The 144,179-nt window shown below is 35.2% G+C and overlaps 1 pseudogene; it reads right to left on the reverse strand.

Moving 5' to 3' along the window:
• Positions 1 to 55,826: 55,826 nt before the first annotated feature.
• On the reverse strand, positions 55,827 to 56,170 carry LOC129501996 (mitochondrial import inner membrane translocase subunit TIM14-like; annotated as a pseudogene).
• Positions 56,171 to 144,179: the final 88,009 nt, after the last annotated feature.

Genomic DNA, 144,179 nt, shown 5'->3' on the forward strand with positions numbered 1-144,179 from the left:
AAGAAAGCTGAGGAAGTTGCTGATTATGGTATTCCTATGCAAAGCTGTCTTTAGCAGCAAAGATTTCTGAATGAATTGTTCATTTCATCTAAGTTGCCATATCTGTCATCATAAAGTTGTTAATGATAATTCTTTTTTGATTCCTTTATGAAATATACAGAATCTCTATTTATGTAATCTCTTGCATGCCTGATACTAGTAGAGTCTTATAATTTTCATAATCAAACTTTGTAGGGTTCACCAAGTTTATACTTTTTTCAAACATGAACTTTTCATTATGTTGATTTTCTTTATTATATGTCTATTTTTAATTGATATATTTTATCTTTACCTCATTCTTTCTAACTACTTTGGGCTTAATTTGCTCTTTTTTTCTCTAATCTTTTAATGGGGGAGATTAGATTATTGGCTTTTAGTAGTTATTGTTTTATAGAATTATATAGTTGAATTTTTAACAGCTAAGGGGTTAGGGGCACTAACCTTGAACAGTTGAAAATCTGTGTATAACTTTTGACTCACTGAAAACTTAACTACTAATAACACACTTAGATGAAGTGTTAATGGAAAACAATTAACATGTTTTTTGCATATTATTTGTATTTTATACTGTATTCTCACAACAAAGTCATCCAGGTGAAAAATGTTTTTAAGAAACCATAAGGAAGGGAAAATACATATGCAGTACTATATGGTATTTATTGAAAAAAACTATATATAAATGGACTTGTTCAATGAAAACCCGTGCTGTTCACAGGTAAACTGTATTTATGAAATTTCCCTCTTTATTTATAGTAATACATTTGATATTGACAACTTTGCTTAAAATTAATATAACACTCTATGACCCAGCAATTGAACTACTGGGTATTTACCCCAAAGATACAGATGTAGTGAAACACCAGGACACCTGCACCCCAATGTTCATAGCAGCAATGTCCACAATAGCCAAACTGTAGAAGGAGCCACAATGTCCTTCAAAAGATGAATGAATAAAGGAGATGTGGTCTATATATACAATGGAATATTACTCAGCCATCAGAAAGAAGGACGGATACTCACCATTTGGCTTCCAGTGGATGGAATTGGAGGGTATTAGGCTTAATGAAGTAAGTCATCGGAAAAGGACAATCATCATATGGTTACACTCATATGGGGAATATAAGAAATAGTAAAAGAGATTATAAGGGGAAGGAGGGGAACTGAGTGAGAAAAAATAGAGAGGAACACAAACATGAGAGAATCCTAACTCTGGGAAATGAACAAGGAGTTGTGGAAGGGGAGGTGGGCAGGGGTTTGGGGTAACTGGGTGACGGGCACTGAAGAGGGCACTTGATGGGAAGAGCACTGGGTGTTATACTACATATTGGCAAACCAAATTTCAATAAAAACAAATACAAAAAAATAAAATCAATATAACAATTTCAGCCTTCTTTTTCTTAACGTTTGCATTATATGTTTTGTTCTTTTACTGTCAAACCATATTTGTCTTTAAAATAAAAGTATGTTTCTTGTAGATAACATATAGTTGGTATAGTTTTTGAGTCCACTCTGCAAAATGTAACTTTTACTTAGAATTTTTTAATCTGTTAGCAATTAATGTAACTCATATGGTTATATATATATATATATATATATATATATATATATATATGCAGAGTTTATAAATAATTAAGAATTGATAAAATTAAAAATTATATATTCATTTCTATCTACCCAGATATTTCAGATGTTATTTCTTCTTTTCTGAGAACATAGTCTTTCCTCTCCTATCATTTTCTTTCATCCTGATAAACTTCCTTAATATTTCTTTTAGGGCAGGTCTGTTGGTGATGCATTCCTCAGGCTCTCTTTTACCTGAAAATATCCTTATTTCACCTTGATTATTGAAAAATATTTTTGATGGGTATAGAATTCTGGGTTTCCAGGGTTTATATGTGTGTTTGTTTGTTTGTAGTACTTTAAAGATGTTGCCATTTTTCTTGTCTTCAAGGATTCTGGTGAGAAACCAGGCATTAATTGGAATTTTGTCTCCTTGTCTGTAATGCGTTTTCTCTTGTTACTTTCAAAATCTATTTTTTGACTTTCAGCCACTTGGATATGATGCACGTAACTTTAGGCTTCTTTTTCCTTCTCTGGGCATATTCATTAAGCGTCTTATATCTGCCATTATGTGGAATTCATCAAATTTGGAAAATATTTAACATTATCTCTTGAATATTTTTTTTGTCTGCAATAATCTCTCTCATTCTACTATTCCAGTTCCATGTGCTGTAATGTTTGAGATCATCACACAGGTTCTCAAGTCTCTGTTCATTTATTTTTTACATTTTCTCTCATCATTTTTTCTCGTAGATAATTCTTAATGATTTATCATGAAGTTCATTACTCTTTGTCCTGTCTATTCAGCTATTAAGTCCATCTATGGAAATCTCTTAATTTCAGAAATTTTATTCTTCAGTTTTAGAACTAGCAATTGGTTCTTCCTTATTGTTTCTGTTTCCCCTTTTGGCATTCACTGTGACATGGAACACTTTTCCAAGATGAAGTAGAAAACTGGAATAATATACAAAAGGAGCACTGAGACAAAAGACAGAATGCACGTTTCACAAAAGTATTTATGTAATATGTGTGAGTATTTTTGCCATGTGTTTGGTTATGAGAACTTTGGGACAATTAGAATATATTACTAGAATGTTATGAAAATGTTATGTTGCTTTTGTTACTAGGTAACAAGTTCACTAATATAACTATTGTTAATTCTTGGCATGTTTCCACGTGATGAGCTTATGCTCAATTATGTAATTCCTAAGGAATCTTAATTAAAAACAAACCTTCGGGAGTGTTCCATAGATGTATTTAATGCCATCATGGAACTATGGAAATAATTTTACTACTATTATTACATTAAGAAAAGATAAAGAAGTATAATTGTGATAAAATTACTGGTGTCAATGTAAGTGGTTAACATAAGTAAATCTTACATAGTAGGAGTTTTTTAAAGCAATGTACAATATTGTGGATACTTCTTGAAAAACAGTGACAAAATGAGACTAAACTGACATATCTTTGTTAATTGAAAAATTTTGACTATTGAAATAACTCAATAAGTTTATATGAAAACCATTTTGATCTGTTAAGTAGGCTAAAACATTCTAAAATAAAACACACAAATGTATACATACATCTTGTGTGTTGTGCATGTGTGCATATGTGTTTATCATGCATACAAACAGCACTTTACCTATTGGGTGATCTCAATTTTCTTCAACCTGGAAGTGAGCCATAACATCTCTGTTCAGCCTCATGGGATATAATAAAGTTCATGGGTAAAGTTCTTGCATATTGGTCACAGAAGAATATCTCAAACATATATGCAGTGTCTGATTACACAGAATTCTGACCCATTCCCAATAGAGATACAGTACTTGGAATTCTAATATGATTTTTTAACTCTTTAAATAAGCTAAAAATATCAGAGTAGAAGCTTGTGTACTGTAACATAATCATATCTCAACAAAAATGAATGCAATAGAGATAAAAAGAGAAAATAATTCCAGGCAGGAGAGAATATTTTGTCAGGATAATTCTCTATTATTTTTTGCTGAAGTTTTATTTTTCTTTAGATCATTACACATTACTTTCACATTATTAGTCTCATCCAACTTTAAGAACTCCTTCCTTGATCTCCAGCTTTCATGCAATACACTGTTTCCCATTTTTTCCCATTTGTACAAAATAAAGATGACATATAATAATTTGATGGTAATAATGGTAATAATTATCAGTCAGGACTCTTCTATAACAAAAATTAAAATTAAAATTCATCTCAACTATATTAGAACACCATTGTGTGTGTGCATATATATACATATATATGTGTATATATGTGTGTGTGTATATATATATATATATATACACACACATTCATTTAGTGTGGAAGGGAGGCAGTTGATTAGTTGTACTAACTTAGAAGTCAGAAAGAGCAGATTTAAGTTCTAATTCTTTCCAGTGATTCAGTTGATGTTAGAAAGGCCCTGACCTGCTCACCATTGCTTCTTCATTAAAATTACCCTGGTTTCAACAGAAATCTGTCTTTACCTTTCTTTTCAAGTTCTCTTCTAGTATAGAAAAGTTACCAGAAGGCAGTTACAAACTTAGAAATTAACTGGTCAACAATCACAACAGAGAAATCATCTTTTTTTCCATAACTGGAACATTTATGGAGAACCAACTGCTTCTGTTCCCTCTTACCCCTCCACCCTGAACAATGTCATATCTTATCATACTCTGTCAAGGAAGTCATAAACACAATCTATAGAAAGAATGAGATTGGATAGGATCATCCCTATCAATGGCACACAGAATTAATTTCCACATGAAAGAGGCATTCTGCTACCAGAGGGCAGAGGGAAGCTGCATGGACTAGAACAACACTTTTCTACCACATATTATGATAATGACAATAAAGTCATGTTTCTTGACAAAAATATTAATTACTAAAATAAATGGGGTAAATTTATTTGAAGCAAAACAAAAAAAATTGAATGTACGTAGTATGTAACTAGACTAGTCACATTTTAACCAATATGTTCTCTATTCTTATGTTCAGCTTCACTCAAGATCCTTTGTGAAACATTATTTATTAATGTCTTAGAGTCTATGAAAAGTCTGTAAATATAGTTTTTTTTAATTTGACTATCACTTGTTTTCTAGTTTTTTAATATTTGTTTTACTCCATAGCCAGATTTCTTACAATATGACAATACTTTCAACCAATAAAAGGGAATATTTTCTTAAAGAGACAATTTAACTTATCTAAAACCTTATTAATTTTTCAGAACAGATTCAATATTATAGAATATATTAATATGAATAATAATATATCAGAAAGAAGAACATTATACATCATTAACTAAAAAATATTTTTTAAAAATTGCATTAAAATAGGGATTTTAGTCAAGACAGGTTAGGTGAAGCTACAGTAACAACTGACTCCCAAATCTCAGTATTTTAGCCCCTCTAAATCTTTCTTTTGCTCTCATAAAGTCTGCTGCCTGTTCAAGCCATTTTTGGAGAATAATTTTCTTCCATAAATTGTCTAGCCTTTTTCATCATTTTTGTCTTACAGAAACCCCGTATCAATACTCATTTTGTCTATTGCCATTTCAGAGAGAGAACAGAAAGAGAGAAAGAGGAATACAGTTTGAGTGATAAAATTATTATATTCATGTGTCACTTTTACCTAATTAGCCTAACTACTTCCTGGCCATACCTAACATGAGAGAGGTGAAAATTCAACTTTGATGTTGCCTGGAAAGTGAAAAGAATTAGACTCGATTGAGCTTATTCACATTAGAAATCCCTGTGCTTGTCTGTCTGTATATATGCATGTATCTATCTTCTTACTTACATGTGTTGGTATCTATCTATCTATCTATCTATCTATCTATCTATCTATCTATCTATCATCTATTATACATATATATATATTTATATATACACACAAACCATAATAAAATGTATTCTTAATGGAGCAATGCTAGTAGCATGTTTATTAAAGGGTCACAATATGTGTCTTCAACTAGTATATATTAACGATGTCTTGGATGTCCTAATCAATGTAATTTAAAAAAATAAAGTCAAAATTTTTAGACTTATTATATGAAATATGGAGACCCACTAGCATATTTTCAATTGATTTATATGCTGGAAATAAAAGACAATGAAATAAAAGAGAAATATAAGAAACAATATACAGTAATTGGGATAATTAAAAATTAATACATGATAGACTTATCATTTTATTATATCAAAATAATAACTAGTTTAAAAGATTCTAGACCAAAAGGCAACATTTTCCATAAAAATTTAATTTATTATATACATAAATATACACATACACACAGACATATAAACATATATGGAAGTAAAGAAAAATACTTTAAATTATGTATTATGGCCATAAAATGAACATGTTATTGAAAGTCACCTAAGAGATGAAGCACAAAAATAACTAGGAAATCTTTTGAAAATTATAAACTTAGAGGGAAGATGTGACTTATATTTGCAAAACAAAAGCCCATTAGGTATGTATCTACCTTAATAAGAAAATAGCAATTTATTATACAATGTGCAGCATGGCAACTATAATTAATAATACTGTATTGTATATTTGAAAGTTAACAAAAATCATAACTTTTAAATATGCCATTTGCAATAGTCATCACAAAAAAGGATGGCTGTCGCAAACTCTATCAAAATCAAAGTTTATCTTATGGCCAACCCAAAAATATTTGCTGTAGTTTGCTTAGTCTCCTAAAGAAGAAACAAATGAAAGGATGAAGATATCTTTTTAAAAAATAAGATTATATACAAATGAGTTAAGGAACTAATTAGGAGTCAAACAGAGAGTTGGAAATTCCAAATAGTATCGGAACAGGGCCAGAGGGAAATTATTCCTTAATACAGTGTGCTTAGGACTCAAGGAGCCTCAAGAAAATAAGAATGAAAGACGTCCCCTCACCTGTGCAGAAGTGGAGACAGAGATACCAGCCAAGGTTGATCTTTCCCTGATCTTGGTCTAATCCTCTTCCACTCCTAAAATCTAACTTGGATCAAGCAGACTCATAGATACCACTATGGACTTTAAACACATGAATAAATGCCACTTTTGGCTAAGGATTGCAGTCTTAATCTTTTAGGCCTGCAGAGAGAAAGGGAGAAAGAATATTTGTAGGGTTGAAAATTAAGGCTGATACTTACAAATATTCATTATTCAAATATATTTATATTATTTATTGATGACAGACGATCCTTTTGGCACTGCATAAAGATGCAAAAAGGAGACGCTGATTGGCTTGTGGTTAGGGAGGGAGAGTCAGGGAGAGGGGGTTAGACATAGTTGACAGTGATGGAAACTGCCACCCCAATCTTGAAGCAAGTCCTAGACCAGAAGTAGGAAGATCTAGATCTAGGTTCTGCTCTTCACTCTATCTCTCATATCTCTATGATTTCAGAAAAAAAATTCATCCAATCACCAGCTTTAGTTTTTCCATCTCAGAAAAAAGACAATATTTTGAGACAATGTATGTTCATGTGCTCTGTAAAGTTTTAAGTCCTCCATGAACAAAAGCTTGAGGTTGATGCTTTTACCAAATGTTTACTGAATTCAACCAAAATTGGCTTGGAGTATCATGATGGCCATATTACTGCCGATAAACACTAGTCAGTCTAGAGTCATTTGTAAGCTGTGTGAATTCCTTACAGTAAAGGGTCAAATCATAATGAAAGCATTTCTATGATTATTTCAGCTAAATAAGTTAAGACATTTCAAATTTACTTAAATGACTGCAATGGGAGATTAGGAATGACAGTTTATTTGGAAGAAGAAGAAGAAGAAGAAGAAGAAGAAGAAGAAGAAGAAGAAGAAGAAGAAGAAGAAGAAGGAGGAGGAGGAGGAGGAGGAGGAGGAGGAGGAGGAGGAGGAGGAGGAGGAGGAGAAGGAGAAGGAGAAGAAGAAGAAGAAAGAAGAAGAAGAAGAAAGAGGAGGAGGGGGGGGAGGAGGAAAGAAAAGAAAAGAGAAGAAAGAAAACCCATAGCTTTAGAAATACTTATAAAAATCACAGCCCTAGAGCTGACTAACACAGGCATGCAATCATTTAATTTACTCTTCACAGTACAAATTGTCAGTTTTAATCTCCTGAGATTCTCCATCTCACGCTTGTGCATGGCCACTTTTGCATAGCTCATCGCATGGGAAGAAGCCTGGCCTGAGCCTTCCCAACAGAATGATCTCCTTCAGGAAGTCACTGAATCCCTTTTGTGATTGTAATGTTGTGGTTATGATTCAACCATTGCCTTAGAAATTTGAAATCCTTCCTCCTAATTTTAAAATGACATCCTTCAATATTCTAGTGTTTTAGCTTTTGTTAACTATTGTTTGCAGATGATAAATAATCACCAATTCCATAAAGGCAAATCTAACCTAATGAGACAGAGCGCAGATTGTTCGCTTGGAAGCGAAGATGGGGAAAAGAAGGCCAAGTAAACACTGAAGTGACAGAAATATTCTACATCTTGATTATATTTGTGGTAACACAGATGTAGACATTTCTCAAATGTTGCCAAGCTGCTCACTTAGAATGAATGCATTTTATTGTTTATTATACACCAAATACTTCATTTTTTTTGGTTAAAATTACTTAATTAATAGGTTACTGTGAAAGAGTATGAGTAATATTATCATCTCTGCCAGCCCGTATGTCTATTAAAATCAGTAATTTAAACGTATGCAAACCAGCGTTAATGCCTAGGAGAGCACCAGGTGGTACATGTTAGTTGGTTAATAAGTATTTGTTGAATGAATGAACAAATATCATTTCCTTGCTCTATGGCCACATCTTGCTTTCCCTGAAAATAGGAGTAAAAATTAAAATTTTACATCTAATGAGGATGGAGCAAAAAATCCCCGTTAGTAAAGGAGAGTCTGCTCAATGAAGATTTTCTATAAAATTAACTTGATAATAATATATGTAATAGCTAAGAATCCTGTAAGTCCAGAATGCATTTTAGTCAGATGGGCTAATTTTGTTTGCTTTAGTTCCTTATTTGTAAACCTGCACCTTGGGAATTATCTTATCTATGTTTCTTTGCATAACTTCAATCTCTTTGATAGCCTTCCAGCCAGACCCTCTTTTAATAGTTGTCTCCCCAAATTGTGTTGGGATCTGGGAATCCCCTTATAATAATCTTCTGAAAAATACCCTTGAATTTCTTCCTAGCCCATAAAAACTGATCGTGGCATTTCTGTGAAATGATTTATGGACAAGTAGAGGCATTTAGTTATATAATTACCAGGCTTTAAACTCTGCTATTGATTCCAACAGCTTTTCTTGTGTTTTTCTCTTTGGACACTAATCATGCAGTACTTGGCTGTACAACATTAAGGATTGCCCTTGAAACCTCCAGGAGAAATGTTTTCTCTGTGGTTTTTAATAGAGGACCGAGAAAATCTTGGTTTACAAAGAGATTGAGAAGTATATTCACCAAGTTTAGAGTTAATCCCAACTTCCCGACTAATTCTCTTTTCAAAGGGGTTTAACTTTAAACCCTAAATCTTTCAGCAAACGCAAATGGAGAGTTCAGAGGAGCAATAATTATGATAATGTTATAATCACCACAAATTGAAGGAATTTCTATAGCAATCAATCTACTGATATAATGTTGGCGTTCCAATTCATCCCTTCCAAAATAGTAACAACTCATAAATAGAAAGTGAGTAGCCACTTGAAAATTGCATTTGCTAAAATGCAGGTGCTTAATATATAGAAATATCCATCATAATACTAGAAGCTAACATTTTTCCAAAGTTTACTATTTTTAGACACTAAATGTTTTACATAAAATAACCCCACAAATTAGATATTATTACAAGCTCCACTTTACTTGAGGAAACTGAAGCCCAATTAAGTCAAAATAAGTTGCTTGTTATGTAACTAGAAGTGATAGAACTGAGATTTTTAACCCTAGACAATCTGGATCAAAGCCTTTATTTTTAATTGTTATATTATAAGCTTTAGCATGATACTGTAAATTGTGTATTTGAAATTAGCATTTTCCCCTTCCACTCCATATAATATTTGGATGTGAACTGCTTGAGAAGGAAAAAAAAAACTAAGAAATGTTGTGCTTTATTGTTTTTTTCTTTTTCTCAGCAGAAAAAGTTATAAAGAAACAAGATTCTATTATTACTTATCGAAAGATATATGATCAAATAATAATGATATCCCTTCTTCAAATGTTAAATTGATAAGAAGGATTGGGATTCTTATCTCTAAAGGGAGATTTAAAATTTGGTGGGGAAGGTGGATTTATCAGTTCTCACAATCAAACATCATTTTCAAATATACTGAGGCTCCCATGATGGACATAATGATGTGGGTCCCACAGTGGTGCTCATGTTTGGCCACCTTCTCTGTTACTTCCTTTGGTCCTCCAGAGATCCTTCCCTCTTAGATTGCTCATCAGCCCCACGGACTCTGGTAGTGATGACATTGATGGGGGCTCCAACACATCCCACTGATCAGTCACCATGTTGCTGGCATGCCATAACCAGACTGAGGGCAGTATTAGTCAGAATTGGACTAGAAATGCTTCTACAAAATGCATTCTGTTTTCTCTGTTACTATTGACTGCTTAGTACAAGAATGGTTTACCTAATAATCTGCTGGAAGTCTACAAATTGGTTTTCCCTTATATAGTCCCCATTTTGATAAGAGGCAATACTAACCATTTAGTAGCCCTTAGGAGAAATCTGTTACTAGACTTTTCCTTTTATTCATTTAAATAGTCACTAGTTTATAGATCTCACTCCTTTACCATTGCTCTTCTCATTCCTCTCTCTGTTTTATTTCTGGCCACCACTGTTTCAACTATAAATTACAAAAATTGCCTTCCACCTCGTCAAGAGGCTTCTGGCCATCTCACAGTGCTGTTTGAAAAATACTCCTACAATGCAAATCAGGCCCTATTACTGGACTGCACACAATGATGCATTGCCCATCCCTACTCGATATTTTCCTTGCAAAAAGATAAAACTTAGATTACCATTCAAGTCTCTTCCTTCTCCAGCTATTTCTCATCATGGACACTTCATTTCAGGCAATGTGATTTATTTACTGCTGCCAAGGCAAAGTACTATTCTATTCACTTGTACTTTTTATTAAAAACACAGACATCAGTTGTCATAATTGATGCAGATGTCTTTTTCTCAAAATCAGAGTGGTCATGTTAAAGTCTGGTTAAAGAAGTGGACAAGTTTCAGTCTCTAGAGATCACATACTATACATAAACACTTGCTAGAGAAGGTATACCGGTGCCCACCACAGACAACTGAAGTTACTGATAATTATAAAGAATGCTGCTCAATATAATTTGCAAAAGGAGCAACTGCAAATGTAAATGAAATATGAAATATGTACTGGAATCATTGTAACATTCTGGTGCTCCAAACAATATTAAAATATATAGCACCTATCCTCTGCCAAGATGATTTTTAAAATGTTTTACGTAAATTAATTCCTTTTAACAATTTCAATAATGGTATGATTCCTAACCAATTTATTTTATAGAAGAGGAAACTGAGCTATGTAGAAAGAGAAAATGTGGTTACTGAGTGGTTCAGTCGGTTGAGTGGTAGACTCTCAGTTTTGGCTTAGGTCATGATCTGGGGGTCATAACATTGTGCCTCCTCAGGATCCACACTCAGTGGGGAGCCTGCTGGAGATTCTTTCCCTCTGCCCCTCCCCCTGCTCACTGTCTCTCTCTCTCTAAAAGATAAATATTTAAAAAAAAAGAAAAAGAAGTTTTCCCTGGATTACACAGCTAGAAAGTCAACAAGTCACTGTTTGAACCTTGCCAGTCTGAATCTAGTTTCTTTCTATGTCTTTAATCATTCATCCATATTACCACAATGTATAAAATACTCTAAAAAGTGATGTCTATCAGTTGTATGATATTCACATAGCAAATAAAATTTCCCAGAATACTAATCATTTCAATATCAATAACAGATTTAATACAACCACCAGAAAAACCAAGCCAAGAAACTCAGTACTGGGGGTCAAGCCAGGCTGGTGGCCAGCCAAGAAATGGATAAAGGTATGTTCAGGGGCAGAGTATAGGGGGTTGGAGTTTGTGATCAGAGGGCCAAAGGGATTAGGGGTGAAGTATGGTCAAGGTTTACAGGTTGGGACATGGATCACAGAGGGCAGAACAGGGCAGGGAGTACAGGAAAGAATTCCATCCAAGTGAGGAATCATGAAATGCGCTGTTCCATTTTTAAGCTGCCAAAATTAAGAAGGTAGGCGTGAGTTTAGATAGGACTGTGGAAAACATAGGTTTCTGGGTGCAGAAAAAATCTGTAGGTTTACACAGCTAACATTGGGGTCTCACTAGTTGATTTTAAAGAAGTTTTTATTTAAATTCCAGTTAGATAACATACAGTGCAATATTAGTTTCGGGTGTAGAATTTAGTGATTCAACACTTTCGTACAACACCTGGTGCTCATCACAGTAAGTCCTCTTCTTCATCCCCATCGCCTCTTTCACCCATCCTCCCACACACTTGGTAACCAACAGTTTGTTCTCTGCTTACTACTAAATTTTTAAACAAAGACTGTCTTGAGATGCTTTCTTGGCCCAGGAGAGACTGCCCCAAAGCGCAGCTCCCCAGAATGAAGCTGGGGAAAAATGACAATGTGACAAATGTGATGATGACAACAGAGGATGTATCGCTCATGGGGCACCCCAGATATTCTATTGTGAGTGGAAAGGCAAATAGATACAGTTCCAATCAAAGTTCTGCTTCTTAAAAGCTGTGATATCTTAAGCGAATTCATTGCTATTTGTAGAGTGGGGATAATAAATAAAGGGACCTGTCATATAGGGATGGATGAAATGATAAAAATCTTTTTCAACTTATGTTGAGCACTAAACTTTTCCAAGTAGTTATAATCATTATCTTGATTAGCAAATTCTAGCTAAATACCCACATTCATCTACTTGTTCTTTTATAAGAATTCAAGCTAGAAAAATTTAAGTATGCTAATAATCTTGGAGAAAAATGAGACTCAATCCTGTTTTATTCTTATTAGCATATATTTATTAATACGTAGAATGTCAATCTATCAATGAGCTGAGTTAAATCTACTTAATGAGAAGAAGATTGGACTAGTAAACTTCACTGACATTAATCTAGGAGAGATGTGGTTAGTCTGAAAATCACTCTCTTTTCAACATGAATGTCCTATTGATTCACAGACACATTCATCAGGGTGACATAAGTATAGCTTTATATGGAGCCTGATCCCAAACCTAGTAATTTTCTGTGTTCCTGAAAGGTAAGAGATCAGACCAGAGTGGCTGGTGGAATTGCCACATTGTAATGAGCAGTGAAACTCCAGAGGCAAGTTTCGATGCAAACATAATTTTTTCAATAGCTTAAATTATACAGAGACATGTTGGAACAATTTGTAAATTCCAGTAGCTATTCTGAGTTGTATATAGGCTTTAGGATGGTCTAATCTAAGGAAGTTCTATGGAAAAGCTGATAGGTCAGATTTTCAAAATAGTTTTGCCTAATTTCTAATTCACGGCCTCAGGGTAAAGGTAAAAGGAAGGGAAGGCTTTACATAAAGGCAACCACTTGTGCTTGAGGGGCTGTGAACTACACCAAAAACATTGGCTTCCTATGAAACTATCCAAATCAGTGTCACTATTGAAGATAATTCATTAATATTTATATGAATGCTGTTTTGTAATATCTCAGAAGGAATCAAGAGTGTAGTAAAAGGACAATCACCTACAACAGTTTCTCAAAGATTTATCTGCAGAAGTCTTGCATCAGAATCACTTGAGAAATAAGAAAATCACGTGTAATGAACAAATCTCTGAAAATGTAGCTCGCTAATCTCCACATTTCACTGTGGCTTTTGCCAGTGTTTTCTGAGTAACTTCTTGAGAATCACCCACTCCCTAGCTGCACATACAGAGGATCATTGGTGTTAGCTCCTGTTCACTCCCCCAGCTTTTGCCACAGCTATGGGTCCTTCTATTCCCTGCAGTGTATCTCTTCTGACTCAAAATATCAAAATATGCAGAGTGACTTCTTCTCTGACCAAATCTGAACCGGCCTGGACTCAGAAGAGTGAAAAGATTATAAATTACAAGGGTCTTCTTATTTATTATTGCTGATAACTAACCCTTTTTTTACTCCTCTATAGCAGGTGGTCTCCTAAATCTATCAATATGTTGATTGGTCAAGGTAGGCTATTATGGTGTGGCAAGAAACTATTGGAACATTTATTTAACTTAGTCTAAATTTTAATTAAATTCTGAAATATAAATAGATGTCAATATTGATATAGGTACCACATGAAAAATATAATACATACTTCAATACCTATCAATGAGTCTGAAAAAATCAAACTTTAATGGTACTACTAAAATTATTTTATAGCTATCCTTAATTTCATCCCTTCCTTGTCTGCTGTCTACCTCTCCCCCCAAATCAGACAGTGGCCTTACCACTGAAATATTCATTTTTTATCTATATGCTCCTCTTGCAACCTGCTTGTTATTAACCAGCATAATGTTTGTAAGATCTAGTTACAATGTTACTGACAGCTATAGTGCATCACTATTTACTATGGAACAATTTTACATTATTAGAATGTGACACAGTCTATTAATTAATTTTCTTCTCAATGCATCTTGTGGTTCTGGCATGTTGCTAATTTGTTCATTTGTTTGCCTCCGTTTGGCCAGTACAAACAATGCCACTGTTATGAGCATTTGGCATTCAATTACATGACTTGTGGTGAACACAGGTCAAAGTTCTCTAGGATATATTCCCAGGAGTGAGATTATGAATTCACATTTTCAAATTTCATTAGATAATGCCAAATTGCTTTCAAAAATATTTTTGCTTATGTACAGCCTATCTGCTTTGTATGAGTTCCCGTTATTCTACAGCCTTGCCAAAACTTCGTGTTCTTGGACTTGTTAATTTTTGCCAATCTGGTGGGTGTGAAATGGCATCTCATTGTGGTTTTAATTGGAATTTCCCTGATTACAAAAGAGGTTGAAATATTTTCTTACAATTATAAGCCATTCACTGAAATGTCTGTTTATGCATACTACCAATTAATATATTGCGCTATTTGTCTTTTCCTTGCTGATTTGTGGGAGTTCTTTATATATTCTCTGTAATAATTCTTTGTTGATCAAATATTTGTTGGCATTGTTTGCAATGTCTGTTTTCATATTATTTATTATATTTATTAATATAGAGAAATTACTAATTTTTACTTATCTTTTTTGTTCCTTATTTAAAAAGAAAGCCTGGGGCACCTGGGTGGTACAGTCAGTTAACATCCAACTCTTGGTTTTGGCTCAGATCATGATCTTAGGGTCATGCTCCGATCATGATCTCGGGGTCATGATTTCAGGGTCAGGAGATCCACTCCACATCGGGGTCTGCACTCAGTGTAGTCTGCTTAAGACTCTCTCTTCCTCACCATTTGGCCCTCCTCCCATGCTTTCTCTGTCTCTCAAATAAATAAATATATCTTTTAAAAATAATAAATAATAAAGGTATCTGGGTGGCTCAGTTGGTTAAGCATCTGTCTTCAGCTGGGATCATGATCCCAGTGTCTGGGGATCAAACCCCACATCGGGTTCCCTGCTTAGCCAGGAGCCTGTTTATCCCTCTCCCTCTGCCTGCAGCTTCCCCTGCTGTGCTCTCTTGCAATCTCACACACACTCTCTCTCTCTCAAATAAATAGTCTTTTAAAATAATAATAATAAATAATAATAAAATAAAAAGAAAGCCTCTAGTACTACAAAGATATAACATTTTCTCCTGATTACATTGAAAACATTTCATAATTTTGTCTTTCATGTCTAGGACTTGAATTCATATTGTAAATGTCAAAATAAGCTGTGGATATAAAATGTACTTGAAAACTCCTCAAGTTTTTTACACAAGTTAATGAACCACAATGAAATGATGAATCATGTGGTTAGACTTCTCATATTATTGCTTGTTTTGAGATTATAGGAAAGAAATTCAAGATCAAATAGACATTTGGGACCCATGTTTCAAATCATAATTTTATTTTAGGGTGGTACCAATCCACACATAAGAAAGCATTTTCTTCAACATCCTTGATGGTAATTATGTTAGAATATAGAGTTCTTGCAGACCCCTTTGACACATTCAGAAATGTAAATCATGAACCATGCAATAATGGAAACTTGTTTCCCTTAGAAACTTATTGAATATGTCATAGTTGTAATAGGAAAGCAAATCAAACCTTGTAAAGAGGCATAGCTTTTTATAACTATCTTTACTAATCCTTAGGAGAGAGTTTTAAAGCATCCAAATAGAGGTAACAGAAAAATCGAGATTTAGTGCTCTGTTTTTCCTTCATTATATTATTTAGTCTTCTTACATTGATTCATTCGAAAAGTATCTACTGGAAGTGTACTATTTTTAGAATATTATGCTTACTCTCATTTGGTTTGTACAATTACTGGTATGTAAACTTTTATTTCGCTTTCAGAACTGTGACTTATGAAACATTTTTGTGAAATTGTCTAGTCACCACTATCTTAAACAATCAAGAATTGAAAATTTGCTCCAAATTTCTAGTGACAAAACTTTTATAAATATTATAAGATACATAGTCATCTAAATAAATGTTAAAGTGAGGCAGTTAGAATTTTTTCTCATATTGACAAAGCATTCTATAAAACATAATTATAACAAAATATTATTTCAGTAGTCCATGAATAAAAATTCAGATCTCTCTACATTTCATATTGGAATAGAAAATTCACAAAGAACATCAAGTATTAAAACAAAAAGAAGAAGAAGGAAACAAATATCTAAACCCTTCAAGCATTCTGATTTGTTTTTATACAGAAGATTAAAAGAAAATTTTTCAAAATTCTGCTTGTATATGTTTTCAAAAAAATTAATAATAATGTTTAGAAATATAAAAAGATCTGAATTCTAACTCTTGTTAAATCATAATTATCTGCTGGTTGACCTTAGAAATTAACTTCCTTCAACCAAAATAGTAGTTTCCTAAACTACTTCACATCACATAGTTGTATGAAGATCAAATGGGAAAGTACTTTGTAAATCCTAGGATTTTAATATTCCTGCAATATATGGTATGGAAATGAAACCAAGCAATATTTATATTATTTAGAAGTCTCAGAAGAAATTTCCAGTGAGTACATTAAATTTATGTTACACCCATTTTGAAACTAAACGTTCTCATTAAAAAAAAAAAAAGACAGCTATATACTATAAAATCTGTGAAGTTATAGTCAAGGTTACAGAATTAGCATTAGTAACAATTTAATCTTGTTTTAATATCTCAGGCTTCTGGCCAGGATTATACCTCATACATTGCTGAAATATTTTCCCGAAAGAATTCAATACTTTGAGAGGGAATTTATATTCACTGCATATGCCAACCCTCAAGCCTCAACTAAACTCAACTTGAAAAACAATGCAGTATACAACACCCCAGCACAGACTTTTCTCACACTACTTAAGAGATTCTTATTGGATTGTAACAATCAACCCATATGGTACGATATCATTTGGCACCATTTTCCAGGTAGCATGTTATTATTCACGTTCTGGCAGCTATGTCTGCAGGCTTTGTACGTGGTTACAAATGGAAATGGGCCACATGCCCCAAACTTTCTCTCCTTTATTACCTTTTTTTCCCCCATGACAGTTGTGGTTTCATTTATTTTATTTATCTCTTTCATAAGACTGTCTACTTAATCAACGGTTAGCAACAGTATCAACAGAAGTAGGACTGAAAAGAAACCCAGAATTCTCTCTGGAACACTGGACTTTTCAGAGGTAGTGATTTAATCCAATTCAAACCACTGGTTAGTTACTGCCTCTTCTTTTGCTTAGATTTATCTGGCTTTAAGATTGCTTCAGAGATAGACAAGTAAGGTATACCAGTATGTTCAGGAATAATGATTATTTATGCACTGATTTATGCACTAATTGCAATTATCTTATATAATTACTAATTGCTTTTGGACTCATAAGAAGGTAAATGAAATAAAATATACATATTAATGATCTGTCCTTTTTTTTCCCATTTGATTAATGAATTAAATTTTCCTAGATGTGTTTTAAGAGAATATTAGCCAAAATTAAACCATAGATTTTATTGCATCAAAAAAGTTAAATATAAAGATGAAAAGAAATAATACAAAGAGGGAAATATTATAATTCAGAACCTGAAGGAAGACCTTCCACCATAGAGTTTGTTTGTATTAGCACTTTTGTAATTTTCTCTATTTATTTATTAGAATCTCATCCATGTTAAACATGTCTACTGAGAGACTGTTTACAAATCGGTGGTCAAAATGTTCCTCTCTATACTCATGGCTTTGGACAGTCCCCTCCCACACTGACTCTGCTTGGCTTTGTGACTTTCCCTGGACAATGAAACAAATAAATGAAAAGTAGTTGTGTGGGGGGCACACCCTCTCCTAGTCCTGGGAACCTTTCTCCCACCAAAAGAACAAGTCCAGGCAAGACTCCTAGTGAATGTAGGACAGAATCTCGATCCATCCTCCATTCCATGAACTAACTGCAAAGCTCAGACCAGTAAATCCAGACCAGGAAACATCACACAGCTGAACCACAGACTCAGGGATAATAAATGATAAATGATTATCATTTTTTGCCACTAATCTTTAGAGTTGTTTTCACAAAACAAAATCTAATATGACTACCATCATGACATTTCTCAATGAAAGAGAAATGGTAAATGAAGACAATTTTGTGATGGATTTATTAATCTGATTTTTATTATTAATTTAATATTAATTTAATTCACTTCTAGAACTGAATTTTGGCAATTCTCACATTTGCATATGTATGTAGTATTGGGACATGATGATCCTATATATAACTTTTTACAAAATGTATTTTTTAAGATTATATTTATTTATTCATGAGAGACATAGAGAAAGAGGCAGACACATAGGCAGGGGGGGAAGCAGACTCCCTGAGAGGAGCCTGATGCAGGATTCGATCCCAGGACCCAGGATCATGACCTAAGCCAAAAGGCAGATGCTCAACCACTGAGCCACCCAGGCGTCCCTTTACAAAATGTCTTAATCATTGCATACATCTAATACATTTAGAAGAATTAAATAAAATGATGGCTCAGTTATGATTCTGAATTTAAAACTTTAAAAATTACTTTTATTTTTTATTTAAATTCAGTTAGCCAGCTTATAGTACATCATCAGTTTCAGATGTAGTGTTTAATAATTCATCAGTTGCATATAACATCCAGTGCTTATGATATCACGTGCCCTCCTTAATGCCCATCACCCAGCTACCCCATTCCTCCACCCACCTCCTCTCCAACAATCCTCAGTGTGTTTCCTATAGTTAAGAGTCTCTCATGGTTTTTCTCCCTCTTTAATGACTTCCCATTCAATTTTCCCTCCCTTTCCCTATGATCCCCTGTGCTGTTTCTTGTATTTCACATATGAATGAAACAACCCAGCAATTAGACTATTAGGTATTCACCCCAAAGATACAAGTGCAGTGATTCAAAGGGACACCTATACCCCAATGTTTAAAAATTACCATTAAAATAATTCTAATAAATTTCTAAAATAATTCTAATATATGGTTTAGTGTGATTTGTGTTTATGATACCATTAAGTGGAATTTCAATTTAGAGTTATTTATTTTTTCCTAGATAATCTGTGGTTTCTAGTACTGTCCCCAGGAGGAAATTTGCATGTGAGTTTGAATGTTCCATAGTTTGAACATTTTTAGGAAACGTAAGAACTGTTGCCAATTCTCAGGGAGGTTTCCAAATACATCTTTGTGAAGGAGAAAGTGGTACAAGGAAAAGCTCTCTCAATCAGCCCTTATAGAAATAAATATATACTCTAAGCCAAGGGAAGATTTCTAGTTCACTCCCTATGCCAAAGAAGCTAAAAGAACAGTTAGCAGATTGGATGCTTCAGAATTACAAAAAAATTCCATAGAGTACTCTTCAGACAATAGCTGTGTAATAATGCTGTTTGTCCTTGAACTTCACTATCCTATGTCCGTAGAATGAATTTGTGTATCTGTTTTCCATCAAATTATTTTGTCAAGGTCCCGAGCCGCATGAATTTCAGAAACTGGCTTCCCAGCTATTTCTGTTAACTTCCTGGGAACTGCCTCAGTTTTTTCCAGAAAAAAAAAATTTAAACTCAAGTTTCCCCTCTGATACTGCCTTCCATGCTGCCAAACTTCGTGATATAGACACGAAGTTGGGATTTGGAGCCAAAAGTAATCATCTTAATGCTCCTCAATGACCTTTAATGGATGGAAGGAGACATTATGTTCTCTTATCTTCCATAACACAAAAGAGATAGGACTGCATCTTCTAATAAGATTTAAGATTTGGAAAACTTAGAGAACATGGAAATAGAAAGAAAAAGTAGTTTATAACTTCTATTATCTATTCTTAAAGTCCATGGTTCTAGGCTCTACTTCATTATTCTTGAAGAGCTCCTGGCAGGTTTCCATAGAGGTGTCCAGCTTAGCCTGCCTGTCAGGAATCCTTCTTTCAGCTTCCTGATCCTCTTCAAAGGAAAAGGACATGTTTTCTCTCCAAGTTCAAGTCTCACTTCATTTTCTGCCCTGGATAGTACAGAATGCATGAAGGATAATAAATCAAATCTCTTTGGGAGTTTCTCCCACCTGAAAGTTGCCTGAATCCAAGACACAGGAAAACAGTCATAGAAGTTGATGTTATATTAGGCAAAGTTCACTTTCATCATGTTGATTATACAGTATGTATATCACCTTCAGTGGAGCCAAGTTACCTTCCAAGCAGACTAGAGCATCTCCTTTACCTGTTTTTTCTACAAGCATGAAGTAAAGGTAAGATTAAAATGGAAAGTTCTTCCACTTTTGTCTGGCTTTAGCTTTCACACTACTGTGGGTAAATGTTGAAACCAAAACAAATAAGCAAGCAAATAGTATACATACATGCTCTTAAAAACATATTTTATATGCATGGAGTATTTGGGAACCCTTTTTTCTTCAAAATGAATTTTTTAACAGTTCTATCATATTATGAATTTATTCCACTCAGATTTTATTATTAAATAGAATACTCACCATCTCTATACAAAAATGTCTTCTTGGGTGCCTCCCTTGAGTACATTCTTAAAATAAATCTGCATGATTTCAAGCAACTCTTCTCTCAGAGGAAACCGTATTCTGAAAATAAACATCAGTATCCTAGAGGACAGAAAGATATGCACACCCTTTCAGATGGTGGTTTTCCAGCCATAAATGCCATCGAAGTCACCAATCACATATGAAAATTCATACCAATATCCAAGTTGCCAATAGATCATCCTAAGGTACAATGCTGTGAGTTATTCCTCCGAAATAATTCTGAAAAAAAAATGTGGAATTTGGATTTAGCAAAGAAATATGACATACTAGGGTCCTAGAGGAGAAACAATGGGTTCAGGACATCAGGAGGTCTTTTGAAAGATGGCCAACTCGTGTTATTAGGACCTGACTTCACCTCAGTGGAATTGTGTAAGGAGAGTTGGGTCTTAAAATGCCCAGATTAAGTAACTGCCAGATGAATAGACCCATAAGAAATGACATTTGTTGGGGCATCTGGGTGGCTCAGTGCTTAAGTGTCTGCCTTTGGCTCAGATTGTGATCCTCGGGTCCTGGGATCTAGTCCCACATCAGCTTCCTGCAGGGGGCCTACATCTCCCTCTGCCTGGGTCTCTGCCTCTCTCTGTGTCTCTCATGAATTAATAAATAAAATCTTAAAAAAAAAAAAAAGAAAAGAAATGGCATTTGTTATCTCGTTATGCGCAGGCCTCAAACTCCTCCTACAGAGGGAAAGGATAGTGTCAAATATTTTCATACTTAGTAATGAATTGGAAAAAACACACACATACACACAAACACATAGACATGTTCCATGTCATTTATCCATTCATTTCCTCCATCATTTTTCAATACCTATTTATTAGAAATTATTTGTTACAGGCTCTGATTCACTTGCAACATTTGCAACCATGAAAAAAAGACATAAAGTTTCTCACCTCAGTACACTTATTTTTTTTAACATTTTATTTATCTATGAGAGAGAGAGAGAGAGAGAGAGAGAGAGAGAGAGAGAGGCTGAGACACAGGCAGAGGAAAAAACAGGCTCCACGCAGGGAGCCCAACGTGGGACTCGATCCCGGGTCTCCAGGATCACACCCTGAGCTGAAGGTGGCGCTAAACTGCTGAGCCACCCAGGGATCCCCAGTACACTTATTTTTAGTGAGCAACACATGCCAATAAGCAAACAATGTAAATTTATGATAGATTAGATCCCGATACTCATTATGAGGATAACTATAGTAGACAATGGGAATAGGCCTTCCCAGGGCAGGGGACTGTTTATGTCAGATAATGCCTTCTAATAAGGTGATAGTTTAGTAAGAACTTAAAACTGTGAGGACCAAAATATGAGGATACTTTGGAGAATATTCCAGGGACAATAAATAGCTTTTGCAAAGGTTCTGAGTAATACCATGTTTAGTATATTTAATGATCACCCAGGAGGCCAATATGGTGCCAGCAAAGATGAAAAGGGTGAGGTTAGCATGAGCTGAGGCACGGAGGTAACTGAGACCAGATTATAAAGAACACGTCGACATAAAAAGTCATAGTATTCTATTTTGAGGGGGTAGGAAGCCATCAGAGGACTTTATATAAAGGAGTAATAAAAAGTTACTTCAGTTAAAAAGATTGCTCATGTTTCTACACAGTAAGTAGTTTAGAGGAAAGAGTTGAAGCAGGGTAACCTTGTAGAAATTTATTTACTGCAATAACTGACAAGAGATGGTCTGGAGCTAGGAGTGCCTAGAGGAGTTGGAATTAGTTAAAAGCACTGTAGCTTGTCCCAGAGATGCAGGGTGGACCAGATATTCAATGGTTGAGGGCATGTGGAGATGGTAGAAAATGACTAGAAAGGAGAAAGAAAGAAACAGTGAGGAAAGGTTAGGTTTGCACTTACATCACTATTTCATTCTTTCGTAGGAAATGACCAAAGGAAATGGAATTGAAGTTTTTCTGGTTTTGCTATTCCCAAAGGCTAATAATGAAAATTCACATGAACTAAGGTAACATTGTATGTCTACTACAGTCAGATAAAAAACTTAAAAAATAAAATTCGCGTGAAAACTAAAATACGCAAAATAAGAATAGAGAACATTAGATATTTGGTCAGTTCTTTAATCTTAGGACCTATCAATTACCTTAAGTATCAAAGGAATCTACACAATTGTTTTTATCAATAAATTTCAGCATAATTACTTCACAATAGCTGTTTTTTTTTTTTAAATTACATGCTACATTCAGGGCACAGTCATTTCCTGTTCTTCATGTGGCATATGGCACTTTCTTTGATGACACATGTAGGCTAGGGAATGTCTCAATGAATGAAAGCTGCAATTCTAGTTATTTAATACACCCTGTTGCCAGTCAGTGCATGTTGCTTTTCGCCATTGGCTTATGAATCCCCTTTCACTTTATTGACAACCTCACCTTCACCATAAATCAGTCGTCAAGGATGACTACATCTGGCATTCTACTCAAGAGGAAATTTCACATTATGTCATAATACTTAGAAAGAGAATGTGGAAAGTTGATATTCTCTCAAATTCCTGTGCTCTACTTCATCTTTTTTACATGAAATGTAATATTAACGGATATTTTTATGAATGGCACATTCTCTTAGTCAGGGAGAAGCTATGAATCTAAAAGCATCTTAATCATGATGCCATTATTCAAATGCCCCCTGCCCCCCAAAAAATAAAATAATGAAATAAAATAAATAAAAAAATAAGAAGAAAACTGCAAAACCAATTAGTTACGTGGGTGTTATCTTCATGGCCAAACCAACTTCTAGAGACATACTATTTTATGTGAATGACTCCTAATACAACATGAGGTTATATGTGATGGAAATCAGATTACTCCTTTATATACATAAAAGGAATCCAGTTTCAATTAGTATAATTCAGATAGGAGCTAAGACAAATCTTGTAGAATCAACTAAAGAAAATCAGATTTCTCAATTAATAGTATAAATACATATTCTGGGGTTAGGTATCTCTACATTTGTATCTCTATTTCATATGTATATCCACCCATGTATAATAGAAAACCTATTTGGTCAAGTAAGTATTTATATTCATGTCCAAAGGCAAATATGCAAAGCTTCCTGCAAGTAGCAGCTTCAATATGATCTCCAGGATAAGATTTAAAGAGCAACCAAAACAAAAAACTGTGATTCTATGACTCAGACTGGCTAACATTCATGGGGCTTAGTTTCCATGAAGAAATCAATAAAAAAGTTCATTTTTTATGATTTTACCTAAATTATCAAAATAATGATCACTCATTTGTTTTAAACTGCTGACTAGCAATAGGAATTGGCTGAAAGCACTAGACATTGAGGCATGAAATCTCACTTCACAACTCAAGGTTATTTAATTTCTCTTTAACCTTAATGAAATTCTCTTGACACTGCTAAGCCTTCCTTGTAAGGATAGTTTTCACTATCAGTTTTCTGAGCTGTGGAACCCTATGAGGTTAGAATGAAAGCTAAAGATTCCTTTACCCAAAAAAACACATGTAAGAAAAAGCTTGTGATTTAAAGATACCTAAGAACCCCAAACAGCCATTTTAAAGGATATTTGATAATTTCCCCAATTAGACATGAACTTTTTAAAAATTATGGAACATTCGTTAATTTAATTCTATACAAATACCCTTCTAATCTGTGTCACATACATATTCTAACAGACCAAATTTCTTGATAGTTTACTTCATTTTATTACTGAATAATAATCTACTGCATACTTGTCTCATTTACCTACATCTTGGTTGCTACCAGATATGAGTAAAACTGCTATAAATAATCATATTTAATATGTTTTTATCAAATCAATTGTGTAGCAACCTAGAAGCATGATTGTTGGATTGTATGGTAGCCAATGTTTACCTTTGTAAGAAACTGCCAAATTCTCTTTCCAAAGGGCTGTGCCCTTGTGCACTCCCATCAGCAATAAGTGAGTTTCTGTTTTTTCATATTCTTCATAGCAATTGATACCAGCAGTTTTTAAATGTTAGCTATTCTAAGTGTTCAATGGTATCACATTAAGACAAAGGATGTTAAACATCTTTTTACAGGAGTATCTGGCAACTATATAACAGGTGAAGTTTCTGTTCAGATATTTTGTCCATTTTTAAATAGGGTTTCCATTTTATTATTGTTTGTTTTGAGAAATGTGTTGTATATTTTTATTAAAAGCCCTTTATTATATATGTTTTTGGCAAATACCTTCCAAGTGTGTGATCTTTCTTTTCATTTTCTTCACAGTGTTTTTCTCAGAGAAGTTTTTAATTTTAATCCATTTTATCTTTCCTATTTTTCTGTCTGATGTATCTAAAAGAATAATGTGATATTGTACCTAAAAATTAATCACCAAATCCAAAGTCACATATATTTTCTATATTTTAGCTTGTTCTTTCCCTAAGATTTTATAGTTTCACATGCAGGTCTATGATGAATTGAGTTAATTTTCTGAAGGTGTAAGGCACGTGTTTAGTTTTTTTTTTTTTTTTTTTTTTCTGTTTTTGACGTATGGATGTCTAATTGTTAAGGACTATTTGTTGAAAAGGTTATCACTTCTTTCAACTGCCTTGTTTTTTGTTGAAATTTAGTTGACTATATTTGTGACATCTATTTTTACCTCTGTATTGTGATCTTGTATGCTTTAACTTGCTATACTTGCTTATTCTTTTCAGGAGGTTTTCCTGTTTCTTTTTGTTTGTTTTTTTGGTTTTGTTTTGTTTTTTAAGATTCCTTGTCATCCACAAGTAAAGACAATGTCATTTCTTCTCTTTTAATCTCATACTTTTTTGCACCATGATTTTTCTGAAGAATTTTATCCTAAGTCACTGAAATTTGTTTCCAAGCTTTGGTTTGTTAAAATTGTGATTGTTACTGAAATATACTTCTTTTTTGGAATTATATCATGGGGACCAAGAAATCTACATGATTTATCTACAACAAGGTTTTTATAATTTTTAATCGCCTTAATCATCTTAACTAACTTCAGTATTTTTTTTTAAGATTTTATTTATTTATTCATGAGAGAAACAGAGAGAAAGAGGCAGAGACACAGGCAAAGGGAGAAGCAGGCTCCATGCAGGGAGCCTGATGTGGAACTTGATCCTGGGACTCCAGGATCACGCCCTGGGCCGAAGGCAGGCACTAAACCACTGAACCACTCAGGGATCCCCTATCTTTAGTTTTAACTATAAACTACATTTCGTTTAAAATCAAAAAGTGTTTAATAAATGGAGGTTAAATACATTTTGCTGAATTATTTAGCCTACTAGATAATGGATGTCAAAGTTTAGAGATTGATGGCAGATAGAATTCAAACATTCCAGGAACACTTCCATTCAATACTTTGCTGGGACTTTCTTTTATATAATAAATGAGTGTTGGACTTTATCAAGTGATTTTTTTTTGTTCCAACAGATATAACAATATATTTTTTCCTTTTTAGTCTGTTGATAATGATAGATTACATTGGTTGATTTTCAATTTGTTAGTTATATTCAAAAGGAATTGCAATAGCTATATTAACACTATACATAGTGGACTTCAGAAGGAAGAAGATTATCAGGGGGGAAAAAGGATATTATGTAATTATAAAGGAGTCAATTCTTCAATAAGACATCAAATCTTAAATATGTATACACCAAACCAAAGAGTGTCTACATACATGAGATAAAACTAATAGAACTGAAAGCTGAAGTAGACAAGTCCACTATGATAGTTGGAGACTTCAATATCTTTATATCACTAATAGATCAAGCAGGCAAAAAATAAGTTAAGAATATAGTTGATTTGAGCAGCAAGTTTCAACCACTTTACTTGAATAAATACTCTTTGGATTGTTCTGAGCTTTTAAGAGTTCTGTAAAAGAGGAGTGCCTGGGTGGTTCAGTCAGTTGAGCATCTGCCTTCAGTTCAGATCTTGATCTCGAGGTCCTGGGATGGTTAGAGCAAGGGAAGTAAAAGTTGGTGAAAATTGCCAACACATGAACTTGCCTAATGATTTCAAAGACTACATAATTCTCATGGTCACTCAATAATTCACAATATTCCATTAGTTGAATAAAAACATTCAAAGACTGTACCTTTTTTTTTCCTTTCATCAGTGCCAATGTCTTTCTGTTTCTGCTTGTCCTCATTTACAAAAGAAAATCCAAAAACTATGAGGAAGCAGTCATTTTCAGAAAGGGTCTCATTAGATATTTTACATTTTAAAATGTGAGAATCTACTCCAAAATTGTTTAAAGCAACATTTGGGGATTTCAAGAAGATGAAAGAAAGATATTTCCATAGATAGTAACTTTATAAATAATTTTCAGTTTGAGAGGGTAATTAACAAGATAAGTAAAACACAATGTAGCATCAATGTAATATGTAAATATAGATTTGGGTTATATTCACAAAGCATAAAGACTTTAGTTTCTCAAAAAAAAAGACTATCTGATCATTTTGTGCTGCCATCTCCTGCTGACAATAATAGAAATGGTAAATTTGAATAAAATATGTCTTGTTCTTGTAAAGGACTTTGTATCAAACTGTCATGCTACCTATGTAATTATGAATAAGAATTTTGCAGTGGAGGCGATATTATTGTTATGGAAGTAAATGCAATATTCTATTACTCTTCTATGTACTGTTTTAGTTTTTCATTACTTTTCACCATTGTCGACAATGCTCATCCCCTATGACATCTTTCAAAACATATCTACTCTTAAGCAAAAATTACAGAAAATATTAAAGTATTTTTGTAAAAATGACTAATTCATGGTGTCTAAGGGGATTTAGTAGGTTAAGCATCTGACTTGGCTCAGGTAAACCCGAGAGGATTGGGATCAGGCCCTGCATCCCTGCTCAGCAAGGAGTCTGCTTGTCCCTCTCACCCCTTCTCCCATGTGTGCTCTCTCTCTCACATAACTAAATAAAATATTTTAAAACTGGCTAAATTTCCTCTAACTAATCTTTGTTAAAGCTAAAGCAATGGTATTAAACATCAGGTTTAACTGTTCCTCAGAAAATGGTCCTTTGCAATATGTACATGGCGAAAAATGACCAAATTTTAGCTACTTAATACTGGTAATATGCACTTATTTTTTAATTTAAGAGGAAGAAATAAGCAGTGATTAATGTTCTATGACTTACATGTAGCCTTTAATAAGAGCCCAAACACTGTGTTAGATGATGTATGAAACACACAATGCATTGTCTTTTCAAGATGAATTCCAGCATTGTAGTTGTGATTCACAAGAATTCAAGGCTCCTTTGAACTTTTCAATGTCTTCCCAGGCTCAGGACTTAACTTCAGTTAGAATCATAACTGCAGCTTATAGCAAATCTATTAGAAAGTAGACAAATTTAGCACACAGGGAACATAGCATTTAATGGAATTAAAAGGTGAGGAAATGTTTAACAGGTACTTCTATGCCATGACTTCATATTTTAAATTATGGAAATCCCCAGTGCAATTCATCTTGATATATTTATTTAACAGTTTTTCTAAAATCTGATAATTGGCTTCTGAAAATTCTTTTATTTTCCAATATATTATTTGATCACATACTCCCAATTCCTAGAATAAGTTGTACAATGTGTGTAAAGGTAGGTAAATTCTCTTGGAAAGCAAATTTAGAAAATGAAGAGTAGTGCAAATGGATTGGTTGACATCTGTCTTGAGAATTTTATTTAGAATATTACTTTCTTTCATGTCAACAGATAGAATTCCCTTTCAGTGTGGAAAATCTGGAAAATGGGAGGGAAAATTATGATTTTCAAAATAACTGGGTGGTAGTGTGTAGGTGGTAATTAATCATTTGTTTCTACACCCAGTGATTCACCTCTTATTCAGGAAGAAAAATTCATAGAACAAAATTTTCTCATCAGTACTATTCTGTTACCGAAGAATAACCTTATGTAAAGTGGCTAAATGTGATTTATATTTCATTATCTCCCACCTTCAAATATAATAAAACTATGATGGTGATGCTTTCCTTTTACTACTGGATGTTTTAAAATCTCTTCAAAATAGCTTTTGATAGATGTTTTATTTTTAGGGGTTTTTAAAAATCAACCCCAAAGAAGTGTAGATTGTCTCAGTTGTATGAATACCATCTTCATTCCACTAACTACAAGTACAATGTTACAACCAAGTCTTTCATATAAACTTCGGACCATCACTGTTTGACACAGTGATGCTTATCCCCACAAACACATCAATTAGACATACAGACAATTGTGACAATAAACAACTTTTTACTGGTTTTTTTCCAGTTTACCTTTTCAGAATCCTCTAGAAAGGTAATCTCTGATGAAGTAATCACAGCTTAGTTTGATGTCCCATGTCACCAGCTCTAGTTTATGCCAGAGCCTTCCTTGGTTTGCTCAACATATGTTCTCTTTAGGCATAAACTGAGTAGAGAAGGGAGGCTGAAAATGGTCTTAAGTTTGGCAATCTCTGTCACTTGTCTTCTCTGTACAAAGATTCTCCTTCTGTACAAATTTCTCTCCTTCTGTCTCATTACTTCAGCACACTCCTAGCTTTCTATTCTATTGCTTCACTCAAGTTTCATCATTTTGTTTGTGAATGTGTGTGATAGGGCTGAGGAAAATGGATATGTATGTTATTCTAGAAAGAATGTTTTATTAGAAAGATGTAATCCTGAAGGGATGAATTCAGACTGCTGAGCCACTGTGGCTCACTATAAAAAAGTGACAATTTTGATCTCCCTCAAATAGCAGAAGATCAGGGATCCACTGTTTGGAAGTCTGGCTTCAAATCACTCCCCTTTTAGATAAGCATAGATCACAAGATGAAAATCAAGAAAGACACAAGAATACAATTTTCACGTACATATTCTTCCCCTCAACAAATGTAACCAACCTTCAGCTCTCCTTTCCCCCTTGACTGGCTATACAAAGGTAAGGGTAATTTTATTTTCGTCTTCATCTACTAGCAGTCAATCATTTTCATTACCCTGTAGGTCTCCTTCCTGTTGCCCTCCTCTTCCCCATTCCTTTATACTCTTAAAGCCTCTATCTCTCTGGGCCCTCCTCTGCCTGAAGCACTATTCTGTGACTTTTAGTGGCCTTTGAGTGCTCTCTCCTGGCTCCAGAGTTCCTCAGCCAGTTTTCCTTGTTAGGAGAGTGAGGCAGACCTTCCTGGAGCCAAGGGACTAGAAAAGAAGAGAGAATGCATTTAAAATAAAATGAGACAATTCTTTCTCCTTCTTCAGGATCTTCTGGAGTCCTTTGTTTTCCTCTACACATGACAAGAAAAGAAAAGAAAAGAGAAAGCCTGAAAGAAATCTCTGCTTAACTAGAGAACACAGGAAATATGTGTCATTTCAAAACTTAATTTTGGGATCCCTGGGTGGCGCAGCGGTTTAGCGCCTGCCTTTGGCCCAGGGCTCGATCCTAGAGACCCGGGATCGAATCCCACGTCGGGCTCCCGGTGCATGGAGCCTGCTTCTCCCTCTGCCTATGTCTCTGCCTCCCTCTCTCTGTGACTATCATAAATAAATTAAAAAAAAATAAAGAAAAAAACTTAATTTTACATCAGACCAAACGTTGGTGTTGACACATCCTACTAATAAAACCATTCAGACAGGTCCTCACAAGCTTAGAGTATGTTTTTTAACTTCTGTGGTGACCTCACTTGGAGGATGCCCTTGGTTTGATGGATATGACTGAAAATGAAAAGAGATAGTTATGAGCTCTAGGAAGTGGAGAAAAATTCTTTCTGATGAAACTTTAATTTTTTGTGCTTCCATTTTTAATTTTTTCTATCATGAGCAACTTGAAGTATTCTGACCCTTTTATATCACACAGTATTGTACAGGGACCAAATGTACGGAGAGGGAAGGTTTTTATTATTTGTGTGTGTTGGGGATATGGGTAAGGAATTGCTGTAGGGAGGACATAGAATTTGAAAGGTTTTGTAAAAAGTAGAAATTATATATAATAACAAACATCATTCTTCAGAAGGTAAGATAAAAATATATGCTACGTTGTTATTTTAATCTGTATATTCTAAAATATAGTAGATATATATTCTTGAGTATATGGCATTTTAAAACACTTTTAGTGAAAAGCATAACATTTTTGAGTTTTTCTGGATGTGAGGATTTCATTTTAATTTACATGCTAATTAATATTTGTGAATTTACTAATACTAAAATATGAAGTTACAAAATTAGCCTTCCATAAACTTACACATCAATCAAAAGTAAAACAATCAAGTCATTTTTGACATATTAAACATATAACTGCTGAATTATGTAACTTATAAATATTTTAATTTGTTTTAATAATTCCCATCTTAATTGCCTATATACCCATAGTTGCAAAACAATCATATTTACTCATTATTGTCTTAATCATTTTATTTTTAAATTAAAAAAATTAAAGATCTTATTTATTTATTCATGAGATACAGAGAGAGAGAGAGATCGAGGCAGAGACACAGGCAGAGGGAGAAGCAGGCTTCAAGCAGGGAACCTGACAAGGGACTCAATCCTGGATCTCCAGGTTCACACCCTGGGCTGAAGGTGGTGCTAAACCACTGAGCCACCTGGGCTGCCCTGTTTTAATCATTTTAAATAAAATTTTTCATATTTTTATCAGGAGGGAAATGCAAAAATAACACTATAATCAGCTATTTCTCTTATAAAGATAAAACAGGGCATATGCTTAGTAAAAATGATCCATTAAATATCTTTTTTTTTTCCATGCACAGAATGCAAATAACAAAATAAGTATTTTTTTAAAGCCTTCATAAGTCTTTCTCAATTTAGAGGTCTACTACTGTGAATGGTTAAAATAAAAGCTGTGACTTTATGTAGTTGGAACCTCTTCCCTTAAGACTAAATGTGTTAAGAGAGTGTTGAATGCAAGGAACTGAGCTGACAGGTCACATCATTTGATTTATTCCCACATAACCACCAACTCCTTGTCTTTATAGATTTCAAATAAAGCTCCTTCAAGTCCTGACGATAGAATGAGAAAATCTTCCATCTGTAAGGCATTTCCATTTATGGTATTTCTGCACCAGGCAAAAACTGGTGAATCTCAAAATTCACAGGATTGTCCTGGAACTTAAAAATACTTGAAGAATGTGAAATAGGACTGATATTTCAGTCCTAGAAATAGAGCAGGGGATTGTGAGTGCAGGTGAGGCCGCAGACACAGCCAGGGGACACACCTAGGGACCAGGAGCATGGTGCAAAGGAGTCCGTCCTGTAGATGTTGAGGAGCATGAAGGGATTTTACTCGGTAAAGAAATGCAGTGATATTTACCCTTTATAAACCTTGTTCTAAGCAAGAGTGACATTGACTAATATTTTGTTAACAATTTATGTAACTTTTTAAAAAGAAATTATTTAGTGAATAGAAACCCCTTTTGAAAATTTTGGAAAATTTTTATAAAGTTTTTTTGTTTTGTGTTGTTTTGTTTTGTTTTTACCAAAGGCTACAATTGTGGCTCTGGATTTCTTAGAAATTTCCAACTGAAAAGTATATCTTTTAGTTAGTTTTGAAACTATAAAGAAATATATTTTAATTGATTTATTGAATATATACTAACACATTGGCAGTATTATCTTTGGCCTATTACTCCTTACATACTTTATCATTTGCTGAATATTTTGTTTCTGGATTTCTCAATGTCTCTAAATACCCCCATCACTATGCACACCTGTGTATTGAAGAAGGAAATAGAAAAAATAAAATCAGTAATTCTTTGCTTCTTTTCTTGAAGCAATTTTTTAGAAATGCAGACGAGGTGTTCTAATATAGGCACACACTTTATTTTATTAAAGATATTATTAATTTATTCAGGAGAGACACAGAGAGAGTGGCAGAGATATAAACAGAGGGAGAAGCAGGCTTCCCCAGGACCCCGGGATCATGCCCTGAGCAGAAGGCAGATGCTCAACCACTGAGTCACCCAGGCATCCCTGGCACATATTATTTTAAACATATGTGGACTTTGGTGACATAAACAGTAGTTTAACATTTGAGAAATAATTTTCATTCATTAACTCGTTTATTCAATCAAGTGGGGGCCGGGGTAAGGGAGTGGAGAAGAAATACTAGAAGCCAGTGTATTGCAGCTATTCAAATCATCAAGACCTAAGATAAGAAATGGAAATAAGGGACTTCTGGGTGCCACAGCTGGTTAAGCATTAGACTTTTGGTTTTGGCTCAGATCACGACTCAGGCTTATGAGATCCAGCTCGTCATCAGGCTCTGCATCCAGTGAGGACCCTGCTTCAGATTCTCTCTCCCTCTCCTTCTGCCTCTCCCCGTTCATGCTCCCTCTCTCTCTCCAAAATAAATAAATAAATCTTAAAAAGAAAAGAAAAGGGACTGAATTAAGATTATTGAGAGGGCCAGAAGAACAACTTTGGTTGAAGTTAGTAACATAAGAGAGAATATTAAAATAATCTGATGACATAAGATTTAAGGTTAGGAGTTTTCAGGAAACAAAGAGTGAAAGATCTGAAAATATAATTGAGGAGCAAAGACAACATATTCCCTCTGGACCTACCGGAATGAAGTCTACTGGTTGAGAGAGTTTTCTGGAAAGCAGTGCTCATAGGAGACAACCAGGTTTCTGTTAATGCAAGAAGATGAGGGGGTATTTAGTAGGGCAGGAGTGAGGGGAGGTAAAGGAATGGGCCATATGCAGAACCTGACAGTGATAAGAGTGAGGAGGTAAAAGGAGACTTGGGATTCTGAGAGTTTTGTGGTGCTTGAAATAATGGTGATAATGGACATAAGATGGGTCCTAGCAAATAGTGCTAGAGAGTTTAGGTGAAGATCTAAGCTTCGGGGATGAGGAAAAGGGAGGGCTGGCTAACTTGGACATCTTTTTTTTTTTTTTTTTAACAGCCTTATTAAGATAGTTAATATAACATATGTTTTTTACCCATTTAAAATTGTCCACAATTCATTGGTTTCTTTTTTTTTCTTCTTTTTTTTATAGATTTTATTTATTTATTTATTCATGAGAGACCCAGAGAGAGAAGCAGAGACATAGGCAGAGGCAGAAGCAGGCTCCGTGCAGGGAGCCTGATGTGGGACTCGATTCCAGGACCCAGGGATCATGACCCGAGCTGAAGGCAGACCCTCAACCACTGAGCCACCCAGGTGCCCCATTGGTTTCTAACATATTCACAGAGTTGTGCAACAATTACCAAACCTAATTTTAGTATATTTTTATCACCGCCCCACAAAAAAACCTTAAACCCATTAGCATTTACTTTCTATTCTCCCTCCCCACCTTCCCATTCCCAGCCAAAGCAACTCTAATTTACCTCCTCTATCTGAGGATTTCCCAATTCTGGACATTTCACATAAATAGAATCATAAGATGTATGTGTTTGTACCGGCTTCTTTCACTCAGCAGAATGTTTTCAAGGTTCATCCACACTGTAGCCTGTATCAGTACTCAATTCCTTTTTATGGTCAAATAAGATTCTATTTTATGGATATAACACACTTTCATTATTCATTCATTGGTTGATAGGTTTAGGTTGGTTCTACTTTTGTGCTATTATGAATCATGGTGCTATGGAAATTCATGTTCAAATCTTTATGTGGATGTTTTTCTTATTTGAGGGGGATATATCTGGGAGTTGAATTGATGGGCCACATGGTACCTATGTTTAGTATTCTTTGGAACTGTCAAACTGTATGTTACTGTGACTGCCCCATTTTATATCCTACCAACTACATGTGAGGTTCTGGGACTATTTTGGCCATTTTTCATGGAGGCAAAGAGGTCTGAAAAGGTATGTCTTAACTCCAGAATGTGAATCCCTTCATGACCACTGAAGTTGGGGTTAAAAATCAAGAAGTGACATCATTTTAGGCCCAATGCCTGGGTTTACAGTCTATCCTTAAGGGGAGGAGAAGGGTTTACATCAAATGTAAGGTCACCTCATCCCCTGCTGTTAAACATAAGGCTTTGGAGCAGTTAACTATTACACAGCATAATGTCCTTCCCTATTTTCAGTGTCCATAAAGGAGGCCCAGCACCGCAGGTTCATTAGAGCAAACACTTCTAATGTGGTAATCTTGCAAAAATAGCTCTGCCCAACCCTACTTTACAGAAGAGGAATCTGGGGCATAAAGATGCTTCAAACAATGTGTTCAAGCACTGATTTCATCACTGGTTGTATAATTCCACAATTATTTTCACAATTCATATCAGTACAAAAACCTTGAAAGCTGAGTTGTCATTTCCAAAACTATTTATTTCAGATAGTCCTAAATAATTTTAATTATGTAAGTTTAGGAGTGACCCTAAGCACTGTAGTTGTCACTGGCAATGGCATAAATGTGCATTGACACAGAAATATACCTTGAAATATGAGAAAGCCTACCATTCAAGTGTTTTTATGTGGCATTAAATCGGGATGATTTAAATAATGGGAATAAAAATTGATCATATTCTTAGTCATAATGAGGAACCACATTTTAAATGCCTTACTTGGACAAGTGGTTATTAAATGTGGTTTGACGTAATGCCATAGGAAGAGAATTAGATAACTAATACCTAAAGTGAGTGTGAAAACTGGCCTCTAAATTGTGATTCACCTTTCTTCAAGAGGCTGTAAATTAGTTTACTGTCCTCATCTGAAATTCATCTTTCACACTGAAGTTAAACTATGTTGTTCTTCTCAATGCATAAAGAAAAGTCTGAATAGGAAAATATATGCATCACAGTCCTCCTATTTGAGAAGCCAAAGAATATGTTATTTTTATTGTAGCGGAACTTTTCAAAAGTTGTAAGTAATCTAACTTAAAATAAGGCATTGAGGATACAAATTATGCACATGGATACAATAAATACTATGAAGTTGTCACACATCACTATGTAGAAGAATATTCAATGACAGAAAATTGTAAAGTTATTAAATGAAAAATAAAAGCAGGTAAATTGAGATTGAGAAATATCTTGATGAAAAAATTTATCTTAAAAGAAGTACACTAGATGGTAACACTGCTTCTCTTTGGGTCTATAGATGAAAGCTGCCCGGTGTTTTCTTCCTTTTTGCACATCAGCAATATCAAATTTTCCATAATAACGTAGATAAAAGTAAATATATTTTAAAGATCCAAGATTCCAAAGTATTTTTTCAATATCCAATTAAATATTTTCTGTTTGTTTGGTTAGGTTTACAAAACAAATTGTCATGTAGATTAACATTTAGAGAGCAGTACTATTTGTAAAACAAACAAACAAACAAACAAACTTTATCCCTAATAAGATAATGTATGTTGAGTAGAATTAAATAGAAAATCGGAATTGAGAAAGTTTATTTTTTATTTTACAAAACTGTAAAATGTAAAATGTTATATGAATTATAATCTCCTGGATTTGCGGAAATGAAACAAATAGATTATTTTTAGGAAAAATCCAATTTGTAAACCAAAGTGATTGCACTACTGTTTCCTGTACAAACCCTTCACTTCTCTCCAGAGGAGTCTGACAAACTTTTGTGATCCAAGCCTGCCCCCTGGTGTTTGATTCGTATCTGCTGGTGAAAATTCCTACTCTGACTGCGGCAGCGCCCTCTTCAAAAACTGTTCAGAAGTAACCTGTAAATGAAAATAGGATAATCCTGCAGGTAAACTTTCCTATAGTGCCCCAGGCATTTCCGTTGGTGGCTCAAACCCCCCATGTGTGCTCAATGATAAAATACAAAGTAGCTTGAGCTATAATGGGACTGTGGAAACCTAAACTACCAAAGTAAATTATAAAATATTCTTAATTTGGAAAACAAAGAATTATTGAATTGGCAAAGTTAAAGAAATAGGAGATAATATGATCGATTTTATTCACCAAGTGCCAGAGAAATTGCTTGAGCATCTTTTTGAAAGTCTATTGGGTCTTGACAATCAAGCAAAACATATTCACAAGGTCAATCAAAGTATTTTTTTTGTCTAATTCTGAAAAATTTTTGTCTAATTCTGAAAAATAAGTAGAAGAGGAATTCAAAGAGATGTGAAACGAGGCTATAAAATTAAGAGTTCTTTTGTCAAAAAGACTGACTTAGTCATTAGCCCCTTGCTTTGAGGGAATATCTTGTCATCAATGCTGCCTGGGATTTTATTTTATTTTTTATTTTTTAAAGTTTCTATTTAAACCCTAGATAGTTAACACACAGTGTAACATTAGTTTCTGGTGTACAATAGAGTGATTCAAAACTTCCATACAACAACCGGTGCTCATCACAACAGTTGCACCCTGTAATCCCCATCACCTATTTTCCCCATCCTCCTACCCACCTCCCTGATGGTAACCATCAGTTTTTTCTCTGTAGTTAAGAGTCTGTTTCTTGTTTTGCCTTTCTTTTTTTCCCTACATTCATCTGTTTTGGTTCTTAAGTTCCACATGTGAGTGAAATCATCTGATATTTGTCTTTCTCTGATTTATTTCACTTAGCATAGTACTCTCTAGCTCCATCTGTGTTGTTGCAAATGGCAAGCTCTCATTCTTTTTGATGGCTGAGTAATATTCCATTGTACATATACACCAAATCTCCTTTATCCATTCATAAGTTGATGAATACTTGGGCTTTTTCCATAATTTTTCTATTGTTGATGATGCTGCTATAAACATGGGGGTGCATGTATCCCTTCAAATCAGTTTTTTGTATCCTTTGGCTAAATCCCCTGTAGTACAATTGTTGGATCATAGGGTAGTTTTATGTTAAGACAGGAAGACATGTTTCTTCTTCCATAGGTGGCAGTCCTGATATTGACATTGTAAGGAAGCCAGGAAGGCATGTAGTGAGGCTGGTGCCTACAGGCACTCAGTTTAGGTGGCTCAAAAATGGACTGAACAATAACAACAACACCCTGAGGGGTAAAAGTACAAATGCCCAGCCCACACTGATATCTCTGTATATCTTTCATGATAACTTTAAGTGTATTTGTGAGGGTCAACATGAACCACACAATTTCATCCTTTTTCTGAAATATTGAAGCCAGATTTAAATTTTGTGATTGTGTCACAAAATGAGTTAACCATTATTAGTATTACTCTTCAAAAATACCACAGACAACTTGGGGTCACCTAGAACAGCTAATGTGAGCCATCATTAATAAGATTTGGTTTAGGACTCTTAAAAGTTGTCAGTGAAAGGTCTATATGTTCCTAATATACCAAGAATTTGGCTATTGTGAATAAGACTGAATTTAATAAGGGAGTGCAGATGCTACTTCTAAATCCTGGTTTCACTTCTTCTAGATATACATCCAGAAGTGAGATTGCCAGATCATATGCTAGTTCTATTTTTTTAGTTTTTTACTGTTTTTCATAATGGCTGCACCATTTTATATTCCCATCAACAGTATATTAAGGTTTCCTTTTCTCCACATTCTTGCTAGCACTTACCTTTTAGTTTTGATAGTCACCCTAACGGTGTCACAGGTGCATGCAGATGTCCAACTCATCAAATTGTATACATTGAGAAGGTGCAAGGTTCTATTTTTTAAGATATATTTATTTATTTAAGAGTGTGTGTGTGTGTGTGTGTGTGTGTGTGTCTGTGTGTGTATAAGTGGAGGGAGGGACAGAGGAAGAGAATCTCAAGCAGACTCTCCTGTTGAGTGGGAAGCTCATCATGGGGCTCGATCCCAAGACCCGGAGATCAAGACCTGAGCCAAAATCAAGAGTTGGACACTCAACTGACTGAACCATCCAGGTGGTACAGGACTTTGCCTATTGTACCTCAATAAAGCTGCTTAAAAAGTATTTATAAGAAATAAAGCCTGAAGTTCCAACCTCAGAGAAGTGAGGTTAGAACCAAAAGGAAAGCCCCTCTAAATTTTTCCTTCATTTTCTTGAGATCTTTAGCCCTTATAGTTATCAAAATACCACAACAAACTACTGCTCACATCAGTAACTACAATCAGGGAGTACAAAAGAAAAAAAATATATTAGTTCACTACAAGTCACACACAGGATCCCTATGAACTACACATATTGCCATAAATGATAACAAAACAGCTGTCCACATAAAATCCAGTGGTATGCAAGATGTAAAAGTCATCTGATATTGTCAGAATTGAAAATAGGAAACAATTTAGTGAATTTTAGGGTTGAAAGTAATTTAAGTATTAAGTTATCCAATCCCACTTCTTTAATTTATATATAAGAAAACAGGCCCTGAACATGTTGGTGGTTTCCAGTCATGGAGTCATAAGTAGAGCCAGAAATGAGATGAGAGGTCATCAATAAACCTTCCTGCATCTGCCCACCCTGTCCTTATTCACCTTTGTAAAATAAAAGAAGATCCCACCAATCCGTCAAAGGCCTTTTCTTCCTCCTGTGCACTGAACCTGACCTCTCTCTAGATCTTAGATGCTTCAATTGTTGTTTTCCTTCCTTCATCTTTTACCTAGATCCTTCTCCTTTTGTTTTTAAATACAAGTCTTCAGTATCTAAAACAAAAGGTCAAATAATCTCTCCCTCCAGCAAGCACACTCCTCCAGGCACTGCGCTATCTTGCTAACATCTTCATAACTGAATGTCTTGAAAACAATTGTGTATTTTGCTATTCTTGATATTTTTTTCACCTTCTACCTATTTTTTTGGTCTAGTACAAAATGTGTCCTCCCTCAGTTTCTTCATTGGTCCTAAGTCCAGTGGAGAGTTTTCAGGTGTCACCTCTCTTGACATTCCAGCAAAGTCCAACATTATTATATGATTAGCTGCACCTTTGTAAAAACCTCCACCTTTCAACCTCCACCTTTTCCTGGATTTATCTTTGTTTTGTTTTGTTTGGTTGGTTGTTGTTACTTGTCTCACTGGTTGTTCACTTTCTATCCTATTCTCCTCCTATTCTGGATTACTCATGGTTAGAATTCTTCAAGGTTTGGACCCTGGCTCTTTTCTTCTTATTCTAAGCTCTGTCCCTGGAAATCTGGTCTATACACATGGCTTTAACTACAAAGCACACGCTAACTAGTATTCCCAAGTTCACATCCACCTCTCAGACCCCTCCTCTGAACACCAGACATGTCACTGCAACTGCCTAATTGAAATCTCCTCTTTGATCATTAAAAGACATCTTGTGCTTAAATCATTAATCAATTCTGGGATGCCTGGGTGGCTCAGCATTTGAGCACCTGCCTTCAGCCCAGGGCGTGATCCTGGAGTCCAGGGATGGAGTCCCACGTCGGGCTCCCTGCATGGAGCCTGTTTCTCTCTCTGCCTATGTCTCTGCCTCTCTCTCTCTCTCTCCCTTTGTGTGTCTCATGAATAAAGTCTTTTTTAAAAAAAGCTTTTAAAATATTAATCAATTCTTATTAGTACAATCTGACTCTTACTAAACTCAGAGGACATTTGTGCTAAGTACCCGCTCACTCTATGCCTCACTCAGGTTAGCCTTTTCCACTATGTGCCCTCCAGGCAAAGGGACTTTATTTTCTTGAAAATCCCTTTTCTTTGTTTTCTGTTTTCTCTTTTCCCAGGTAGATTTCTATTTGTCTTTCTAATCTCAGTACCAATGTCACTTCTTTAGGAAAGCTTTGTTTGATCTGAGTTGGTATTGAAAGGACAAACATTATGTTGGTGGATTTTTTGGTAATTATTTTTTAAAGTATTATTTTCCTGACACACAACAGCTTTTGTCTCAGTATAAGAAAAATTGATATTTGTGTGTACTGAATAGTAAATAGACAAATTTCGTTTTTTTCTTATTTCCACTTGAAGAGTTACATTTTGCAAAAATGTTTGTAAACTACAGTCTTATTTTAATTTTTTTAGTATAAAAAATTGCCTTGATGATATAGTATGATGTAATGCTAATTACTTATAGAATAGTTAAATGTCGGTATTGAAACCTAATCTTTAGCTGCCATCTTATAGATGTGAATGAATGTTCACCAAACACATTTTGCATTGTGTTGCATTGTACACTGCCAACTAATAAGCCAAGGAGCAGACATATATTGGGTGCATGTGCTATTTCTAAACAACAAAATCTGAAAAAGATAAATTATCAATATAGTTTAATATTTGCTTATTTTACTAGACTCTTGCATTGTATACATGAGGGGAAGTCAAAGGCATTATAAATTTAATTTGAGTAAAGTTAAGACAATATTTTATGATAAAAGGCCTTTAACTTAAGTTGGCCAAAGTAATATTAAATATTTGCTATAAGGAGAATTATAAGAGTTTTATTATCCTGATACTGAAAGTTACTTAATAAAGACTTGTTTCTATTAACTTGAAAGAAAAAAAAAAAACTTTTTTTTAAAGGTTTTATTTATTTATTCATGAGAGACACAGAGAGAGAGGCAGACGCACAGGCAAAGGGAGAAGCAGGCTCCTCGCAGGGAGTCCAATGTGGGACTTGATCCCCGAACTGGGATCACGCCCTGAGCTGAAGGCAGGCACTCAAACCACTGAGCCACCCAGGCATCCCGGAAAAAAAACAAAACAACAACAACAACAAAAAAAAAACAACTTTCATTCCAAGTCATGAATATGAATTATTGAGTAACTGTTCTTGATAGCACTTACTGTAGCTGTAATTAAATGCTTATTTGTGTCATTGTTTGATCAATGTTTCCATTAGCCTGTAAATGCCATGATGGTAGAGACTACTTTTTATTACTTTTTACTCACCATCTTTCCCTAAAACTAAAGACAGTGTCTGATATTTAAGAAATATTTATTAAATAAATTAAAATGCAAGTTTTTAATCAGAAGTGGATTTTGGTATATATATTGGCATCAAACTTGACCTTGATACTCAGGTTCTGAGAAAAGAGCCATTAGTGATGATTCAGATTTTCTTTTTTTTTTTTATTTTTTTATTTTTTTTATTTATTTATGATACAGAGAGAGAGAGAGAGAGAGAGGCAGAGACACAGGCAGAGGGAGAAGCAGGCTCCATGCACCAAGAGCCTGATGTGGGATTCGATCCCGGGTCTCCAGGATCGGGCCCTGGGCCAAAGGCAGGCGCCAAACCACTGCGCCACCCAGGGATCCCTGATTCAGATTTTCATGAGCATTAGACCAACAAATCATTAATTCTTTTTACAGCTGATAGAAGTGCTTGGCTCATAGCATGTGTTCAATGCATTGCAGAATGATTAACAGGAGAAGGTAGTAATCACAGAAGAGATACAATATTTAATTTCTTTTGTCCTATAAAATATGTTTCTACTTTAAGGATTAAATAAGGAAACATGTCTATCTCAAGTGAAAAAGAAAAAAAAAACAAGTGTTGGTGAGGATGGAGAGAAATCAAAACCTTTGTGTGTTGCTAGTGATAATACAAAATGGTACTGGTAATGAGGTAAACAGTATGATGATCCTTCAACAAATTAAACATAAAATTGCCATATGATCCAGCAATTCCTCTTCTATATAAATAGGCAAAGTAATTCAAAGCAGGATTAGGACAGATATTTTCACATTAATGTTCATAGCACTTTGGCAAAAAGGTAGAAACATTTCAAATGCCCATAGACAGATGAATAAATAAATGAAAATTCAGAAGAATATTACTCAGTTTTAAAATGGAATGAAATTCTGAGACCTGCTACAACATAGATGGCTCTTTAAAGACATTATACTAAGAGACAATAGGTGGTAAGAGTGAGGAAAAAAAGGAATTCTTTTTCACTGTTGATGTGAATGAAACTGGTGTAGCCACTCTGGAAAACTGTATGGAGTATCCTCAAAAAGTTAAAAATAGGGCAGCCCTGGTGGCTCAGCAGTTTAGCACTGCCTTCAGCCCAGGGTGTGATCCTGGAGACCCGGGATCATGTCCCATGTCGGTCGGGTTCCCTGCATGGAGCCTGCTGCTTCTCCCTCTGCCTGTGTCTCTCTGCCACCCCCCCCCCCATCTCTCATGAATAAATAAAATCTAAAAAAAAAAAAAAGTCAAAAATAGAACTACCCTACTATACAGCAATTGCACTATTAGGTATTTATCCAAAGGATACAAAAGTGCTGATTCAAAGGGACACATGTACCCCAATGTTGCAGCATTATTAACATTTGCCAAAATTTGGAAAGAGCCTAAATGTCCATTGACTGATGAATAAAGTAGTGGTATACACCTATATATGCAATGGAATATTATTCAGCCGTCAAAAAGAATGACAGCTTGCCATTTGCAATGATTTGCCTGTGTGTATCTAATCTCTTGACCTTGCTGGACCCCTCCCTGCTAAGTCACTTTTCTCGCCAGGCCCCAGCTCTTGCCAGGTCCTATTTCTCATTTTGGATACCTAATAGCTTGTTGGTTAAATTATTCAGAACGGAAGGAAGTAAAGAAAGAAGAGAGTGAATGAGAAAAAGAGGAAGAAACAGAAAGGATTAGAAAGGAAGTAAGGGAAGTAGGAGACAAAAAAATAAAGATGTCAATAGGTTTTAGGATAATACAGCAGAATTTGAATGCAGGAGCCTCTAACTCAAAATTCGGAGCAATTTCTTCTGCGTAGTACCGTTTTGCAGATTACATCTGAGTGTCTATATAGAGTTTTTTTATACGGTTCCAACACAGAAGTATGATTCTTATTTATGATAAATGATTCTCTCTGGAAATTTCTCACCAAACCATGTCAAAGTGTGTGTGTGTGTGTGTGTGTGTGTGTGTGTGTTTGTGTGTGCGCACTGCATACGTAGTTTACCAATATAAAACAAATTACCAATCTAAGTATAAAATGCCATTATAATGCAAATAATCCTAAAGATGTGTGTTGACTAAGTAATATTTTCTAACCAAAATCCATTTTCTCAAAGGGGTGAATTTGAAGATGAAAGATGATAATACAGTGAAAAAAGAAATCAGTAGAAATGACTAAACCTGGTTCCTACCCCTTGCTCTATCTTTGCTTGCATACCAGCTATGTGACTTTTAGCAAGCCACAAACTGTAGGTGTGAGTTTTTGTTCACTCTTAAAAAACAAAAAAAAAACAGAAATGATCTCTGTCTCTCATATACTTGAAAATGTTATGCAATCCCTTATCTTTGTTTGACACCATTTAAAGGGGATATTTCCAAGGATGTACACAACATAAGTATGTGACACCTCTGATATGGAATTCGGTAGCAAGAATATGTGAACTTGCGCAACAAAGGAAAGAGTTGACAGGAAAAATGTGTAGCTTCACTTAAAAACGATGAAAATGAATACAATTACTTCATATGAAATTTTAATGTGATTCAGTAGCATTCTTACAATCATAATTAAAAATAGGCACCCAGGATGAGAAATTTAAAAAATTAAAATTATGTTTTTACAAAATTGACAATGTTAATAAAATATTCTTTTAATAAAAGATTTTTGAAGTATATTTTGTAGGCCTCACAAAGTTTTAAATTGTTAAAACTATTTTTTAAAACCAGGCTGGGGACACCATTTTATATTAAATTTTTAAAAAACAAATTAATTAAATGTTTGAGTTACACTTTTATGTGGATAAACCTCAACAAAATATACCCTCCTATATACCTCAGTGAGGTTTATGGTTCCTCTTTCTTACCTGTTGTTTATTCCTACAAGTAAATGTTTAATTAGGGGCAGGCACCTAAGTGGCTCAATGATTGACTGTCTGCCTTTGGCACAGGTCATAATCTTGGGGTCCCGGGATTCAGTCCCACATCAGGCTCCCCACAGGGAGCCTGCTTCTCCCTCTGCCTGTGTTTCTGCCTCTTTCTGTGTGTCTCTCATGAATAAATAAAATCATCAATTTTTTTTAAATGTTTACAATTATCTATTTTGGAAAATGGTGTAATAAAAGTCCCTATTTTTTTTTTGTTTCCTGTCTTGCGAAATTCAATCTGGTAGGTGTTACTAATGAAATTTCTCATTTTAGCATATATAAATTTTACAAATGTGTAGTTATTTTATTTGATACATTAAAAAAATAGTAAGAGGATATCATAATGGTACATATATTCCAAGCTACTTGTACTTGTTTTCACCTTAGGCTTCCCTGAAGACTGGCATGTGGTTCATCGAGTGGTCTGAACTACATGTGGATAGCCATGCTTTTCTTCATCCATGCCAATTCCTCTATCTGATCACATCAAGTAGTCAACCAACTCCACGTAGACGTTTATTTTACATTTTATTTTCACTTACTGCATTATATGTATTTCTATAAACTTCCATAATATTTTTGGACTGAGCCAGTGAGTACATGTTATTTAACGAATTACTTAATAAAATAATATTTTCCCATCCTGTGCTCTTTGGAGTGGATTTTGTTGTCCAGTACCTATGTCCTGAATGACAGCACTGCTGATTGATGGGTTGATTGCAGGTGGTCAGAGATTTTTTTCCTTATTTCATCGATAACTACTTTAGATGTATCTTCTGGGCCGTGGGGAAATATGTGACAGTAATAATAGTTTACTAGCTCTTGAAAAATCTATATTAGTTACAACCAAAAAGCTTCCCCACCAGCTGGAAATATCAAAACACACATTATTTTGAGCTTATATAATTGAGCTAGGTGGATGAATCTTGCTATAGAGGTAACAAGGTGATAGAAGACATCCTTGTCTTTCATTATTAATGAAATACCTTCACAGATCTATCAGAATAAAACCAATGGTTTAAATTATTAGGATGTATGAGCTCTCTCATACTCCCTCATACTGTCTCATACAGGAGCAAATACTCCTGTACAGATGGTGTTCCCTTTCTCTTCTCTACCTTCTGTATTTCTCTCCCTCTCCCCTAACCACCTTCCTTGTATGCAGAAACAGTTAGTGGGTGTTGTTCCATGACAGTTGCCACAGTGAATGGTTACCCAGAAGAGAAGTAAAATAATCCTTAAGGTCAATGCACCTTTCCATCCTTTTGCAGGCTTTCAGGCACATGCATACGTAGTGTCTGTCACACATGGGAACCCAGTAACTCTGCTCTTTTTAAAGAGATGTAAATGGGAAGTGGAGAAAAGGGCTATGTAGTCCTGGCCTTTACACTGTTTTGTTGTTGCTGTTGCTATTGTTATTGTTTTGTTGTTGTTGTTGTCGTTATTGTTGTTTTGAAACTAAAGACTATAGAGAAGGAAATATATTTCTGTAAAGAAGCAGAAAACATCAAAGAATTCATTTTGGCCTTTACCTAGCTACACTTCTACATGTATTCTCAACACTCCAAGCTCAAGTAAATCAGACAGATGTGATCCACCTCTTGAACATGCTGACTTATTTTCTACTGCATCTAAGATTATCTACATCTTGATTAGCCATGTTATATAATTGATATTGTTGGTGCTTTTTCTATGTCATACTACACATCTTAGAATACACATTACATACCTTTTCAACTCATCAAAATGTTTTTTAACAGAAATGTTAAAAAGAGATTACTAAAAATGCTCTATAGTGTGCAGCAAAGTAACTGCATATTTTGAGGTAACTTAATGAAAAGTACAACAGTGAAAGGTCTATAACAAAATTTTATTACCTTCTAAGTCATTCTTAATATGCTATAGACACATCTTGATACTTGGTAGCTAATCCTCATTGGGCTCCCTTGCATTTCCATTAAGAACAAGAAAACTACAATTTAATAATCCCCAATTTTCTCCTTCCTCTTTTTTGAATCCCTAAATCACCAAGAAAAGAGTGTTTTTTAGATGGCTTCCTCTTTGGAGTAAAAGAGGTAAATTTGGGCGATGTTTTTGAAATGTGGACATTGATTTCACAATACAAGTGTCACATGCAAGGAGCAGAGTATGAATATTTATTTGTCCTCATCTGCTCAGCCAGCAGTGCTGACAACCCTCTCTTCTGAAGTTACCAGAGCCAACACCTAGGTGGATTCCTAGAGGGATAGAGTTGGCATTGACATTGTTCAGACACACTGACATGTAAAATGAGTGTGACAACAACTTAAGCATTTCAGCCCATGGTGGAATTACCATCAAGGTGGCCTAGAAATAGAAATTTCCCAATTATGTTCTATTAAGCACTTTATGTTCTCTTTTCTACTTAGCTTGTGAAACTCAAAAATGCTTGATCTGCTTAATATTTTAGATTATACTGATGATAGAATGATAAATAGGCCTAATTTTGCCAACATAGCATATGGTGACTGTTGAGATTGTTTCATGTGTGTGTTCTTAATTTTCTTAATGAGCCCCTGTGCCTCATGGGAGTAAATTGACTATTATTTATATTGTTTTCGGATGCCCAGAGGCTTAAATGTGATTCATCTGGGGAAGAAGAGCTTACTTTTTTTTTTCTTCAAACAGAGCATAAAAAGAGGTGAGATAAAATGTAGGTCATTGAATTGAAAATAGGATTGATATTAGTAACTTGACATCTCACTAAAAAAGCAGGGAGACATGAACTCCAAAGAATGGCATTGTGTCAATGTCTTAGTCATTTTATGCTGCTATAACAGTGCCACAGCCTGGAAAGTTTATAAACAACAGAAATTTATTTCTTAAAGTTCTGGAGGCTGGGAAATCCAAGGTCAAGGAGCCAGTATGTTTGTACTGTGGTGAGGACTCTTCCTGGTTCATAGCTGGTGCTTTATTGCTGTGTTCTCACATGGAGGAAGGGGCTAAGGCTCTGAATCCTCTTAAAGGCTCTAATTTGTTCATGACAGCAGAGCCTCTCAAAGACCACATCTTCTAATACCATCACACTAGGCATTAGGATTTTAACACATGAATTTTAGGAGGACATATTCAGCCCATAGCAATCAATATGGCGATATTTAAGAAACTCTACCTTCCATACCATTAGGAAAATGTTTCCCTGACAAAACAGTGCACAGAAAGGGAATACATCTCAAAAAGGAAAAAAAAAAAAATTCTATGTAGGTGTGACTCCTAAACCTATAGATCTACCTAAAAGAAATGTGGTCACTGACCAGATCAATGGGAACAATTTTCTTTGACATTTCCTAGTAATATATGAGATCCCCAGAAGAGATGAGTATACTCAGACTTTCTGAGAGATGGCAGTGGACCTGTATACCAAGAAGATAAAGAAGGCTGAACATGTGAACAGACATGGAACAGGTCATTTAAGTAGTTCCCACTGGAAACCAATAAGTCATGGCCATGGTGGTTGGCCTTAAATTCTTTTCCTTGTAAGTGACTTTAGGAAATCCTTTCTTTGGGACATCTAAAGACTGTGAGACTTGTGATATTGCAATTTGCTTAAGAAATGTGCTGGGCATATGATTCACAGATTATTGTTTGGGTGTGTCAAAGTAATATATTTTCTTTATTTATATATCTGAATTTAATTTCCGACTTGCAGCCTCTGTTTCCCTAGTATGAATTCCTTAAACTAGCTCATTATAATTCTTCCATTTGTCCTTTTCTGTGAATTCCTAGATCAAATCAGAATTGTCTGTCAGTAGCAGGCTGGCTCACAACTCCATATTGATCTGTCCTTCCCCTCTCCCAGTTCTTCCCTAACTCTCACAGTTTACAAGTCTCCAGGTTGCCAAAAAAAGGGCAAGTTCTTCTAGGTGGATTGTTCATCACTGGGGGTAGGAAGGGAGAGGCCTGCTTCTTGTTCTCTTTTACTTTTTGGCAGGAACAACACTGAAACTCACTTGTTAGTACACATTTGGTTCCCTGGCAACTCCTTGGCAATGCCTCTGAGGTTCCAGGCTTTTTGTAGGAGTTTTAATTGCATCATGAACAACCCTATATTCATACTGACTTAAAACAACACAAACATTTATTTTTCTCATGAATGTGTAGAGTCAACCAGAGCAGCCCAGCTATAGGAGATATGGTGAGTTCAAGTCTGCTCCAATGGGTGCCAGTGCCTAGCAGCTCAATGGGATCTGCTCTTCTCATGGTTGATGGCAGAAATCCAGAAGGAGAATAAAAAACACATGGCAGCCCTTAGGGTCTTCTCACTGGCTCACTATCTCTTCCTTTCCTATTCATTCACCAAAGCAGCCATATGGTCAAGCACAACTGAAATGGTGTGATAAAGTACGTTCCACATCCAGTGAAATATGGCAAAAAAAAAAAAAGTAGATAAACACTACAATATAAAAGTCAGATTCAATCATCTTTTCTCTGTCACCTCACTTTTAAATTCAAACTCAATTTAGAAGTAAAATGGGTAGCAGATCAAAATATTATCTTTTCTTATAGATAAGACTTATTGGAGGAATCAACATGACTCTAGGCAAAATTGGACTTCCAACTATGCAACTCCAATGATATTATTCACCTACCCAAAAATTCAGAGCCAGCAATCGTGATCTTGGAATGAGGAAGAAGATAGGAGACAGACATGGCTAAAACAGAAGGAACCCAGAATGAGATTCACACTCAGAGACAAGTTCTAATTCTCAGTCTCACCCAGACATGGTCTGTATACCATTTCTTTTTGAGAAAGAAGAGAGGTAGGAAAAGTCTATATTTATTCATCCCACATTCCTAGGAAGTATTGGAAGTTTCCAACTCACTTTAGAATTATAAGTGGGGGATACATATTTTGCTCTAATGTATCTCTCTTCTGATTCTCATCATGGCTCCCATTCTGCTTCCTTGGATGCAAGTCTTTTCAACCTGCCTTGGAGATCCTCTCACTGTTGCCTCAGCTTGTTTTGCAATCTTCTTGGATGCCTCTCATCTCTCAATTCACAACATAAATGAAGAATCTCCACCCATGATGAACCATGTGGGAGGGGAAGAAAGAACTGTACACTAATCATAGAATTTCTGGTTTCTTCACATCTATCAGTTTCTTGATTCAAACAGTACTGAAATGGGTCTGAGCAACAGTGAAGCACAAATTCACTCTTTATCTCATATCCCCCAGACAACAGGATGGGCTCAAATATTTGCTTCACTCTTCTCTGTAGGGTTTATTCCAGGCTTGGGAAAATAAAATATGTTTCCCACCTCCTTTATTTCTCAATTCTCTTGTCCTCTGGGATAGAATACACCATTGTGTCAGTTTGTACCACCATGCAAATCTGCATAAGCTCATCCCCAGATTGGTGTGTTTTCAATTTAGGATTTAATATCGGGCAGCTTTGCTTTTAGGGCAATATTCATAGTTTCCCTACACAGTGAAAGAGTAGAATATAATAAAGGGAAATAGGTAGTAATTAATTCTCCATCAGTACAATACTTAGAATTCTGGCACCAGGCAGCCATACATATTACAGTCATTCATTTATTTATTTTTTTCATTTTGTAAATATTCCTTGACTTTCTTCTATGTTTCCAGCACTCTGGTAAAGATTGAATATTCCATAACAATCAAGAGAGGGATGTACCTCAACCTCACTTACTTATAATTCACTGGGTTATTGATTTTTCTCTTCTTTTCAATTAAATATATTTTCCCAATGATTGTAAGAATTATTTTTTTAAGATTTTTAAAAAAAATTTAACTGAATGTTTTTAAATGGGGAGTAGCAGGCTTTTCTTAACTTTGTGATATTTCAAACCAAGAAGTGTATGTCAAATTCCTGTTAAGATGATACAGAATTTTTATCTTAAATTTTTATCTGGTGTATTTAAATGGCTGCAATCATTAAAACATCAATAACAAAAACAACAAAAAAATCCCACAAAACAAAATGACAAAAAACAACAAAACAAAACAACATACATGAGTCCACTCTACTTAGACAAGTGAATATGCAATATGTATAAAATAAATTCATGTGGTATATTAATATGTTAATGCATGTTGTTTCTAGTAAATTTACAAATAACCCTATATAGTTTTGAAATGTTGCTTTATCTCAGAATTTTCTGAGGATTCCACTTTATTTTGTCTTCCACAGCTGTATCACATCCTAAGCAACTCTCATATCCAGATTTTTTTCTTACTTTTTCTTACTTATTAGACTGTACTTTTCACTAAAGGAAGACAATGGGGTTACTTTAGGATATAGCCTCAGTAATTCTGGTATGTGAGTAATGCTATGTGAAGTCTAACTTTTAAAATATCTTCACTAATTTTCCTCTTCAGTTAAAAAAAATCTGGCCTTTTAAGAGCACCTTAAATGAAACTTCCAACAGAAATGTATGACCATGCTACATATTTACTAAATTTTGAATCATTTTCAAAATCCACTATTGGATATCAGACTTTTCCTTATTCAACTCCTTCCTCCCCACCAACTAATAGACATTGACACCCTGCCTAGAACTTGATAACCTCCCAATTTGGGAGCTGGACTTTGTTTCCTGCTTCCTCAGCAGCTGGATGAGACCCAGATACAGTATTGAATCCCTCTAGCTCTAAAACATTTATCAACAAGACAACAACACAGGCAGTAAGTATATTGCTTGTCAATCTTCCTTGGAATTAATCATATAAATTAAAAACCAAAAACTTTACATTTCTTTCCATGACTTAAAGTAGGCTTAGAAGAAGGTAGTATGGCATATGTTTGGCAATAGGAGCAACTATAGGATAACAATTATATTGTAGGATTGAGTCTTCTCTTCAAAACTAAGTCATTAATAGTATAACTTTTTCTGTTTATAGGTGACGAACATAAAGCTCAAAGAGATCTTAAAAGTTTTCTGAGGCTATAAAGCTAGCTAGCAATGAGCAGATCAATTATTCAAATCCATGTGTCCATTTTTTTTCTCTTTGACCTTATAGCATTTACATACTGAAATCTTTACATCAGCCAAAGGTAGCAAAGTTGGTAATTTTAAATAAAAACAGAAAAACATGTATATTTTGTTATAGAGAGTAAACCCAATAGCAGAGCTACAAAATCTGCCAGCATCTCTTTTGTGCTCTCTGCAAAACATACATTAGAAGTTATCATCCATAAAATTTTATTCACTTGCAAAAAAAACTTTGCACTTATTACTATAAACCTCTATGACAAAAGTTAATTTTCACACTTTCACCATCTATCCCAGGTTTTTTTAGAAGATATTTCTGAATATCATTGAAAAAGCAATCAAATGATAGTTCTAATTCCAAAAATTGCAGGATATCATGTATCAGACTACTCAACTTTAAAACTGTACACAAATATAAGAAAAAAACAGATATTTGAAGAACGTGGAGACAAAACAAGAATGAGCAAAAGCTAGATGAGATTTGGCCCTTGAAAAAGACAATGGCAATTTTGATACTGTCATTTATACATTCTTTTCCCCTAAGGGACACCAAAGTCCTCCCAGCACCAAACACTGTTATTTTGGATTGAGGTATCAGGATATAGGTCTGGGGCTAGAATGACTTGAAAATGAGGGAAGAAGTCCCAGAAAGGAAGTTAGTCACAGTAGAGAGGAGCCTGAATATCTATGTAAAATCTGCATGAAAAACTCTTCTCGACTTCTTGGCTGACCCTGGACTGAATATGTACAGAAGAATCGAGTAATAATCAAACAAATCCATTATAACCCAAACTAGAAAGTGAAAATGAAGTAGAAAGATTTATTCTGTTGCCCATCAAAGAGAGATAAAATTTCAAATAAAGGGTCCTGCTAAATAAGAAGATCTCAGATAAATTTCGGCCTTTTCATTAAAAAACAAGAAAGGTCATATGGTAGAAAATACTGTGTGCTAAAATTAAAAGATTTGCAGTGAACTTGAAAAAGATATAGTCTATCAACATATAAAACCAGGTTCCAGAAGAAAAGTCACAAGTCTCTTACCAATGATTCAGTAATTGAAAAAGCAAACTATACCAAAAATTAACACTCTTCAGAGGAAAATAGCAGAATCCAGAGTCTCTAATAATATTAAAGGCAGTATTACTTATGCAATAAAAAAATCTGGACATGACAAGAATGAGAAAAAAGTGGCACTTAGTCCAGACACAAATCAATCAGTATAAAGGGACCCTGAGATAACACACAAGTTAGAATTAGGTGACAAGCAATTTAAACCAACTATTATATAAATGTCAAGATATAAGGGAAGTATTGGTCATAATTCTTTAATGAAGAGGGAATCTCAAGGGATAATAAAAAACCTCAAAGAACTTCAAAGGAAAGGACAATAAATATACACAACAAAATAAATAATAAATAAATAAATAAATAAATAAATAAATAAATAAATAAACTGGATAATCAATTGATAGAGCTTCCAATGTCTAAAGTTAAAACAATTTAGGCAACAAAATAAATAAAGTAGTATTAGATTACAATCTAAAGTATGAAATACATATCCATGGGTCCAAGCTGATATAAATAAATGATTGAATAAACATATGGGAGAAAAGTAAGAAATCTCTCATGAAGTATTCCAAATAGTTTATGTAGACACTCCACTCTAAAGCAAAAGCATAACTCACAGAGAGTTATGCTGTGCACACAGAGATTTCCCTCAAATAGTCAGTATGGAATTGGAGGCAAAGTATAACTTATAGTGAAGTCTGGCAAATGCTACTTTGGGTGGGTACTAGGTGATTGAGGTCAATATCAGTATTCATAAATCATTTTTATCATATAGTTTTGATACGATAAAAATAACACCTCATTTCTGAAATTTTCCTTTCCAAAATCCATAGCTTCAATCTATTCATGAGAAAAACATTACATAAATTCTAGTAATGGGGCATTCTCCAGTAAAACTAATCAGTATTCCTCAAAACTGTCAAAGCCAACAAAAACAAGATAAAATCTGAGAAACTGTTACAGCCCAGAGAAGCCTAAGGACACATGATAGTTACACATATTACAGTATACTGGGTGACATCCTGGAAAAGAAAAAAAATATTAGGTGAAACCTAAGGAAATCAGAACAAAGTATTGATTTTAGCAAATAATAATAAATTAATACTGATTCATTATTTGTTACATATGTACCATAGTAATCTGACATGTAAATAGTAGGAGAAACTGTGAAAAGTTGTATAGGAACTCCTCGTACTATATTTTCAATTTGCATTTATAAGTCTAAAGCTGCTTAAAAAAGTATGGTTCATTAAAAATATATTGTTTAAAGTTTACAGAGGAAAGGGTCAATGAATTTAAAGAACTTCAAGAGAAATTAATCTTAAAAATCAAGAAAATATTTTTTAAATATAGCTTTGATGACTTATCAGACAATATCAACATGTCTGGTGTACATGTAATTAGATTTCCCAAAAGAAAAAAAAAGAATAAAGAAAAATTTTAATGATGTAACAGCCAAAAGTACTTTAGGTTTGGAGAAAAGCACTAACCTGCTGACATGAGAAGCTTAGCAAACTCCAAAACAAGAACAATAAAAACTATATGTAGATGAACCAAATTAAGCCACATACCTCTAAATAATTAATATGATAAAACAAGAAATCACAATTGAATTATAAAAAGATCTGAATTCAATTCTTTTTTTTTTTTAAGATTGAGTATAGTTGACACACAATATCACGTTTGTTTCACGTGTACAACACAGGGATTCAACTTCTCTGTACAATATGCTGTACTCACCACAAGTGTCTGAATTCAATTCTGATCACAACACAACTTATCAAAATGTATGGGATGCCACTGAGATGGAGCTAAGGGGGAAATACCTAGCTATAAATATTTTAAGACAATAAGAAAGTTTAAAATCAGTGATAGAGGGGTGCCTTTGTGGCTCAGTTGGTTAAGTTTCTTTCTACCTTCAGCTCAGGTCATGATCTCAGGGTCTTGAGATGGAGCCCCACATGGGGTTTCTCACTCAGCAGGGAGCCTGCTTCTCCCTCTCCTTTGCCTCTCCCCACAGCTTGTGTTCTCTCTTTCTCTCACTCTGCTCTCTCTCTCTCTCTCAAATAAATAAATATTAAAAAAAATAAAATCAGTGATAAAATTTTCCATCTTCTGCAGCTAGAAAAAGATAAATCATTTATACACAAATTAAGTAAAAGAAGGAAGTAATAAAGTCAGCAGAATTAAAAATACATAGATTTATTTTCTAAAAAAGTAGAAAATGGACAAATTAACAAACACAAAAGTTGTATTTTTTAATATCAGTTAAACTACTAGCAGGACTGGTCAAGGAAAAAGCAACTTAGGAAACAGAAAATCGCAAATATCAGGAATTACAGCAAGGATCTCATTACAAATCTTACTAAGCATACACATGTCATAGTGGAATATATGAACAACTTAATTCCAACAAACTCAAAGAGTTCAATGATAAGGACAAATCTTTGAGAAATAAAATATATCAATACTGACATAAATGATGAGGTCCGGGTGTTATACGTAAGTGGTGAGTCACTAAATTGAACACCTGAAACTAATACTGTACTGTGTTTTATATAGCTGGAATTGAAATAAAAACTTGGGGAAAAAAGAGGATTATAAAAAAAGAATTAAAAGCTCTGTATCTATTTCTATATTAACTCAACTGAATTTATCAAAACACTTCCTCCAAAGAAAAGTACAAGACAATATATTGTTGCAGCCTATAAATTCTTTAAATAATAAATACTACTACTAATAAGCAAAGTCTAAGACATTATCTGGTAGTTCTTATCAGAAAAAGAAAGAAGAAAAAGAGCAGAAGACAAAGGGGGAAAAAACTTCAACTTCCATTAGTACCATTAGTTATAATAGTTTACAATAGTTGCATTTCTATTATTTTATTCAATAGTAAACCGATTTCCTGTGGAGGCTCTTGCAACTTGTGTCCCACCCTGATCACTCTCATGAAATTTTTTGAGAGTGCCCACACTTACCTTCTTTCTCATCACCTTATATTTGTACAGACTTGTTCTTCTTCCAAGATTTAAAAAAGTCTCTAGAGGGCCTAGCTCATATCTAAGTTATTTTAGCTACAAATTTCTTATAAACAATAGTGTTGCCATGAAATTTGAAGTGGAGAGGATGCTTAGATAAAGCTTAGAGGAAAAGTTTGTCTTAGAAAAGCTTTGTAATAAACATTAAGAAAATGGTCAATCAGTAATGCTCTCCCATGCTTAAGTGAAAATTTGGGCCTTGATTCTCCCAAAGTATCACCTTCCCATGCCATAGCAAGAAATAAAATCTAGTTTTAAAAAAAGATTTTTTTTTTTAGCTTTGAGGCATTTTATTAGAAAAAAAAAACTGGCACTCAGATACATGAACTAACAAGAACTTAAAATTCATCACCCATTTGCTTTATTTTTTAGCTTGACCTTCTAGTAAAACTTTAGCTTCATTGTTTTTGGCTGCTGTATAAGGAGATCCTCCCTTGTCCAGGTGACTTAAAAGCATAATCTGTCGATGAATATCTCAGATTTTTCCTTTATTGGCAGTAGGACTTACACCTAGCATTAATACTGCTTCTCATTTTGTCATTTGGGCTTCAAACCCACTTCTATATAACCACCACTGAATGCAGATTTTTAAAAAAGCCCTCGTTTTATGCAAGGCTCCATATGTTTGATGGCTTGCAAAAAATAACAGCCTGCAAATCCTGCAGCTGCAATGGTCAGTCCAGCTGCTACCACTGTGCTGGCCATGGCTCTGGCTCAGCTCCTCAGTTTCCAGAGAGTGTGGTTCATCCCAGCCCAAAGGCCACAGCCGCCAGTTCCCATGCCTCTAGCAGATGATCATGTGGCCACCAGCAGCAGGCACCAAACCCAAAATGGAATTTTAAATAGTAGTACCATCAAAATTAAATGCTTGTTTTGAACATTTACTTAAATGAACAGAATCTTTACTAGATTATAACAGCAGTGTTAAAATACCTTCTTATATTAATCTGAATAGTAACACAATTTTTTTTTAGATTGCTGCTGCCATATCATCGCCAACAGTCTACCAATATAAAGGCCATTCTATAAAGTTATTTTTTTAATGCATTCATTTATTTGAGAGACAGAGACAGAGAGAAAGAGAGAGAAAGAGAGCATGAGCAGGAGGCACAGAGAAAGAGGGAGAGAAAATCTCATGATCCTGAGATCATGCCCTGAGTGGAAACCAAGAGATGGATGCTTAACTGACTGAGCCACCCGGGAGCCCCAACAAAATTATTTTTGCTGTCACTGTGGAAGGAGTATGTTCCTCATACTGAGGGAAACAGCTATACACACACAATTTGTAACTTCTAGGCTTGGTTTTTGATATTTGAAAGGAAATTAGGAAGAGCCTTTATCTATCATACCTGAAGTTTCAATCCTAATTGTTTTTCAGTAATCTGTTTGTCAAAGGGATCCATAACTTGCTCCCTGTTATCCTGGAATACTTGGGACGCATGGCTTTACTCTGCATGTGGGAAGCTGACAGGAATGTGAATTTAGGAGAAAACAAAGCAAAAGAATTTAATATTTATGATACATTCTTTTTGTAACAATTAGTTTTTCTTGGATCCACACAAAGACCCAATATTATCCCCTTTGTTCACCTTATTATTTATGTATATGATTTGTAATAAAATATCACCATTAAAAGCATGCTCCAAATATTTATTTTACAAAAGCCAGTTTTATGTGCTTCCTTTGAACTTAATATAATCGTCTTATCGCAGTTAAATCATTATCTTCAGATTTAACAAAAACATGTTCCCAAGATTTCAGTAATTATAAAGAGGGGCGTTCATTTAATCATATTATAATTTTTCCTTTGGCACAATTTCTATACTTTAATATATTGCAATAAATAAAATGCTTCCTGTTATTTTCCATGAAACCATAGGGAAACACAGCCAAATTATCTGAGGATGAACTGAGAATCAATGAACTGCAAATGATCTTAATAGCCATTTATTCTGATTTTGTTCTTTTCTTATGCTATGGACTATAAGTAGAGCTTCTAAATTATTGCTGAAGGACTGTCATATAGCTATAGTTTGAATTATTTCAATAATAGGTTTCACTATCAAATGTAGAGAGGAAAACTTTACATTTTATTATTTTAAAAGCTGTAAATTTAGAAGGATTATCTTATATTAAGCCAATTCCTACCTTCCTTTAATTTTTACTGATGGTTTGTATTAGTAGTTATGCAGTCATTTTCCCCCACTTTTTTATAAGTTTCAGAGGTAGAATATGGTGATTCATCAGTTGTATAGAACACCCAGTGCTCATTACATCAAGTGCCCTCCTTAATGCCCATCACCCAACTGTCCTTTCCTTCCCCCGTATTCCCTCCAGTAATCCTCAGTTTGTTTCCTAGAGTTCGATGTCACTTATGGTTTGCCTTCCTCTCAATTTTCATTTTATTTTATTTTTCCTTCCCTTCCCCTGTGTTCATCTGTTTTGTTTCTGATGAATGGATAAAGAGGATACAGTACACACACACACACACACACACACACATGTGTACACAATGGCCATCACTCAGCCATCAAAAAGAATGAAATCTTGCCATTTGCAACAACATGGATAGAACTAGAGTGAATTATGCCAAGCAAAATAAGTCAGTCAGAGAGACAAATACCATATGATTTCACTCATATGTGGAATTTAAGAAACAAACAGTTATGCAGTCATTACTGTAAGCTTGACCTTCTTTCTGGATGAAAACTCTTCCAATATTAAGGACCATCATCCCCTTCCATAATTACCTTGTCTCCATCATTACTTTTACACATTTCTTACAGCCTCCAGCCCTCACCACACATCCTTTTCCTTTTCCTTGGGATATATGTTCTTAGTGCCTCTAGCTAATATTTCTATATTTTTCTTGCCCTGATACTCTGTAGCCGTGAACATCCTTTAAAGGAGCTTTCCCATGCCAGTGGTTTAGTGGCCCTACCCTCATTTAAGAGGATGACAACAAAGCAACTTCATTTCTCTATCTTTCTTAAAAGAAATGTAGAGTTCCCTGATTTAAAGCAAGAAAGAAGAAAATGAAATAATGAGACGGCATTTATTTTCTATTAAAATAGCAAATGAAGGGGATAAAGATTTAATTGAACTGTCCTGAACTTGGTTTTATAAACAAATATATATAAAATAGGCACATGGACTCTGTAAATGTATGCAATCTTCTTTTTTATAGGATGTGTTTCAAAAATTCTATGGTACTGTTTCCTAAAAAAAAAAAAAAAAAAAAAAAAAACTATGGTAATTCAAGTAGGTAAATTTGCATTACTGAAACATAAGTGCGGACAAATCACTATAATCAATTTTCAAATTGGCCTTTATGAAAACTTTCTACAGATCAATTAGATTAACTTAATTATGTTAGTGGAAAAACTGGCAAAGGATATGCATAGATGAAAATAAATAAACAAAATGCCAAAGTATTATCAAGTTAAATGAAGAAATGCAATTTGAACAATAAGCACTTTGTTTTGCACATCATTATGAAAAAAATGATTATTTTTGTTATTAGTGATATGTTGTAATATGTACAATAACCTCATTTCAAAAAACAATTTTGGAGGAATCTCCTAAAGGCCTTAGAAATGTGCACATTCTTAGAAATAGTAATTCATCTTCCTAGGAATTTATGTTAGAGGATAATTAAATGCACTAATAGGTATGTCTGTGTAAATATATTCGTTATATTATTTGGAACAGCAGAAAATATCATGTACATCCTGCATAGTCAAAATAAGGGGTGGTCAAAATGTTTTACGCATTTATCTCATTCAATGGTTATATATTTTCATTATACTCCAATTTCCTGAGCAATGTTCTTGACATTTAATATTTTTATAATTCATTTTCAGAGAGAAAAGACCCACAGGATGCAAAAAGCATTATAGAATATGAGTTTTAAACATTGTGTAAACTGACAGAAGGCACATCATCATATTGATTTCAATATTTGCACTAATTTGGCTAAGAGAAGGCAGACATTTTTTTTTTGGGAAATTGGAGGGATAAAGGACAAATTGGAGCAAGAAATGTGGTATGGGTTGAGTTATGTCCCCCACAGTAATACCCAGTACCTTAAATGTGACAATGTTTGGAGTAGTAGGTAAAGAGGTAATTAAATTTCAGAGATATAATTAGGGTGGGCCCTAATCCAATAAGACTAGTATCCCTAAAGAGAAGAGGCTAGGACACAGACACATGTGAAACAGAGAGAAGTTGGCCATCTGCAAGCTAAAGAGAGAGGCCTCAGAAGAAACTACTTCTGCCAACACCAAAACCTCAGATCTCCAGCCTCCAGAACAGAGAGAAAATAGATTTCTGTTTTTTAAGTCACCTGGTCTGTGGTACTTTGTTTTGGCAGGCCTAGTAAGCTAATAGGGAACATAATTACTAAATAAGAAGATAAGCAGGATTGGAATTTGCTGATTATGCAAATCATTATCTCTGTATGACAACTGAACTATGACAAAAAACTAGGAGGACCAAATCATTACAGGTCGATGTGTTTTATGTGTGCTATCTCTGTCTCGTAACTGATCTTGCTCCCTCTGGCCCAGTTGTTCCTCTGCAATAGCTCACTCACCTTTTCCAAAAGTTCAAGGTTTCTATATGCAACAACAGATTCTGGACACTGGGGTTTTTTATTGCTTGTTTGTTTGTTTTTTAATCTTGATGTTTAGAAAACAAAACAAAACAAAAAACACTTGAAAGCTATAAACTAGGTTTATGAGTTTTGAGTTTGATACTTAAAGTTACCTTCAGAACAGGGAACTGTATTGTTTGCAGATAATCACTTTAATGGGCTTTCAATTCACAGATAATCACTTTAATAGGCTTTCAGTTATGCAATATTTAAGCAAAGTTCCCATTCTGGGATGTTGACTGTCCAGACATCCTGGCTCCAAGAAACTAAACTGTGCTACTCGATAATATGCAAGACTCTTCATTCATTATGTCTGTAGATTAGAATCCCACTTAGAAATGTTTCTTTTATAAATATGGATTTAGACTGTACTTCCCCTAATTACATTTATTGTTTCTTGGCAAATGAGTCTATGCTGGTGTTCTAGCATTTGTTCAAGATAGAGAAAGCAAGGATGTTGTGATATATTTGGATTCCACGCTAGCTGACCATAAAGATGACCTGTCTCAGATTGCTGAAGTCTACTATAGAACCCACAATTAAAGATCCATTCATGGAGTTACTTTTATATGAAGTAACTCAGATATGGACAAATTCAGTGATGTGTAGAATTCATTTATTTTGATGGATTATGTTCATGAAGTCCTAAGATATAGCCAAACTATATATATATAGAGAAGGCTGTTTTCTATGAAGACAGTTGGAAATGTCAAGTGCAGTTACCTTGGAAAACAGCCAATCCAGAGGCAGAAAATGAGCACTTGAAAAGCAATCTTTAGACTTGGTAAGGGAGAAGGGCAGTGATGAAATTATTTTTGGTAACCCATGGGGAAGTTTAGGTGCTGAGCTCCAGGTAAGAGTGACTCAAGAATAGTTCTCATTGGAGAACACTGAGATGTCTCCTGCAACTTAGAAGTGAGCCAAGTCTAGTCACAAAAGGGCTCATGCGACATAAGAGCAGCCGTAGTTTGCTCTTATTCCAAGCTCTCTGTGTGGCAATTCTTTTTTACTAGCCTCATATTTACTCAGTTTTCCAAATGCTGGATATGTGACTATGCCTTCAATGGCACCTAATAGCTAGGCTCATTCTTGAAAGGCTCTCTTAAATTAATTAGCAGAGCCTGCTGACCATAGGAGACAATGTGACTAATAGAACCAATAGAATGAAATCAAGATTCTAGTGTGGTCTTGGAATCTAAATAGATCTCTGGCCTTGACCAACATAATCATTATAGTCAACTCCCAGAATTAGCATTTTCTAGTTTATTGCATATTATTGGTATATAAGAATCTTTACAGTTTCATCCATGACTTCCAAATCATAGACACAATGGTCTGTAGGCAAAGGCTTTTAGCTCATATCAATCTTTAATCGCAGTTGGAAGTTTGGCTAATAAAGTAGCAAGAATATATTTCTCAATCTTTCAGTGATATACATCAATGTATTCTGATTTAAATATATATTAGTAAAGATTCAGTTGAGAAAATGCAAACCATATTAAGTGTCTTATGAGAAAAGGGATATAAGTAGGGACTCGGTATCATTGGATGAATTGAAGGAACACGTTCCAAATGGACCCAAAAGGGAAGCTATGTGTTTGTGGTCACCATTGAAATCATGCTATTTTCAAGATTAGGAATCTGAAAAAAAATTAATTTCTAAAGCCTCATTCGAAAAGAAAGGGAGCCGGATCAATAAATCTCTTTACTGTCACCCAGGATTGCTGAAGAATGAACCCTGTTATCTCTTGGAATTTACAAAAGATTAGCAACATTAAGAAGTTGCAGGAAGATTGTCTGTGTATCATAATCTGCCTTCTGGTTTGGCTTGAGTACCTCTGCCTAGATGACCCTAATTCACTTCCAATAGCCAAGCTTTAAGAAAGTTTGGAGGCACGGTTTAACCTTCAAATCAATGAAGGAAGATGAAATGGGGATTGAGAGCCAATCTAAATATCAATAACAATTTTTAAGGTCAAAATACTCATAAATACTTACAATCAGTATTATTTTAATCAAAGAAAACACTTTTGGAAAGTACACAAAAACTACTTTCTTCAAATCGAAAAAGTTGATTCGATGAAAATATTAGTAACAAACATTCAAAGAACATGAAATTCACTCAATTGAAATAGTCTAAGATGTCTTCTGGCCTGTCTGTTAAATTTGGAAAGTCAACATTTTTTAAATTAAAATCACTCTAGGAAACAAATCTTGATTTCTTATTTTCGCCACATGTCTCATTGATTTAAAATCTGGGGAGATTTTGAGGAGTTGCCTTATTCAAATGTTTTTTTTTTTTTTAATCCATGAAGATTTTCATTTTTTCATTTAAAGTTTATACAAATATCTTATGTTTTCAATCTTTTTTCTTATTTTTTAATTAAAGTGTAGTTGACATAATATTATAATAATTTCAGGTGTACAGCATCATAATTCAATAATGTATATTGTAAAATGCTCACCACAATAAGTGTAGCTACCATCTGTCACCAGTTATTACATTATCATTGACTCTATCCCCTATGCTGTATTTATTGTGTGACTCATTTATTTTATAACTTTTACTTGAAAATATTAAAATCTTTATCATATGGGTTAAGGTGAACCATTTCTGCTTTGCTGATAATTCACATGCTTCATAAAACTTTAGCATTTTTAAATGTTAATTAGTTTTTCACAAATCCATAAGGTGGTTAATGACAGTTTTATTACTAAATATTCCCTTTGACCCCTGATATGCTCCATTTTGAGTCACTTTACACTCTAGGCACTGTTACTCTTAGATATCCTTTGTAATATTGTATATACGCATATTAAAACACAACCACACTTCAAATATCAGTGTGTGCTATAACGTGTTGATAAAAATTCTGTGTAATTTTTCCTTTAAATTCCTATATGAGCTATGAGTGAGTTATGTTTAATTTGTCCTTGGTTTTTATTTCTTGAAAATTATCATATAACCTTGGGAATCCATGCTGAATCAAACATAATCTAGCCTTCAAATACTTTTCAGTTATTATAAAGTAATTTTGAATATCAATTTCATAAGTAACCAAGATCACATGTTACATGTATAGATAGCCAATCAAAATTTTATTGATTTTCACTTTGTGACGGTATTGATATAAATTGATATTCTGTTTTGTTTTGTTTTGTTTGTTACCATCTCAGGTATACTTAACAGGCCCCTGAAAAGCTCTTTGGCCCTATTCACTGAGGCTATTATGCCCAAAATCAAAACAGCTTGATCTTAAAAATATTGCAGATATAGGTCCCCAAATACTTTCTGTGGTCAGAGTGTATAGCTGCTCGCTTCTCAGTTTTTCTCTTCAGTTCACTCCTCTTTTTCTCACCTAGGGAGTACACTTGCTGGTTACATCTGTATTGTGGTCTGTTGTTTACATCTATGAATCATCTTCGTTTAAACACCACCACCACCACTGCCCCCCCCCCGCCAAGGAAGAGTATATTGAATATTATATTTGTTTGCTCATGCTGCCATAACAAAGGGCCACAGACTGAATGGCTAAGACAACAGAAATTTATTGTCCCACACTTCTGGAGCCTAGAAGTCCCAGATCCAAAATGTCAACAGAGTTGGTTCTTTCTGATGGCTGTGAGGGAAAATTGGTTCCACCTCTCTCTCCTAGCTTTTAGAGGTTTTCTAGCAATCTTTGGCATTCCTTAGCTCCTGTTGTTATCATTTTGATTTTTGCCTTCATCTTCACGTAATATTCTCCCTCTGTACCTAATTTCACATGTCCCCTTTGTATGGGACACCATCATATTAGATTAGTGGCCTACGCTATTCCAGTAGGATTTCAACATTGTTTAGCTCATTATATCTACAATGACTCTATTTTCAAATAAAGTCACATTGTGAGGTATTAAGGAATTGGTGGGGGAGGGGAGATACAATTCAACCCACAACACATTCAACTGATGTTGAATGGAGTTTTGTTTGGTATTTGGTTTGTTTATTTTGTTCTGTTTTTAATGAATGGTCTGCGTACAATAAATATTTATTTAATCACAATCTGGTAACTCAGAAAAAAGAGTTCATTCAATGTCAATGTTAATACTAGGTAGCCCACCACCACAAGCAAACTCTTGCATCCTATGCCAAGACTTTCCTCCCCAAGCCAGTGCATTGTAGCTGGTGGATTTGGGAAGGAGAAAGAATATAATATCTCATCTTCTTTTGCACCAAAGTTTATGTCTGTTTAGATTATTATATATTTTTCATGCTCGTTGGCATTAAAAAAGAAATGTTTTGTTTTACTGGTATTTTTTTTTTCTTTCTTGGTTTTTCTTTGAAGATTTTCCAACCACTAAGAATGTTGTGCATTAACAAGGGAAAGCCCAAATTAAAGGAAGCTAGTGGTTTGGCAGTTGGAAATCATTAGAAATAGTTTTGCTGAAATATCTTTCCACTACCATGTTTTAACTTGTCTTAATGGTACTGAATATATTATTAGTTGCAGAGAAGTCTATGACTACTTACCTGTTAGGTTCAGCTATTATAAGGAACACAGAGGAGAAGATTCTTTGACTTTAGGACACTATTCATTTGCTGAGTGTGGATTAGCTAAAAACCAGTTTTGGCTCATGTTAGTGGAAAGTCACTCAGTGGGAAGAGAAGAGGACAGTGTTCTTATTCTCTTATCTGTATAATGAGTATTTAGTTTCCATGGTCATTGCAAGTTCACATCAACAGCAACAGTGTTGTAAGAATTCTACTTTTTATGCAAACTTCTGGCAAGCTGTTCTTTCATTTCACTTTCTTAAATGGGACAATTGAAAGCATGCCGATTTTGTTTTGGGGTGGGCCTAGATTCAGATGGAAGCTTGACAATTCTATCAGTTGTGTTGTTTAAATCCTTTGCAGCTTCAATTTCATCAAGCACCAAGTGGAGATGATAGGACTTATCTCACAGTTTTATAATAATGAGGATTGAAACTAAGTAAGGTCATGTATGAAAATATATATAGTATGGTACCTAATTTTTACTCATTAGGGAATGATTTCTTCTAGAGAGAGATATTTGATCATATCTTTCCAAGAGATTTTTAACAATTTTAGCCCACTGTATTTTGATAGTTTCTGCTTTCCTATCTAAAATTCCTTTCTAATGTAGAAAGCCTTCTCCCATTATGCTATGGATTGCCATTTTTGTTCTGTGGATTCTGTTTTCTTATTTACAGATTGCCTCTTTGTGATCTATTTCTCTATGTACCAAATACTCTCTTGTTTCCAATTAATTCCTTCTGTGCTCTGGGAGAGTTCCTTTAGTCTTTCTTCTCTTTAATTTGTGTTTCCCATAAAGCTGCCTTTGCTACTTACTAGTTCTAAATGGTAATTTTATTGGGCATGGTTAGTTGACTTCCTGGCATCCATTCCACCAAGCCCCCACTGTGTAAGAGTCATGAGGTTTGTGTGTTTCATTCACTCTTCTCTCAGCTCCAGGAATGGAACCTGAATGGTCTAAGACAACTCATAAAATATTATCCTCTTGGGATAACTGGTTCAGGATTAGACACTCAACTTGACTTACTTCAATCAGACTAGAGCCAAATTGTTAAAAGAGAACTTCACCTTCTTCTGGACAGTGTTTAGGGTTTATAAATGTAAATGATGTAACTACTTTAGCTATTTTGCGACCTTGAAAGAAGCTAAGGCCAGACGAAACTCAAACTAACAAGGAGAGAAGCACCCAGAGGAAAATGTGTTGCTAAACAAGAGCTTTCATCAAATGCCACCTGAAGCCTGACCCAAATGAACTTTCAAGTTAAGTGAGACAATACATGTTCTCAAAAGGTTAAACTACTTTAAATTGGATTTTTCTTTACTTAAAACTTCCAGTACTTTAGCCTACTTACTCTGCTATATCATCACTTTCATTTTATTCTACTGACTTTAATTTGTTTACATTTGTTTACATTTACATTAAAGTGTTCTTTTACCTAAATAAGAAGAGATGAGAGCCATTTGCTAAAGTTATACTCTACTTCCCATAAAAAATCTTTAAGAGGGATGCCTGGGTGGTTCCGTGGTTGAGCATCTGCCTTCTGCTCAGGTCATGATCCTGGGGTCCTGAGGTCCTGGGATTGAGTCCCACATCAGGGTCCCCAGAGGGAGCTTCTCCCCCTGCCTATGTCTCTGTCTCTCATGAATAAATAAATAAAATCTTAAAAAAAAAAAAAACCTTTAAGATAAAATTGAATCTTTCCTTTTACTGCTTTATAATACTTCTATCATTCTGTAATATTGTAATAGAGCTAGTTATTTTCTCTTTATCCCTCTTTTCAAAAAGATAATTTATACAGTTTTATAGAGTCTTGTTCTTGCTAAAATTTTGTTATTGTTTCAGATAGTCTTCAGCTATTTTAAGGGTTTTAGAGTACACGGTTTCTTTAAATGTGCCTTCAAATGGTGTTATCTTTATTGATCAGTCTTTGCATTGCCTAGTTTCAACATATTAGCATCTGCTAAGGCCACATCCCTGTAATGTGATCTGAAATGAATCCTCACCACTGCATTCAAAATAGCAACCTTTCCTTCCTCCAATCCTTCCACTCCTCAATACTGCTTTACTTCCTTTTTATAGCACATCTCATTCTCTGTCACACTCTACATTTTACTTTCACTGTTTTTGCTGTTACTGTCTGTATTTTCCTATTAGAATATAAGCTTTTCACATTCAGGGCTTTTTCTCCTTTGTTTCACTGATGAATTCTAATAATGCCCAGAACATCTGAGGCCCTTTGAATGACCCTGGAATGCATCAATAAATGCGTAGACGTGTACACACATGCATACTCCTTTAAATGTTTTCGTTTGTTTGTTTTGTATTATGTTTTACAAAGATAGGATTCTATTATGTATTTTTCTTATCACGTTTATTTTTGTTTACTCATTAATATAACTTATGACCATGGCTCCACATTTTTATGACAGCTCCTTATTATTTAAGCTATGCAGTATTACATAATGAAAATGGGCCATAATTTACTCAATCTCCATTCCATTAATGGGCAATAGGAATGTTCTTATATTTTCTAATAATCATTTATTGCAATAAATATTAAGTACTAGTACCATTGTGTTTAAAAGACAACACTCTGGCACCAAGAATACTGAGGGAAGAAAAAAATTGATTTTTTCATAAGTAGATAATGAGTTGAAAATGTTTCATTTTCCACTTAATTCTTTGACTACTTTTGAAGTTTGTGTTTTCATACACTTGAGGTCTTTTGGCTCTCATGTGTTCGGTAGTGTCAAATATTCTTTGCTGCGTTCTTATTATTTGTGTCTCTTAACTACTTACAGAAAATCTCTGTTGGTGATATTATGAATGGCAAATTTTCCCTTAGTCAATTATTTGTCTTTGACATTGTGTTTATTAACAAATGTTTGCATGCTATATATTTTTAAAAGTAACTTTTAGGCACAATGTAAGGCTTGAATTCATGACCCCAAGATCAAGAATCCCATGCTTTACTAAGCCATCCAGGAACACCCAGGTGAGCCCAGGTGAGCCCAGGTGGCTCAGTGGTTTAGCGCTGCCTTCAGCCCAGGGCCTGATCCTGGAGACCCGGGATCCAGTCCCAGGTCAGGCTCCCTGCATGGAGCCTGCTTCTCCCTCTACCTGTGTCTCTGTCTCTCTCTCTTCTCTGTGTTTCTCATGAATAAATAAATAAAATCTTTAAAAAAAGATAAAAATTTAGATATAATAAAGATTTGAGATTCAATCACTCCTGTAATATTGTTCTGCTGTTCCTTACAAAAAACTCAATTTTTAGACATTTAAATAGAGACCACTTAAGTACCATAAGACTTGCTTGCTTTTACATTCCCTAGTGTTATTAAGGTTTTTTAAGAAGAACTTAAAGATATTTTGCCTACTTTGGTTTAGATGATAATAAAATTTAAGACTTTCAGGGTTATGAATAGGTTGAACAACCCTGAAATGTCAATGGTTTACCAAGATAAAAGATTATTTCTTGATTATACAATGGTCCAACATGGATCTGATCCATGAGATTAGACTAACTCTTCTTTCCAAGTAGCAATTTTGGGTTTGAGGTTTCTTTAATCCTTTGGCTCTGCCTTGCTCTACATTCTTGCAGTCCTTCTTTTTAGCTGGCAGATGGAAATACAAAGGCAGGATCCCTTGGGAAAATTCATGGACTTGTAAGCATCCTACCTCATTTCTAGGCATTCTTTGGCCACTCACTGACCCCTACTAGGTCATAGGACCCACCCAACTAAAAAGGTATCAAAGAGGGGTTTGAGGGATCCCTGGGTGGCGCAGCGGTTTAGCGCCTGCCTTTGGCCCAGGGCACGATCCTGGACACCCGGGATCGAATCCCACATCGGGCTCCCGGTGCATGGAGCCTGCTTCTCCCTCTGCCTGTGTCTCTGCCTCTCTCTCTCTCTGTGTGTGTGTGACAATCATAAATAATAAAAAAATAAAAATTAAAAAAAAAAGAAAACAAAGAGGGGTTTGATGAGCATGTGTTCTCTCCCACAAAAATAAAGGTAAAAAAATGATAGAATTGCTTTTTATTTTTCTTAAAATGTGATTATTATCTATAAAAATAAATTCAAAATTATTTGGAACATAACTCTAGGCCATGGTCATAATGCATTCTTTTATTTTTCCCAGCAGAGTGTTCACATGCACACCCCATTCAAAGACTCTCTCACTAGTTGGTGATGTTGACTGGAGTTCCAACCATATGCAAAATTTGTTTAAAGATTGTATTTATTTATTTTAGAGAAAGAGCACATGAGCACACGAGCACATGAATGGGTGGTGGAGGAAGTATGTCAGGACAGAGGGAAAGGAAGGAGCAGACTCCCCATTGAGCAGAGGCCCAAGGCAGGGCTCAACCCCAGGATCCTGAGATCACAATCTGAGCCAAACCATCTGGCCAATTTTAATGGGACCCTGGTAGCGGGGTTGGTCCCAAAGAGAACATGATTCATGACCACTGAAAATTAGTATTAGAGACATTTTAAGTATTAGATACATAAAGATACCAGTTAATATCTGAGAAACTGTGGTAAATGCTTCACATTTAATCAACTGACAAGTTGTAAATAAATATGTCTATATGTCTATATGCTTATCCATAATTCTCTTCCTATCTATCAAGATTAATTGATGAATAAAGTGATCCAATCCTTTTATTTTGATAGTTTCTGGTCACTTTTACACAAGCTACCCCACTTAGACCCAGACTGATACACAGTCTCTGCAGACTTTATCCAAAGCTGAAACGCTGAGCTTTCATCTATACCTTTGGTTCTCTTCCTTCTTTATGATGCGAACTATGGGCATTCAGGAGTAAGATGAGTAACTCAGGGATGCCTGGGCGGCTCAGCAGTTTAGCACCTGCCTTTAGCCCAGGGCATGATCCTGTATGGAGCCTGCTTCTCCCTCTGCCTGTGTCTCTGCCTCTCTCTCTCTCTGTATCTCTCATGAATAAATAAATAAATAAAATCTTTAAAAAAAAAGATGAGTAACTCAAACTTATCTATCATTTTTGGCAAATATAGCACCCCCCCTAACTTTTTGCTGTATTGCAATACTTGTACTAATGCCTATTTCTAGAGATGAGATGTGCACTTCACACCTCATTTCTGATTAGTGGTCTTCTGTTGTATACTTTGAGCCTGAATCAAAGCATCTTACTCTTCTTGGTATCTTCCTAGTACTAAGGTCCTAATCCTGTACTTCTATTGAGCATCTGACACTCTGCTAGTTTATGGTAATCATCCTGTTATGGTGTGTGTAGAAACTCAATTTATATATATCACTGTCTGTTTGAATAGGCTTTCCATAATTTGGATCTTCCTCATGCCCACTAAAGTCAGCCATGTTAGCCATTACTTGTATTAAACTTCAAATTAATAACCTCCATCAGGCTCTGGTTCCTTAGGTTCAGTTGCAATCCATGATCCAGTCTAATTCTAAACTCCTCCATCCTCCAATCTTCTAATTCTTGTCTGGGCCATTTATTTACCCAGGACGGTTCCAAGTCTCAGCTTAAAATGCTGTTTGTGTGTGTGTGTACCCACATATGTCTATGAGTGTGTATGTATGTATGCTTACTGTATTTGGTAATGAACCATTATAAAAGAGAAATTAATTTGACTGCTTTTGCTCATTTATCTTCATGTGTTTATTTTCATTGCATATTTACTTGAAACGGCTTAACTTTCTTTGATAATTTTTAAATTAAGTTACATTTTATTGGTTGCAACTACTGATACCATCCCTTGTTTATGTTATTAATGTCAGGGCTTCAAAGAACTCTGGGGATGTTAATTTAAGTTTGAACATGCAGTCGGGGCCACCCAGGCAATTGTTTATTTCCTCAAACATAGTAGTTTGCTACTGTGTAGAGAGGTGCCAGATACTTCTGAACCCAGACTAAACGGCTACATAGCACAATGTAGACTTGGCACTGGAAAGCATGGCAGGATCAAAGAGACCAAGATATCCGATGTGTTATATAGTTCACCTCACATGATGGGCTAGAGATTCAGCAATATTGCTTCCATTTTTCCTGATGATTTGACCCACCAAATTTTCAGGCTCGTTATGGTTCCCTGTAAAGCTTTACTCTTGGGAGTCTAGAAGAATAAACATTGAGCTTCTTGAAAGCTTTAAAAGTGTTTGTCAAAGATTTTGTGCTAAAATTTAGAATACACATGCTTGTTTTTGATCTGTTGCTCAAAATGATTATTCCTTGTCATTTATATCTCCATACTCCCTCTCATTTAAAATTCTAACCCTGTGTATCCAACTTTAGTGTATACAGCTGAACTTCTATTTTCCCCATACTCACACACCAAAATAAATTTATGTGCTCTCTTCCCTGCTTATGTCTTTAACCCCAGCACCTACTACAGTATTTCCTTTCATCTCTATTATTTCTTGGCTCTCCTTTGAATATTCTCCTTCTCATTCTTTCTTAACTAATTCTATTCATCCTTGTGGCCTGAGAATAAATGACACTGACTAAGGAATGACTGTTCTGCATACTCTCTTCCTAAATCATACTCCTGTGTTTTAATTGCTCATTTCATTCACAGCTTTTCTTCAAAGCATTTATCATAGTTCAAAATGATATTCATTACTGTTTGTAAAAAATCATTCTAAATCTTCCACACTAGACAAAAGGCTCCATGAAACCTAGTTCATTTGCTTTTTAAAATCATATCCTCCTATCATGAATAATATGAGTATATAATTATTTACCAACATGTTAAATGGCAGCATCTCAAAGAGAACTTTGATATAACAATAACTAACCTTCATCTACTGTCACCCCAAGGACATACATACCCAAATTCTTTCCTTTCCTCTACAGTCCACTCATATTCCTGCAGTTTTCCCTATTCAAAAAAGGATTATCCATGGTAAATTATTAAAATCTGGGGTCAGTCTTCCTAATCACATGCTGGTAACCCCCACTAGCTGAGCCCAATCAGATGCCAAAGAACAAGGGAGCCACTGATTTATATTCACAAATGCCAGCCTCCTGAGACATACAGAAGGGTGGCAAAGAAAAAAAAAATAGAACTCAAAGATCAATGGCTATTTCTTTGTTCAGAAATGAAAAGGCTTTGGAGTCCAATGGAGTTGGGTGCAAATGCCAAGTTCAATGCTTTCTCTCTGTAGACTTTGGGTAATTATATATAAATGTGTGAATAGATTTTTTTATATCTTTCTTATATGTATAAACTATGCCAATACCTATCACATAGGGTTGTAATCAGGCTAGAAATCTTATGTTCTAAAAGTTCCACATACATTAGAATGTTTAATAAATGATAATTCTCTTTCCTTCACCTTCAAACTAATGCATTTTAATTTGGATACATGAAGCAACAATCTGGGTCACACTAACTAATCAGAATGTTAAATGTATTAAGGGTCAGTACTTAGAATTGCCTGATAAAATACAAAAAATACAATGTACTTGTATTTGATAAATCTGGCTAGCTTAGTTGTACTCCTATTTATTCCTTCAAATGATTCATGATTACTTAACAGTTTTTTTTTTTTTTTATGACAGTCACAGAGAGAGAGAGAGAGAGAGGCAGAGACACAGGCAGAGGGAGAAGCAGGCTCCATGCACCGGGAGCCCGATGTGGGATTCGATCCCGGGTCTCCAGGATGGCGCCCCGGGCCAAAGACAGGCGCCAAACCACTGCGCCACCCAGGGATCCCTACTTAACAGGTTTTATACAATTGGGCTCACATTTGAAAATTGTGATGTATTTTTCTTATTTCTTGAAAATGTTTACAGCTATGAAGTATACTGATTTAAACCAGAAAATTTTATGAAATATTTTAGAAAGAAAAAATAATTTCTATGTTATCAAAGTCATGCACATAACACTTAGGAACTGGGCAATTGCCCTCCACCACAAAATTTAAAATAGACTATAACATAATCAGACTTCTATTATGTAAGGATGACATAAGGAATAAAAAAAAAAAAAAGCCTGCTTTTAAGTAAATCTGAAATATTTGGAGGAATAAGAATTCATGAAGTTTATATCACTACTTAATGAAAAATAATTTAATCATGTTATTAAATTATGATTAAGTCATTTATTAGCTTATGTTTTAATTTAAAAGCACATAGCCCTATCATTTTGTCCAATTAATAGGCAAACTATGTTGTAACCAGGACCAAAATCAACATGAAACCTGTTCAGGGAAAAGGCACATTAAGATTAAAATTATCAAGAAAAAAGGCTGCTTGTGCAATCTACCACATAGCTGCATTGAGATTAGAAATTTTTCACTTGTAAGAAACAACAGATATTTCCCCAACTTTAAAGTATGATCCTATAAAATGATGATTTAAAATATTTTACGTTGCATCATTGTTTTCTGGAATGATTATCATTCAAGATAATACTGTTCCCATAATACTTGTCTTCTTGAACAATATACATTAAAGTGATCAAAAATGTATATTCAGTGAAGCCTTCAACTGTAAGTTGCAAGGGGGTAACTAAGTGAATTTGTTAAGGAGAAGTTGATCATTTACCTGCCAGCTTCTCCTTAACATATTCATAAATATTAATTACTATTAGGTTTGGAAATCAGACAGCAAGCCCCAAATAATGTAGCTTAAACAATACAGAATTTTTTCTTCACACAAATGTAGTTAGTCCATAGCCCTTATGGAAGCTGTACATTAACAGGAAAAGAGTAAATGTCTATCTTGAATAGTAATCTGAAGCACACAACTTGCACCTCCAATAAGTGTCTAATATGGTTGCTCCCACTCCATCCATCATGTCACCATCCTCTAGCAGAAAAGAGGATAAGAGTAGGAGAAGGGCAAATCACTCCCTTTAAGAAATCTTCCCAGAAGTTACTTCCACCACTTCTATTTTTATCACAAATTGCCCAGAATTTAGTCACATAGCCACTAGATCCAGTGTATCTGAGACGCTGGGGAATCTTTAACCAGGTAAACATGGTGGCTAGCTATGCTTACCGCACAAGAGGAGAATGAATATTAAGCAGAAACAACATTCATTTTCTGCTATGTACCTGCACATTAAAAAGTTTTCAACCTGAGGTAGCAAGGTACAATGTTTAATTTGACTTTCCACAGTAAAAATTTGGCATATACTTCTTAGTTTCACTCCCAGTATTTATTCTTATAAGGCTGTTTGGGAATATGGAGGAGAGTCACAGACTGAATCCTAAGTTAGTTACACTGAATCACTTTAAGTAAGGTTTCCACAGGCATAAGAAAGGTATTTTCTTTCCTTCCTTTGGATGTTGCATGTCTGTAATTGAGACTTGAACAGTGAAAACCACGCTGATACCGTCCTGAGGGTAAAGACCACACAGGGAAAAGCAAAAAGCCAAGATACCCAGAGCAAAATGGAGCTGGATTTTCAACTACCATGGCTGGAGCCTCCTTATACCTGGGGATATAAGATGATAACTTCCCTTAATGTAATGTTAGTCTAATTTAGGCAGGGTTTTCTGCTATCTGAATCCAACACAATATGGCTAATGCAAAGTCAAGTCAATACACATGACTTCCTGATTTCATACTCTCATTTTTTTTTGTACCAGCTCTTTTTCCTTATGTTAAATAAAATAAAATATCTATCCAATATCTAGGTATTCCATATGTATTTATGGCATGCAATTTCTAGAAGGTAGAGTGCTTATTTACCCACCTCATATATATTGCAACAAGGACACTTTGCATAAAGATAGCAATAGCTCAAGGGGGTCTTAGTAAGAGCTAGAGAAGTCTTGAACTAACCCATCATATATTTTTCTGGAAAATAGGAATTTGAGAACTACAAATGCTCATCATTAATCTGGACAGTATCTTTACAGTCAATTAAAATATTTCCTTGAAAAAACTACAATGGCTGCCTCATTCAAGGAGAAACTAATGCAATTTAAATGGAAGTTGGAGAATCTCAGAGGGCTTTTTTTAAGATATTATTATTATTAGCTAATGATCTCTTCAAGAAGCAGTAATAGGAGAAGTCTATGACATCCAAAATAATGGTAACGTATCATCTGAGGAAATTTCTTTGATTAGAACTTCAAGAGACATTCATTCTCTCATTCCTCCTGCTCCTCTTATTTCTTCCTATTCCATCCATCATTCTTTCCATCTTTTCTCCTTCTTCCTTTCTCTTCCTCTATAGTTCTCCATTCCGTTTCTATTTTCTCTGTACATGTGGCCAACACATGTTCATGCTGTTTTCTCTTCTTGCTCATATTGTATCTATTCGATCTTCAAAACCAAATTCAAATAATGTTATCCTCAATTCTCCTAAACTAAAACAATTGCCCACATCTCTTGACTCTCTTTGTACACTATCATGTACCAATCAGAAGTCTGTATCATGTTCTGCATTGACTTATATTTTGTCATTGGGATGTAAAAACTTTGAAACATAACAAATTATTGTATTCTGCACAACACTTAAACACCCATATTGATTAAATTAATTTTTGTATGAAGGCTTTTGTTTAAACTATAAAGTTTTATAATTATACAATTAATTAATTTCATATCAAGCTACTCTTGATTTCTGTTTATCTTTTGACTATTTCCTTTCCTGGGGATTCATGGGTTTCAACAAAAACCCATGCATAAATTATGATGGAAAGAGGATAAATGTTATGAAGACAAAATCACCTGGCCCAGAAGCTCTGAGTTTTCAGGTCTGCCTTTTCACTGTATATCTTTATTTTCTTAGGTTGTGCATAACCCCTCTATATTTTCCCCTCTATAGTGAAATGGTTAGAGACTGGAATTCAGGGTAACTATTATCAATTGGGCTATATATTCAAAAACAGTGAACATTTCTTGAAGACTTTTTTTTTTTATGTCAGGCATTGTTTAAAACTTTATAAATGCCAATTGGTTTTATCCCTCCAGCAACACTTTAAGAGAAGTATTATTTTATCTCATTATGTGAACAAGGAACTAAGCTTCAGGAATATTAATGACTTGTTCACAGTCATTAGGCAGGCTAACAGCAGAGTTGAGTTTCAAATTCATGGCATCAGACTCCAGTTATGTTCTTTTTTTTTATAAATTTATTTTTTTATTGGTGTTCAATTTGTCAACATATAGAATAACACCCAATGCTCATCCCATCAAGTGCCCACCTCAGTGTCCATCACCCAGTCACCCCCACCCCCCGCCCACCTCCACTTCTACCACCCCTAGTTCATTTCCCAGAGTTAGGAGTCTTTCATGTTCTGTCTCCCTTTCTGATATTTCCCAATTATTTTTTCTCCTTTCCCTTTTATTCCCTTTCACTATTTTTTCATATTCCCCAAATGAATGAGACCATATAATGTGTGTCCTTCTCCGATTGACTTATTTCACTCAGCATAATACCCTCCAGTTCCATCCACGTCGAAGCAAATGGTGGGTATTTGTCATTTCTAATGGCTGAGTAATATTCCATTATATGACGTATCAGATAAAGGGCTAGTTTCCAAGATCTATAAAGAACTTATTCAACTCAACACCAAAGGAATAAACAATCCAATCATGAAATGGGCAAAAGACATGAACAGAAATCTCACAGAGGAAGACATAGACATGGCCAACAAGCACATGAGAAAATGCTCTGCATCACTTGCCATCAGGGAAATACAAATCAAAACCACAATGAGGTACCACCTCACACCAGTGAGAATGGGGAAAATTAACAAGGCAAGAAACCACAAATGTTGGAGAGGGTGTGGAGAAAGGGGAACCCTCTTGCACTGTTGGTGGGAATGTGAACTGGTGCAGCCACTCTGGAAAACTGTGTGGAGGTTCCTCAAAGAGTTAAAAATAAACCTGCCCTACGACCCAGCAATTGCACTGCTGGGGATTTACCCCAAAGATACAGATGCAATGAAACACCGGGACACCTGCACCCCAAAGTTTATAGCAGCCATGTCCACAATAGCCAAACTGTGGAAGGAGCCTCGGTGTCCATCGAAAGATGAATCCAGTTATGTTCTTAACCAGAAACTCAAATCTGTTTATTCATAAAGATGTTTTGATATATCATTGTACAAATATCAGAAACTCTTATTTATATATGTCCCTTTGAAGGCCGTGTAATTGTGAAGCAGCTGGAATTTTTCTTAAATGATAAAGTGGTCTTTTGTCATTGCTTCTTAGCTTCTTTCATTGTTCTTTCTTTGTAACCATTATCGGTGAGTGACCACAATAGGTCTGCCCTGCCTTTGTGAGGAATTAGAGACACATGGAAGAGCTATGAAACTCTACTGTTTTCTCTACTCATACTATTCTTTACTCCTGTATCTTATGCAATTCTTGCTTCTGGTTCAGTGAAAACTAAAGATCAAGCAACTCAAGTCTGATCATTATTTGTGCCAGTTTGCAGACTCAAACACTCCCATGATTGGAACCAGATGAGCCCCTTGAAGTTCATTTCAATTCCATTTATGTCCAGCACTATTTCATGTGGTCTTTGTTTTAAATAAAAATTATTGGTATCTGAACTCATTGGCTTATACTTTTATTACATACAACCCTATAATTAAGAAATATTTTGACAAAAATACCAAAAGCGTATCTCCAAAACTAATATTTTACCTAAGATTCAATCCTATAAGTCTGTCTACCAGACCTTCCACTTAGATGTCCCAACACAACTTAAAAAATAAACCCAATTCAAAACTATACTTAACATTTCTACTCCTTTTTCTGCTCAGTCCCCATTATTTTGCTTTTCTTTTTGTTTTCCCCCCAACGTTTGAAATCTTAATCATCTAAATCCTCCCTCATCATGGATCACAGAATCATAGAATTTTATAAAGGCACATTGGATCATAGAGATAATCTAATCCAACCTGAAGTTCAAGAAAACCAAGCTTTTAACTAATTAATTATTAAATTTACAATTTCTACATTATGTAAGAGATTGTTTCTCTATTCTCCTCATTCTATTTCTGCTGCTACTATCATAAAACCATTGCTTTAATTCTCACATAGATATTACTACAACACTTCTATGATTAATAAAATTAGCTTTTCTTTTAATTATGAAAATAATGTGACATCTAGTATTTTCCTCCTGTAAGGATAGTGTATGGCCTATTAATTCTCACAAATGTTGAATATAAAGTCATCACAAAAATATTGCTGGGATGCCTGGGTGGCTCAGTGGTTCAGCGTCTGCCTTCAGCTCAGCGTGTGATCCTGGAATCTGGGATCAAATCCCACATCGGGCTTCTTGCAGGGAGTCTCCTTACCCCTTTGCCTGTGTGTCTGCCTCTCTGTCTCTGTCTCTCATGAATAAATAAATAAAATCTTAAAAAAAAGTGTTGCTGATGTCCAATCTTTTTTTAAGATTTTGTTTTTTTATTTATTCATGAGAGAGAGAGAGAGAGAGGCAGAGACACAGGCAGAGCAAGAAGCAGACTCCATGCAGGAAGCCTGATGTGGGACTTGATCCTGGGTCTCCAGGATCACACCCTGGGCCGAAGGTGGCACTAAACCGCTGAACCACCCGGGCTGCCCTGTCCAATCTTCTTATACAGGAACAAAAAGTAATACAAAGATCTAGCTGGAAACATTCATTAGTTAAGACTGAAATTACAATTTTAATGTTTAGTAGAACAAGGACTATAACATGATTATAACATGACAGATGATAACATGAATATGAATGTAAAACAAGATAGAGTGGAGGACCCTGTTATGAAAAACCAGGCAGTGAAAAAGAATTAAGGAATTTACTGGAGAATAAACACTGGGGGAGCAGGCAAAGACTAGCCATAAGAAGTCTGTTCACTGGCACCTTGGTTAGAAATGTCTTTGAAGAACTGATCAAACCCTGATATGAGTCTTGAGCTTCCAATCTGCAAACACAGTTGCTATGATTGGACATCATGATTCTTTCCTCTTAGTTGGGAGAGTAAATTTCTAAACTCAAAATGCAGAAAAGAATCTATGATTCAGGGGCAGCTCGGGTGGCTCAGTGGTTTAGCGCCACCTTCAGCCCAGGGTGTGATCCTGGAGTCCTGTGATCAAGTCTCACGATCAAGTCCCACATTGGGATTCCTGCATGGAGCCTGCTTCTCCCTCTGCCTGTGTCTCTGCCTCTCTCTCTGTGTCTCTCATGAATAAATAAATAAAATATTTAAAAATAAAGAATCTATAATTCATAATTTTGTATTTGTTCTATTTCTACAAACAAAAAAAATTCTACAAACAAAAAAATTTGGTAGCTTTATGCATGGTGTATACTTTCTGGCCCTTTTGTTTTTTTTTTTAAACAATACATAATTTGATTCACTATTTTCATAAGTTTGATTTAATAAATATGTAAAGTGTCAAACAAGATTGATTAGTTGAACATGTATCTATTAAAAATTTTAAAAAGCTATAGAATTAAGATGGTAGAGTAATAGGAGGACTTTGGGCTTGCCTCATCCCTCGAATGCAGCTAGATCAACATCAAGTTATTTTGAACAAGTAGGAAATTGATCAGAGGCTTAAGAAAACAATCTGCATCATTGAAAGGAATATGGCAGATTTGAGGTTCAGAAACATGAATTTGGAGAGAGAAAAATGAAACTGCTGGGACTTCATCAAGATAAAAAGCTTCTGCGCAGTGAAGGAAACAAACAAACTAAAAGGCAATGGATAGAATGGAAGAAGATATTTGCAAATGACATATCACATAAAGGGCTAGTATCCAGAATTCATCAAAATTTGGAAATGGGCAGAAGACATGAATAAACATTTCTCCAAAGAAGACATACAAATGGCTAACAGACACATGAAGAAGTGTTCAACATCACTCATCATCAAGGAAATACAAATCAAAATCACATCCAGATACCACCTCACGTCTGTCAGAAAGGCTAAAATGAACAACTCCGAAAACAACAGATGTTGGTAAGGATGTGAAGAAAAGGGAATCCTTTTGCACTGTTGGTGGGAATGCAGACTGGTGCAGCCATTATGGAAAACAGTATGGAGTTTCTTCAAAAAGTTAAAAATAGGGCTACCCTACAACCCAACAATTGCACTGCTAGACTTTTATCCAAAGAATACAAAAGTGCCAATTCAAAAGGGCACATGCACTCCAATGGTTACTGCATCACTATCAACAGTAGCCAAATTATGGAAAGGGCCCAAATGTCCATCAGTGATGAAAGGATAAAGAGATGAAGAAGAGATAAAGATCATATATATATATATATATATATATATATATATATATATATATAACTCAGCCATCAAAAAAAAAAGGAATGAAATTTTGCCATTTGCAGCAATGTGGATGGAACTAGAGTACTAGAGTATCTAGTGAAATAAGTGAGTTAAAGATAAACAATATCATATAATTTCATGATTTCACTTACATGTAGGATTTAAGAAACAAAACAAATGAACACAAGAGAAGGGAAGAAAAAATAAAATGAGATAAAAATAGAGAGGGAGACAAACTATAAGAGACTCTATAGTTAGAGAAGAAACTGAGGATTGCTGAAGGGGAGGTGGATAGGGACATGGGATAAACTGGTAGTGAGTGTGAGTATTAAAGAGGGCACTTATTGAGATTAGCATTAGGTGTTATATGTTAGTGATGAATTACTACATTCTACTCCTGGAACCAATACTACACTAAATATTAATTAACTTGAATTAAATTTTAAAAATAAATAAAAAGTAAAATTTCCAAACCATTAAAAATATGACTTTCCTACAAATATAAAAGACCAAAAATGTCAAGGATTTTACCCAACTTAGTAAAATGATGAGTGAATGAGCCAGATGCATAATTGGTTCAAAGAGTATTTGAGAAGCTAACGGTGATTATTAAATATAATTTTAACTTTATTTATGTTTGATTCTTATTTTACTATGGTGTATAGTGATTCTATTTTGTAGTCATGTGAGTGAGCATGTTAAATGTCCTTACTTTGTATAAAAACAGATATGTGTGGTTAAGAAAAATTGTTTTATTTGTTTTTATGAAACCATCAACTTTTGGGGTTATCTCTTCCATGTAACAGATTTGTTGACTGGAAAAAGTTCTACAATTAACATGTAACTTCATTAAGCCTGAGACTCTAATTCAACAGTAAATACTAAATTGAACTAAGAATTTTACCCTAGATCACTGATTCTCAAATATTATTAGTACACATCAGATCAACCTGGAGGATTAGCTAAAACACCAACTCTTGAGACGCACTGTTAGAGTTTCTAACTCAGTAAGTATTGGATGGAGCCTGAGAATTTGCATTTCATTTAAGTTTCCAGGTCATGTTAAAACTGTTAGTCTAGAGGGACATCTGGGTGGCTCAGTAGTTGAGCATTTACCTTCGGCTCAGGTATTGATCCCGGAATTCTGGGAGGAGACCTCTGCCTCCTAATGCCACTAAAAGTATATGCTGCTCAATTTTAGCCTATTGCCACCTTTGAATAACTTTTCATACATAGAAAACAATGTATATCTCTGTAATTATTAATATTCTCTCTTAAAATCCAGAAAACACCCAAATAAATGGCAATTTAAAAATATCCTAAAATAAATTCCTGTTCTTGACAACATGGTGATTGTGCCAGTTATCAATGTTTTGCCTTTCAACTCAAATTCACTATTTATTGCCTGTTCTTAGAAAAATATATATATATGTTAAAATATTATCAATGTGTTAAAATATGATTAATACATAGTATTACATAATAATATGACATATACTATGTTAAGATGTCTATAGATAAATAGGGAAAGAGAGAGAGACTCTTTTAATAGCTTCCAGAATGTAAAGATTTGTCAAGAGAGGGAGGACAGATACTGGAAGTGGAAGGCGTTTCTTCCCTGGTTCCAGGGTGCTCTTTCATTGGACTACCTCCATGGGCACAGCTTCTCCAGTACCCAAACACCAGCACCTGGTGGCTGTCAACCTCCTCTTGAACTTCTCTCATGTGGTTTTGTAGTAGGATGTCTCTGGATAGACACCTTTTCATGAATGGCTTTCCATGATGTCTAGAAGGTGGATTTCTTTCCAAACAAGGATGGCATATTTCTAGCAGTTTCTGTCAATATAGCACCTCAGGATCTTCTCTGATATCCAATGTGCCATGTTCTTATCCCCTGCAACAAGGCTTGGATCTCATCTGTTGGGGTGGAACCATCTTGGATGCTCTATTTTAGCCAAACTCATTTTAGCACTTCCCTATCCTGGCATTTGCTAGTCCTGGATTCTGTAGAGTTTTTCATTTCTTACTATTCTGCCTCTCATGACAGCAATCCCCTGTTACAGTGAATGATTCTTTATATGAAGCTTTCTCTGTTCAAATTAACTGTGTAATTTTCTCTCCTTGGTTTGGATCACAGCTGATAGAATCGTATTCAATAATTATTTTATTTATTTATTTATTTATTTATTTATTTATTTATTTATAGATTTATTTATTTACTTATTCATGAGAGACACAGAGAAAGAGAGAGAGAGAGAAGCATAAACATAGAGGGAGAAGCAGGCTCTTCTCAGAGAGTCCAATCCTGGAGTTGATCCCAGATCCCGGAACACGATCTGAGCTGAAGGCAGGCGCCCAACTGCTGAGCCACCTAGGCATCCCAATAATTATTTTAAAATAAATTAGAAAACCTATTCCTTTAATCTCTAGGAATACAGTTTAAAAATTATTGGGACTTAATTATGCCTTAATTTTAAGAACTTAAAATGTATGTGAAGAGACTCGAGAGATATTGAAACTTGTTTTTACCAAGAAACCAGTTTAAGGAGGAAATTCAGGTAACTGAGCCCTTACTAACACAAAATAATCACTGAAATCCTAGCAAACTCTGGTCCTAGAACTATATTCTTCACCATTCCAACTCTCTCTCTCTCTCTCCCTACCACTATTCAACAAAAATTTCTATTCTCTGAAGTGTAGTAAAACAATGTAATCCTAAATCTCTTTTACAAAACCTACAAGCTATTATAATTCCTTCATTCTCTGTGTCCTTTTCAATTAACCTTTTCCATAACTATTAAAACAATATAGGCTCTTGTAAAATGTTTCAGATAAAGAACCAAATAAATTAAAAGTTATGTATGAACTCATAATTCAAAGATGACTAGTGTTAATATTTTGGGTTATTTATTCTTTAACTAGTATTAACATTTTGAGTTATTTCCTCTTTGTCATTCTTCAATTACTTCAGTGTTAGATTTGCACCTGTTGCTGCTCCTACCAAACAGATGCTCTTCTTTATCCATGGCTTCTATTTTAGTGTGCCTCAGAGGCTACAGCTGATGTGGCAAGCTGTTTTTGCCCTATCCCTGAAACTATGACTTTGTTCCATCAATAATGCTACCATCACAGGGATAATGGCATTTCAAGATACTATAAATATTTTGGTATTTGATTCTTACGTTTAACAATTCAGAGACAGAAATTGCAAGAAAAAATAGTATAGATCCCCCCAACCACCCAAGAATAAACTTCCATTTTATTGAACTTATTTAATTTCAAAACAAAACTGTAACTCTAGCAATGCAGAGAATTAAAGTATAGCAAGAATAAGTATGAACTAACTCAGAGAGAAGAGAAGTCCACAGACAATGATAAAATGGAAGTGAAGGCTTCATGTGTGGGGTTTTATGTGGCCTTCAAAGAAGGCTTACCTTGAGTAAGCAAAGAGAGATTGGAGAGTATTTAATAAAGGCACAGAAGAAGAAATGCCCAAATATTTCTACAAGGATAATCAATAGTCTCATGTGATCACAACTTAACATTTATAATTCAACCAAAGCAATTTTCCTGTTCTGAAATAGATTGTCAACACTTCCAATAATAGTTTTACAACACGCACAACAAAGTGGATTGATTAGTTGTCATGGCCATGATCATTGAGACAAAAATGTAAACACTTCCAATCACTGTCAAAATACATTACTGTTTAGTTTTATGATGCATACTAAATGAGTAGTTTATTCTTTTTTTAGTACATTCTTCTTTGATTAAAAAAGACAAAGTTTTAAAAATTACACATTCAAAACTCCCTAAAGAAAACACAGGAGATAAGTCTCATGATATTGGACTTGACAACAATTTCTTGGAGATGACATCAAAAGCACAGACAACAAAAGGAAAAATAGACAAATGGGACTACATGAAAATTAAAAATTTTTGTGTATCAAAGGACACAATCACAGTCAAACTAAAATCTTTAGAATGGGAAAATATTTGCAAATCATATATCAGATAAGTGGCTAATATCCAGAATATAAAAAAGATGATCAAAAGATGGACAAAGGACAAATGGGCAAATAGACATTTCTCCAAGGATAATACACAAATAGCGAACAAGCATTTGAAAATATACTCAGAATCACAAATCATCAGAGATATAAAAAACAAAATCACAAGGAGATGTTGCCTCACTAATGGATGACTACTCTCAATTCAACAGAATATAACAAGTGCTAACGAGGAAGTGGAAAGATTAGAACCCTGGTGCACAATTGGTGGAATTGTAAAATAATATAAGTGCTATGGGGAACAGTATGGAGTTTCCTCCAAAAGTTAGAAACAGAAATATATAACCTAGCAATCTCACTTCTGGATATATACTTCTCAAAATTCAAAAAGCAGAGCATCAAAGAGATCTTTGCACACCTATGATCCTAGAAGCATTATTCACAATCTCAAAGAGGTGGAATCAACTCACATTCCTATATAGATGAATGAATAAACCAAACATGATATACGCCTATAATGAAATATTTTTCAGCCTTATAACAAGAGAAAATCCTGTTAGATGCTACAACATGGATGAACCTTGAGGATATTATGCTAAGTAAAATAAGCTAGTCACAAATAGATAAATACTCAATAATTCCACTTGTATAAGGTATGTAAAGTGGTCAAAATTATAAAAGGTGGAATGATGGTCACCAAGGTGGAGGTACGTAAAGGAAGGAAAAAGGAGTTGCTTAGCAGGATAGAGTTTCATATTTTCAAGATTAAAAGTTCTAAATTTTTTTTCACAACAACGTGAATACACTTAATAATACTGAACTGTATACTTTAATCTGGTTAATATGGTGATATGTGTTTTTCCCCACAATTAAAAAAAAATGGGGAAAAAATCACATATGTAGTGATTTGTAAGTAACCTTATAGATGTTTTAATCCAAGTCCCACATTTTAGGGATGATAGAACTGAGACACCAGAACGTGAGCAAGGAGGAGACCAGGTATCTCCTCATCCAACTCACTATGTCTTAAGTATCTACATCCACTAACTTGATCCATTTGTGGTCTCTGTACAATCTCCACATCCAGCAGTGAAAATCTAACTCTCCTGATGTTTGATGTTGTATAAATATATGAGGTAAAAGTCAAGAGCATAGATGTTGACTCAATGTGTACCATTTAACTAAAAGGAGATGAGAGTTTTTGCTTAGTTGGAACTCCAGGAAAACACTGGCGTGATATTTTCTATTCACATATTTGTATTAAGTACTCTCATCGATGAAGTCTGTTGGCTATTTAAATTTAAATTTAAATTTTATTTATAATATAATTATTATTTATGATAATCCTCATGATTACAACCTTCAATATAAAATACAAGATTAAACACATCTAAAGATGTGTTTGTATATACCTTGTATGTACCTCTGAAAGAACACACACATACATAATATCTGATAGACTAAATCTTCATTTCAACCATAGGTAATGTCAAATACTAGCAACTGGATCAGATAGGTACTGGAAATACAAATAGTACAAAAGAATTAGGAAGCATGTATGGAATTAGGCTTGCATTACAGAGAAAATATTCGCTTTAGAATCTCTTGTTGAGCAATAGGCATGTGCCAGACAGAGTACTAGTAGCAATGGTTACAGAAATAAATAAGATTACCAAGTCCACAGGAGATGGAAGAGTGAAGAATCCAAGCTCATTTTGAGGCCCCTGTTAATTTTTGATAACCAGAGAACTTTTAGAAACAACATTATGAAGTAGTCTATATGAGACTAGAAAAATGGACAGAACAAGATAAAGAAAGAACTTTAACACTCTGGCATTAGTAGTTTATCACTCCATAGACATTTATTTTTTTTTAATTTTTATTTATTTATGATAGTCACACAGAGAGAGAGAGAGAGAGGCAGAGACACAGGCAGAGGGAGATGCAGGCTCCATGCACCGGGAGCCCGACGTGGGATTCGATCCTGGGTCTCCAGGATCACGCCCTGGGTCAAAGGCAGGCGCCAAACCGCTGCGCCACTCAGGGATCCCTCCATAGACATTTATAATTGATCTTCTATGTCCTAGCCATTTTGCTAGTCTGGAGATACAAAGAAAAAACTAGGTCACAAAAAATAATAAGTCACGGTGATAGCTCTTAAAAAGCCCACAGGATAGTGGGCAAATCAAATGAGTAAAAAAATGAGTACAATGCACTGTTGCAAAAAGTAAATGAGATGTGGGGCAAATGGTGTGGAAAACAAAGGAGGGAAATACTAGCTGTAGACCAGAAAAGGCTACACCTAGGGAATAATGTTTGAGCTGGGCCTTGGTGGAACCTTCTAAAGGTGCAGAACTAGTGGAAACAGAATTCAAATCAAGACAATGGGCCCAGGTATAAAATTGTGGAAGTGTCCTATGGGTTAGAAGTCTGGCCAGGTATGGTTGCAGGCAGCCTGAGAACTTTCTGTTTCATCCCCAGGAAGGAAAGCTCAATTTTCAGTGAAACACAAGAAGTTTCTATTATTTTAAATTCAGATAAAGATGATAAACCTACACTATATAAAGCGATTTTTTTTTTCTTTTCTTTGAATCTTGTGGCCAGGTATCTTTTTAAGACAGGGTTGATAGTAAGTGAAAGTTTTACTGAAATGACAAGGTTCCCATACCAGATACCAACGTGCTCTAGTCTTTTTTTTTTCAATATTGTTTAAAATAAATCTTGACCTTTTTGAGAAAGGATAATGTATCTTTCATGGTGGGTATATGAAGGACAATATGTCTACCTACACTGCCTTTCCTTCCAGTACACTGAATGCTGGAGGTCATGTAATGATTCCACACATTCAAGATGAGGGAGGGTAAAAATATACCATCTTGTGGATTTGTATACCAATGACTACACAATATGATGATTTCCTTACATTTCCTCCAAATCTATGCACGTAACTAAAATTAGTTCATTCAAAACAAGCAAGTCCACAGCAACAAAAACCACTAATAGAACAATTCTTTAAATGCCATAAAATCGAAGAGCTATGTTCATGGAGGTATGCTTTTACCCATTAAAATTCTTTCAAAAAGCAAAATGTTGACCAGCATTGTCCCAGTGATTTTTAGTCTGATATTAATATTTGCTGAAATAAACAAATGCACTTTTCTTCAACAATTGACATTACAATGAATGATATTCTTAAAATAATGTAGAATGCTCTTTACTTTCTATATCAAAAAATTAAAAATATAATCTCATTTCCCATATTACAATGCAACTTTTCTTTATTCAGAGAGTCACTTGATCATATATGTAAATACTAATAATACAAAACCTATTTCCCAAGACATATGCTTATCCTTTGCAAAGATCACATTTTAAAAACAAAAGGGTTAATGTGAAACCAACAAGAAAACTTTACTAATCTGTTTCATAATTTTAAGAGAATTTCTTACGACTAACCTTTGTCCAAATGATACCTTTTCATCTTTGTAACAAAGGATGCTCAGCAGCATTTGGAGATAATTCACAAGTAAACAAGTGGTGTTTATCTAATCAACCATGTTTCCAGTTACAATTCCATTTTCATTGAAGGGGGAAAATTTTCTTCCTGAATTTGAACCCTCCTTTGCTTAGCATTTCTTGGAAATTAGAACAGACAGTTTGAGATCATGAATAATGACATTAGACAATAGAACTCTGTCACGTATAAATACAAAGCCAGGGGATGACAATCTCTGAATAATGCTTTGGAGACTTGTTTTCTCATTAGGACCTGAGTTATTTTTATAATTCCCTCCAGGAACCATTTAGGACAGCACAAAGTTCAAAAGGAAGGCCAGCTAGTAAAGATACAGAAATTTTTGAGTTTACTCCTATGAAAAGATCTCTCTGGAACCATTGTTATTTTAAAAGACAAATTGTTACTGTAAAGAAGAATGAGGTCATATTAAATTAAAGAACATGATTCTGAAGAGATTTCATTATAAATTAAAATGGTTTTGAAGACATAGTCTCCTCTCTAGGTTGATGAAAAAACATTTCAAAAAATTAGATTACACATTTTTTAGCATGATTGCTCTATCGAGAAAAGAGAATTGAAAAGAATATAAAGGCTTGTTAATTAGAAAATAATAGCCCTGGTAATTAGGGTTTTACACCCTCAAGTATTTTCAAATACCATGTCTGATGTAGGTAAGCAGATCCAGGATGGATTCTGCAAATGAGACCACACAGAATGCTCCTGACAAAGTTGGATTAAGAGTTCTTGCCTCTTAGAACTCCAAAGGGCCCGCTTTCGACAAGTTACTGTTCATTTAAGAACTGATTTCAGGGCCAGAAGTAAAAGCAGAGTCCTGAAAATCTTCAAATGGGCCATGCCTTTGTCTTACATTCTTCAATTATAAAAAGGCTTTGTGTGTATTTTCTTTCTCCTTGAGAATGATAAAAGTCCAAAGTAGGAAGGAACATATTGTTTCAAATAACAATAAGAATGGAAATAGGTTTGTTTCTCACTTCCTGAATTTTCTCAAACCCAGCTTTATTTTAATTATCTGATTCATTTCCCTTCCTAATTTAGAATGAAACGTGAAATTTATTTATAGTTTTGTTAGTGAAAATTAGATAGGTCAACTTACCTATGAAATCCTTTGCTTTCTTTTAGCTGTTAATTTCTGTGGTCACATCATTTCCCAAGGAGGCAATTAGACCAAATTGATATATCGTATTTTCCAGAGTGGAAATGCTCAGCATACCTCAAGAACATTTTAGGAATTTGAAATTTATAAAAATGGTAGCCCAACAGCTTGATAGGAAAAATATCAAATATAATAATCCAAAACAAAGATTTCCCTTTGGAAATTCTACTATTAATATTCAGAAGTGACCTGAATATCTTAACCACAGTAGGAAGGAGGTATGGTTGTGGTGGTAGAGAAAAGGAAACATTATTGAAGTTTGCCTGCTAAAAATGTCCTGGAATCTAGAAACCATCCTGCCCTTATGATTGCCATCTTGTAAAAACTGTAAGCAGCAGTTAAAAGCTGCTCACTCCTGCATTGTTACATTAAAAATAGTAACACTGTTATGAATTAGCTGGGTCAGGTATTGAACTTGGAGTGCCTCATAGGTTGACTTGGCAACTTCCATCTCCTGAATCCAGAAATTAATCTGTGTCATTTAAGAAATTGCATGGGAATATGTGTTCGGCAACGACCTCCTCCTATTTGCCACATAGACCTCGAAATGCCATAATTTCATGTGTAATGAAAGACTAAAATGATCCAAGAATTTTGGATTGATTCCAACACCTAGTGAGCTTGGCCTGGAAATATAAGGAATGTTGGATCAGAAAAGAACCTCAAAATTGCAGCTAAAAGTCATGTTGGCTTTACTGTAAAAAGGAGACCATTATTAGGCTGTGCCACAGAAATAAGAATAAATATTAATTCCAAATATGTAATTGACTATCTATCCATCAATATTTTCCAGAGTCATTACAGACTAAAGAGGATATGGCCTTCACATCTGGAATATATGACATTATCGGAGGATAGAAAGGGAAGATAAGGAAGTAAAATGATGCCCAGGTGTTTAAGTATAGATAATGGAAAAATAGTGATGACATCAACAGAAATGGTAAAATTGGGAATGGTAAGTGGTTTGGAGGAGGAATATAATGTATTCAAATTTAAATTTAGTGAATTCAAGGTAAGAAATATTTTTTATTAATAAGTAAGTAAAAGACATATTTATTAATATTTAAGGAGAATATTCCAAAATGAAACTCCAGCTTCAGTGAGTTTTAAAGGAGAAGTGTACATTTGAAGTCCTGAAAACAGATATGAGTGTCACCATACATTTATTTACGGGTAAAAAGTGAATTAGTGCTGGATTACCCAGACCTTTGGAAGTAGCAGAATTATGAGCTCATAAATGAGTCCAATACAGACTGGATAGAGTAGATCCTGAATAAGCACACTGTGATCTCATGGTCAAAGATGTTTACAAATACTTTATTTTTTTTTTAATTTTATTTATTTACTCATGTTAGACACACAGAGGCAGAGACATAGGCAGAGGGAGAAGCAGGCTCCCTGTGGAGAGATGAATGCAGGACTGGATCCCAGGATCCCAAGATCACACCCTGAGCTAAAGGCAGATGCTCAGTCACTGAGCCACCCAAGCATCCCACAAATGCATTCCTTAAGCCTATCTACTGAATTTGAAGGACAGGTTGAAGGTCAGTAGATTCAAGATCACTGCTGAATTTTGTTAGTGTGATTTCCACAAAATGATATGGATGGAAATAAGATTTTTAAGAGTTAAAGAGGGAATACGTTTTGCCAAAATAGTGGCAGTAGGAAGAAACCACTAATATGAAATATTTCAAAAGAAAGAAAACAGTACAGCAGAACGAAACGTAGCTAGTATAATAAAACTACTTTAAAAAAGCATTTTTAATTGATGTTTTTGAAGGGAAAATTCAACTTCATTACACACAAAGATGAAAAATTCACTTCCATCACAGAGATAAGAGTGTGCTGACCCAGCGGGGCAACAGTCTTAAACAATAAAATATTAAGTAATACTTAATTTTCCTTCTCCATAGAAAGTTCTTCTTCCTCTCCCCTTGTCCTACAGGGAGGGGCCATCATGCTCCTCATTCTGCATAGCCTGATGGCTCTTTTTCCATCATTACATATTAGTATTTCCTTTGCTAATCTAAACAATTCACATACAGCACCTCATTCCTCATGTTCTCAGCAGCTCCAGATTTTCAGGTACCTTAACACTTTCCTTATATAACTTCAGTTCTTCCACAAAGTCATGTTGAATGTAGGCACACACTCTTTTCATCATTTACAATGATTGTGACTATCATCTTTCTTCTAAAATTTACCTATAAAATAGTATGTTCTTTTAAAATTGTGCTTTACCCTTTCTGATAGAATTCTGTATCAATTTGCTATTGCTATATTCTTTGGTAATTACAAAAAAACACCCGCATAATTGGTTTACAATATAATGAAACAAAACATTGGCATGCAGCATAGTAAAGGTCATTATAGAGAGACAAAGCCAGTGATAAAAATGAATTGTTATCTTCAAACAAGGATACAAGTTGCAGCAGTCAAATCCGTGAAGGATACTACTTTCCTTTTCTAGAATTTTACAACAAACAGCTTAAAGTTTTATTTTCTGACAAGAGTTTAAAATATCTTTCTATGCTATTGTATACTTCTATGACTTTGGTTGGAGCCCTATGCTTTCAAACCAAGTGATCAAGTGGGAGAGTTTGAATTCAGTTTTGGAAAAAACAAAACAAAAAAAACAAAACAAAACAAAACAAAAAAAAAACCAAAAAACAAAACAAAAAAAAAAACATTCAGTTTTGATTGCTGAGTCACCTATTGTGAAAATGAAGTAACATTTTTAACTAATTATAAAGCCAACCAAAGCTGATTCTAAAGGAATCTACCATAACTTATTTATTTAACATAAGTATTATGGTAAATACTTATCATAAAGATTGCCATTCAATATTATGGTAAAATACACTAATAAATAGTGTGCTAACTGGCTTTCAAAATTTATATATATATATATATATATATATATATATATATATATGTTAATAGATGGCTATAGTAACTTGATTAAACATCTCATCAAATAGCTCTGCTATTGCCATAGTTCTGTCATATTTAAGAGAAAAAAAGAGGATTTAAATTGCATCAGGAATATTGTTTGTACATTAGGGAACTAGATAATTTAACTACCATGCATATCTTGCATATTTTGATGGATGGGCACCCTAGGAAGTGTGCTGTCATAACAAAAGAAAAGGACTGTGTTTCAGAGAAGAAAGATCAATTCCATTTTCATAATAGTTTCTTTTGTCATTCGTCTTAGTGTAGGGTTCAATCACCAGCAGGCAATTTTCTGATGTACTAGCATTTAAAATGAATATTTTTTGCACTTTAAACAAATAATTGGTTAGAAGGAATCTGAGACCAGATGACAGGATCTGTCAAATCATAGCTATCTTTCTCAGATAGATATTAAATTAAAAAAAAATCATTAAACTGAACATTGTTACAGCTCTTTTTTAATATGTTGTTGGTAATAGTGTATCATTTACATTCACTAATAACTATAACTAATTCCTTCAGAGGGCTTGTTCCTTGAGTATATAATGAGGATTTTAAAGTTTATAAAAAAACTTTGAGTTCAATAAAATGATAACAACATATCTTAAGATGCTTCTCGGCATGTTTAAATTGTATTTTTTTTTTATTTTTATCTGAAAATGTACATCGAATAATATGTCTACCAGCCATAAATATTCTGATGGCTTTTTACCAGGCCTTGAAGAGAATTCTACCGGAAGTCCTCCCTCTGGCCTCAAGTCTCTGTGATTCTATAGTCCCAGGTCACCTCTCAAACTCCATGTGGTACCTCATTCAACTCCAGTTAGCAGGTCTTCTTAACACAAGAGCTCCCCACGTGAAGCCAGGACAAGTCTCACTTCCTCAACCAGGAAACTCATCCACTAGAATTCAAGTCACAGAAATCCCTATCTTCCTTCAGAACTCAGCTCAAACACTAGTTCTTCACTAATCCTTACCAACCTTCCTTCTCAAAATCTCATCCCATCCCTCTCCATTCCCTGCTTTGTTTTCAGAGTTGCTTGTCATTGTTTAGTCTTTTGCTCCCAGCCACTCAAATGTAACACCAAATACACACACATACATAATCATCAAAACCTGAATCATCTGCAAATCAGCACATTATCCAGACTAGAAAACTAACTACACTGATTAGTATGGTCTTCTTTGTATCACTCTACACCCTTGATTAATCTCGGGCTTTTGTTTTGCCTTGTTTTGTTTTGTTCCTGTGAGATCTTTCAATAATTTCTAATACAATTCTTTGGAGATTTTCTTCCAAACTTGGTGACTGTTCCTTTGCCACCATCAAATCCTTCAGATCTATTTTCAAAATCAATCCTGAGTCAGACGATGTTACACCATGTTTAGGGCTACTGCCCTGGTTACAAATAGCCATCATCTCAGCTGAATTATATTCCCCTATGCATCCTCCCTTCCTCAATCCTTGTTTTCCTGCTGTCTATTCCAAACAGAAAAGGCAAAATAAGCCTTTAAAAATCTGAGGGTTCAAGTGACCCTCTGCTTGAAGTGGTCTTCCATCTCACTCAGCTAAGGAGCTCAGCACAAAAACAGACACATAGATCAATAGAACAGAATAGAGAACCCAGAAGTGGACCCTGAACTTTATGGTCAACTAATATTCGATAAAGGAGGAAAGACTATCCATTGGAAGAAAGACAGTCTCTTCAATAAATGGTGCTGGGAAAATTGGACATCCACATGCAGGAGAATGAAACTAGACCACTCTCTTTCACCATACACAAAGATAAACTCAAAATGGATGAAAGATCTAAATGTGAGACAAGATTCCATCAAAATCCTAGAGGAGAACACAGGCAACACCATTTTTGAACTTGGCCACAGTAACTTCTTGCAAGATACATCCACGAAGGCAAAAGAAACAAAAGCAAAAATGAACTATTGGGACTTCATCAAGATAAGAAGGTTTTGCACAGCAAAGGATACAGTCAACAAAACTAAAAGACAACCTACAGAATGGGGGAAGATATTTGCAAATGACGTATCAGATAAAGGGCTAGTTTCCAAGATCTATAAAGAACTTCTTAAACTCAACACCAAAGAAACAAACAATCCAATCATGAAATGGGCAAAAGACATGAACAGAAATCTCACACAGGAAGACATAGACACGGCCAATATGCACATGAGAAAATGCTCCACATCACTTGCCATCAGGGAAATACAAATCAAAACCACAATGAGATACCACCTCACACCAGTGAGAATGGGGAAAATTAACAAGGCAGGAAACCACAAATGTTGGAGAGGATGTGGAGAAAAGGGAACCCTCTTACACTGTTGATGAGAATGTGAACTGGTGCAGCCACTCTGGAAAACTGTGTGGAGGTTCCTCAAAGAGTTAAAAATAGACCTGCCCTACGACCCAGCAATTGCACTGTTGGGGATTTGCCCCAGAGATTCAGATGCAATGAAACGCCGGGACACCTGCACCCCGATGTTTATAGCAGCAATGTCCACAATCCCAAACTGTGGAAGGAGCCTCGGTGTCCATTGAAAGATGAATGGCTAAAGAAGATGTGGTTTATGTATACAATTGAATATTACTCAGCCATTAGAAACGACAAATACCCACCATTTGCTTCAACGTGGATGGAACTGGAGGGTATTATGCTGAGTGAAGTAAGTCAATTGGAGAAGGACAAACAATTATATGTTCTCATTCATTTGGGGAATATAAATAATAGTAAAAGGGAATATAAGGGAAAGGAGAAGAAATGTGTGGGAAATATCAGAAAGGGAGACAGAACATAAAGACTCCTAACTCTGGGAAACGAACTAGGGATGGTGGAAGGGGAGGAGGGTGGCAGTGGGGTGGGGGTGAATGGGTGACAGGCACTGAGGGGTCACTTGACGGGATGAGCACTGGGTGTTATTCTGTATGTTGGTAAATTAAACACCAATAAAAAATAAATTTATTTAAAAAAAAAAAAAGATTAGGAGCTCAAATCCTGACAGTGGCTTGCATATGGGACCCAGCTCTCCAATCATTCCTGGATCTCATCTCCTCTTTCTTCCACCTGCTGTTTCCTCCACCTGCTCTTTCCTCCAACTGCTCTCTCTTCTGGGGACTGAACAGCTCCAGGTATTTTTCAGCCTCAGTTTCTGAACCTACTGTTTTTTCTTCCCTGGATAGGCACACGATTAAATACTGCATCGACTTCAGATCTTCTCTCAATGTTACCTTCTCAGTGAGGGTTTCTCTGACATTTACTCTAAAAATTCTAACCTCTTTTTACCAAGGATGGTCCCTACTCTCTTCCCATTAGCTGCTTTACTTTTCTTCCTCACACTTAGCACCTTCAACACAAAATATATCTTACTTTTTAAGTTAAGCTTCATAAGAAGGACTTTTGTCTGTGTTACTTGCAGCTCAATTCCCAAGGTCTAAAACAGTGCTCAATAAACATTTGTTCAATAAATGAATAAACACATAAGTAAATATTCAGAAACAGGGACATGTCAGACAAGGCAGAAAAAAATCCCTTACTTAATAAAATTGAGAAATGTACTCAAGGAATCATACACTTAAAAGTAAACATACAAAATCTCCAAAAATTGGTTTCTTTATGATTGCTAATTCTAATATACCATGTGCATCATAATTATAATTTTATTTGAAACTCATACTCTATGCCAAGACAAGCTAGATGATAAATGTTTTTTTTATTAAGACATGAAATTTTATCAGTTTTCTCAAAAGTAATGCTTCTCTCATTTTATCTTCTTGATAATCAGTTATTCAATGAAGATAATTAACTGGGGGGGTGGAAAAATACTAAAAGTCATGACTTTTTCTGTATTCTAGCTATGATCCACAACTGTGATAATGATTAATGTACAAACATCAGAAAATAATATATCAAAATAATTGCCAGGTATAGTGTCTTTTAAGTAGAGCACTTGTTTGCCCTCCTAGTCATTGTATCCTTCATTCTGTTTATTTTTGATTGTTACTTTTTTTAATGTCCTAAATTTTCTAGTCTTCCTTGCATTTAGATTCACCATGTGACAGAATTCTGGCCTTTGGAATGTGAGTGATTTGATGCCCAATTTCTGGGTCATGCTTTTAAAAGGAAAGGGTATGTGCACTCACTTCCCCTCTTCCCCAGCCTATGGTTTGCATGCTGAATCAGCAGATGGTATGTACATCATCCTGACATTTTCAAAGAAGAAAACAGCCGAGGTGATAGAAGAGCCTACTCACTTGTACCAGAAAGTCCTAAAATATCTATCTGGACATTTACATGATAGAAAACCTCAAGTCTATCTTTTTTTTAAGCTAGTACTTTATAGTCTCATGTAACAAGCTAAACTTATCCAAACTAATACAGTCCTGGACTAAAAGTAACTATTCAGGATTCTAGTACTATCTCTGTTACTATGAAGATGATCATAATCAAGTAGCTGATTTAACCAATTAAATATTGAGCACATATCATATGCTGCTGAATAGATCCTCCACTATGGAATATATTATATGTTCTATAAACAGGCTTTAACTAGGAAATATCATGCTCCTAGTATTAGAGAAATTTTTGCATTCAATGTTTAATCCCCTTGGCAATGTGAGATGCAGAACATAATTTATAGTTCATAGAACCCCATTGTGAAATGTGTGTGGACTTTGGAGTCAGATAAATCATATCAATCTGAATCTCTCGCTTTTAATTGTGTTACATTGGGCAAGTCACTTCATCTTTTTGCAGAATTCTTTTTATGTTTAAATGCAGATAAATATAACTATAGGATTGTTTCACAGAATAAATGAGATCATATATGCAGAACACTTATGGTAGTGCCTATCAAAACCAGTATTCATTAGTATTATTATTATTACGTATTGTATTGACCTAATCTTCAGGGAATTAAAGTTGGAAAGAAATTGAGATAATATAAATGTACACAGTAACACAAATATATTGCCTGAATTCTACTAAAATATAGAATTTCCTCTCAGTAGCATTTTTATCATCATAAGTCACGATTATAAATTGGATTGTTGTAATGCTGTATGTCCCAAAACATGTTTGTTAAAAAAAAAAAGGAAAAAATTAAAAAGACCTACTCTTCTAGAATCCTCAACTGCCCCCCCCCCCAGGCACCTGGGATATATGATCTTGAGCAATTATCCCATAAACGATAATAAATTGTCACACTTAACTCAGGAAAGTTCACTTCTCTGGGGGAAACGGTATGTGTATAACCTTCCCTTTCAAATTTGCACTGAGCTGGTTCTCTAGTATGTTAGGAGAGCACTTTATGAGTTATATAAGATATCTTTGACTATTTGTGATTAGGGGGAAAAAAATCCCTGAACACTTCATCCAAACGAGGTCATAAGTTCCAGAGGCTTGGCCAAATTCCAAATTAAATAATGATATTTTACTTTACATACCAACTTTTCCTTCATAGAAAAACAGTGACTTCAATCCATACTCAAATAGGATTTAGAAAGTAATTATATGTCTAGCGACAAGGCAGAGATAGAAACAAGATTCACAGCCCAAAAAGCACTCCATAAAGTGAGGAATAAGTATGTGCGCCAAAGAATAGAGGAATAAATCACGTTCAGAATCTTAAGTATGGCCTACGAGCTGGCGTTTGTAAGTTTGACATGAAAGGAATCTACAATATAAAGTTTCCAAAAGAGAGTCTTATGTCATGGAAAGGTGTTAAGACTCTTATTTAAAGAGTTTTTCCGTTGGCCAAAGGGAAAGATTTGCCCTGAGTAATGTGTTCTTGACGAGGAAATTAATAACGAGGATGAAACCATTTTACCAGGAACGATTCAAGAGAGCAGGGCTCTGGGTACTCAAGTAGTTGTAACTGATGCCACAACGAATGACTTATTTCCTCACATACGTCTTAAATTACATCCTGCGTTTCTGATGAAAACAAGCTTGCTAGTTTGCTCTTTTGTGCCACTTATTCTATTTGTTTTTTATTAAATTTTAGTCCTAATTAATTATGCCAATTTTTATGAAAAAGACTCAAGTAACACGTCTAGTAAATAAAATGATTCCATTGCTAAGTAAGAGTGAATGATGATAGAAGAGAAAAGGAGATGTTCAAGTTATTACGAAAGCAAATTGTCTTCATCTTCGCCTTCAATAACTGATCTACTGTTTCAGAAAATGATTACATGGAAAAAAGTCAAAAAACAGAAACTGTATGATTAATGTGTTTGAGAAAACGTTATATTCTTTAAAATTTTATATTACAGTGTAAAAGATTTATTATCCCATTTTGCCATTGAACACATACAGGTGCATTAGTCACAACTGGCTTTAATATTAGAGTTCCAAGCGTTTTGTTCAGAAATGAAATTACAACCTCAATAAAAGTAGTGGATCTCAATCCCTGGCGCTTCTTTAAAACTGTGAACAACGTAAAAATCTGAAATAAATAAATATCACTTTTCAGTTTCAAAGCTTTAAAAGAACTAGAACAATTCTAATAACTGGATGCTACTTCCGGAAAATATAAAATCAGAATACAGAGGTAAAAAACTGTCCATCAGCTATTTTGTTAAACTCCCTGGCATCTTGGATCAAAAACTATTGCTCTAAAGAATGCTTTACATTTAAAATATCCATACAGAGGCCAAGTTCCTGTTCTAACAATCTAATTAATTGTTATGAAATGGTGAAGGGTTCATGCTCTTGAAAACTATGGTGTGAAAGAGGGTTTCTCCCACACCTTCCTCGTGACAGTTCCTAATAAACTCTTTGAACTTAAGTCTCCATGAAAGGGCAATGCAAAAATCCTTTTTATAACTGGAAATGAATCAGACAAGCTTCTCAGCTACTCCCTAACCAAATTCCAGGAAATCTCATATTATTTGGCTTATTTTCCCTCACTCCTGTTGCGACTTAATTCTGCTTCAGTCCTATCCAAATTGCCACTCTTGAAAGATTTTGCTCAGCAAATAACTTTTCAAGCTATATTATCAGTTCTTGTCAAAAGGTCATTTTGGAGTCTGGAAAAATATCATTTTAATACTAAAAATCCCTCTAGTAATTCAATTACTTTAGGATTTTTTTCTCCTATGTGTGAAAAGAGTATTTAGCTCCAAGAACAGACTTCTAAGGTAGGGTAATTTTGCTAGTTTTTTTTTTTTTTTTTTTTTTTTTTTTTGGTGTGTGTGTGTGTGTGTCTGTGTGTGTGTGTGAGAGAGAGAGAGAGTATTTTAATTTAAAGTTCAAAACAAATTCAGCAGATTAGAATCCCAGATTAAGAGCAATTTGTATATTATCCCCATTTTATTATTAAAAAGTGAAATTATGTCACCAAGTTTATTTTCAGGAGGTGCTCTTCTAGCTAATGCAACTGCAAGCTGTGGACAAACCATTTTGCTTGCTTATTTCTTTAACAGTAAAAAGTATACAAATGATTCAGCTAAAGCTTTATTCCTACCTGTGTTTCTAGAATGCTTCTCACCTGAGGCAGCATTTCAGGTGTTTTATCCAAACATCTGAAAGTGACCATCTAAACACTCTTGACATTAGCCTGTGTCTCATCTTTGTCCTGTTCCTTACTTTATTCAACTAATGCTCTTTGAGTCTTTCTATATACGGACATTGCAGATACAGCCAAAAATACAACAGGAAAAAAAATCTCTTTTTAGAGTTTATATTCTTCTAGAAGAGAATGAAAATAAACACTATAAGTTTGGGATACCAATCATAAGTGCTAAAAGATAAACAGAAGCAGGAAAGAATATTAGGAAATTTGGGGAGTATATGTGGTATAGGCATTATAATGCTGAACTTCAGTGAGGTCTCATTGAAAAAGTAAATTTAAGTAAAAAATCAAAGAGAGAAGGAATGGGTGCCTTGGCTATGTGGGGAAAGAAGCTTCAGAGTAAAGTATAGTAAATGGGTTTGAGGAACCAGTACAAGGCCAATGTCAGAAGAGATGAAGGCAGAGAGCATGGGGGCAGATCATAGAGGATCTTTTGGCTAATAATAAGAAACTGGGTTTTTAAGTGGAATAGGAAATCACTAGATTGTTTGAACAATGGGCAATGGAGCCAAGTGATCTTATGTGGTTTATCAGGACTACATTAGCTAATATATTGAGTTAAGAAAATGGTGACCTTGGGCATAGGTAGAGAGAAGAGTTAAGAGTTTAAAATATAAATAAAAGGGCGGAGATTGTGCGTGTATATGCATGTAAATTTCTTCAAGAAAATTTTTACCTGAAGTGTAATACAAATACAAGAAACTGCCCAAATCATAAATGTTCAACTGCGAAGATTTTTCAAAGTGAACACAAAACATGTCTCAGTCACCCAGAACCAGAGTGTAACCAGCATCACCAAAGCCTCTTCTATCCCCTCTGGCAGTATCCTCTCCAATCTTGCTCAGATCTAATCACTGTCCTGACTTGCAACAACATATATTGGCTTTACAAGGCTTTGTTTTGTTCTGTTTTGTTTTGTTTTAACATTTTGCAAATGAAATCATACAGTTTTGAACTGTTTTCTCTCTGGAATTTTTTGCTCAAATTTTATTTGTGAAATTTGTCCTTCTTACTATGCAGAGTAATAGTTTGATTACTTGATACAGTTGTAACAGTCTTTTTTTTTTCTTTTAAGGTTTTATTTACTTATTCATGAGATAGAGAGACAGAGACAGAGACACAGGCAGAGAGAAGCAGTCTCCATGCAGGGAACCCGATGTAGGACTCGATCCTGGGACTCCAGGATCATGCCCTGGGCTGAAAGCAGGTGCTGAGCCACCCAGGGATCCCCTGTAGCAGTCTTTCAATGTAATCATGCAATCAACACTTATTTATTAACCTTGTATTCAGAAGATGGCTAAACTCCCTAATTCTAAGTAATCAGTAAACTCTTTTGGGTTTTTAAGGTAAAACTGAAGTTGCCTATAAAACACAAAGCTAACTTCGTTTCTGCTTTATCGTCTTTATAACTTGTATTTAATTTTCTTTCTTTGTGTCCTCAAATAGACGTTCACCAATAGAATGGTGAATACAAATGGACAGATGGTGCCCTTGTCTTGTTCTAATTAGATAAAGATTTCAATATTTCAGAAGTAAATATGATATTTGTGCTATTTGTTTTTAAATATATGTGTCAGATTAATTTTTTTCTTCCAATCCAATTTTATTATGTAAGTTTAAGATACATGGGAGTAAAATTTTATCAACTGTGATTTTATCAAATGGTTCTTCTCTCATTCTGTTAATGCACTGAATTTCATTGAGTTTCAAATGTTAAACCAATCTTTCATTCTTTGAACAAACAGTACTTAATACTGAAAGCTGTTGCTCTTTTTACATTGCTGCATTTGTTTTGTTATGTTTTGTTTAGGACATTTTTATACATGTTCATAAAAGAGGTTGGCTTATAATTTTCCTTTCCTATATAATGCCCTTGTCTGGTTTGGGGAAGCACAAAACTGCATCAAACCAATTGGGGTATATGTTCTTTTTATTTTTCTTTAAAAAATTTTACTTGTGGGGATTGGTACTATATTTTTCCTTAAGTATTTAAAAGGGTTCACTGATATAGCTATCTGGGCATAGGATTCCCTTGGTACAAAGGTTTTAAACTATGTACTTAATTTCTTTAATAGATCTAGAAATAATCATATTTTTATTCATTCCTGTCTTACCTTTGACAAATTGTGTTTTCTAGGAATCTGCCTATTTCATCTAAAATTTCTAATTTGTTGACACAAATGTATAGACACTAATAACGTTACTGAATACTCAACTTTTATAAAATAAATTTCTTTGCATAAATTTGTGTTCTTGAGTAGGCCTCCCAATTATTTCTAGGTAATTAGTATATGGTTTCAGACTCTGTATATGGCCTTGCAGGCTGAGTACTATACAGCCCTAGAGGACAATATTAATGATGGACTACAATGTGTGTGCTAGCACTGGTATGGGGCCACATGGCCTGATGGACAGAGTTAAAATAATAAAGGTTATTACTCATACATAGGACACTCATAGTTATATCCAATCAGTGTGGATGCTGGGTCCTCCACAGTTGGCTGAATAAGTAGGGTGTGTTTCAATAGGTTCAGCATCTCCAGCTTCTCCACCATGATTGGATGAGCAAATCTCAGGGTTGTGGGCCAGTTAATTCAATGCTAGGTGGAATGTATAAGGACCCATTACCTTCTCCCACCTTATTGTTGGCAGAAAGACCAACATAATAGGCTATGGATATTGTGAGTAAATCTTACAAAACGATACTCATTTGACATCAGTTCTTTGCTTGTAAACTCCAAGAGAGAGATAACGTGTGAGTAGTAGGCTTCCAGGACTAAACTTCACTTGAAATTTCATATGACAATAAAGAACTAGTATTTTATGAAACACATTGTTCTTTATTTGGCTGAAACCAGAATATTTTAAAATTGGGTATAAAGAAGCTAATTACTTTAAAAATCACATATTAACAATGGCTAGGAGAGATATGCTAGTAAACATATTGTCAGGAGGTGTTTGATAAATGGGAGACAGAGATTGAAATCGTTTTTGCAAAATATTATTATATTAAGTAATCCTTTTATATGGAAGAGGGTTTACAAGCAAGAATAGTTGTGCAAGGATTGCAAAATGTTTCCACTTTATAACTGTCACCAAAGAGGGGGAGCTCTTTTAAACAAGAATTTGAATAATTTTTTGGCTTTAAAATCAAGAAGCCAGGAAAAGCATACTTATTTATTTAATCAGCTGACGTTTATTGATCAACTGTGGCAGAGAACACAGCACTCAAAGTTTTCATTCCTCTACAACCCTCTCTTTGACTGCAAGTGTCAGTTTAACAGCTGGTTTGCTTTTATTTCATTATCCACTGTGACCACTTCCAGAAAATGTTAACACAGCTAGAATCAAACAGGAAAACCCCCACTCTGAGAACATAAAAATTGATGAGTCAAATGGGAAACCAGCACTTGGGTCATCCATTTTTACACTTCAGCATATCAAAAGCTTATTCACATGACCTACAAAATACCTGACTAACGCTCACCAAAATGGTTAAGATCATCAAAAACAAGAAAAATCTGAGGAACTGTCACAGCCAACAGGAGTCTAAGGAGACATGACTTAATATAATGTGCTATCTTGGATGGGGTCCTGGCACAGAAAAAAAATGACGTAGGTAAAAAGGAATCAATCAGAATCAAATATGAATATAGTTCATAATAATGTATCATCACTGGCTTATTTATAATGACAAATATATCCGACTAATGCAATATGTTAATAAAAGGGGAAACTGGGTGTGGGGTCTATCGGAACTGTCTGTACTGTTTCACAACATTTCTGGAAATCTAAATAAATTCTGAAATTAAAAAAAAACATTTAAGATAAAAGTTAAACAAGTATTTTCACTGAAAGCAAAGTTAAAGTAACTTTGTTTCAACTTCTACAGCATTATTATGCATTTACTTAATATATTATCTGGCTGTGGCAATATATTTACTGCTCAGTCTCTCATTTTATATATACTTATCACAGAGCAACTCATGATTACATATTTAAATGTTTGGCTGACCTGATGTTTAACATTAATTCAGTGCCTCAATTATTTCATTGAGTACTTACATTGTGCAAGAAAATATATTCCAAATGCTTTTGGAAGTCAGAAATGAATCTCTCTTTAATCTAGTAGAGGTCAACACTGGAATCTATAATTCAACACTAGAAGCAGTAAGACAAGTGGATGCTCTAGTGTGTCATCCAGATCCTGCCTTTAGGACACAAGCATTCTTTCTATGAGTGTGTTGTATCAGTGAACTTTTTAGGGTCCAGGATCTTGGCCATGCCAAGATATGTCTTCCAAAAAAAAAAAGAGCAAATCATCGTCTCTTGCACTTCTCAGCACTAACAAAGAAGCATAAAGCATTTTAGCTATCTTTGAGTTTTGAAGATGCCATGTGCTACACTTGAGAATACTGCTCTAAACCTTTAATGGAAGGCTGACAGCTTTGAGAGGACCAGAGTAGAAAAGATTCTTCAGCAAAGATTCTTCAGCAGGTTGTGAGCAAACAGCCCTGCCAGTTACATGACCTGAACAGTTACTATTATTCTAGAGATAACTGTGGAGAAGGATACATTGTATAATCTAGTTTCCATCAGAAAATGAAAATATAGGGGACACCTGGGTGGCTCAGTGGTTGAGCATCTGCCTTTGGCTCAGGGTACTATCCCGGAGTCCCCTGATCGAGTCCCACAACAGGCTCCTTGCATGGAGCCTGCTTCTCCTATCTCTGCCCCTCTCTCTGCCTTTCTCTGTGTCTCTCATGAATAAATAAATAAAATATTTTAAAAAAAGAAAGAAATAAAAATATAGGTTCTGGCAGCATTCTATAGGAATCTAGAACTAAACAATAAAAATGAAAATAATCCAGAAAAGACCAGGAAAGGTTCCAGTGACTCTCAACATTGGCATGGCTTTGCAGGGTGGGGAGAAGGTGCACAATACTAAGACAGCTCTTTGGTCTACTTCTCTGAATGCATAGACATCAGTGCAAGGCTAAAAAAGAACATGAATAATCAGGTAAATACTATCTATAGTGATCTGTAAATTCAATACAATCACTATTAAATCCCAATGGCAGTTTTTACAGAAATGGAAATAAAATTCTAAATTTCACATAGAATCACAAAATACTCTGAATAGCCAAACCAATCTCAAGCAAAACAAACCTGGAGCATAACTGAATATCTCAAGAATAATCACTTCCAGATTTTAAGATACATTATAAAGATCCAGTAACCAACTAACAGTACATACCACTATAAAAAAACATATAGACCAATAGAACAGAAGAAATAGCCCAGAAATAATCCTACACATATATTGCCAATCAATCTTCAACAAGGTCCCAAGAAGACACAATGGGGAAAGGATAGTCTCTTCAAGAAATGCTGTTCAAAAAAATTAAATATCTATATGCAAAAAAAGATGAAACTAGACTCTTATGCTATACACAAAAATAAAATCAAAACAGATTAAAGATTTAAATCTAATACCTGAAACTGTAAAATTCCTAATAAAAAGTATAGAAAAAAGCTCCTTGACATTGGACCCAGCAATAATTTTTTGGCTATGAAACCAAAAGCATAGGCAGTAAATGAAATGGGATTTATTCAAACTAAAAAGCACCATATAACAAAGGGAACCATCAACAAAAAGGCAGCCTATGAAATGGGGGAAAAGATCTATAAACCACATATCTGATAAGTGGTTAATATCCAAAATATACAAGCAACTCAAAAAACTCAATAGCAGAGAAACCAATAACCCAATTAAAAATGGGCAAAGAACCTGAATAGTCATTTTTCCAGCGAAGACACACAACTTGCCAACAGGTACATGAAAATATGTTCAACACCATTAATAATAAGGAAATGCAAATTAAAAAAATGAGATTTCAACTCACATGTATTAGAATGGGTATTATCAAGAAAATAAAAAATAACATAGTTGACGAGGATGTAGAGAAAAGGAAACCCTTGTGCACTGTTGGTAGGAATATAAATTGGTTGACCACTATAGAAAACAGTAAGGAGGCCCCTCAAAAAATTAAAATAGAGCCAAAATATGATCTAATAACCCCACTTCTGGACAAATATCTCAAAGAACTCAAGACTTCAAAGACCTAACTGCACCCCTATTTCATTGCAACATTATTCACAAAAGCCAAGACATAAAAGCAAAGTAAATGCTCTTCAGTAGATAAAAGGATAAAGAAACCGCGGTATTTGTATACAATGGAATATTATTCCACCTTAGGAAAAAAAAGAAAGAAAAAAAGAAATCCTGCCATTTGTGACAAATGGGTGAAATTTTAGGACATTGTGGGGAAATAAGCCAGACACAGAAGAACAAACATTCTATGATCCCACTATATGAGGAATCTAAAATAATCAAACTCACAGTAATATACAGTAGAAGGGTGGTTTACAGGGGCTGGGGAGAGGGGCAAACAAGAGGTGTTCGTCAAATTTTCAGTTAGGCAACATGAGTAAATCCTAGAGATCTGACCTATGACATAGTGCCTATAGTTAACAATACTATTGGTATACTCAAAATTTGGCTAAGAGGGTAGATCTTATTAAAAAATAAAATAATTTAATTTTTAAAAAAGGTGGGAGGAAACTTTGGAGTGATAATATGTGTATGGTATTGATGTATATTTAAGAACTGGAAAAGTAGAAGGTTAAAAAGTGTTTCAGAGACAGCAACTATAGGAAGAAATTATCGTCCTTGGGGCTGGGAGGACAAAGAGAAGCATTTGCAATTATTGAACTTAGAAGCTTGAGGAGGAGATCTCACAGAAGGCTGAAAGGAGCATCACCAGGCTGGTGCCTGTGTCTCAGGAGGAACAAACATTGAGATGTTTGTGAGCTCCGGGAAGACTGCAAATGCTGGTATAGGAAAAACAGTCACTGCAGGGTGAGGAAGTGTTCCTGGGGTGATGCTAATCAAAAGAGGAAGCAAAAACTGGAACAGCAAACAAATAGCAAAGAGTTTCTACCAGCCTTCCCTTAGTCTCTCTCTTCTCTCTGTCTCCCCCTCTGTCCCTCTCTATGCCCCTCCCCCTTTTGGTCTCCTTCTTTCTCTCTCTCTCTCTCTCTCTCTCTCTACCTGGAAGTGTGTTGCAGATAATAGATTATAGGTGTCAGTTCACCTTGAGGATTTTTTTAGTTTTGATGTTATTCTATGTTAGTTTGTTGGTATTCATAGTAATCAAATTTACAGATGTTTTCCATCATGTTTGTTTTTAAATCTAGTACTTAGGTTCATCTAGTAATTTTTATGGCCTCATATTTTACAGGTACATATTTGATCCATTTTGAAATGACTGAAATGGCAAATCATGTGTCCTAATAGCTTTTACTTAATTATATGTTCTCTCCCCATTTATTTGAAGTGCTATCTCTACCACATACTAAATTCCCACATGTTTTTATTTTCCGGTCAGTCTTTTTTCATTGTTAGCTGGATTATATCTATACTAGTGCTAATCCATTTTAATTAATGTAGCTTTGAAATACAGTATCGTCTACTCATCCCTCATTATTCTTCTTTTAATTTTTTTCTTATTTATCTTGCATATTTATAGTTTAATAAATGTCGATATTATTTTCTTAAATTCCAAAAGGAAATATGTCTATTGGTAGTTTTTCTGCAATTGTTCTGAATTCACAGAATAATTTTAAGATTGTTATCTTTACCATAGAGAATGCAAGTCTTTCTCTTTTTTTGCTTTACTCGTGTTTTACTTTATAACTTCACCATGTTTAATAAGTTTTTAAGCTTTTGGGGAATTATTGTAAATGATTTTTTTTCCCATTATATTTTCTAGCAGTCACTATTTTCACAATGAATAGCTGTCCTTTAATATCAGATCTTTTACTTCTTGTCATATGTAATTTGTTATTTATATGTTAAGTTGACCCCCATAGCCTTGAGAAAAAATATCCATATTTTGCAAATAATGATAATTTGACCTATCACACATTTTTCCTTTAATTATTATTATTTTTTAGATTGTGGTAAAGTACATATAAGAAAATTTACCATCTTATCCATGTGTACGTATACAGATCAGTAGTGTTAAATACATTCACATTGCTGTACAGCCAATCTCCAGAATCCTTATCATCTTACAAAATTGAAACTCTACAGCCATTAAACAGCAACACCCCATTATCCCTACCCTCTATCCCTTGGCAACCTGCCTTTCAAGCTTTCTAATGATACTTGGGTTTTTCTTTCTTTCTTTTCTTTCTTTTCTTTTCTTTTCTTTCTTTTCTTTTGTTTTCTTTACTTTGATGTATTGACTTTAGTACTTCAATAGTGACATCAAACAATTGAGGTTACACTGGGAGTCTTTTGCCACCATTAATGGGATTATTTTAAGTTACTAGATCTTTTGGACAGAAAGGGAATTTTTAAAAAGATAGCAATTAGCTCAGAATTGTTGGAAGATCATGGTGAACAGACTGAGAAAATAGGCAGGGACCAGAGAGGGCAGGCAACATGGTGCCACAAAGCAAAGTCAGTGAGGACATCATAACTACCTCGCCGAAATCCAGGTATGACATGTTGTGTTGTTCCTGGCGCTGGTCACTGGTCACTGAATTCTACCACTGGCGACATATTCACAGTGATGCCTGTGACCTGAGAGTTGTTGCTCAGTGTGGGGTTTCTGTGATTCCTTAGGTGCTTATGCCATATCTGAGCCAGATTTGTTTAACTGATCATGTTCGATTGATTGCAAGGAGTGAGGATGTTTGTGTGTGCAGAAATGAGTGCCTCTTTTGTTTTCTTGTTTGATTTTGTTCTGTATTTGACTTCTGCAATGAAAGTCAATCTCTGACTTCTACTAAGACACATAAAGTGGAGAATCTCTCCATGTAGGAGGGGGTTTAAGTGCTAAAAAGATATGTTTAAAATGTCCAGTTTATAATGCTTCTTCTAGTTGTTTACAGTTAAGCTTGGATCACCTCTAAACAACTTCTCCAAATTTGATTCAAATTTTTCTCTAAAGATAATTAAAATTGAATGGCAGGAAATTTGGAATTTTCCTAGATTTATTGAATTGGTATTTGGGGGCCAAAAAAATTGTCCTTTTTTGTATATTCTTCAGGTATTTTTTATGGATTCTAGAGAATAAAAAAGATTATACTTTTATTGTGTCAATATTTATCAGAAACTCCTTGATAATTAGAAGAGTACATATATTCTGCTAAGGCCTCTTTTTTTCCTTTTTTTTTTTTTTGCACATATTTAAAACAATTCAAAAAAATCTTGACACATGTATACCCAAGTATCATAAAAGAACTGAGGGGGCCATCTAATTCTATTATCACATATATTTATCAGTTGTGCAATTTCCCCCCTTGATAATGGAATGAAGTTGTGGAGAAGGCTCCTGAGCTAAGAGTGATAAAGCAACTAGATATCAGCCCAAATGCATAAAAAGGGGAAACGTTGGAGAATAGAAATAAAGTCCATCTCATGTGTCTGAGTCTAGATTCTTCTGATTGTTGCTATTTATCATCTTGGAGGATTTAAAAATGTCTAGTCAACCTTTTTGTTTCTTAAACTTCCAGTTGAGAAATGAGCTTAACCACTGGTGAACCAGACAACACGATTACTGACTATAGCAATCCCAGTTCAATCTCTGCAGATCATTTCCTGCATTAGAGCAACCTGTGTAGTTTTGACCACTGACCTGCTCTTGAATACATATTTCTCTTCCGTGTGGATTATATAGAACCATTGCATAAAAATAATGTTTTTGTTTGTGTAGCAGTGGAATCTGATTTTTGTTTTTAACTTCCTTTTAACTTCTTTCTCCTGAGCATGTTCTTGAACTTAATTTATCATTACCCTCAGGTGTTAATTCTGGGACTGTACTTTTGGGGCTTAATTTCTCCTTCTTTCTTCCACTGTAGGAAGGCTCTGTGAGAAAAAGACTGGACTCTCCAGACTCTGGCAATAATACTTTGCTTATGTAACCATGCACTCTCCGTTTTACTTTCACATATTTTTAGCTGTTCTTTGAATTTTTAATTTGTACCTACATTACAACCATTCCCCCATCCTCTATCTCAATAACAAAACAAAGAAAACCTCTTTTTTTAACCACCCAGCAATCTGAAGTTATTACCCAGTTATCTTTTCCATGGATAATCACCCCAATTCTTAACAGCATAATGATTTCCTATCTTTATATTTCATTCCCACTTTATTACTTAACATTTTACAAATTGACAAATCTTTTTTTTTAATTTTATTTATGATAGTCACATAGAGAGAGAGAGAGAGAGAGGCAGAGACATAGGCAGAGGGAGAAGCAGGCTCCATGCACCGGGAGCCCGACGTGGGATTCGATCCCGGGTCTCCAGGATCGTGCCCTGGGCTAAAGACAGGCACTAAACCACTGCGCCACCCAGGGATCCCTAAATTGACAAATCTGCTGTTTTTCTCACATTCTCAACTTCAACTATTTTGTCACATTCAATACTATTAAATTCTCTTTAATTTATCCCTGCTTGCATAATCATATCTTTGGTGGAAATGAATTTTTCTTTAAATTCCATAATCCTATTGTCTCTAAAGCTTTTCCCATTTACTTGCTCATTTGGCATTTTCCTCCACTTTCTTTCCTTAAATTCATACCTTTAGTTGAGAATATACACTGTGTGGCAGTTAATTGAATATGCCGGCTTGACTAGGCCATAGTGTTGTGTTGTTTGGTGAAACACTAGTTTAGATGGCGCTGTAAAGGTATACTCTAGAAATGAGTGATATTTACAATCAGTTATATATTACTCTTAATAATGTAAGTGGGCCTCATCTAATCAGTTGAAGGCATTAAGAGCAACAACTGATATTTCCCAGAGAGGAAGGAATTTTGATCCACAGAGCTGCTTGACAGATTTTGGACTTGCCAATCCCCACAACTTCTGTTTCCATAGCTTTCATTACTGTCAGGCTATGATTTTCTTTAACAAGAGGGCACTTAATGTAGTAAGTGCTATCACCAGGGGGGAAAAAATGGGAATGATATCTAATGGGGTTTCCTTTTGATGCCTCAGAAAGAAGTCAAGAACCATAAACCAGTCTCCATCAGGCAGACAATTTTCCATAATTCTGTAATTTTGAAATGACTCCAAGTTTATAGATGTTGCTAGTGGTTTAATCCCCATGTCTTAGTTGGGGTTGACTTTAAACTACAGTCTTTGAAACAATGTGAGTTCTTGTGTATTTCTTTGGGGGTGGCGAGGACGAGGGAGGAATCTGAAGACAAGGGTTTCATTCCACAGCTAGTCTTTACAGGAGTACATGCAGGCAGGTAGAAACAGAAAGTAGGCTAAGCCCCAGGACCTGTGAAAAGAAAATCCCCCTCCGGCACTGATCATGGTGGTGATGATGGGGGAGGGGCATCTGGGTTGTGGCTCAGAGGTGAGTTGGGGATATAAGCACATATAATTCCTGGAGAGATGCTATTATGTACTGTATAAGGATATTCATATTTTTGTTGCAACTTTTAGCCAATGAATCAACTCCACATATATTATTTTTCCTGATCTTCCTAACCTTATAGAGCAGAAATTATTTCCACCATTATATAAATTACCAAATGTAATTAGGTTCAGTGGTTTGCTTGATGCATCTGTGATACTGTGATTTATAACAAGAAACATACATTTGATCTTCCCTGTCCCTGTTCCTGGCACTGAACTCCTAAAACCCTTGGAATTTCCTGTGTTGAGAGTGATAAAGGTGTCTTTTGTTATGTTTACGAGGTGACTTTTGGAAAGCACCTAAAAAGGGGCTGGTTGCCAAGAGGTCCAACCCTGTGATCAGACTTGAAACTTCCAGTTTTATCCCCTGATGTCTGGGGAGGGAGAGGGACTGGAAGGTGAATCAATGTCCTAAGGCCAATGATTTATTCAGTCATGCCCATGTAATGAAGCTTCCATAAAATTCCAAAAGAACTGGGTTTAGAATATTTCTAGGTGGGTGAACAGAGTACTTCCATGTGTCACCTTGCTGGACCCCAAACTCCATGAAGACAGAAGGCCTTTTGCTTAGGAGCCTAGCTCGCTTGCTTTCTTTTTCTTTCTTTCTTTCTTTCTTTCTTTCTTTCTTTCTTTCTTTCTTTCTCTCTTCTTTCTTTCAAAATTTCACTTTACTTATTCATGAGAGACATAGAGAGAGATGCAGGGACATAGGCAGAGGGAGAAGCAGGCTCCCTGCAGGGATCTCATGTGGGACTCAATCCCAGGACCCCAGGATCATGACCTGAACAGAAGGCAGATGCTCAACCACTGAGCCACCCAGGTGTCCCCCTATGTGTCTTTCTTAAGGCAGCTGTCAGTTTGTATCTTTGGCATCCTTTGTAAGAAACTTGTAATATAGTAAGTAAACTGCTTTCTTGACTTCTGGTAGCCTCTGTAGCAAATTAATCAAATCCAAGGAAGGCGTCATGCAAACTCTGATTTATAGTGGGTCAGAAGTACAGGTAAGAGTGTGAACTTGCAAATGGCAAAGTGAACTAAAGTTCAGAGTTGGAGGCCTGAGCCTTATCTCGTGAGATCAGATGCTGACTCCCTGTACACAGTGTCAGAATTGAGTTGAATTGTAGGACACCCAGCTGGTGTGAGAGAATTGCTTCTCGATTTGCGGAAAACCCCCCGTGTGTCGTCATTGCAGTCAGAATCCATTAGCATCACGCTGAGAAAGTTGTTGAACCGTGATGAGTAACTCCAGGGCTCTCTCATGGTCCCTTGCACTCTCTTTCCCCAGGAAGAAACAAGAGAAATTCACTAAGATCCAGGATGGACTAAGAAAAAGTCAGGACAAACTAACATTTTCCACCTTTTTAAGAGAGTTGCTAAACTTATAAAGCAAAGAACATGAACATGATAGTCACCGTGCTTCTTAATTTTAAGCTAAAATATATCCTAATTAAGCCTGGAGCACTGTCTAGGAGTGCTGCACCTGCGACAGGGGCCAGTAGAGAATGATTATGTTGGGCTCCAGGTCCTCCCCCAACACCACCTACAGGAGCGCCAGTAACACCAGGGGTTTCTGAGTAAGAGGAACACTGGCCTTCCCCCAAAATAGAAAGAATGAAGTATCGATACACACAGCGACTCAGGAAAAAGACAACCTCAGAACATTACATACTCTTTGATTTTATTTATATAACATTCTTGAAGTGACAAAATTATACAAATGAAAAATAAATTAGTGGTTTCCAGGAATTGAGAAAGGAAATGAGGATGGTAGGGAAGTCAAGGTGAGTACAGAAAAGTGGCACAGAATGGAATGTTCTTTTTCTTGACTGAGGGTGACCACACTAATCTGCACATGTGATGAACGTGCCTGGAACTAAACACGCACACTCACACACACACACACACACACACACACACACGCAAATGAATGCATATAAAACTGGTGGAATAGGAATAAGTCCGTGGATACCAATTTCCCAGGTAGTGATATTGTACTAGACTTGGTTGCTATTGTGTGAAACCAGGTGATGGAAAGGGACCTCTGTATCATTTCTTACAGCTCCTTGTGAATCCACAACTTTTTTTTTTTTTTTTTTTTTTTTTTTTTTTTTTAGATTTTATTTATTTGACAGAGAGAGAGCACAAGCAGGGGGAGTAGCAGAGGGAGAGGGAGAAGCAGGCTCTCCGCGGAGCAGGAAGCCTGGTGCAGGACTCATCAGAGGACCCTGGATCGTGACCTGAGCTGGGAAGGCAGATGCTTAACAGCCTGAGCCACCCAGGCATTCCCAAATCCACAATTCTATTTAAAAAAAAAAAAAAAAAAAGATCAAAAAAGTCATTGCCTGGAAGAAAGCAATAGTTGATAGGCTGCAGAGTTCTGCCCTTGGGACTTTTTTTAAGTGACCATTTATAACTAAATTGATTGAATGTTTAGCAAACAAACTCTGTTCAGTTTGGCAGACAAAACTAAAAGAATTAGCATTTGAGATTCACCATTGCTACATAGAACAGGAAGAAAAGGCCTGAACATATTAAGAGAGCTTCTATTTACCGAGGCTTTCCTGAGTCCAGGCAGTAGTGTGGCACGTGTAGACACCACTTCAGTTGTTCTTTCTCCAAATCCTGCAAGGTAGTTACTAATTTTATTCACTTTATATAGATTAGAAAACAGAGTTCTTAGAAAGCAAGTATTTTTCCCCAAAGTCAAAATACCAGGAGGAATAGTTAACCCTCATGTCAAGCGTAGCTCTATGTGAACCTGCAGTTTCTATTTTTCATTAAAAAAATAATAATAATTCAGTAAACACAGGATAAAAGAGACTTAGATTAAAAGAGATTCATGACACATGTGTGCACATTTACTAAATGGAAATTTTTGCTCATCAAAAATTTGGGTACAAGCTAAAGATGCAAAAATGATACATCCAAAGCTATCACTAGAGAAATAGCAAATCCATATCAGAATGGATATTTGTCTCTTATTCTTCACTAGTAAATATCCTACTATTCTATATTCATTAAGCCCATTTGAACTTTGGCATTATAGTTAAGATGATATTTATAAGTAATAGTATTCAAGGAAGAATATGCTCAGAATGATCTTGAAGGGAGGGGTTCTTTCCATTTCTAAAACCCCAACATCTAGCATGGTCCCCAACACACACATGAAGTTGATTAAATACTTGTAGAAGAAATGGGAATGCTTAGTGTAGACCAGGGTTCAGAAAAATTTCTTTCTTTTTTTTTTTTTTAAGACTTTATGTATTTATTCATGAGAGACACAGAGAGAGGCAGAGACATAAGTGGAAGGAGAAGCAGGCTGGGAGGAGCTCGATGTGGGACTCGATCCCAGGACCCTGGGATCAGGCCCTGAGCCGAAAGGAGACACTCAGCCGCTGAGCCACCCAGACGTCTGGAGAAAAATTTTCCTTATAAAGGGGCAGAAGGAAAATATTTTAGACACTGTGAGCCATACTGTCTCTGCTGTAAGTACTGGACGTTGCTGTGGAAACACAAGTGCAGCCAGAGACCATCTGTAAACAAATGGGCATAGCTGTGTTTCTATAAAACTTTATTTACAAAAAAGGGAGCTAGTCACTTTTGGCCCATGGCAGTAGCTTGCCCATTCATAGTGGAAACCTAAAAGGACTAATAAGAAGTGTGATTTTTTTTTTTTTTCTTAAAAATGCTTTACTGTCATCTTTCTGGCTGGGAGGGACTGTGACTGTTTTACTCAGAAATAAGAAGGCAACAAAACTAAATTAGTTACAGAAGGGTCGACATTTTATCCTTTTGATGTAATTTTTTTTCGCAAACATGAAAAATATTTTCAATAATTAAATTACCCACTGATGGCATGAGTTGCTTCAACACAGAGATTTTCTTGTCAGTGAAATGCTACACTTCTAGTAAGTTCCCAGCTGATATTATTTTTGCTGATTCAGGGGTCACATTTTGAACACCAAGGATCTAGTAATATGAAACCTACTTTTAGTTTCTGAGATTTTTTTAAAATAAATTTCCAAATTCAAGAATCTATTGGTAAATTATAGATATAAACTGCTTGGGGGAAAAAAAACCACAGGATTTTTTTTTTCCTTTTAATTTCAGGAAATTATTTATTTGGTAGTTTACCTCTAAATTTAATCTGATTTCAAATTACTTCTCTAAGTACTGCCAAAATCTGTCATCGTTAAATATTTTAACATAGAAATCGAGCGAATTTAGATGGGATAAATATTTTTATGTATTAGGTTCACCTTTTCAAAGAACCAGGAGGTATTTCTACTTTTATCGGGTATATTAATACAATTACTTTCATAATAACACAAGTAAAGATGCTTTGAGTGCCAAGTGTAAGCTGGGCACTCTCCCACATAATCTTTTATATTTATCTCAGCCCTGCATTTGCAGATGTACCAAGAGTAGCACAGAGAAGTTTACAAGGTCTTGAAGCAATGGAGCCAAAACTTTTCAGAGCTTGACACTGCCATAAACACTTCTCTCACTAAATCTTATGGCTAATATTGATGATAAAAATGCAGCCATAGCAGATAAATAAAATATGTGGACAAATTATCTGTGAGTTTAAACACAACCAAGCTCATCCCTACGTATATCTTATTTATGTCAACTTTAGGAAAAATGCAAGAAAATGGTCTTTTCTAACTGCAGCAGGAAACCTCTGATAAATTTTGTGCAGAGTCTCTGATTAGGAGGCCTGGAGGGAAAGAGAGAAGGGAAGAGGAAGGAGAGAGGAAGATTCTGGAGAGCAGAAAGCCTTTGCTCCAGGCTACTGAGCAAGCAAACAGAGAGCAGGCTCAGGCCCTCTGCTGCTCCTCTGGTGCTGTGTGCTTGGTGAAGCCATTAGAGCAAGAGCCCCTGGCAGCCAGCAGCCTCAGGCCTCCAGGCCACCGTAAAACAGCAGCGCCTTTTTTCCACAAGAAGAAAAGGCCAGTGTCTGTGGCGCAAGCACTTTACCACATGCTCCTTTTGGTAGAGAAAAGAGGGCAGGGGAAAAAAAAAAAAAGCCAGAGTCATAGATTTTTCCTTACACTCTTCTAAGGAGAATACTTCCCCCACTTTGAATAAGCCTTAAGAAATTACATGCTTGAAATGATAGATTTAAAAAAACAAAAAAACAAAAAACAATGAGAAACCAATTGTATGAACCCCAAAGCTATCTCAGTAGATAATAATGATAGTTGAACAGCGTTGGAAGTATTTTTCATGGGAAATCATCAAGCAGATGTTAAAAGAAACCATGATGAATAGAGGGAGTGACTGACGAGAACAAATATATGTATTAAAAAATACAACGCTTGTGATTATTTACTTGACTCTGTGCCTGTTAATTTTTCTTACAAGTTCAGCTGGGTGGGTATCAGTTTATTCTAGGATTACGTGTTTTTTCCTGGTATTTGATGTGTTTCTTCTTGTGGCCTGCAGCCAAAGTCAGATGTATTTCATAAGATAGGGGAGGATGATCTTTGGAGGCCAGAACAGGACTTCAGGGGACCATGCATACCATACTCAGCTCCAACCTAACTACCTTTGGAAAAGAGCAGAGTAAAAAGCTTTAATCAAGAATGATTCAAGAACAGAAATTTGGGGAGCTGTGATGAGTAGATGAAAATTTAATCTGTTCTAACCCTGAGTACTGTCATTCAAAATCTAATTAAGATTTAAATCTTATGGGATAAAATTTAGCTTTTCTTCAGTGATTCAACAGAGTTTCAAAACTATTTTTTTATCTTTATGAGCGTGGATTGTCATTGTGCATACCACAGAACAATCTATTCTGGGTGTTAAACATCTAGGTTTATGGGGGTTTACCTCTTGGTTTTATGACCCATTTAAAAATACTTTTTTTGTATGTGTCCATGTGTACTACATACACAACTACCCATATGCACACAAGTAAATATAAGGTCACTTATATTTGACAATCTAAACATCATATATTCAATAAGGGGTTAATATCCAAAATACATAAAAAAAGTTACACAACTCAACACCAAAAAATATCTGATTAAATAACAAGTAGAGAAGTGCCTGGTGGCCCAGTCAATTAAGTGTCAAGCACCCACTTAATTTCCACTCAGGTCGTGATCTCAGGGTTGTGACATTGAGGCCCACATCAGGCCCCATACTGGGCATGAGACTGCTTAAGATTCTCTCTGCTTCTCCCTCCACTCACTCACTCTCTCCCTTTCTCTCTCTCACAAAAAAAAAAAAAAAAAAAAAAAAAAAAAAAAGAGCAGAGAACCTGAATAGGCATTTTGCCAAAGAAGACATACAGGCAGCCAAGAGACACAGAAAAAAAAAAAATGCTCAGCATCACTCATCATCAGGGTAATTCAGATAAAAACCACAATGAGATATCACCTTACACCTGTCAGAATGGCTGAAATCAAAAAGACCAGAAATAACAAGTGTTGATGAGGACATGGAAGAAAAGATCCCTCATGCATTGGTGGTGGGAATGGAAATTAGTGCAGCTACTATAGAAAACAAACAGCCTGGAGATTCTGCAAAAAACTAAAAAGAAATACTATATGATCCAATAATTTCCTACTATTTGCCCTAAGAAAATGAAAACTAATTTTCATTTTCTTAGGGCAATTCAAAATATATCCAAAATATATATGCACCTCTATGTTTATTGCAGCATTACTCATAACAACCAAGATAGGAAACAGCCCAAGAGCCCATGAATAGATGAATGCATAAGGAGATATATATATATATGTGTAATATTCCATATATATATATATAATGGAATATTACACAACCATAAAAAAGATGAGATAGTGCCATTTGGGACAACATGGATGCACCTAGAGGGTATTATGCTAAATGAAATAAATCAGAGAAAGGCAAATACCATATGATTCCACTCATATGTGGAATCTACAAAGCAAAACAAGTGAATAAACAAACAAAAAGCAGAATCAGACCTGTACAGAGAACAAACTGAGGGTTGCCAGAGGGGAGGGGGTGTGGGGGGATGGACAAAATGGGTGAAGGGGAGGAGACACAGGCTTCTTGTTATAGAATGAATAAGTCACAGGGATAATGGGTCAGCATAGGGAATACAGTCGATGATATTGTAATAACATTGTATAGGGATAGATGGTAGCTACACTTGTGAGCACAGCATAACCCATAGAGATGTTGAACTGCTAAGTTATATACCTGAAACTAAGGTAACATTGTGTTTTAAGTGTGTTAACTATACTTAAATAATAAAAAAAAAAACCTGTGTCTCTGCCTCTCTCTCTCTCTCTATGTCTATCATAAATAAATAAAAATAAATTAAAAAAATAATAAAATCAATAAATAAGAAGACCAAATATGACCAAGTTAAAACAAGGGAATTTTTCACAGACATTATGAAATATTTTCACTTTCAGCAAGTTTATAAATGGTCTTTTATACTCATCACTACAGGTTTATCCAACTGTGCCTGGAAGCATTTATACCAGATCAAGTGAGATAATTGAGCAAATGCAGTTTTTATTGCTAGCAGCGTCTCATCAGAACAAGGGCTCAGGATTTTACACAGTCCTCACAAAGTCACTTGGAGAAGTGGCTTCCAGGTGGTGGCGGTAACCACTCCAAAGCACATGACTCCACTCTTCCTTGGCCAGTGAAGCAGGTGTGTACAACAAAATGACAGTTCTCAAAAAAAAAAAAAATGCACTATGAAGGCTTAGGAGATAGCACCATAGGCCCCTGCCCATGTCTGGACTAGTTTTAAACACTAGTCTTATTGTTAGATGGATGTGTTTGGGGTGCTTCGTTTTATGTGACAGCAAGAAGCTTCTCCTCCATCCTACACTGTCAAGTTGAATCAAATGAGATTGCTGATGTTCAAGCATTTTTCCCTTAGAAATGGCCATTAAATATAGTTTAACCCAATATACCCATATGTGTATTTTGTTTTGTTTTTAGAGATCGAGAGAGAATGTGGGGAGTAGAGGTAGAAGGTGAGTGAGAGAGAAGCCCAAGCAGGCTCCACACTCAATGTGGAGCCCAATGTGGGGCTTGATCTCACAACCCTGCTATCATGAGCCAAAATCAAGAGTTGGAACCTTAACTCACTGAGCCACAAAGGCACTTCTATACCCATATGCTTTAAACTGTATAGCTTGCCTGAATTTTGACCAATTAAAAATTAATTTAGCAATCCTTGATCCCTTTGAAAATGCAAATACAAGATGGCCAATATCCTTTCTCATTTAGGATGAAATAATTCAGTCAGAATCCTTTTCTTTCCTGCATCTGAGTTTCACTTTACTGAAGGAGTGGGGATTTTCTCTCACTTTATACTTTTGAAGAATGAAAATCTGAGAAGTGGAGACCTTCCTATGAGAGAATAGTAAAGAGTTTAAGTAGACAAAAGGGCGCATTTGGTACAGAAAGCTCCAGGTACGAGGATAGACTATATGAGGAGGTGGAATTATGAGGCCAGAGAGGTAGTAAGATTTCACAGAACACAGTGGGATGGTTTGCTATGCTTCCTTGGGGGTATACACTATAGGGGAAGAGAGTGTGAACTCTGGAACCAGACTGCCAGGGAGGAAACATCAGCTCTGTCATTTACTAATATTTAGGTCTTGAATGATCTCCCCAACTCCTCTGGGTCTCAGTTTCCCCTTTTGTAGAATGGGGCTGTTGTGAGGGACCACGTAAATTATTATACATAAAGTGTCTAGAAGAGAAACTGAAGGGACACCTGGGTGGCTCAGTGGTTGAGTGTCTGCCTTTGGCTCAGGACGGGAACCCAGGGCCCGGGGATCGAGTCCTACATCATCAGGCTCCCTGTAGGGAGCCTGCTTCTCCTTCTGCTTATGTCTCTCTCTCTGTGTGTCTCTCATGAATAAATAAATAAAATCTTAAAAAAAAAAAAAACCTAGACTGAAAGATGTGTTATACCGATGTTAACTGTCACCATTTCCCTGATCTCTATGCGATGTTTCAACTGAAGTAGCTGTTACTCAGGTCACTATAAAATCCCTGATTCACCAAGTGATGTTCAGATCTTTTCAAGAATAGGAATAAATGCCAAAAAACTGGAGATGAGCCATAAGGAAGAAACTGCCCTTATTCTGCCAAAGAAGTGTGTTACTGACATCTCAAAGTATGGATACTGATATCTCAAGTCTGTTACTCAAAACTAGGATTCCTGGAGGAGCCAGACAATCTGAAAATTCTTAGCCAAGAGTCTCCATCAGACAAACATAGAGATTTCTTAGAGTTCCAGCTCCAGTTATAACCTCTGAGTAGAATAAGAGCTGACAATTCTTTTCCTAGCGCTTTCTGAGTAGAAATGTCTTTTTGTGTCTCTTAGGCAGGCTGTATACTCTTTTCTTTTTTTTTTTAAGATTTTATTTATTTATTCATGAGACATACAAAGAGAGAGAGAGAGAGGCAGAGACATAGGCAGAGGGAGAAGCAGAGAAGCAGGCTCCATGCAGGGAGCCAGATGTGGGATCCATCCCGGGACTCCAGGATCACACCCTGGGCTGAAGGCAGGGCTAAATCGCAGACCCTCCCAGGGATCCCCAGGCTATACTGGTTTCCACCCAAACCTCTTTTGTAATATAGAACTATAGAATTCACCATTTAGCGGTTACCCATTTAAATGAAGACAAATTACAGTGTCTCAATGCATTATCTCCTTCTTTTACCCAATGAGCAAAAACATATATTTATCAAGAAAAACAAAATACACACGCACCCCAACACATTTCCCATATACTTGACTTCTCGTTGTACCTCCATTCTGTTCTGCCAGCCAATCAGTCCCCTCTCTAACCCAACTCTCCATAACTGACGCCTAGAGTACTGTCTCGTACACAATTTGGCCCAAGAGTCACGTTGTATGTTTAGAGATAGTAACTCATTACCTTCCATCCTTGGACAGTAAAAGGGACCCACCTGATTTCCCCAGGTCTTATTAGAGCAGCAGCGCCATTCTCTCTGATTTTAGGTTTCAAGTGCACTCAGCATTGTAAATTCACTGAAACATCTAAGAAAATCTCGTACTCTAACTCAACTGTCAAGGTTTATCTGCCCTGAGTGAAATATACACCCCATTGCCATTTCAAGTGGATTCTATTTAAAGGGAACAGGCCGCTGGGAGTAACAGATCTCTTAGGACCCAGCACTATGAACCCTCTCTGTACACTGACACATTAGATTGCAGAGCGAAGAAAATCACATGAGTTTCATCTCACGTGGAGCAAACCAAGCCAAGTTCTAGGCCACAGGAAAACAAAATAGACCTTAATCTAAGCTTGATGAATATCTTTTTTTTTTTTTAATGAACCCTGGAACCAATCCATCTCTGAGAGTTGTCTGATAGAACTTACCAAACAAATTAACCAAGTGAATCATTAAGAGAAAAAAAAATACGGCACTATTATTCAATCGTCAAAATAACTCTACAGTCTAATATTATGTGTCAAAGCACTGTTGTTTGTGTTTTTATGAGTTTGGTTTCTAAGCTTTTTGAAAGTACACATTCTAGGGCTTTGTAAACAGTCACATTTTCAGAAAGTGTAATCTTTTTTACTCTTTTGCTATATATCCAAACACATAAAATTATTATTTATTTCTGTGGTAAGAACACCTTAATGTTTAACCAAGGGACTCTTAAAAGTATAACCAACAACAACAACAACAAAAAAAAACTGGATTTACTTTAATAAATTGATTTTTACTCAACCTACTTTCTCTTGAGTCTTTGGCATGACAACATTCCTTTAGAATTACTTAGCCCGGCTGTGTGGCGGGTGAAGCAAAGGGCAGTGTTACCTAATAGGAAAAATCCATCGTACATACACTAAGGTGCTAACCCTCTGAAAATTTTTAATTCAGAAAAATAAAGCAAATAAAAAGAACCTGTTCAAAGGAAGAAAAGTTGACTTACACTTCTGTTGCTGAGCTGCTTTCAAGAGGCCTACATAGGAGGCACCGGGGTGCTAGAAATCTTCTGGATAATGTGTCAGGAGCTCTGGGTTCTAATCTTGGTTGTTTGGTGTTAGCCAGGTCATTTGACCTTAATGGACCCCAGATTCCCATCTATAAAATGAGGAGTGTAATATTTGTCTTTCTCACTTTACAAAGTTATTGTGAGAATAAAATAGAAAAACAGATGTGAAGTTTCCCCAGAGAAATATATAAAATAGTGCAGATATTAATACTGATTCTCCTTGGCCCTATGGTCAAAAATTCTTCAGACCACATCTTATCCTTAAAAGGAACAGGTTCTTTCTCTGAAGCTTAGAAACCCTGAAGTTAATTATTCATTCTTAAGTATTGTGCAAAAGATGTAACCCAAGGTTTAAGATAATAGAAAAGGAAGCAAAAAATCAGTTATATTTTCTCAAAATTTCAGAAGAAAGTTACTTTCTCTTTCTCTTTCATGTTCAAGCCTATTCGTTGTTTTTAATCTTTGTACAATTATATAAATTTGAGTGTTTTATGGCATATACTCTTAGCCCCACACCCACATGCACACATCTACCTCCATCCCCATACTCTCTTCTCTCAAATCACCTAGATTTGTCACTTTAGTTTTCCTTCCACACTTTCTCTAGGCTCTATTATCCATCATAATTCTTAATCAAAGATTCTTTGATGCTATAGGGCTAATATGTGTCAATAGTTGCTACTGTTCTTTCCTTAACATCACAAGAAAGAAAAGGCCCATGAAATTTGCCTCCATGAATTGCTGCATGAGTTATGTAGATGGTAAAAAATTTAATATTGGAAAAATAAAAACTCTAATGGTTGGAATGGGTCTGATCATTTAAACATTGTCATTTAGTTTAAAATGTTCCTAGTGAACATTACTTTATTTGTCTGAGACATCTTGACCTGATGTTTGCACAAACCGTCAGAAAAAAAAAAATTTAAACCAAACAACTAGCTGCTAAGGCAGTGATCTGGAACCGAGTTAGCATTTAAAGATCATCATGGAGACTGTTATGGGAAATAGTATGATCTCAGAAAGGGTGGAGTAGTGTCTTATGCTCTTCTGTGGCTGATCTCTATGCCACATGGAATATATATGTGTGTGTGTGTGTGTGTAATATATTAAATTAATTGATACCATTCTGGAGATTTCAAACAGACATTTGGTGTAGTGACTTGATTAGAAAGGTGTTAGAAAGTCTGGAGGAGTGAAGAGTGGAAGGAGTTTTACTCAGACATTAAGAAGGTACTCCCATCCATGGATGGAGGCCACCAACCTGCCCTGGGAGCTGAGCCAATGGCACTGCCGTTGAAGCCCATTTGTGGCACCACCCTTGTGCCACTTCTCAGACTGCGGATGATGCTGGCACCTGCATTCCCTACTGTTGCACCTACCAGAGCTGGAAGCATAATAATATCTCTCTTCTTCCTATTTCCAGTATATTAATATATTGTATTAATATATTACTAATGTATATTATATTAATATTGATATTAATATACTGGAAGTATATTTAACTCTTATAGGACATAGGAGCTTTTACTTTATGTTAAAATGTTTTAATACATATTAATTGTTCTTATCATACCGTAAAATTCTTATCGCTCTGACTACTGTACCATCTATCAAATTTGATGTGCAAGTTGCATAAACTCTCTCTGTTTCCTGTTTTGTTGTTTTTTGTTACTTTGTCATAATTTGTGGCATGGATACAGTAAGAGAACCTACCTCATAGAATAGCTGTTAAGGATGTCATGAGATACTACATATTAGATGCTTAGAAAAGTTCCAAGCACAAAATCAGTTCTCAATAAATGTTGGCTGACATTATTGGTTTAAATCCCCATCCAACCTCGTAAAATGCACAAAGCAAACTTTCTATAAATAGTTCCTGAATAACTCAATAAATTATCAAATCTATGCTATGACTGTTGTATAAATATGTTACTTATATGCATACATACATACATAGATGTGTGTGTGTGTGTGTGTGTGTGTGTGTGTGTTTTCCGTAGTCATGGGAAAAGCTTTGGATTAGGTCACTAATAAAAATATAATGAAAAAAGGCAGAACAAAAGACATCTGAACAACTCAGCTAACATGCATTCAGTCTCTTCTAATACAGTATTTTCCTAGCATTTCTCATATTATTCATATTATCCTTATATATTTTTGAGCATCTTTTTTTCTCATTTGGAAGGATAAAGATGAGTGTGTGGCCATTGTCTCTCACTGAGCACTGTGTCCCATTCTCACCTTTTTGTGCTCTTCTCAGTATCACAGGAGTTAGATGCTTACAACCTATATTTCGAAAACTCCACTGCAAAGTGAGAGTTAGCTGGTGGAGATACCTGTGATAAGCTGGAAGTATGAAGAAGAGAGATATTATTATGCTTCCAGCTCAGGCAGGTGCAACAGTAGGGAACACAGGTGCCAGCATCATCCACAGTCTGAGAAGTGGCAGCAAGGGTGGTGCCACAAAAGGGCTTCAACGGCAGTGCCATTGGCTCAGCTCCCAGGGCAGGTTGGTGGCCTCCATCCATGGATGGGAGTACCTTCTTACTAACACCTTTCTAATCAAATCACTACACCAAATGTCTGTTTGAAATCTCCAGAATGGTATCAATTAATCTAATTAGTGATTTCCTAATTATATAGCCATTTTTAGGAAAGAAAACTAGACTTTGCTCTTAGCTGCATTTATTTGGAAGAAAAAAAAAGGATTAAAAAGCCTTCTGAGTATGAATGGAATTTTTAACCATAATGGAAAACTAATCAATTTCAATTTTTAAAAGTAAATCATATTCCTCTTAGATATTTTTATTTGATATGCAGATGAAAACATGAAGTGATATTTGTTAGTTTTATCACCTGAATATGGTACAATATGCTTGACATTTACATGTTTCTTTTAACAAACTTTCTTTTTTTTTTTTTTTTTTTTACTTCAATAACAAAGTCTTTTCTCTCCCTGGCCGTCTCCAAAAGTAAGTACACACTTCTTTCTCCTCCATAGGCCTATACCAACTTATTTTTTCCTCTTTTTCTTATACATCATTGTCTTTTTCTGTTCTCTGATTTGCACACTTTTTAATCACCATACTCAATTCACTCCTTACCTGAAAATATACTTCACAAACCCACTTCCAGTAAAGATTCCAATGCTTCTCTCTTCTCGTTTGTGTCAAAATACAAGAGAATCCTAGGCTTCTAATCTTTTTAGTTCCATATCCTATTCCCTAGTATGTCTCAATCCCTTCCACAATGTTTCTGAAACAACAGGCTACAAACATCCTGAATGAACCCACTTTTGCATCAAGATCTCTGAGAAGAGTCTCAAAATCTGTGTTAACAAAGCCTCCAGGTCATTCTTGTGATGATGACTGCATTTTGAGAGATTTTAAATGTGGATTCTGATCCAATCATCTGAGTGACAACAGCCCTTGCAGATCACTACTCATCAAATTCTCTGGAAGATTCTTAGATTTTAACCTTGTCTGATCCATAGCATTCCAGCCTGGCTCCCACTTCTGCCTACTAGATTTTTGGCAATACCATTTTATCTCTTTCTTCTCAAATGCCTTTGGTCATAAATTGCTCAAAATTCTTCCTTCTCCTATGTATACCTCCATAGATTCTTTTAATGAAATCCTTCTGTGCTTCTACTTCGACTACAATCCCATATAGATAATCCCTGTATATGTGTCCAGTTGTATATATAGTTTTAAATTCAAATTTTGCATTTCTAACCTCCTACTAGATTTCCTTATGGAAGACCACACAAGTTAGCCATTTAGCTGGTATTAGAAGAATGTAAAACCAAGTACCAATCACGGTGCTTACCTCTGGAAAAGCAATTTAAGAGGCCCTAAGGCACACTTATCTATTTCCTCTTTCTCCACCAGAAACTCATGCTTCTTTTACCTCATTTACCTTTTTTGATTCAAATTTTTCTTCTCTCAACTTAACTTTTCTCAATTCATAGAACTACCATCTTCCTAGCCACTTACTTCCCACTTGAAAACTAAGAATTCAGTGAAGTGAAGATACATGTTTAACAGCAGTTTTCATTAAAAATGTTCTAATTTGCAGAATGCCTAGGTGGCTCAGTGGTTGAGCGGCTGCCTTTGGCTCAGGGCATGATCCCGGAGTCCCAGGATTAAGTCCCACATCAGGCTTCCTACGTGGAGCCTGCTTCTTCCTCTGTGTCTCTGCCTCTCCCCCCCCCCCCCGCATGAATAAATGGGTTAAATCTAAAAAAAAAAATGTTCTAATTTGCAATGTTTGCCATTCCACTGTTGTAATTATTCACACTGTGGTCAAGTAACAATTTGATGTCACTGAACAGGAAATTGAGGACAGATGTGCAACATCTGCTCTTGGGAGCCAACACAAAAAGATACCACTGGAATCGCTTCTTCCATATTTATGTCATGTGTTCACTCATCCACCAAATTCCAAAAATTCTCCCTTTGGGTTGTGTCTAAAACTACAACTCTCCATTCCTGCCATCATGGCTCTCATCTAGGCCTCAGGTATCTTTACTGGATTACAAGATACTAACTGCTTTAAGCTCTCTACCCAATGCCACCTTGCTCAACCCCAATCTGTCCTCCACATGTCATAATGTTTATGTTCTTCAAGAACAAATGTTATCACGTCATTCCATGTTTGAAAATGTTTACTCACTTTCATTAGTAAACAAAATCAATTCTGCCTTAGGAAGCTCTAAGAATGAAAGTACTGGACGTAGTGATGATATCAAATAATAGATTTCATCCAGGAATGAACACAAGAATGTTTTAGTGTCTTTTTAAAAGCTTTTTTGAACTTTTCTTATTTTGCAATGCTTTCTTTTTGCTTTTAGAAATTTTTGACAGTGACAGGAAAGTATGCTTGGTTCTTTGTATCCCTCCAGCTTCTCTTATCTCTCTCATACTACTATTAACACAGGCTGGCCACAAGCCATCACAGTACATTTTAACCTACCTTTAGCAGCCTCTTTCCTCCACTTTATTCTCCTTGCAATGGCCAGAGATTTTGTGGATAATAACCTCCAATCCCTCCCTGTTCTGAGCACCTAGTCCCTTTGTCACTGAATGAACCACATTACCTGGTGTGTCTTCTCTTTTTCCATTTCATGGGAAGAATGAGGTTTAGAAATTTATGCCAGGTCATAGAAGTAGTAAGTAGAAAACCATCTCAACTCTTTCCCCATCAAAACAGCTTCAGTAATAACCCACACTAGGTACAGTATCTACAAGTCTCCAAACTACTCTTCAACCTGAATTCTCATTATTCCCGTTCACATACTATACATACCCGAGTGAATAGAGCACGAATCTCCATGCAGCTGCCAATACATCTCTATTCAAGAAAACCAGCAGCTCTAATGCCCTTCCTATGTTCACCTAGAGGTATTTCTTCATTTTTAAATAATTTTTTAAATTTATTTATGATAGTCACTCAGAGAGAGAGAAAGAGAGAGAGAGGCAGAGACATAGGCAGAGGGAGAAGCAGGCTCCATGCACTGGGAGCCCGATGTGGGATTCGATCCTGGGTCTCCAGGATCGCGCCCTGGGCCAAAGGCAGGCGCTAAACCGCAGCGCCACCCAGGGATCCCCTCTTCATTTTTAAATAAACATAGGTCCACTTTCTTCATGAAGTGCCCCTGATTCCTTCAGAAAGAACTCCTCACTCTTTTTTTCTAAACTCTCGTTGACCTATTTTGACATCTCCTATAAAGACTTCCGTAAGTTTAACTTTTATTGTAAGTTTGTATATAGGGTACCTCTCAATACAGTGTCAAGCTTGTGAAATGGGAGAATAGATCTACACATAGGGTGCATTAGTTTTCTTTGCTATATAACAAATTACCACAAATATAACAACGTAAAATGATTTCTACTTACTATCATCATACATGGTACTATCATCATGGTATTTTTTATAATAAGTTAACACATGTTATACGTGGCAAATAGAAGTTTTTAGTAGCTGAAATATTGTAAAAAGAAACAAGTAAACAGAAGTCTTCGTGAGCTTAAATGAATTCCATCACTCATGTCATTTTTTAAAAATGAATGGAGAATTATGGCAAAACCAAAAGGATTTTAAAGCAAAGCTAATGCTTAATAAAGGCTCTATTCTGAGTATGATTTTGAATCACTCTATTTCATCTTCCAGCCTGCATTGCACAGGTGGAAGTAGTAAAACTGATCCCACCCTGCCCTTTTTTGTGTGTTACGGAAGCTACCATCTCTAAGGAATAGTATTATTAGTCATTAAGTGTTATAATTTTTTATCCATGTGAATATCATTCCATAAAGTTTTCTAAATTTATTTTATAAGGAAAAGCACTTGATTTCTGAAAAGTTGACAGTTTTTAAATGGTAAGGCTATTAGTCACAAGCGCACTAAGCCAAAGGAGCGACCAAAAGAATTAGGTGCCTCTACAGGTGAAATATTCAAATTAAAACATTGTAAAATGTTTGAAATGAATTCCACTTCTGCTCACATTCTTTAAGGGACCCAAACCAGTCCACCTAATCCTTTGGGTTGTCATTCCAGATGATCAAGTCTTATAAGTCTATGTAAGTTATGACTATGGAATATAGACCCCTTCAGAACTTCTATTGCTATGAATTCTGTCCTAGCATCCCATTCTTAACTACAGTTAAATCTTTAAGTGGCTGAAAGCAACCAGAAATAGCTTTATTGTGATCTAATGGCATCCAGGTAGAGGAAGCACAGCGAATTTACAAAAATAAAACTGACTCCTATATTTGTAAGTAACAGAATCAATTTCAACAGAAATAATATAGACCAAATTATAAAGAAGTCATAGCATCTAAAAGATGTTCAATCTATCTCTCTGTTCTGAGGAATTAAAGGTGTTGCTGTCAGGTATAAAGCTGAAAGTCCAATAAATGTACAGCATACTAGTCTTATAGAAGACCTTAAGGATTCTTGGGCTCTGAGTCATATTGGATTTATTTATGAGATTTTCAAATGAGTCTGATGAGTGGTGTTCAGTTGAATTGTATGGTTAGACTTATTGAATCTCCATCTTCAGAAATGCGAGGCATAGAGATGCTTAAGACATGAGTGACTCCTGAAAATTGTGTGTACTGGCAGTTACTGGACCCTAAGCATTTAAAGAAAATATTGACTAACCATTTGCCATACACTTGCAAAAGTTATAAAATATGATCTCATCATTCAGAAAGAATGAATGAAATGAGGATGAATTAGAAGAAAATTTACTATTTTATTTAACAAAAAAAAAAAAAAAAAAAAAAAACCCAAAACTCTAGCTTGTTTCTCTCCTGATGATTACATTTTGGGTAAATTATAGATATCTTGAGGGCAATGAAAATTTGCTATAACTCTACCTGTATATCTTTCATTTCCTAAGTAGTGCTAGTCATTTGTGCTGTATCCCACATACACCCATTTCCCTGCCTTGGCACAAGCCTTGGCACAAGGCTTTACTGTGGCTGGATGAGAACATGAGCCTGGGGTACAAGTGATACAGATTATTTCTAGGATGCTTGTGAGCTAAAAGCTCTCTTTCATTCGGGGTTGCCAACCAGCAATTGGCAAGGGACAGTATTCAAGACACTAAAACACTGAGATGCCAGCCACCCAGTATGCAATGGACAGTAGCTTACACAGGAAATAATCTAGTGTTTTAAGCCACTCAAGATATTGAGGATACTTATTGGTGTAGCATGAGACAAATCAACTTGGCTGATACAATTATTTATAGCAGAAACTGAAAGATGTTGTTAGTAATTCTGATTAATGGTGATGGCTTAAAGAAATACAGACATGAAATATATTACATGTCCTATACATACATGAGTCATGCTAAAAAGAGCCTAAATCTCCTCTAAATATAAATCTGTCTGTAAATGTTTTACTAGTGAAGTTCTGTCTTAGCATAATAATTGAAACTAGAAATCCATTAGATTAATTGGCAGTTTAGGCTATTTTCTAATTTTTCTTTATTCTTTTAGACATTAAAAAAAGTGGACGAACATATTGCTTTCTAGCACATATTTAAATGGAAGACAATATTTATTTAAACACATTAAACTATATCACATATCAACAGAAATTGACGTTTTATTTATATTAACATTTTTATTTTTATTTATTTTTTTAAAGATTTTATTTATTTATTCATGACAGGCACACACACACACACACACACACACACACACACACACAGAGGCAGAGACACAGGCAGAGGGAGAAGCAGGCTCCACGCAGTGAGCCCGATGCGGGACTCGATCCCGGGTCTCCAGGATCTCGCCCCGGACTGAAGACGGGGCTAAACCTCTGGGCCACCAGGGCTGCCCTATATTAACATTTTTAGAATAGTATTAGGTATACCATTCTCTTGAAGCTAGTCGTCAATTGTAGTACTGTCATAATGATTCTAAGTCATTTGTTTAGTGATAAAAGATCAAATAAAACTGTTGAATAGATCAAGAAATATGTTTCAATAAGTCATATTACCTAAACCATTTTTGAAATAAATAAACTTTCTGGTTTCTTCAATGTCAGATTTCTTTCTCTTGATTCATTTGAAATTAGGTCTTCTTGAAGTTGTAAAATTAGAATCTATGTCATGACTGAAATTCTTACAGAATGATATTGAAAATGTTATTTATGTCAGACATTTGCTACTTTTATTCAAATGGATCAGAAAATTCTATGTGTACATTTTTTCTCCAATGTTCCATATTGTATTGATAAAATATTCTGAATGTATCTGAAAACTATATGGACATGTTTGAAAATAATAAATTTACCTTTCAAACTGGAAGTCTTGGCCCCTTATTAGTAGACTTAAAGAATTCAAGAGGAGTATATTTTCTCAGATCATGTGAATTTTCATACCTGGAATATTAAGTACTGCCATTCAATACATGAGAAGACAATAATAATATAGTGCAACTATTTTAAATATTTTTATATTTATTTTTGGAATATTTTGATTTTTAAAGAAGTCAACAATCACATAAAATTTATTTGTGATTCCACACCTCTTTATACATTACAACACATGTCATAATTTGTTTATATTTCATTGAGTATTTAGAAGTCTCTCTGCTATGCCATGAACTATGCTATGGCAATGAAAATGCTATTTTAATTTTTCAATCCCTAGAATCAAGCACTATTGTATAATACTTTCTATTTATAAGCTTTCAATGAAGTTTGTATAAAGAAAATTAAGCTCTGATTTTTTTTTCTAGAATCTTATGCCTAAAGTGTCTAATCTTTCAGAAAGGCATACCATATAAAAATTACCTTGCACTGAGAAAATGAGACAAGCTACAATGGTCAGTAATAAATGGTTTCTGCTTATTTGGTACTTAAAATCTAGAAAGGAAGCAAATTTTTAATCATGAGTCTATGAGCAAATGTGACAAGCACTTTAATATAATGGTGTACTTAAAAGTTTGAAATGCAGAGAAAAGAGTAGTTAATCATATTTAGGTACTGAGAGAAAGCTTTATGGAACAGGGAGTTTTGCACTGAGCTTTAAAGAATTATGTGGGAAAAGTTCAAAAGAGAATGTTTAGTTTGGACATACGGAAGATCATACACAAAGGTACAGAGGTGTGGGCATGGCAAGTCCCACAATACTTGTTAATAACCCCATAGATCTATGGTTTGGTTGTGTTTGTAGGGATTGAAAAGGAACAAAGAGCATTGAGCCATGATAGTAGTAAACCTAAAGCTCATTCAAAGATCTAAGTGATTAAATAGATGAAGAGCTAACCATCCTTCCTCAAGAATACATTCCCTAGTTTTCTAGGACCCTCATGAATTTGTCACTCTGGCAAAGCATCTTAGAATTTACAGAAAGTTATTGAGTACTCCATTTCCACTTGTACTCAAATGTATGCTAATAACTAAGTCTTAATAGAGTTCAATGGATATGTTGTGGCATTTAACCCAACGAAAACCTGATAATAAAATGAAGAAAAAAAAATTTGTAGGGGGAACTTTTGGAACACCTTTTAAATACTTAAACTGAAATTGAATGGAACTCTGATAAAATGAACAGCTGAAAAAAAAAATGAACAGCTGCATTGGCCATGAAGTTTGACCTCCAGGTGCTAAGACCAAAAAGTTCCCCTCAACTTGTATGACCTACATCATGTACTCACATAGACAATATTAGAATATTAACCAACACCATTTTCTTTTTTTTTTCTAAATTGAGAAAACTTTTTAGATAAAATTAATTACTAAGACATGCAATATATTTTTCTCTGCCTCTCTCTCTCTCTCTCTCTCTCATGAATAAATAAAATCTTTAAAAATATATATTTTAAAGTAAATTTGTAATCCAAAGTTAAAGAGGTATACTTTAACAACAGTAAAATATGAATTATTGAGAATGACATTATGTTCTGGAGTTTTAAGTTTCAGTCTACCTAATGAGAGCTAATCTTATAAACAATAAATAAAATATAACAAAATCGATTCTCTTATTTATAAAACATTCCATGAATGACCATTATGTACTAAGACTTTTGATAACTAATGTATCAATAAAGGTGATATTAACCTTGAAAAAATAGATAAATAAGCTTGAATAAAACATTATTTCAACTCTGAAGATGTTTAAAATTTTTCAAGACATGGGAGAAGAACTTTACAGAGGTGAAGTCATGGTAGTAACATTATATTGTGGTGGCAATTGTCACAGCAAATATCTATGAAAGCCACAAGAAAATAAGTGGTTTGGTAATAGTGAGCTTTCACTTATCAAGCAGAGTGTCATTAACAGCTCTACTTCTGTAGGAAAAAAGTTATGAAATGATAGAAAGCTACATAATTGTCTTAACTTGGCCTCCTTAGAAGCTGTAGAAGGAACATGACACAGGTATTTTATTTAGTATTTTTAGAAGCAGAAATAAAGGAATGGGAAGAGTAAATAAGAAAGGAAGAAAAGCCAACAAAAGGCGAATTGTTGAGTTGGTAACCACTGTTGGCAAACAGGATCAATCATGCTACTTACTCTTTGAGGATCTCAAGAACATACCCCAGAATTGTTCTCCTAAAAAATGAGGAGGATGGGCTTTTATCTCCTGATTTTTGGCTTCACATTAGTTGAGTTTTGTTTCCAGAGGTTCTAACTTCTTAGTATTTCCTGGCTGTGCCTATATGCAAAGTAAGCAGCCTTTCTGAACTTCCACAAAAGTTGCATTACTCTCACTGGATGATAATTAGAAAATTGAATGTAGGGGTATCTGGGTGGTTCTGTCAATTAAGTGGCTGCCTTTGGCTCAGGTCATGATCTCAGGGTCCTGGGATTGAGCCTGCATCAGGTTCCCTGCTTGATGGACAGCCTGTTTCTCCCTCTCCACCACTCATACTCTCTTGTGTGCACTCTCTTCCTCTCAAATAAATAAATAAAATCTGAAAAAAAGAAAGAAGAAAGAAAGAAAGAAAGAAAGAAAGAAAGAAAGAAAGAAAAAGAAAGAAAATTTAATGCAAATAAATTACATGGTTTCACTGAAGGTGGACCAACGGATTGCAGCAGTGGGTACCAGGCAAGGTCTATTCTATAATCCAGGTTAATGATGGTATTTATGTGATCATTAAAAGTCATTTCAGGTATTATTTTATGAAATAAATAATATTCTTAAATGTTACCATATTTGAAAGTTAAATTAAGTTTTTAGCATTATATATTTAAAGTTTTATTTTCACCTTATGTCACTTATATAGTAAAGTAAAAACTCAATTAGTAAAGGAGTAACATTCCAATGACAAATATATTTTTCAAATACAACACGTCAAAGAATATCTAGCCTAGTGTCGTAGGGTGCATTTTAGAGTATGAAATAAAGGGGGAGAAAAGAAATAAAGGGAAAAAAAGAGGGAAATATAATGGTAAAAAATATATCATTAAATGCACATTAAAATTTTTAAACATACTAAAATGTGTCCCCCAAAACTTGACAGAGCAGTTTTAAAATATAAAGAAGGGAGAGTCATGGCATTATCAACTGAGAAGATGGTGAGGGGGAGCCCAGAGAAAGACTGGTTCTCCCTGTGTTGACATCAGGGTTAGGGGGATTTCAAGTATTAATAAGAAACTCAAGACAGAAATTTGAATTCAGTCCCTCTCAGTTTGCCAGGAAGCAATCTTCCCAAGAAAGCACTGACCTCCCTAGGGAGTGAGGAGGGAAGAACCCTGACCTGGAAGAATCATACCATTATATAAGTAACCCTTAAAATAACATAAAATAAAGTTGGCTTTGAAGTTAGCTATATTAGCAATTCTTAATTTCAGTTGACTTTCTGTCTTCAAAAAATCTCTCTTATTTGGTATAAAACTTCTTTACAAATGTAAAATATCTGTCATTCTACCATCAAATGTATTTCCTTTGCAGGGTAAACACCACTCACAAATGGAAATATTTGAACACAAACAAAGTATAATTGGTTACCTAGATCCACCTTCTGATGTGCAAAGGTGAAAGGAGCCTAAAGAATCCTAAGATTACATCAAAAAAGAAGATTCAGAAAGACAAGGTTGAAAACAAAAGATTAAATCTTTTATTTTTTAAAATATTTATATATTTATTTATTTTAGAGAGAGAGAGGGAGGGAGCACAAACAGGAGAAGCAGCAGAGGGAGAGGGTGAAGCAGACTCCCCACTGAGCGGAAAGCCCAATTTGGGGCTTGACCCCAGGACCCTGAGATCATAACGTGAGCTGAAGGCCCACTTAACCAACTGAGCCACCTAGGTGCCCCGATATTATATCTTTTATGTGTCAGACTAAAGTTGACTCTAGAGTCATGGATCATCTGAACCAAAAGCTTCATTTGAAAGATGATAAAAAGGAGAAACATTGGGAGAAAAGATTATCAAGATCTTATGTATGAGAGTAGTTCAGACCAACACCACATCTTCAAACCCATTGTTCTCAACAGCATTCCACCTTCAGTTTAACTAGGAGTATTAGATATCTTTCTGGGCACAAAATTTACCCACTCCTCCGTTCCTCACGCTTGTTATTGCTAAGTGCTTTTCTCTATCAATTATATAATATGATAGATTTTTTTTTTCAAATTTTTATTAAAGTATAGCTGACATAAACTGTTTAAAATAGTAGGTTTACTTCTAACATTAATACTTTCATTTCTATATTGCCTTCATTTTTTAAAAGTTATTTAAATTCCAGTTAGTTAACATACATTGTAATGTTAGTTTCAGGTGTACCTCATAGTGATGCCACACTTTCCTACATCACTTGCATTCATCACAGTGGGTGTATTACTTAATCCCCATCACCTATTTCCACCATTCCCCAGTCACCTCCCCTCTGGTAACCACCAGTTTGTTCTCAATAGTTAAATCTGCTTCTTGGTTTGCCTCTCTCTCTCTCTTTTTTCCCTCTTTTTTCATTTGTTTTATTTCTTAAACTTTACATATGAGTGAAATCATATATTTGTCTTTCTCTGACTTATTTGCTAGCTTTTTAGTCTCTAGCTCTATCTATGTCCTTGCAAATGGCAAGATTTCTTTCTGGTTTATGGCTGACTGATGAATAAAGAAGATGTTAGATATATATATCTAACACTTGAGCTCTTTCCAAAATTGGGTATTGTAGATAATGCTATAAACATTGAGGCATATTTACCTTAATTTCTTATATGATTTCATATAGGATTGATATCTCAAAATTATTATAAAGTAAAGATTCCTGCTCTCACTTTTTAAATGGTACACAATAAATGAACAGCAGATAGGGTCTAGGATCACCATTGTGTAACTACTAAGGCAGGTCTTCTACATTTTTTTAATTGCACAATAAAATAAGGTTTTATGGTGTCTTTTACTTTTCCTTGTCCCATTGACCCCTAAATACACTATTTAAAAGAACTATTTTTTCATGTTTTTCCTAATAAGAGGTTATTTATAATGTTAACACCTGCTTATTTATGCTAGAGGTTAAGTCAGAACTTAAGGTTAATTTGGAGCACTTCCTGTCATCTTAATGGTGGGATGCTTTTCTTGAAGACAGAATAAGGCAACTTTTGATTCCATCTCTGCATATTGGGTAGTAGCTAATGATTTATTTTTGTGTCCCAAGTCCCAAAGGGAGGCTGGAGAACAGTTGAGCTGTTGTTCCTGACACAGTGGTTTTGGCAATTATAGCAGAAGAGAGAGAAATGGTCACAAGTTGAAAACACAAGCCAGTTTATCCTTTTAAATGCAGTTGAAATAAAAGAATTCACCTATTAATAATAATAAAGTGGGCCTAAAGTTAAAATTGTTTTTATAGCTTGATCTTGGTATTGGTATTTTCTAAAGGAATGTTTTCCACATCATTTGCCAAAGCATTCTTTTCTCAAACAAACTAAAATTTCCCTATTAATTAGTTTATGTATTTCCCCAATGACACTGAAGGGGTCATCCTCAAAACTGGAGATTGGTGACAACTTTGTATTGGCAAATATGAAGTTCCAGTGTTTAAAATATAATTTCAAAGACTATATGGGGAAATGATTAGAGTTTATATTAAAATATTACATTAAAAGAATAGTTAAATAAAATTCTTTCAAATGTGTTTTCTATTTTCTGGCTAACTTAAAATAATATTTAAAAGTTAATGTGAAACTATGGTTTTTACTTTACTATATAATCTTAGTTTTGGCCTAGAAGTTGGTAAATTCTGATGAAATATAAAAATCATGTCTTGTTCTGTTTAGTTAACCTTGGCTTCACAGCAGTGGTTTGCATAAGTAGTTGGAAGTGTACACTTTTCTTTTCCCCTAAATCTGAGGTCACTATTCAGCTCAACTAACTAAATTTAATGTACAAACCTGTATTTAACTGTTAACACCTAAATATACAGCTGACTCTTCAGCCATCTACCAGTAAATATTAACTTCCCAAACAATTTGGCCTTAGCATCATGTTTTGAAACCAGAAAGAGTAAAAACAGGTTTTTTATTTAAAACCTTTTAATCAATATTCAGTGATAGCTTGTTAGAGAAAACCTGGATTCTGACAGTTCCTTAATATTATGTTCCATATTTAACTGAAAAACTTCATATTAATTGACAGAAATTAGTCCAAATGTACCTAATGAGAAAAGTATAATTTAATGCCTTAATTGACAATTTAAAATAATTTTACTTAACCAAAATAGTAGGTTTAGAAGAGTCTATTCCAGGGGCACCTAGGTGGCTCAATTAGTTAAACATCTACCTTCAGCTCAGGTCATGATCCCAGAGTCCTGGGATTGAACCTACATGGGCTCCCAGCTCAGTGGTGAGCCTGCTTCTCCTTCTCCCTCTGCCTACTGCTCCTCCTGCTTGTGCTCACTCTCTATCTTTGTCTCTCTCTCTCTCTTCGTCAAATAAATAAATAAAACCTTAGAAAGAAAAAGTCTATTCTAGAAACAAAGAAAAGCATAAGTTGTTTGGTTTCTGATTTATTCTATTCCTGCAATACATTGAATAGACAATCTTCTATTCAACACTAGACCTTTGGAGGGCCAACAGAACTCCCCTAAGTGAGACTGACTTATTTCAAATAAACTAATCCTACATTGATATAATCAGCACACACATGATTTGTGAACTTTAAAAAAATATGTATTTATTTGAAAGAGAGAGAGAGAACACACAAGAGAGAGCATGAGCAGGGAGGAGAAGGAGAAGCAGCCTCCCTGCAAGCAGGGAGCCCTATGTGGGGCTTGATACCAGGACCCCAGGAACACAACCTGAGCCAAAGGCAGACACCTAACTGAATGAGCTACCCAGATGCCCGATTGATGAACTATGTACTGATATTAGATACTAGAACAAATAGAACATTATGAGCTACCTATCCCGTGTGAATGCCTTCATGGAGTAATTTGTCTGGAGCAATGATTGAAACCAGGATTGTCTCTGAATCATTTGAGATGCTAGGAAGCTTCTGGGTCATTGCTGCTTTTGTGTTTTGGGAATGGGGTGCTGTGTATCATGATGGATAATGAGACTTATTGCTTTATTGATCAACCTGCAGGTTATAGAACACATCAGAATACAAATTTTATTGTGAAAAGAACCATTATTTTAAGTGAGATATTTGCCATTTGGTGAGCCAAATTAAACATTGATGAATCAACTATTGAAGGGAAAAACAGTATATTAATGGTTTACATCCCGAATCTTAGAATTCCACCCTCTGATATATCTCTAGGATTTGTCTGCCAAACACTGTCTTTATTTATGCTAATGTGCCTCCTGTCTTTTCCCATCAATCATTACCTTAATATTGGTGAATCTTTGATTTCCAGAAAGTCTATCTTTAACCTACTCATCATTATTTCTATCATCATTTTATTTTTTTCTATCATTTCAAAAACTGGGGTTTTCATTGATAGTCATTGAATAAACACTCATTAAAAACTTGCCATATTTCAAACCCATTTCAAAGGAGGTTCACAATGGACTAACAAGGAAGTCATAGAAGCCCAAGGTAATATGGAGGCTCCCAAGTTCTACTGTGTTAAGGGAAAAAAAAAAAAAAAAAAAAAAAAAAAAAACATCTCTTCAGAAACAACAGGCTTCCAGTAAGGATTAGGATTTTCTTTTTGCATCCCCATGCCCTTCTCCTTTTCTGCCTATATACCTTAAAATTGAAATACTGACCCAAAACAGCAGAAAATGAAACTTGACTTTACACAATAAATAGCATTTGAAAAGAAGCTTTTATAGAGACTTTATTAAAACTAAGTGGGTGAGCACAACCCAAATAGTTCTAGTTAGAAATTAATAGACAGATATGCTTCTGTATCTTGGTAACAGATGTCTACAGTTAACAGTAGACGTGACAAGAATTGTTCTTTCAGTTACTTCAGTGATGGAGTCTCCATCTTTCAAAGATTGTTCTACATTGGCACCTTCACATTAACTTGGAATTGGTCCTCTAAATGTCCTTGGCTCGGTCATGTTTTACAATAAACTTCTAAGCCAATGAAGGCAGAACCTTGGCTTTTACGGAAACTGCCTCTGCCCACTTCAGGATATGTGTTATAATAAGCAGACGTGCTGTTTTTTTCTTTATTAATAATTTAACATATTTTTTCATGTTAACTAAAACCTCAAGTTTTTAATTCAACTCTTTTTGTAGAGTAAACTCCACACTGTTTAAACATTTTTTATACCTGGCAAGTTGGCTTGTCTTTAAAAGCATAAGGAAAAAAGAAACAAAAAGAGGAAGAACTAAGTACAAATGAACTAAAGTTATGACACTGAAATTAAGTAGCCTCGCTTTTGGATAATTTTCTGCCTGTTGTAATTTTTTGAGGGGAGGAATGTTACCCCTTCCAGTAGCATGTATTATTAAATGATAGTTTTATGTAGTGTGTTCTTTGTGATTTTTTCCTTAGTCATGTTAGTAGTGAGAAAAAGTTAAATGCTAAATGACTACTTGTTTAGCATTCCATTTTCACTGTTTTACTTCTCTGTACCCATTTCATCTCATTTTACCTTTTATTTAAAAAAGACAATCCCCTCACTTAACAGAACTCTCAAGTATTACATTTATCAACTTATTTTACACACAAGCCAGTAAAATGGAAACCCAGAAATAAATACCACACTTCGTTACTCATTTAAATCACGTTTGAGTCATCAGACTATCCTGTCTTACTGAATATTATCAAATTATACTGGGCTTTACAGTGAGAGTGTCCAGGCATCACAAATGTTCCAAGACCTGAGGGTTCAAAGGTCTGTGCTGTTGGAGAAAGCTGAAGCTGCCCCAAACCAATTATTGACCCCCTTCTTAGCAAAGAATATAAAGGAGCATAACGAACACTACATGGTCTGCAGTCTTGCTTGTGAATGAAAGTTACCTAGGAAACTTTTAACATTTCCTAATGCTGAGTTCTATCTCCAAAGATTCTGAGAATTGCTCTTTAAGAAATATAATACTTGAAATATACTTAGATGTATATTAAATATGCTCACTTTTTGGAAGAATGCTAAAGAAATAATAATATTATTATGCATTGAAGTTAAAAGGCAACTTCTACTTAGAGCTATTTTAGGCAATTTGATTTTTTTAAAGGAGACTAGAAGATGGGGACAATCTGACTACATTGATAAACTTGGTATCCATGGTTAATTTTATTTCTATAATGAGTTAATCAGGCTTATCTTTCCTGAAACTAGAAAATGCCTATATTTCTGTGAGTTTATAAGTATTAAGCATTTTTAGTTCACTTCTATAGGATGAAAAAGGATAAATTAATAAAGATGAAATATAAGTCTCTGAGTCCACTTGGAGTATCCATTATACCATCACAAAGGTGTACTGAAATGTACTGAAAATTTAAGCACATATAATAAAATAATCCAATAAAATAAAATAAAATAATCCTTTAATACTTGAAACTTAGTTGAAAATTAGTTAACATGGCCTTTCAATGTCATACTGGAGCACCATTTAACAGTATTATTAAATTTTCTAGAGAACTCTGTGTTTGACTTCGCAATTGACTATTTGATCAGAGACTAGACATTGTGAAACTGCTTATGAACTTTGAGACTTCTGCCCAGAAGAGTATACATTCCTGAAGACTATGTATTAATGCTTGTTAGGACATTAGGCAATTTGCAAGTCTCATAGTAGTGGGATTTTGAGATTTTTTTCTCAAAATGCCTGTAAATATCCACTTCCTCAAAATAATCTTTAATCCATCTTTGCCAATGTACTGGTTCTCCTATTAATCAGTTAATCACATCTTTAACACATGTCCATTTCAATGAGAAGCATATTTTTAATTTCTTAAAATAATATTTTGAGAAACTATATAGACATTATTTATAAGTTTATGTTAAAATGAACAGGGCAGTTCTTAAATCAACATATACATAGACAAGAATATAATCTACTTAATTCTGTTCTTTATTAGTACATTACTAAAAGCATGCTACATATATACACATGGGTATCTTATTTTTCATGTGTTTCAAACTCATTTTCAGTATGAATTTATCATTATTACATAATACAGTAGACTTTGAAGTCGCAAGGATAAGGGAGGACTCTTGCAATCCTACTTGATACCTGATTTCACTTATGCATATCTATGAGAAACATTGACAGGATCAGACGATAACTAATCATTCAGTTAACACATCCATCCATGGTTCTGCCTCAGGAGAACTAGAACAATGGCCCAGATCAAGCTGGGAGTCAAAAGCAGGTGGTTCATTATGTGCCTTATTTGGGACCAGCGAGGGCAACATTTTTTAGAGTGAGCTCTACTATCCTCAAAGCAGTATATAGAAATAAGCCTTTAAAAATATGATTGGTGTCCTATGGCCAGTATATTAACAGTGTCCTGTTAAATCCATTGGCCTTTTTAAAAATTTCTCTTGAAATATTTTATGAGATTCAAGTAGTCTTCTTCTTTGCAGGGCAGTATCTCTATTCATGTCTTCATGTTTCCCTTCTGTTCTCTATATTGGTGGGGACCGTCATGACCATCATCATCATCATCATGATCATCAACATCATAGCTAGCTTACCACGAAAGAGCTAATCATTGTGCTAGGCCCTTTAAATATATTAAATCGATGTTTGACGGATCACTGTAAGATACACATATATGTTATACATATACATGTGAGTCTGAGTGTGTGCCAAACCCATCTTCTTAGATGAGATAACATGCTCAGAGAGATTAAACCACATGCTCCAGAGCACACTGTGAAGTGGCTACCACATGATGGCTAACAGTGGCTCCACAAAGGGGTCGGCTAGGGCCATGCTTCTCAAATGTTAACATGCATGCTCATGACCTTCAGATCTTGTTGAAATGCAGATTCTGCTTCACTAAATTCAGGAGGTTGCCTGAGATTCTGCATTCCCAAAAAGCTTCTCCACGAAGTGACTACTTCACTGGTCCGAAAGACCACACTTTAAAGTAGCAAGGTGCACAGTAAAGATAAATGAGAAAAATTGCCTTGTGCTTCAAACTTGAAGTACTCAGGAGCACGCTGTTGTTATTAGTTACTTGGTTGGCGCATTGTCAAAGTTCTAAAAAGATCAAGAGTGTCTTGGAAGGTGTGCAATAAAGTGTTAATTCCGCATACCTTGGTAGCCCCAAACCTGGCACATTCTGAACATCTTTAGGACTGGCCCTTGACCAGCTCCTGGGGGTGACTGGTGAACTCTAGAAATATCCTGCCTGATCAGAGTCTTTGTACATCTGTGATTGTAGACCACACTGGATAGTTTATGCTAACCATGTGGTTTATTGGGAACATCTGTTTCTGTGTGCTGGGGCTTTGCACCATGTTGTATCAATTCGATTTTTTTGGGAGGTGGGGAGGCTGGAAACTGAGTAGCTATGGGTGCCTATGCATACATGATGAAGCCCCAATAAATCCTTACCTACCAAAGCACAGGCGAACTTCCTGGTTGTCAATAGTTCACACATGTTGTTGCATATCACTGCAAAAAGAATTAAGTGCTGTCATAAGATTCCATGGAGAGCACACCTGGAAGTTCACATCTGGTTTCTTCTAGACTGGGTTCAATGTACCTTTTTGCTTCTGTATTCTGTATGCCCTTTGCTTTGCTTAATCTGTATTTTTTCATTGTAATAAACTATAACTGAAAAAAAACAGCATTTCTGAACCATGTGAGTTCTTCTAATGAACCATCAAAATTGAGGGCAGATTTGGGGGTCCCCAACACATAGTGCACATATTTGAAAAAAAATGGCTGTGATACACACTGTTGATAACTTGTACACTATCTCCTGGGTCCACTGAAATTCATTTGTATCCAGCTCATTGACAGCTTCCCATCTCATGCCTGTGACACTCATTCTGGGTTTGTGAGCTTCTGCAGCTTATTAGTGCTTCTCAGTCTCAGACCAGAAGAAAAAGGTAGTTAGGGAAAGGACCTCTTAATGCCTCTTAGGTAACTCTTAACCAGTGGAAGATGAAACTAGATAGGGAAATGCTCCAATTTCCTTCTCCATGAAACTACTTAGAACCATGTTCTAGATGGCCCCAGCAAGACTAAGCACATAGCAATGATCGCTCATTCACATTGGCTTTTCTCCATTCTTTGTCTCACTTTCTCCACTTCTATTAATGCTTTCTGAGATTAATTTGTGAATAAACCACCTGTCCTCAAGTTTTTGTCTCAGAGTCCGCTTTAGAAGGAACCCAAAATGGGGGCACCTGGGTATCTCAGTTAGTTAGGCATCCTGCTCTTGATTTCAGCTAAGGTCATGATTTCAGAGTTGTGAAATTGAGCCCCACTTTGGGCTCTACACTGGTGTATAGGCTGCTTGAGATTCTCTCTGCCCAGCCCCCTACTTGCAAGCATGCATGTACACTCCTGTCATGTACACTCCTGTCTTCACACATGCATAGACTCCCCTATCCCCATGCCTAGGTTATCAACCTCTCTCACCAGAATGATACTTTTTTTTTTCTTTACCATGGATATATTTACATTGATATATGAGCACCCCAAGTCCATAGTTTATCTTAAAGTCACTTTGGTGCTATACATTCCTTGGGTCTGGACAAATGTATGATGACATGTATCCATAATTATAATACCATACAGAGCATTTTCATTTCTCTAAAAATTCTCTGTGCCCTGCCTGTTTATCTACCTTCCCAATCCCCCCATCCTAGCAGCCACAGACCCTTCTACTGTCTCCACAGTTTTGTCCTTTCCAGAATCTCATGTTGTTCAAAATATACAGTATGTAACCTTTTCATATGGGTTTCTTTCACCTCTTTCACTTCTTTAATTTGTCAATTCACCTACTGAAGGACATTTCAGTTATTTCTAAGTTCTGGCAATTAGGAATAAAGCTGCTATAAACACCCATGTGCAGAATTTTGCACAGGCATAAGTTTTCAGGTCTTTTGGGTAAATACCAAGAGAGATTGCTGGATTGTGTATAGGAAGCATATGCTTAGTTTTATAATAAACTGCCAAACCATCTTCCACTTGGGCTGTGCCAATTTGCATTCCCACCAGGAATGAATGAGACTTCCTGTAGCTCCACACCTTTGCCAGCATTGGTTTCATCAGTGTTCTGGATTTGGGCCATTCTAATAGGTGTGTAGTGACCATATCTTGTTTTAATTTGCATTTCCTTGATGATATATTATGTGGAGCATCTTTTCATATGCTTATTTGCCATATGTATATCTTCTTTGATGAGGAACCTGTTAAGGTCTTTGGCCCGTTTTTAAATCAGGTTTGTTTTCTTACTGTGAGTTTTAAAAGTTCTCTCATATTTCAGATGAATCTTTTATCAAATGAGTCTTGCAAATATTTATTCTCAATCTGTGACTTGTCTTCCCATTCTCTTGCCATTGTCTTCCCCAGATAGAAGTTTTCAATTTTAGTGAAGTGCAGCTCATCAATTCTTTCATGGATTGTGTCTTTGGTGTTGTAGCTGTAATTTTTTTAAAATTTAGAATAACCTTTGAATAATTTGTATTATTTTC

This window comes from Nyctereutes procyonoides, unplaced genomic scaffold (genome assembly GCF_905146905.1).
Source record: "Nyctereutes procyonoides isolate TBG_1078 unplaced genomic scaffold, NYPRO_anot_genome, whole genome shotgun sequence".
Lineage (NCBI taxonomy): Eukaryota > Metazoa > Chordata > Mammalia > Carnivora > Canidae > Nyctereutes > Nyctereutes procyonoides.